At 46.3% G+C, this 101,522-nt stretch overlaps 1 protein-coding gene across 1 annotated transcript; it reads right to left on the bottom strand.

The window, feature by feature from the left end:
- Positions 1–1,270: 1,270 nt before the first annotated feature.
- ITGA11 (integrin subunit alpha 11) lies at positions 1,271–99,569 on the bottom strand. Its single transcript, XM_080982097.1, has 30 exons — positions 99,374–99,569; positions 84,806–84,917; positions 61,260–61,369; positions 59,831–59,922; positions 58,299–58,413; positions 56,385–56,512; positions 55,173–55,321; positions 52,762–52,906; positions 51,014–51,179; positions 50,239–50,309; positions 46,904–47,048; positions 45,329–45,477; positions 43,365–43,505; positions 41,774–41,977; positions 40,291–40,421; positions 39,689–39,855; positions 38,938–39,080; positions 38,409–38,519; positions 36,899–36,984; positions 35,376–35,583; positions 29,261–29,359; positions 24,042–24,118; positions 20,968–21,057; positions 20,258–20,348; positions 20,039–20,152; positions 18,774–18,860; positions 13,654–13,764; positions 12,673–12,768; positions 10,540–10,653; positions 1,271–2,823 (listed from the first exon to the last, which is right to left on the bottom strand). Exons 1-30 carry the CDS (start codon positions 99,423–99,425, stop codon positions 2,752–2,754), a joined length of 3,576 nt encoding a protein of 1,191 aa, XP_080838223.1. The 5' UTR covers positions 99,426–99,569; the 3' UTR covers positions 1,271–2,751.
- Positions 99,570–101,522: the final 1,953 nt, after the last annotated feature.

Below are 101,522 nucleotides of genomic sequence, written 5' to 3'. Positions count from 1 at the left end.
AGACAGAAGCAGATTTACAAATCTGAAGCAGCTGATGGCTGCTGTTTCATGCATGGCAAAGAGAAAGTCCTTCCATAATTACAGGGGCAGTAGTGGAAAATGCCCTTTTTTGTGTCACTGCCCTATGATGTTCCACAGAGTGGAATTTCCCCATACAATCTAAGTGACATCACAGGTCTCTACAGGGGCAGGCGATCTTTCAGGTTGGCTAGCTTTGAGCTGTTCAAGGCTTTATTTTTTAACTAGATTTTTTTAAAAAAAATATCTGCACATCCCCATTCACAGAGCATAAACATGCCTGCAGAAGGAGGCAGCCTTACAGATGCTGACAGTGTGGATTATTGCAATGCTACATACTCTACCCACCCTTGTAAATTCAATTGCTAAAAGGCCTGGGGGAGGGAAGGAGGGATATGGGAGCTTTGTATCCTAATCTGGGCAGCATCTGTCTCTTTGGAATACTCTGGAAAACAAACCATGAAGTCAAACGAGCTCAGTGGGGGAAGCAGAAAGCAAAATTGATGGTCTTTGCCAAGCTGGTCTCCTCCAGATGTTGTGGACTACAACTCTCATTAGTCACATGGTTCCCCCCTCCCCCCAAAAAAAACCACTCCCAAGGATGACTGGGTGCTTTGATTTGGAATGTGTCGTAGGGGGTGCATTGGGTTTTAAAAGACAGCTGGTGGTTTCGAGGCAGTGAGCTTGTTGCTAAGAAGATTCAAGTGAGCGAGGGAGGGAAGGAAAGCTGGCATGTTGTCACTAGGAGAAAGAGCACGGAAAGGTCGAGAACCCTTTTAGAATTTTGTACCTGAGCTCTGATCTAGCAGCTGTGGAGCAGTAGTTACAAAGCTGGGGGGGTTGGCTTTCCTGAAGGAAACGTTTGCTGGTGAATTGAACCAGACAGACTTCTAGTGCTCTGGGAGATTCCCAGGGTCAAATGTGTCCTGTCTCTGCTTCCCTTTCTGTGAGAGCAATTTTGCACTGCCAACACTTCAGTTAAGTGTCCTTGCTATGACAACTAAAAATAACTGCAGCTATGTTAATGTCAGGCTGCTCCTAATGCAACCTTCGCCAACCTGGTGCCCTCCATCTGTTTTGGACTACAATTCCTATCAGCCCCAGACAAAGTCACGGTGATAGGCTGGTGGGAGCTGTGATCCAAAACACCTAATGAATGTCAGTGTGCATTTGGGTTTTCTCCAGCCAAGAGGCAAAATTCCTAGTTCCTTTAAAAAAAAAGAAGTCTTAGACAAATGACTGCATCTAAAACTTTCACTTTAAAAAGTTTTAATTTTCTTTTTACAAAATCCCACAAACCACAATCTACTGCTACAGCATTTTACATAGGTTACTGCATTCGGTGGAACTGATTTCTCATTTTCAGTCATTAATATTCACAATAGCATAAATAATTTTATTATGCAAAAGAAACAAAAAGGGTCAAATTAAAACATTTCCATCGTACAAAAGTATATACACATATAGTACATTTTTTCCATGTGTTGCTTTTGGAAATTGCACAACTTGAGGGGAAACACTTCAAACTGGTTTGTTTTAGTCGACTTCAAAAACAAGAAAGGTAAACATTTTCAGAAAAAGTATATACAGCTGAGGATTGAAGGCTTGCATTAAGGTGCTTACAATTGTCGGTATCTGTGTTCAGTGCATTAAAAGAAGGCAATAAAGATCTCTCTCTTCAACTGCTCCATTTAGAGACTGGGAGAGGCACTGCAGAGTGGCGGACGGTCTGGCTCTGAGCTGGGCATGTATCCTGCACCCACCACTTTGGAATGAGTGGGAGTTTCATGTACAGAATAAGTGCCCAGTGCGTTATATCCTGCTTGGGCTCTTCATAAACATTTGGTGTAGAGCATCGGATAAGAATCTAGTAACTTTTTTGATTCATAGGCGCCCCTTACTTGCGGCAGTCCCTTTCTTCTGACATGGTAATAGCTAGAGAACATGTGTCCCCACCTGCAAGTTAACTTCTGTTTTATTCAAGTCACCAGCCTCTTACATGTTTTATGGATAACGTGAATGGATCTCGCTTTTTAAAGCATTAACTCGCTACAGAGTCCTCTGGTCCAGAAAGAACCTCCCGTCCTCAAATGATTTCAAATGCTGCACTATTTTGTAAAGGCAACGCCATTTGTTTCGAAGGCATGCTGTGTTGATATCTCAACTTCTTGAAGACCACCTGTGCAGAATATATCGGTCTGGTTCATTCTCCCTTGGCATCTTGAATAAGCAGTTGCTGTAAAAAGAATATGTAAAGACCCATTACAAGTTTGCTGCTGCTGGTATCCATGCAGATCCAGGTTTTTCCCTTTTTTTGGTGGGGTGAAAAGCTTTCACCAAGGAGATATGCTTGTGCCATGAATGGATAAAAAGGACCGGAGCTCAGAGGCTTTTAAGATCACTGCAGAGCTATTCTGGCATGGTAGCTGTCTGCCTCGTGGAGCTAAGATTTGTCATTTTTAAGAAAGCGATGGCCACTGAAGGGTCCCTTGTCCCTGTAAATTTACTCTCCTGGCCGTTGCTGCGTAGCTTCCAGTGTCTTAGGCTGAAGGAAGCAATTCAAACCAGTTTGAAGTCCCTTTTTAGCCAGCTGCATCTTGCCCCTTGCAGGTAACACTGAGCAGTTGGGGTTGCTTTCATGAGAAGAGGTGAAAGGGGTGTTGAGGGATCTCATCATTGCAAAGGAAACTTGGCTCTGAGGAGCCAAGTGAGTCACTTAGGGAGATGGAAGCCTCAGTCCAAGTCCTTGGTGTTCTGGTTCTGGGCTGCGTCTCTCTTGCGGTTAGCACTTTTAAAAAAGCCAAGCTGCAGGAAAAGGAAGATAAAGAAAAACCCACCGTTAATTTATATGCCTGGCATTAATAGCAGTATTGATAGGTTACATGTAGCTGAGGCTCCCTGCCTCTTCCAGCTGCATCTCAAACTCAGGACTCGCCTATATTTCTGCTTGACCTGTATTTTGACTGTATCATGTCTCAATCCACTCCCCTGGGTCTGAGAGCTTTTCTTGTAGTTCCATAGCTGCACCTTGTGAAAATCCAATAGCACCTGCCAAATCGGGTCTTCTCGGATGTGTGGAAAATCCAAAAGGAGATTTTGCTTAAATGAGTTCAGTATAGCAGGTAAGAGCGCATTTTCTCTAGGTACAGCTGTAGAAGGATGAGAAAAGCTCTTGCACCTGGGGGAATTGATGGGTACACAGTATGGTCAGAATATAGAACAGGCAACAATGTGGACCAGCCCAAACTCACTAATCATTATGTGACATCATGGTACAGTATTAGCTTGTTTATTAAGACATATCCTATCTTAGTGACTTCACACTGGCTTACAACTGAATAAAGAAATATGCAAATGCATAAAAGGGCAAACATTGAACTAGGAAATGGTGGGTGGGTGGGAGGCAAAAACACAAAACAAAACCCAATCAGCTGAGATTCTGCCTGTTACATGGCTCATACAGCAATCCTAGTTGTTAAACAAGGAAAAGACCAAATGTTTAGCAGTGTGACTAATTTTCATGGAAATGAATTTATCACTTTAATGGTAGGAATAGAGGGTAATGATTTTTGTTGATGGATTATTTTTAAAACTCCTACTCTTGTCTTCCCACCGAAAGGGCAGTTGGCAGACAATGGCTTCATATATGTCAGGGGTTCAGGAGCAGAGGCAAGGGCAAGGGAGGAAACAGAGAGCGAGGGGGAGGAGGCAGAAGAAAAGATGAGTGATGACGACGACCCGAGATCTCCGAGTCTTTCCAGTGAATCAGAAGATTCACAGAAAGGAGCACCAGTGGCCAGGGCAAGGGGGGAGCCTAGGGGGACACCCCAGGAAGATAGAGCCAGAGGGGACTTAGAGGGGAGCAGTTGGAAATCGGGACCAGCGTCACCGCCAGAGAGCAGGGAAGAGGAAGGGCGCCAGGGATCAAGCGCTGGCAGCTCACAACAGGGGGGAGGGCACGAGTCAGGAGTGGCCACACCTCCATCGGGGAGCGAAGAAACGGTCAGACGGAAGGTGGAAGGTTGGGCGCGCGCGACAAGTTCAAATGCACAGGAAGGTGGCGCAGTAGGCAGCCCGGAAAGGGAGCCAGGTCCTAAAGCCCGCCGAAAGGAGGGAGAAGAGTCAGGGGGGTCAGCGTCAGCGTCAGAGGAATCCCGGAAGGAAGAGACCCCGGGGGGCAGAGGGACCCAGAGAAGAACAGTCAGGCGGAAAAGGTGGAGCAAGGCTAGGATATTAAGTTGGTGTACAAGGGGCGGAGACTCAGATGGAGCTTCGCCGATCTAACCATTAGACGTAGGGTTGCACGCAGCAGCTTGAGAATGGAAACTGTAACTCAATAAAGACTTTTATTTAATGATCGCTGGCTAGCGTGATCCTCTGTGAGCTAGGATCTGGAAGCAACTCAGACAGTAAGCTCCATCCCTTAAATTGTGGGCATCTACAGCCTCGCGGAGAGGAGAGAAAGCGGGTGCCTACTAGCGAGCTCACGAACGGCAGACAACATGACGGCCGAACAGCAGATAGTGGAACTCAGAGAAGCAGTGTCGCGCCTGAATGCCGAGGCTCTTGCATCCAGGAAGAGAGAGGAGGACGCAGCTGCCGCCTACAGGGATCTCCAGGTCAGGTTGGAAGTGCTTACGAAGCAAGGGCAACTGACACCCAAACCAGAGGGGATTGGGTTGGGGAGACGAACAGGCGGTCTGGTCTCTCACTTCGATGGGAATTTGCAACAGTACCCCAACTTTAGAGCAGATGTAATGTGTGCACTGCAACTGCTGAACAAAGACTTTAGAGATGAGCAAGAGAAGGTGGGATTCATCATGTCCCATTTGCATGGAGATGCTAAAGCATGGCTGCGCAATTTGTGGAGAGATAAGGATCCGGCGCTCCAAAATGCGGATGCCTTTATTAAAGCGATGGATGGGTGCTTTTTGTCAAGCATTGACGTGGATCTTGCTCGGCAGCAGATACATGGACTGAAGCAAGGGAGGGCCAGCGTAAGGCAGTACCATGCCCGCTTTTTCGCTTTGGTCAGTGCTCTGGAATGGGACAGAGATTCGGCTCCTGTAAGAGACCTGTTTTGGGAGGGATTGCACGGCTCGGTTAAAGATGAAATTGCGAGGGGGGAGAGACCCCGGACCACGCAGGAGATCGTTCAGAGGGCGCTGGCGGTGGGGGTGCGGCTGGAAGGACGTCCGTGGAGCAGTGGCGAAGGGCGTGGAGGGCGCGAACCAGCCAGGGGCTCCTCCTTCCTTCCCAGAGAAGCAGCGCGTGCGCAATCCACGCCTCCGCCAGGAGGAGGAGCGGAACCTATGGAGGTTGGAGGTGCAAGGGCTCAGTCAGCAGCCATAGCCCTAGCACCGGCAGCAGTGAAAGCGAAGCCTCCTAGAGGGAACAGGAAGTGTTACATCTGCGATGATCCACAGCATATGGCGAAAGAGTGTCCCCAGAGGCTCCACAAGCACACTGCAGCCTCAGCAATGGTAACTGCAGCAACGCAGCAAGGACAACCACAGCAGGGAAACGACGGAGTCTGGTTGGAGGAAGAGGCACTGGGGCCCAGCCAGACGTGTCAGTGAAGCAGTCCCCAGAGATTTTACAGCCCATGGACCCCCTCCCGCCCAAACCGGTAGTGAGGCTCACCGCGTCGCTCCAGCTGCCCAATGGAATCACCATGGACGTGCCAATCACCATTGACTCCGGAAGCAATGCGGACTTTATAGGGCAGGACTTTGTCGACCGGCACGCTATACAGTTGCTGCCTGCCACGCTGCCCCTGCAGGTTGTCACGGTGGATGGCAGGGAGCTGCTAGGGGGGCAAGTGGTGAAGCAGACGCCACCAATGGTGATGCGACTTGGGAATCACAGGGAAATCATCAGCTTCAATGTCACTCAACTATCGGACACGCCCATTGTATTGGGCATGAGTTGGCTGGACAAGCACAGCCCGACGCTGGCTTGGTACCAGAGGCAGCTGACCTTCGGCTCTTCCTTTTGCGCTGAACACTGCATCGTGCCCAGGCAGGAAGGAGGGGAAGAGGAGTCACAGCTGCAGCTAGGCACGCTGCAAGCGGTTCCCCACAAGTACGCGGAATTTTTGGAGGTTTTCTGCGAGAAGGAGGCAGACAGGCTACCCCCCCACAGACCATATGACTGCAAAATTGACCTGCTGCCGGGGGCGGCGCTGCCCAAAGGGAAGCTGTATTCCATGTCTGAGGACGAACTGCAGGAACTCAAAGAGTTCATAGATCATAATTTGGAGCGCGGTTTCATCCGAGAGTCCAAGGCAGCGGGGGGCAGTCCGGTATTCTTTGTTAAGAAGCGGGACACGCCCCAAAAAAGACTTGTAGTGGACTTTCGCATCTTGAACAGTGTGACCAAGCCATCGGACTTCCCCATGCCCCGAATCGACGACCTCCTCGCAAAGGTACGGAAGGGCAGAGTGTTCACCAAGTTGGACCTGCGAGGGGCATACAACCTCATTCGCATGCGGGAAGGAGATGAGTGGAAGACAGCCATGTTCACGCCCCTGGGCACCTACGAATATAGAGTTATGCCTTTTGGATTGCAAAATGGCTCCCACGTTTTTCAAGCTTTCATGCATCACGTGTTGGCGGGGCTCCTCTACAAGACGTGCGTCTGTTTCTTGGATGACATCCTGATCTTTTCGGAATCGCAGCAGGAGCATGACAGACACGTCAAGGAAGTGCTGAGCAGGCTACAGCAACATAGGCTTTACGCCAAGCTGGAGAAGTGCCAATTCGACGTGACGGAGGTGGATTTCCTGGGCTACAAGTTGTCTGATAAAGGGCTCGCCATGGACAGCGCCAAGGTCCGAGCAGTGTTGGATTGGAAAAGCCCACGCAACCGGAAGGAGGTCCAACGGTTTGTCGGCTTCGCGAACTTCTATCGCAAGTTTATCAAAGGCTTTGCGATGCAGACAGCGGCCATCACGGACACGCTCAGCTCCAAGAAAAAGAAGTTCATCTGGACAGAGCAGGCGGAGCAGTCCTTTCAGGCACTCAAGCGTCTCTTCGCGTCGGAAGAGCAGCTGCTTCATGTCAACCCCAGCAGGCCGATGAGGGTGGAGACAGACGCTTCGGACAGAGCCGTGGGAGCAGTCCTGCTGCAGAAAGACCCGCAGGGGGTTTGGAGGCCGGGAGCGTTTTATTCAAGGAAGCTCAGCAAGTCCGAACAGAACTACACCATCTGGGACAGGGAGTTGCTGGCCATTCATGCAGCGTTCAAAGCGTGGAGGCACTTCCTGATCGGCGCCAAGCACACGGTGCAGGTCTGCACGGACCACAAGAATCTAGAGCACTGGCGCACGGCACAGTTCCTGAACCAGAGGCAGATACGTTGGGCTGAGTTCTTTGCGAATTTCGACTTCCGAATAGAATATGTCCCGGGGGACACCAACATCATGGCGGATGCTCTCTCCCGTAAGCCACAGTATCTGGAGGAGGCAACGCCAGCGGCCGCCATGCACATCTTCGCACCGACAGTGTGGGCGTGCGCGGCAGCAACAGTTGACCTGGATGCGGTGCGACGAGCGTTGCAGGATGACTCCTTCGCGCAAGCAAAGATGGCAGAGGTGCACAGGGGCACGGCAGCGACCGACGAGTTCCAGCTGCGAGATGGTTTGCTCATCCGTAAAGGGGCCATCTACGTGCCGGGAGACGAACTTCGCGCCAAGGTACTGCAGCAGCTGCACGACGCGCCCACTGCCGGGCACTTTGGCAAGGAGAAGACGGTGGAATTAGTAGCCAGAGACTTCTGGTGGCCCGGAATGAGAGGGGAAGTCGCGGACTACGTGGCGAGGTGTGACACCTGCCAGAGGGCCAAACCAGTGCACAGACCGCCGGCCGGACTGCTGGAACCGCTGCAAACTCCGTTCGAACCATGGGAGAGAGTGGCCCTGGACTTTGTCACGGATCTGCCCAGCTCGAGGGGCAAGACGGCTGTGCTGGTGGTGGTGGACTTGTTCTCCAAGATGGCACATTTCATTCCGTGTGCGAAGGTGGCCACGGCGGAACAAACCGCCAAACTGTTCATAGACCACGTGTTCAAGGTTCACGGTCTGCCGCGGTCTATTCTGTCCGACCGAGGGCGACAGTTCATCTCGAACTTCTGGCAGAGGCTGATGGGCTTCCTGAACGTCAAGATCAACCTGGCGTCGGCTAGACACCTGCAGACCAACGGGCAAGCGGAGCGGGTCAATGCCATCATGCAGCAGTACCTGAGATGTTATGCGAATCAACAGCCTGCGACGTGGGTGGATTACCTGCCTCTCGCCGAGTTCGCCTACAACAACACGAAGCACGTGTCCACGGGGGTCACGCCGTTCTTCGCCAACAACGGGAGGCACCCCAGAACCTTCCCGGGACTGGAAAGAATGGGGGAGGGGGAGCCGCAGACAGCAGATGCGTTCGCGTCGGAGTTGCAGGAGGTCCACGATCAGCTGCGGCGGCACCTGGAGCTGGCTAAACACGCATACAAGGTACAAGCGGACAAACACAGAAGGGTTGGCGAAGAGATCCATGTGGGAGACTGGGTCTGGTTAGCAGCCCACGCAGTGCCGGCCAGGTCGTTGGCGAAGAAGAAACTAGGGCATAAACAACTGGGGCCCTACCAAGTCGAAGAACAGGTCAACCCGGTGGCTTTCAGGCTGGCTCTTCCGGAGGGTTCCAGAATGCATCCGGTGTTCCACAGATCGGTGCTCACTCCCTACAAGGCACCTCACAGGTTTCAGGAACCAGGAAAGGCACCGGGTCCGCTCCGAGAGAGAACCGGGCAAGGGGGAGTGGCACAGGAGGAGCGCATCAACGAAGTCACGGAGATTTTGGACTCCAGATGGGGGGAAGAGGGGGTAGAATACCTTCTCGCCAAGGAGGGCACCCCGGCCAGTGCCAACAGCTGGGTGCCGGGCTACGCTTTAGACGAACCTCTGCTCAAAGAAGAGTTTCATGCCCTCTTCCCACATAGGCCAATGCCAGCAGACTTTTTCGACGACTGGCTTTTCACGCCCACGCTTTCAGCCAGCACGTTCCGGGGGTTCGACTCGGACGAGGAACCGACACGAGACGCCCGTTCCCCGGAGGGGTCACCCTCGGGATCTGCTTCAGAACCCTCGTATTGGTGGGATGATCGACCAGAGGAGCAGTTCCGCAGAAGGTGGCTGGAGGGTCCAGGACGAGCAACGTCTCCAGAAGGCAACGAGGGAGAGACGGACATGGACGTTTTCGGGGACGACCCGGGTTTCGAGCACGGCGGCACAGAGATGGAAGCGGAGGTGACCGTCGTCAACGAGAGCAGGGAGGAAGAACCGGAAGACTTCGGATGGCGGCCCGCCACGGGAAGCGAACTGTATCCGACATTCGTCCCCCTGACACGGCAGCACCCAGATCCCGCACCGGAAGGAGGGGAGGGGGGAAGAGGGGGCTTCGAGGGGGGGATGGATGTCAGGGGTTCAGGAGCAGAGGCAAGGGCAAGGGAGGAAACAGAGAGCGAGGGGGAGGAGGCAGAAGAAAAGATGAGTGATGACGACGACCCGAGATCTCCGAGTCTTTCCAGTGAATCAGAAGATTCACAGAAAGGAGCACCAGTGGCCAGGGCAAGGGGGGAGCCTAGGGGGACACCCCAGGAAGATAGAGCCAGAGGGGACTCAGAGGGGAGCAGTTGGAAATCGGGACCAGCGTCACCGCCAGAGAGCAGGGAAGAGGAAGGGCGCCAGGGATCAAGCGCTGGCAGCTCACAACAGGGGGGAGGGCACGAGTCAGGAGTGGCCACACCTCCATCGGGGAGCGAAGAAACGGTCAGACGGAAGGTGGAAGGTTGGGCGCGCGCGACAAGTTCAAATGCACAGGAAGGTGGCGCAGTAGGCAGCCCGGAAAGGGAGCCAGGTCCTAAAGCCCGCCGAAAGGAGGGAGAAGAGTCAGGGGGGTCAGCGTCAGCGTCAGAGGAATCCCGGAAGGAAGAGACCCCGGGGGGCAGAGGGACCCAGAGAAGAACAGTCAGGCGGAAAAGGTGGAGCAAGGCTAGGATATTAAGTTGGTGTACAAGGGGCGGAGACTCAGATGGAGCTTCGCCGATCTAACCATTAGACGTAGGGTTGCACGCAGCAGCTTGAGAATGGAAACTGTAACTCAATAAAGACTTTTATTTAATGATCGCTGGCTAGCGTGATCCTCTGTGAGCTAGGATCTGGAAGCAACTCTGACAATATATAAAACTGGTTTTGGTGAGGAACATCTTACATCCATTGGGGTCCCCATTGCCAGTTTTCAGCCTTCCCCAATCTGGTGCCCTCCAGCTGTTTTTGCACTACAACTCCCATCAGGCTAAGGGGTGGTTGCAGCAGTGGCAGACTTTGGGGGGGGCGGGTCTCTGATTTGAGCAGCACCCTTGTGTGACACTGTGTGACCATTACACCATAGTTGTGGCGCCCCCGTGACTCAATTCCCAGTGCAACCAAACTGGTTGCGCTCCCCTAAATGCGCCTCTGGTGGGAGAGGGACTCACCTTCCACAGTGCCAGCACAAGGAGGGCCAGCAGGAGGAGACCACCTAAGGTGCTCCCAATGATGATCCAGATGGGGATTTGGGACTCCTCTATCTTGGAGATTTCAAACATGACCTGCAAGAGGAATACACAACAAGAACATTTGCAACTTTGGAGAAAAACCTTCTGAGGGTAAGAGCTGCCTGACAGTGGAATGAATGACCTCAGAAGCTGGTGGGCCCTCCTTCATTCGAGATTTCTAAACAGAGGTTGGATGGCCACTTGTCAGGGATTCTTTAGCTGTGATTCCTGCATTGTAGGGAACTTGCATTAGATTACCCATGGGATCCTTTCCAATTCTATGATTCTACCAACTGGCTCTTCGAATGGAACCTCCCTCGACTTTCAACCCCCTTTGCATCCAAAAAGGAGCAGGGTGATGGGTGTGATTTGTATGGAATTGAAAAGGAAGAAACAAGTTTGGTTATGTATGTTTGGGTTCACTCTGCAGAAGCGTGGCCATGACAAGCACATACTGACGTCTGCTGCCGGCAGAGGGCACCAGCGCCCCACTTTTTAACGGCATTTCAGAAGAGCATGCCATAATGTTCTTCTGCTCTGTGTCGGTATGTGCATTTATTTATCTCTTCTTCCAGGGCTGCAAGCACAAGTCTATTCAAGAGCATGAGGGGCCCTCATTGGGGCCTAATTCTGAAGGAGAGATGCTGGATGCAAAAGGTGCAGTTTACCCCGATTGGGTTAAACTGGATTTGCAACCCAGTCATTGCTGTTCTGCTCTGAACAGCTAGTGGATCAGGAACTTTGCTTCCAGACTGCTGGAATCCAGATGACATTCTGCGGCCCAGTGGGCAGTTCCAGATATGTGTGTGTGTGTGTGTGGGAAAGACAATTTTAATTGGGACTATGGGTTAGGAGGAAAGGATTAAATGCTTCCTGCCATCTTGACACAGTTTAAAGGGTAGCAGGAGGAAACTGATAGAAAGGCAATGCTATTTGGAAAGGGAAGGTTAAAGTGAGAGAGTTAATTGCTAGACAGGAGAGACAAACCCCAGAGAAGGAAATGGCTGGAGCACTCTATACAGGCCAGAACCAGCCCGAAACCCACAGGAAAACTGCATGATTGGTCATCTGGGGAAATTGCACAGCTGTTTCATTGCTTTTTTTTTTTAAGTCAGTTTTTCTGAGCTCTGGGTGGGGAAGCAGACGCTGAACAGGGAAAGCACGAGAAGAAGATGTTTTGTCCATGACTATTGGTGCTGTGGGTTAAACCACAGAGCCTAGGACTTGCCAATCAGAAGGTCGGCGGTTCGAATCCCCGCGACGGGGTGAGCTCCTGTTGCTCGGTCCCTGCTCCTGCCAACCTAGCAATTCGAAAGCACGTCAAAGTGCAAGTAGATAAATAGGTACTGCTCCAGCGGGAAGGTAAACGGCATTTCCGTGTGCTGCTCTGGTTTGCCAGAGGCGGCTTAGTCATGCTGGCCACATGACCCGGAAGCTGTACGCCCGCTCCCTCGGCCAGTAAAGCGAGATGAGCGCCGCAACCCCAGAGTCAGCCATGACTGGACCTAATGGTCAGGGGTCCCTTTACCTTTACTATTTGCCCTGTAAAAAGTGAGTGAACAAAGCATGGCTATTTGACACTATGTGTCTGGGTGTAGATGCAACCTGAAATGTTACACTGGTAACTGAAAGCAAAAATGATTTGCCCTTCCCCAATTGCCGCCTAAACCCAATGGCAAATTTTGTTGCCATCAAATTAGGAGACAAAATGGTCTGAGAGGAGAGAAGAGGCAAGCCAAGAGATGCAGTTCACTTATGGATGAGAAACCGTATCTTTGACTGCAGGCTTCTGGGTTCCTTTGAACCTACTTAGCAGCAATTTCAGAAGCAAGGTTTCCTTCTTCCCAATAAATCCATCACCCCCATGACATACCACACTTCTCCAAACACAAATTCCAGGTCTGGTGCGTACCATTCCTTGCCCAAGTTGCTTGTGGCCTCCCAGATCACGAGGGTTCGAACATGTGCTGCAATTCCTGCATGGCAGCGGGGTTGGACTAGATGTCCCTTTGGGTCCCTTCCCACTCTACATTTCTATGAGATCTGATGAGCGCCTGTGGTCAAGCTACTCACCTGCCGACTGGGATCGTCCTCTCTGAAGACGAAGGCACTGCGGAACCCTCTCTGCAGGACGGCGTTAATCACAAATCTCAGCGACTTGAATTTCATCTTGAAAAGACAGGGCAAGATAAGAGTCACAAGAGGGGGCTCAACAGTGGACAGTTCAGCTAGTCGGTTACTCAGCTTGTTTGGGGGGCCTTTTCACTGATCTGAGCAAACCAGGGGTTGTGTCGTTTGTAAGAGCAGCACTCTTTCCTGCCTGGAATGTTTCAAGTGATACACCAGGGAAAATAACTTTTCTGTGCCGCAGCATCACTCCCTTGATGTATGCCCTGAGACCTGCAGGTAAAGGGCGGTATTCAAATTTAACAAATAAAATAATAATAATCATGTCTGTCCAAAAGCAGCTGGAGACCCAAGTTTGGGAAACCCTGTTTGAAACAGTTGTCCTAAATTGTTTTTAGCTGATAATTTAGTTGTTTTATTCTTTTTGTAAACCACTTTTAGGCTTTTTTTAAAAAAAACAAAATACATAAAAACAATTTATTGAAGGGTGTGTATAAATAAATAAAGACCAGAAAATCAAGCTGGCTGGCTGTATGATGCGTTAAAAACAACTCTTTTCTTTAAACCAGGGAGGGTCTCACCCAGCACTCATCTTAGTGAAAAAGAGGTCACAGATGTTCCTGGCTTGACCTAATTCTTTCATTATTTGGTGTAATTAGCAAATGGTGTTGATGTGGCACTCAAGAGGATGACAAATCTTGTTTCCCAGCTACGTAGAGAGGGAGGATTCCATTGGGGACGGGCGGGGAATGACTAGCAGCTGAAAAAGCTGGCGAGAAAAGAGGAAGTTTGAAAACCGCCTCATGGCCCAACTCCCTGGAGTCAGGGGCTAGCTCGGGATACAGCCGAGCAGCAAAAGCACAATAATCTGCCAGCCTTCAACGGGGATAGCGCTGGAAGCTCCACCGATTGCTGACTTGCCCTTACAGCTCTCAGTGACTTCATCCACAGATTTCCATGCAAGAGGAAGCTGACTTCTCCATTGGCAGCCAGATTTACACTGCAGTCTATGGATATCACATCAGAATTACTGTAGTTCTGGAAGGAGTAAAAAAGAAAAGAAAAACGGAGTTAGAAGTGGAGAGGGCCAGAACGAAGCACATTCTTCCCACTTGGAAGTAGGACCAAAGGTTGACTACTGCAGTTGTCTGGGCAGGTGGGTGAGCACCACTGGGCATTCACTCAAATTTGCTGCATCCACAATGAGGAGGTCGGATCCTGCTCATACTGGATGAAAGGAAGCACTTTTTCTTTTCTTTTAGCTGCACCGTGTTTCTCAACCTGTGGGTCCCCAGATGTTGTTGGACTACATCTCCCATCATTCCTAGCCAGCATGACCAGTGGTCAGGGATGATGGGAGTTGTAGTCCAACAACATCTGGGGACCCACAGGTTGAGAACAGCACAGATAAAAGGAAGTTCTTCATAGTTAAACTATGGAACTCACTCCCACAGGAGGCAGTGACCAACTTGGTGTCAGGCTTGAGGAATCCTCTCCCTTCCCCGATGGCACCAAGAAGCAGGGAGGAAACAAGGAAGTTCTTACTTATGATTTGGTCAGTTACTATGGTGCTGCCCAGGACTGACCTGCTGGGGGCCTGAAGGGCCTGGCCCTGCTTCTCTCTACCTGGCTTGGGGCGGGGCCTGACAGGCTCCATAAAGGAGTGCTGCTGCTGCTGCTGCTGCTGCTGCAGGATAGAGAGGGCTCCATTTTTTTTTGTTTTTTTCCAAATTGCTTTTATTTTTTATCAATCAATCAATAGATTTTATTGCATTAGCCGTGTGGCCATAGCATGATATACATTAAAATAACAACATGAAATGGGGGTGGGGAGGTAAAGGTAGATATCTTCCTGGGCGAATACTTAAAAAAAAGAGGGGGGGGGAAGGGGGGTTACTAAAGCGACAGGGGATTTAAAACATTGAGCGACAGATAGTACAGAAACAAACAAACAAAAAAAAACTGCTGAAGCTGGAGGAGGACCGTTAAAGGGTCCTTCAGCTCCTCAGATTTATCCTAACTCCATTGTCCTTGTACTATGGAACTTCGTTCGATTGTGCGGCGTATCGACTGCAGCTGTGGTGTTAAGGAAGAAGTTAGTGCCGCTTTCCTCTTCATCACACTAAGCAGGAAGTTAGCTGTCATCTCGGTAATCCAACAATCAGAATCCTGCAAAAGGAGGGACACTATCCAAGGCTGGATTGGGAGATGAAGCTTATTCACGAGGGGAGTTAAAAACCGAGATCTTTCATCTGTCCAGTTGGGACAGAAGAGCATTACATGTTCCATAGTCTCCAGGGCCGTGTCGTTACAGGTGCATGTTCTATTTGCGATGGGAACTCTGGAATAACGACCCGACAGAACTGCTGTAGGAAAACAGTTGAGACGGGCACAGGTAAAGGCCCTTCGCTTAGCCTCCGAAGAAATTGTGAAGCAGTATAGAGGGATCCCTTCAGGGGGTGGAATAGCTAGGGCTAGGCCTGAACACGGCCCTCTTGCATAGGAAGCTGTGTTAGAGAAGTCAAGTTGCTGTAGTTTCTTTTTAATTGGAGGTAGGGCCGCCGGGCTGATACACTCTAAGTTAAGAACAGTTTTACAATTCAAATTGAGAAGAGAGCGGAATTTGAGGTTAATTGTAGTTTTCCAAGGGGAATTATGAATATCTCTTAGGATCAGATTGGAAAAACCACCTCTAATTCGAGCATCCGATGCTAATAGGTGGAAGCTGTAGGAAATGGCTCGACTCCATGCTCGTTTAACAATTGAGGGCTGGGCGAACTCGAGTCGTAGGGCTGCACCTGAGACACATCTCGGGACGCCGGAAAGAGATCTCAGAAACATATGAAGTGGGCGGTCCAAGTTACCTGATATTGCTGTAGTCCATACTTCGCATCCATATAATAATTTAGGGACAACTTTGGCATTAAATATTTGAATTGCTGCTGGAAGGTGTTTGCCGCCCTTCTGGTGGTAAAATCGGACAATGGCGTTAGAGGTCGTGGTTGCAGCGAGAAAGGCAGATTGTAGATGGGTGGTCCAGGAGAGATTATAAGTGAAAATTAAGCCTAGATATTTAAAGGCTTTTACCTTTTCTAAGTAGCCACCTGTGATCTTAAGCGGCTCCAACTTGAGTTTGCGGGAACGAGTGAAGTGGAGGACTTTCGATTTTTTATAATTAATATTAAGAGCTTTCGCCTTACAATAGGCGATAAATGCATTAACTGCATTTGCTAGGTCCGCAGCTGTCAGGGGTTCAGGAGCAGAGGCAAGGGCAAGGGAGGAAACAGAGAGCGAGGGAGAGGAGGCAGAAGAAAAGATGAGTGATGACGACGACCCGAGATCTCCGAGTCTTTCCAGTGAATCAGAAGATTCACAGAAAGGAGCACCAGTGGCCAGGGCAAGGGGGGAGCCTAGGGGGACACCCCAGGAAGATAGAGCCAGAGGGGACTCAGAGGGGAGCAGTTGGAAATCAGGACCAGCGTCACCGCCAGAGAGCAGGGAAGAGGAAGGGCGCCAGGGATCAAGCGCTGGCAGCTCACAACAGGGGGGAGGGCACGAGTCAGGAGTGGCCACACCTCCATCGGGGAGCGAAGAAACGGTCAGACGGAAGGTGGAAGGTTGGGCGCGCGTGCCAAGTTCAAATGCACAGGAAGGTGGCGCAGTAGGCAGCCCGGAAAGGGAGCCAGGTCCTAAAGCCCGCCGAAAGGAGGGAGAAGAGTCAGGGGGGTCAGCGTCAGCGTCAGAGGAATCCCGGAAGGAAGAGACCCCGGGGGGCAGAGGGACCCAGAGAAGAACAGTCAGGCGGAAAAGGTGGAGCAAGGCTAGGATATTAAGTTGGTGTACAAGGGGCGGAGACTCAGATGGAGCTTCGCCGATCTAACCATGAGATGTAGAGTTGCACGCAGCAGCTTGAGAATGGAAACTGTAACTCAATAAAGACTTTTATTTAATGATCGCTGGCTAGCGTGATCCTCTGTGAGCTAGGATCTGGAAGCAGCTCTGACAGCAGCTGTTCTGGATAAGATGACGGCATCATCAGCATAGAAAAGGGAAGCAACGGGGTGGCCTGCTAAGTGAGGAGGATACTTAGATGCTAGCTTCAAAGTGGAAATTGCATCATGAAGATAGAGATTAAACAGTAGAGGGGCCAAGAGACAATTTTTTATCTGTGTCATTTTAAATTGTGATTGATATTAATGCTATATTCTTAGTTTTAGATTTTATGATTTATGTGGAAATTGTTTTCCATTTGTCTGTGTATATTTTTGATGTGTTTTGTTTATTGTTAATGGCTTTTGTTATGTTGGTAATTATGTAAATCTGGTCATGTCGTAAGCCACCTTGAGCATTGTTTTTAGCTATGGAAAGGTGGCATACAAATAAAATGATGATGGTGATGATGAAAGACAAAGAAATCCAGTCATTCCTCAGTGATGGAGTTGCTCACACTGAGCTCCTCCTCCTTCCCTGCTAACAACACCACCTGCTTCTACGGCATCTGCCCATGGTCAACTGTCACTGTGCCCTTTGTTCTTAACGAATGTCGTGTTTTTGGAGAAGAGGGGTCAGTTATGCTGTCCAGTGACGTGTCAGCTAGCTGCTCTGTGTCTCCACCTTCTCCTAACACCTCATAACTCTTCTGTTCACCTGTCTCTGAGCTGTTATCTTCCTCAGTGCCCTGCTGTAATTTGAGACTGCCTTCCTCTTCTCTGGAAGCTACAGGAGAAGGGCGGGGGGGGGGGGGGTGAACTCCACCATTCCTCGTCCTCTTCAGTCCAGTCCCTGACACATGGATGGATCTAAAAGAGGACTGGACCAATTCACAGAGGAGAAGGCTATCCATGGTTGCTAGCCACTCTGCTATGTTCTACCTCCTCTCAGAGGCAGTAATGCTTCTAAATACAGTGGTACCTTGGGTTAAGAACCTAATTCGTTCTGGAGGTCCGTTCTTAACCTGAAACTGTTCTTAACCTGAAGCACCACTTTAGCTAAGGGGGCCTCCCACTGGCTGCTGTGCCGCTGCTGAACAATTTCTGTTCTCATCCTTAAGCAAAGTTCTTAACCCAAGGTATTATTTCTGGGTTAGCGGAGTCTGTAACCTGAAGTGTCTGTAACCCGGGGTACCACTGTATCAGTTTCTGAAAAGCACAAGAGCGGAGAGGGCGCTTGTGCTCAGGTTCTGCTGTGAGAACAAGATGTTGGATTAGACAGGCTTGACCATTGGCAGGACCCAGCAAGGCTCGTATTATGTTCTTATGCCAAGCTGGCAGTCCAAAGGCGGCCTGCCGCATGGAATAAGCTGAGACGGGGGACATTTGTGATTCTCCGAATGTTGTTGGGCTCCAACTCCCAACAGCTCCAAAGGCAGGGAATGCCCACAAAAATGGTGCCTCTTTACATCCCTGGCCAATGGGCAGGGATGATGGGGGCTGGAGTCCTTCAACATCTGGAGGGCCGCAGGGTCCCCATCCTCTATCATGATTGTTGCTCAGAGTGATGAGCATGCTTGAGCCCAAAGGGATTTCTGGCCCCCATGGGACTCAGAGCCTACTCGGGTTTCCTTGCTGTTTTGGATGACCTCCCCCTGCGGTCTTCTCCTTTGGACAGGCCTGAAAATCACTTGCAGGTGTCATCCTAAGCAAGACTGGGCTGCCCACACTCCAGACCAGTCAAGCAGCTTCCTAATGCACAACCTGATGTCCTCTGGTTATTTCGGATGACGACAACGATCAGCCCCCACTGAGGACACCAGGTTCAGAAAGGCTGGTTGAGTGCATCAGCCCAAAGTCAATTTGCTATCTGACCTCATTCTCCATGTTTGCTATGTAACATTAAAGCCAGGGAGGGCATTCTCCCCTCCCCAGTCATAAAAAGTATTCATTGCACAGGAAATGCCGCGCAGGTTGTGAATACCTTGGCAATGACACTGCATACTTTTTTAAAAAGATGGACCAGAATTTGAGCCCTATGTTCAAGTCTTGTCTCAGCACACAGGATTTGATTTTGTGTTTTCAGAAGTCCAGCACAGAAAGATGGGCATTACATACCAGCTGGGGGTGGCGCCCCAAGTCCTCGTCAGAGGGTGTCCTTCGATAATCTGTGTTGTTCCCCCCAATGTGGCACGTTATGTGTTCCTATAATAGAAGAGGGAAGCTGGAATAGATCACTGGGAACAGAAATCCAAAGTAACATCCTGCAAAGAATGACGCAGACTGGACAGCCTGTTTGGGGGCTTTGCTCCCCCTGTGCACATCCTTGCCCCTAAAATACAGCTTCCGCTTGTGCAGCCAGTCCATCCCAAGGCAGCACACAAAATGTGCCCTGTGATTTAATGGGCACCTGGATTCCAGCAACAGTCTCTCTAGGAGGAAAATTGTTCCATGACCTTACAAGCTAGTCATTAAATGCCAGTGGGAGGTTTGGCTCTCTGCTGCTGCTGGCTCCTAATCTTTTCCACCTCCCCAGCCAGCCATGTGTGGAAGTGGATGGAGCCCTGAGTGCACAGTTAATGCAGAAGGGCTGTAGCTCAGTGGCAGAGCACCTGCCTTGGGTGCAGAAGGCTCAGGGTTGAATCCCCGATGGCATCTCCACATGGGACTGGGAACCTCTCTTGCCTGAAACCCCTGGAATGCTGCTGTGAGTCAGTGTAGGAGATATTGAGTTAGAGGAAGCAATGGCCTGGCTTTAGTCTAAGACAGCTTTCTTTCGGAGCCAAAAACTGTAATAATTGGGTCAAGAGGGTGACTATTAGCAGAACAGATGGGAGGAAACCAAAAGATGACACAATATCTGGATGGGAGGATGGTACAGCCTGCCAAATTTGCCATCGGGGGCCCAGTTTTATAAAAAGCTCTAAAGCTGGACACAGGAGACTGCCAAGCCAGACCACTGGGTTCCATCTAGCTCAATATCATCGACACGGGCTGGCAGCAGCTCTCCAGGGTTTCAGAAAGGCAGCCTTCCCAGCCCCACCCAGAGATGAAACCTGGGGCCTTCTGCGTGCACAGCAGATGTTGTGCCCCTGAGCCATGGCTCTTCCTGGTAAGCACCACAAGTCTTTACGTAAGCCAAAGGGGTTTGATCCTAGAACTGGAAGTTGCTTGCAAGGGGTAGGGGAAGGTCTGAGCATCATGACAGCACATTAACTGTGGAGGTTGCTATGATCACACAATCAAATTTGGGGGTTGGGGGAAAACTCCCTACATTGTGGCTTCCTGCTGGAGCATCCTGATTTGTAACCCACACCTTAAAGTTCCTTTGAGGCTATTTTAAAAAAATCCCCTTAAGAATCACAAATAAAAGTTCTAGCTACCTCATCCACATGGAAGCCCGCTAGCTGCAGAAGGCGATTGCCTCCCCGCGTGGCCACGGGTACTGTGATTTTGATAGCCATCGCATCAACAGGGAAGAGGCCCAGATTCTGCAGCTGTGAAAGTTGACAAACAAATGCCAGATCAAGACCCTTCTGCAAGGGGACTTCCCTCACCCCCTTCCCCCACCAGGTTCCTCAGACCCAGAGTTCGTCCACTACCTTAAAGGTACAGTTAAAAGGCGGACCAATGCTGTCATATCTCTCCAGAGAATTGTTTGACTTGACCTCGTAGTAATTCTGGCTGGGACTCCTGAATAACAGCAAAAAGGAGAAAACTCATCCATTCATAGTTCAACTAAGGGTGTGTTCACATTTCTGCCTTAGAGCACAGTAAAGTTGTTCCCTCCCCCCCCCCCACTGAGAGTGTTTCACAGCTGAGCTCTTTTGCCCCTTAGTTCACATCAGCAGGTCTTCACTTAGTGTCAGATTCATTTCTGTTTGTATACATCTTTTGGATGTCTTTATCCCATGCAAAGGTGGTTTCACCTTGGCTAGAAGTGAATTATGAACAGCTTAAGGGCTCCAATCAACACACCAAACAGTAGTACCTTATAAGAAGCAAGACATTTGAAATGGTTTTTCATATTGTTCTTAATGTGCTCTAATCTGTCCTGGAACCTTAGGGTGAAGGGCAGGTAATTCATTGTAGTAATAGTAGTAGTAGTAGTAGTAGTAGTAGTAGTAGTAGTAGTAAGTCCAGGATACACCTACATTTTTAATAATGCTGTGTGAACTCAGATTAAAAACCCCACACTGGAAACATAGTGAGTGCCCATTAAACAGGAGCATGAATGCACACAGCGGGTAGAAATTTCAGCGTTAACAAATCAAAGCGCTATAAAGACTCCACTCAAGGCCATCAGCAGTACCTGGTGAAAAGCAGGTCTGTTTCATACTTCAGCGGAAACTTTAGGAGGGCAGAATTGTCATCTTTGGTGTTTTCCTGTTCTTCGCTGTCACTAGAATACAGAAGAACCAGAAGCTCATTTAGGTGACACAGAAGCCAGCAGATTGCGTGGCGAGTTCCCGCCCCCCACCAGGATAAATAAAGACACAAGACACCATAATTTAAGGTTAAATGGGCGATTTAGGCCACAACTTTATTGAATTCAGGAATGAGAGGCATTGGCTTAGGCATTGGTCCTATCGACTATCCGGCTCCAGCCCATTTGCTGGAGACACGGGAAGGGTTAACACCATAGGGGAGTCTCCTGCTGAGGCACGTCAACTAGGAGCTCCCCCGGGTCACCGCTCGGGGGCGTGCCTTTGGCCCACACCTCCATAGGCTTCGGACAGGGCCACGCCCCCCGGAGTCCTTTATCAGACCACCCTTCGTTCACTGGGGGGAGGTGATGGCGTTCCTCCCCCCCCCATCCTCTTAACCCCTTCTTACCAATGCCTAACCGCCAATGCCGAGGAGTTGTGACGAGTTGCTATGAGGTAGGCGAATAACCAAATGGCTGTAAATTGCCAATTGGGAAAAATTCCTACCATGCCCCTTGCGGCGACAGACTGAAGTCCATAGCAAAGTCAGAGACCTGCCTAAAGCCTACCTAGAGGGAGGGAGGGTGGGAAAACGTGAGGGCTAGCCGGCGAAAAGAGGGCGAGCCCCCTCTGCGCCGGCCTTAAATAGGGCAGGCCACCCCCCCAGCCAGCCGATTGGCTGGCTGGGGGGGGGGAGACGCGGCCGGGATTCCCCTGCTCATGTGGGGGTGGGCGTGAAGCCCGCAACCCCACCTCCTGGGCAGGCCAGAAGTGGCTTTAACAGAGAATGGGCTAATGTTGATGAGAAGGCAAAGGCCCCTCCAAACTGGTACTTTTTTGAAGGTGTCTTCTACAACATCATTCAGCCCGGACACTGAGGTCCAGCGCCGAAGACCTTCTGGCAGTTCCCTCACTGTGAAAAGTGAGGTTACAGGGCCTTCTCAGTAGTGGCACCTGCCCTGTGGAATGTCCTCCCATCAGATGTTAAGGAAATAAACAACTATCTGACTTTGAGAAGGCATCTGAAGGTAGTCCTGTTTAGGGAAGTTTTTAATGTTTGATGTTTTATCGTGTTTTTAATATTGTGTTGGGAGCCACCCAGAGTGGCTGGGGAAACCCAGCCAGATGGGCGGGGCACGTATGTAAGTATGTATGTATGTATAAATTATTATTATTATTATTATTATTATTATTATTATTATTATTATTGCCTCACAACGACCCTGTGAGGTAGGGTTAGACTGAGAGACTGTGACTGGCCCCAGGTCACCCAGGGAGCTTCCTGGCCAAGTGAGACTAGAACCCTGGTCTCCCAGGGTACAGCTACAGAATTTCAGCAGGAAGCTGCAAAATGTGCACAGAGAGGAAATGGAGCAGTAGGTCTGCCCCAAAACTGTTCCAGGAGCAAAGAGTATTGAAAATGGGGTGGAGGAAAACTGTCCAGATGCCACCATGAGCACAATTATTTGTGAATGCGCCTGGAGAGGCTGTAAGCAGCTGCCTGCTCAGATTCAGCTGCATGAGGAAAGTTGTGGGCCTAGGCTGCTTACAAGAAGTTCCTACTGAATGAGATTAGGAGCTGTTAGCACTTATAAATATACAGAGAGAGAGAGAGAGAGAGCTCAGTTTTTCTTCTGTGGCATCAATGCCAGGGTTGGCGCTGGTCCCCCTTCCAAGAGTAGCAATTTCTCTTACTTATACTCTCGGTGACTTTGGCAGCAGACAGAACTTTCCCCTTGCCACTCGCCAATACTATGCTGGCCTAGCGGGATATAGAGATGTATAAAAGGGGATTTCTGGCTGACGCAGCATGATTCATGAGCTGTGCGAAGTTAATCCACTCTGCAGTTGAAGTGAACAGAAATTTTTGTCATTTTCCAAGTGCTCATCTTATGAATTTTTGACACAGCTCTGGGTTCTCTAATCTCTCTCTCTCTCTCTCTCTCCCCAAGTTTAAGGAACTTTCACCCACATGTGAAACATTGCCTCCACTGCCATTTCTGTGATAGCAATTTAGCATCCGTACCTTAAACGCACCTACGGGGAGTTACCGGTAATTCTTTTAATTCTCTTCTCCCCCGCTTTTTAGCAAAAATTCAAAACTGAGAGATGGTGACTGACCTACCATTGAACCCATAATAAGGTACTGTGTGGAAGTCCCCTTGGACTGGGGATATTTACATTTTTAAGGGATGGAATGTGAGGTCTTTCTCCTCCCCTGCCCTGATTTCCCCAGCGGGTTTGGCACAATGCTGGAAAAGGTCCCTCTGCCGTCATACGGGCAACGGGAGGGAGCTGTGATTTACAAGTGCAACTGTGGGTTTTCCAACCACCAAAGTTAGCTTTGTTTTCATAGCGCCTGGGGTCTCTTAGGAGTGAGGGAGACCTGACAGGTTTCACAAAGGCTCAAATTTTATAAGCAACATTTATTGGGCTTGTGTGTGTGTTTGTGCGTGCACAAACAATGACAGCCTCTGTATTCCACTGTATATTTTCACAGCACAGCTAGACAATGCCCCCCGCCAAAGATAGTTAGTAGCATAAAAAGGTAAAGGGGCCCCTGATCATTAGGTCCAGTCTCTGGGGTTGCAGCGCTCATCTCTCTTTATTGGCCGAGGGAGCCGGCGTACAGCTTCTGGGTCATGTGGCCAGCATGACTAAGCCGCTTCTGGCAAACCAGAGCAGCGCACGGAAACGCCTTTTACCTATTTATTGTTGGGGTTTTAGCATCTGCAGTTTCATTCTTTTAAATACACCATTCACCAACTGCTGAGCCTTTGGGAAGAGGCAGGCTAGACACTCAGATAAATATATACATTTCGGAAGCCTCTCTGTTCTGACTCAGAAGCATCAGAGAGGGAAACAGCCTGGGGAAGAACGGGATGCAGGCAGTGGTGGTGCGGAAGGAAAATGAGTGGATGTAAAGAAAAAAAAAGAGAAAAATAATGTTATTGCCGACCTGTTGGCAGTCAAAGAGATCTCCAGATTTTGGAGGAAAATAGATTTGCTGAACTCGAAATCCAGGCGAAAAGCCACCTGCAGAGATTGAAAACAGACAGATGCATTAAGGAAAACAACTCAGGAACATTTCCCACAGCCATCTGGAGCAAACACTAGACTGTCAGGACAAGAGTCTTGTAGCCAACGTTTAGTCATAAAACTGAATTGAAATTAATGGACTTGACCAACCTAGGTTAGGCAAACATTTCCATCAACTCCGTTTGAAATCAGCAACCTATCAAAGGTCCATCAGTCGCCCCTGGTGTATGATGTGAAAGACATAGAAACATTCAAAGTATCTTATTTCTGAGCCAGACCTATTGGGCTCCATCTAGCTCAGCATTGTCTACACTGATTGGCAGTAGCTCTTCAGGTTCATGCCTGGAGTTGCCAGGGATTGAACCTGGGACCTTCTGGATGCAAGGAAAATGCTCTGCCACTGAGCTATGGACCTGCTCCCTTAGTTTTACCTATCTGATTGCAACAGTGATTGGAGAGGCACGTAGCAAGTCTGATTAGTTGCATTGTGTTGCCCAGCTCACATACACTGGGGGCGTTGCCTTGCTGAAAGTGGGAGGTTGGCTGCCAAAAAAAGACGCTCTAACTACTTTTTTTTTTTAAAAAAAGCCCCAGGTCTGTGCACAGCTGATTATAATATTAAAATTCCCCTCCTTGGGCTCCAAGGGCTGAATTTTCCATTTTTAGCTTCTATTTGCTTTGGCAGAGCTGTACATATTCGAGGCCATACAGATGCATTATGATAGTATTTCATGGTCCAAAAGCACACAGGGCTGCTTTATTGCATGGGCTAAATCTTAGCACAGTGATTAGATCAAATCCATCACTGTCAATCCCTTGCCAAGCCGAGGTTTCAATCTTAACATTTTCTTTAGAATCTGGGAAGCCTCTCATTGCCTTCGACTTCTTCTCTGTCTGCCTGTAGATCTTCCAAGGCTTTCCTTCCAGCCTATAGTGGATATGAGGGATAATTTATTTTCCAGGTAGATCATCTATGACAGCACAGTGAAACTTCTTCTGTTTAAAGAGTCAGGAGAGTTAAGATGGGAGAGTTCAGCTGCCCAACATGGTTCCAAGCCCTGAACATCCTCTCAGAGTCTCTGCTGAGGAATCCTGGTGGAAGTTGTTATAAAAATGAAATAATGAAGATGTCTCCTCCTGGTGACATCTTGGGTAGGATTGTCTTCTCTGACTGGCAGCAACCCTCCAAGGTATTCGGCAGAGAGAAACCCTTTGCTTACTTGAAGATGCCAGGGACTGACCTTCTGCATGCAAAGCAGGTGACCTAGAGGCGTCTCTTAAACCATCAGTGTGCTTTGCATATGGACTTGAGCTTGCATAGCTAAGAGTGTGATGAGTGGGGAAGCAGCCAAAAGAGGGGAACAGGCTAGTGTTGGCACTATGGGATTTATATATTTTAAGTAAACTGGGGGACTCCATCAGCTCCATCAGCCTCAGTTTCCTATAAGTTTGCTTTACGTTATGGAATGGAACAAAGACTCGGCCTACTAGAGAATGATAAGGAAAAAATACTCAGTGCGTAGTTAAACTATGGAACTCCTTCCCACAAGAAGCAGTGCTGGCCACTAACCTGAATAGCTTTAAAAGAGGATTAGACAAAATCATGGAGGAGAAGGCCATCAATGGATACTAACCATGATGGCTATGCTTTGCCTCCACGGTTGGAGGCAGACATAGGAGCCAACTCTTCAGCCCCTCTCCCACTAAAATATTTGAGGGAACCAGTCCCCCCAGTCAATGGGCATTGCCATTCAAATGGTGTGCATGTGTCACATCATGTGATGGATAATGCAGCGTGGGGCTTACCTCCCCCCCCACCCCATATTTAATTCAAGTTGACACCAATGGAGGCAGAAAGGCATCCTAATACCAGTATCTGAAAACAACGGGAGGGGAGAGGGCTCTTGTACTCAAGTCCTGTTTGTAGGCTTCCCATTGGGGCATCTGGTTGCCCCCTGTGAGAGCACGAAGCTTGCCTGGATGGGTAATGGTCTGATCTGGGAGAGCTCCTCTTATTTTCTTAATACAATCTACTTAGAGGTGAGAGGTGATATGACAGCTGTCTTCCAATATCTAAAGGGTTGCCCCGTGGAAGCTGGAGCAAGTTTGCTTTCTGCTGCTCCAGAGGGGAGGCCCCGAACCAATGGCTTCAAATGACAAGAAAGGAGATTCTGACTGAACATTAGGAAGAACTTTCTGACAGTAACAACTATTCAACGGAGGGCTGGACTACCTTAAAAGGTGGTGGACTCTTCTTTCTTTTAGAAAAAGTTTTTATTTATAATTTTCGTTTATGTATATTACAACAGTTACTCAATCATAGTTTTAACTCTGACTCCCTACCCCTCTTTCTGTGGAGGAAGGTGGTGGACTCTTCTATATTGCAGAAATCCTGGTAGCGGTCGTCTTTTAAACATGTGACTCGCACTGTGCCGCCATTTTGCTTCACAGACAAACCGGAAGCCAATCTGTCAGGGATTCTTTAGCTGTGATTCCTGAATTGCCGGGGGTTGGACTAGAGGACCCTTTGGGTCCCTTCTGACAACTCTGCAATTCTATGATTCTATTCTCATTCCATACTGCAGTCACATCTGGATTTGGGCTTTTGGCCAGAAGCTTTAACTGAAATGAACTATTCCTTGGCATAAACAAGCCATAAAAGGTAAGGAGGAATCCATCAGTCATGGCTACCAAGAACTATAAAGCGTGGAATCTTTGAACACTTGTGTCTCCCCATACATCCTTCCTCGAATACGTAAGAAGATGGTCTGAACCCACAACAGCTCCAAGAATCTAACATGGGGCTGAAAGTGCCCCTGCTGAAAACAGGAGAAATCTGAGTCTAATATAATCCCCAAACCCAGTGGTTGCAAAACAGGAAAAAAAGGTGACTCATACAGCAGCAAAGGAATTTGGGGGCTAAATTACCCAAAAGCCACTGTCAAAGTGCTCCAGAGGATTAGAACAAACGTTTTTAGAATCAGCCTTCTGGTTTTGACTACCCAAACAAAGGCCTCTGAGGATTCTGGGCCATCTATAAGCAGCTGAAATTTCTTTGCTCACTGGTTGCTTCCTAACTTGGCTTCCCGGCGGAGCTCTGCAGCCTTGAAAAAGCAAATATTCCAATTATTTGTGTGTGCGTGTGTGGAGTCCTTAACGTCTCAAACTGAGCTGGGAAAGCAACTGGGATTAGGTTGGATGATGAGAGGATGAATCTACTTAGAGCAACATTGCTCCATTAAATTCTGGAGAGGGCTAACCTCCCACCCTTGAAGGTTGCGCACCCCAGCACCCCAAATGGCTGTACCATTTTATAATATGGTCAGTGGCATACTGCTCCAGGGTTGTGGGGGGTCGAAGACCCACTGCTATTTCTGCAGCAGGGACCCTGCATCCCAGAGGCACCCCAACAGCATAGAAGAGGAGCTTTTTAGCCCCTCTATGCTCCAAATGGGACGCGGGTGGCGTTGTGGGTTAAACCACAGAGCCTAGGGCTTGCCGATCAGAAGGTCGGCGGTTCAAATCCCCGCGGCGGGGTGAGCTCCCGTTGCTCGGTCCCTACTCCTACCAACCTAGCAATTCGAAAGCACATCAAAGTGCAAGTAGATAAATAGGTACCGCTCCGGCGGGAAGGTAAACGGCATTTCTGTGCGCTGCTCCGGTTCACCAGAAGCGGCTTAGTCATGCTGGCCACATGACCCGGAAAAACTGTCTGCAAACAAATGTCGGCTCCCTTGAGCAGTAAAGCAAGATGAGTGCCGCAACCCCAGAGTCGGCCACGACTGGACCTAATGGTCAGGGGTCCCTTTACCTTTATGCTCCAAATATAAGCATTTTATATTGGAAACTGCCTTGTGATCCTCAGATGAAGTGGTGGTATAGAAATTTCATAAATAATCATAGACTCATAGAGTTAGAAGGGACCCTGAGTATCATCTAGTCTAACCCCCTGCAATGCAGGAATAGGCAACTCTCCCATACGGGGATTGAACCTGCAATTTTGATGTTATCAGGACCAAACTCTAACACATCAGAGCTGTTTAGGAACACTGAAAACACAGGGTGTTTGGGTTTCAAGAGAATGGGGCGCAAGTTCTGTTACATGCAGTGGAACTTCAAAGAAAACACAATTTAAAGTCACTCTGAAATGAACACTCCAATTCATGTGAAAAGAACATAGTTCTAGCTGAAAGGCAATTCATGGAGATCTGCACTGATCATTGCAATGCATCCCTTATTATTATTATTCTATAATTATGAGATTCTTGTATAATTTTAGAAGAAGAGGCATAGCTGTGACTATCATAAAGGGACCCTGCAATACAGAATGTGGTATATCTGCAGATTAATATACAATGATTCCACGGAGACAGAGCTATCAGATTTCTGGCTTAGGGTTACCAGCAGAGAAAAGGGTGCATTGTCAGAGGACCATGATGAAGAGACTTGTGGGACGAGCTGTGGAAGCTCTGGGAGCCTGATGTGTGTACAGGCCACCTGTGGAGGAACAGAGATATAGAACCTAACAAGGGCATCATCAGTGATGCCAGTGAGTCTCATGGTCTCAGAAACAGGTATGGATACAGTAGTGGACAAGTATTTCACCAGCTCCCATCCTCCAGTTTTGTAGAGTGGAGCTGGAGAGCTCTTTTGATGTTCAATGCAGGTGGAACACAAGAAGCTGCCTTGTTCTGAGTCAGACCCATTGGTCCATCTTGTTCAACATTGTCTACACTCTGGAAACAGCTGTCCAAGATTTCTGGCTGGGAGTCTCTCCTAGCCCTACCTGGAGTTGCTGCTGGAAATTGAACCTGGAACCTTCTGCATACACTACTGAAGCTTTTCGTTTTATTTGGGGGGTTACTTTCCCAGTGTCGGGAATTGCTGCTGCCCTACGCATTGGAAGGCAAACTTGCCTTAGACTTGCTTGGACCTTACAGCAGCTCTCTAAGAAAGAAGAAGTGGTGGTTGGTTGAGAGTCTGGTCAACAGCTGCTGTTTAGAGAAAGCTCCATGGTTTTTGCCTCACCTTGAGGATGTCCCCAAAAGCGGGCTGTGAGCTCAAGTTTGCCTTGGCTGCTTCCTTTTCCCTATTTTAGCTGGTGCTTGTTTTGTGTGCAGGTGCCCCAGAGCCTCTTACCTTTGCTTTGGCTCGGAAGAATGGATAGCTGACATTGCAAACCCTCTGGTTCGGATGCTTCTCTTCAGACATGCACTCAATATTAATGTCCAGGTCATCCTGAAATGGAAGGGAAAGAATTGACGCTAGCTTTGCATGGGAACCAGATTGCAAAGAGGTCCCCCAAAGCATTTTGAAATGCAGTCTTATTGTCTGGTATACCACTCTACCTGGCGTTTAATGAAACTACTCTGCTTCTTTGGGACGTGATATTTGCCCCTCACTTATGCCTTGGAAGGACAGTTCTGGAAACCCGCTGGGTGCTGTCTTATCAGAAGGCATGCAGGCAGGTTGGCATGAGAAACAGTGCTTTGTAGGGAACGACCTTTACTATTGGTCACACTGGCATGTCCTAAAAGAGGAGTCTAGTGATTGCAAGTTACTTTGATCATACTGGCACTGTCCATTTAGGGCACACAGCACCCCCTATCTTCTGAAACAACAATGGGACACTAGCGCCACCCAAGGCAGGCTGGAGAACAGCAACAACTGACAAAAGATAGACAAAATATATTACAAGGACAAGAAGAAACACTATGCTCAGAATAATTGTCATACAGAAGAAGGAGAGAGTTTAAATGCTTCATCTGTAGGCATAGAAATCAAAGTGTCAATACGAATAGAAGTCATTAAAACGGCAGTTGCGACATAAAGGATATATTTGGACTGGAGCGTAATTGGAATTTATAAGATTTTGGAACACAGAAACAAAGTAAATCACTAAACCATCAATTCCAGCATATGGGGGGCCACCTAAATTGTATCATTTGGCATCTCAATGATTGGTATTATTAACTGTATTGTAATTTGGCATTGTTATAATGAGGCTATTGTTGGATTGTTGTAATGGAAGCTAATAAAAATTCTTATCAAAATAAAGCACAGCAACTCCTAAAGAATCCCGGGAATTGTAAATTTGTTAAGGGTGCTGAGAACTGTAGCTCTGTGAGGGCTTAATTACAGTTCCCAGGGAAGCCATGTGTTAAGTACTTAATTCGTTCCGGAGGTCCGTTCTTAACTTGAAACTTTTCTTAACCTGAGGGACCACTTTAGTTAATGGGGCCTCCCGCTGCCACCACGCCACAGCCGCACGATTTCTGTTCTCATCCTGAAGTAAAGTTCTTAACCCGAGGTACTATTTCTGGGTTAGCGGAGTCTGTAACCTGAAGCGTCTGTAACCCGAGGTACCACTGTATGGAATAGCTGGGAGCCTCAAATCTGTTTTTACAAGTCGACAAAACATTTCCTTTATTTGCTGCCCCTGTGTTTGTTCTGTTTTCGTCTGTTCATGTTGTTCTTTGGTTAAGTTTGGAGTAATTCATCAGTAAAAAGAGAGAAGCTTTTTGCACTTTTCCTATTTTGTGGTTAATCTTTCCTGCAATTTTCCACTGGCAGAGCCTTTTAAATCAACACAAGGAAGACACTTGATGCTTGGCGGCTAGAGCAAGCTCAGCATATTTACTAATAAAGAGGGAGAGAGAGCATGGCTTGTCCAAAGCTCGCGGCAAAGTGCTTACACACACTGTCAACACTTCACCATTTACTGCGAGTCTAGACGGCAACATTGGGAAGAGGACGTTTCAGAGGACCAGCTAGGAAGTCGTCACAATTGGGAGGCATTCCTATGAAAAGAAATACAACCCGCTGTGGCTGGCTTATTGGGACTGGTGGGGCAGAAGGCAGGGAGGTCAACAGTAGGTGGCGCCAGAGCCAATGACAGATGGGGCCGCCCTGTGGCTGGTTGTAAATAGGAAGGCATATTGGTGGGGCAGTGGCTAATTTGGCCTAATAGACGAAGCTCCTCTGAATGTAATGTCCTGATGGATTATGATGATGATTAGTGCATTTTTCTAAAAAAAAAGTTTAGGGGGTACTCTCATTTTCTGACTCATATTGAAATACTGCCCCAGTGAGGCCAAACTTAGATTCACAAACTGTTTAGGGGAATGCGTCCCCCCAGAAAAAAAGCACTGATGATGATAATGATGATAATTTATTTGCACCCCGTCCATCTGACTGGGTTGCACCAGCCACTCTGGGTGACTTCCAGGATATAGAAAAACATAGTAAAACATTAAACCTTAAAAAGTTTTCCTATACAGGATTGTATGGTTAAGAACTTAATTCATTCTGGAGGTCCGTTCTTAACCTGAAACTGTTCTTAACCTGAGGTACCACTTTAGGTAATGGGGCTTCCCACTGCCGCCACGCCGCCGCTGCGCGATTTCTGTTCTCATCCTGAGGTAAAGTTCTTAACCTGAGGTACAACTTCCAGGTTAGCGGAGTCTGTAACCTGAAGCATCTGTAACCTGAAGTGTCTGTAACCCGAGGTACCACTGTACTGGAAAAATATGAGAAACTGCGAGAAACCAAAATGGACAGATTCGCTCCTCTCTACTTGAAATGAGATGAGCCACTGTCATGGCTCCTCGTCGCTTTTGCTGCTCTCAGCGGAGGCAATGTGTATGGTTACAGCACCACTGTAAAAATGACAAACCCTAGAGGGCCAAGGCAGTGATAGAAAAAGCTGCTTTATCCACAGCTCAGGCAAGCAACAATCAGGATGACAAAGGAGCTGACGTGGACACAGCCATATGAAAAATATAAATCAGAAACATTTTTTCAATAAAGCATTCCCAGACGCTGGCTGGCTTCGAGGGCTGGCTGTCAGCGGAGTCCTATATGATGTCCCCCAAGTGCTGAGCAGATGCTTGGCAAGCCCCCCAAGCCTCCTTCCATCTTCCCTCCCGAGATCAGCAATTGCCGTGGCATCATCCATAGCCCAGTGCACAAAAACTATAGCTCATTCTCCATTCTAAGCCCCTTGTTTCCAGAGAAGCAATAACTCAGTGCAAAAAAAAATCACCTCTGACTGAAACTTGGCCATCAAGGCAAGCACAAAAGCAAAAGGAGGAGGGAGATGCTTTTGAAAACCACCAGGAAAATGGACAAAGTCGTTAATCATTGCAGTATATTGAAGTTAAAACACCCTCCTGGGGCAAGTAGCAATTGCTTCTGGGCAACTAGATTACCAGCTTTTCCATGCGCAGCATCGTGTGGAAACAAGAAAACCTGAAAGGGTGGAGGGGTGCGCGCGCACGTGTGCATGTATAAATATTATTTCTACCATGCAGAGCAGAGAAAGTCATCTCTGCTGGTTGGGTATGAGGATAAAGACACACACACACCATCTGAGGTGTGCATTTAAATAACACAAACAGCTGGAGTTGGGGGGGAGCCACACGACTCTCAAACATGAGAAGTGGACAAGGTGGTGAGAGGTCTGCTGTGCTTTTTATTTGTCCCGTATTGTGGGATGAAAGCACCTGCAAGCAAAGATTTCATTGGCTCTGAGAACTCAGAAGGCACAGGAAATAGTGTATTTTTTGCTCTATAAGAGCAAAAAAAAATTTCCCTCCTAAAAAGTAAGGGGAAATGTGTGTGCATCTTATGGAGCGAATGCAGGCTGCGCAGCTATCCCAGAAGCCAGAACAGCAAGAGGGATTGCTGCTTTCACTGCGCAGCGATCCCTCTTGCTGTTCTGGCTTCTGAGATTCAGAATATTTTTTTTCTTGTTTTTCTCCTCCAAAAACTAAGTGTGTCTTGTGGTCTGGTGCATCTTATAGAGCGAAAAATACGGTACTTTTACAGCCTGTCTGCAAAAGCCTGTCTGCCCCCCCCTTCTTAAGGGGGGGGGACAATTGTGGAGGGCAGAGAGAGAAAAAAACTTAAAGGATTGAAGAGGATGACATGGACCTGGAAGCACTCTGATTAACTCTTTCATAAAAATTAAGAGTTTGGGTTTAAATCCATCCATCCATCCATCCATCCATCCTCAAGGGACCTCAGTGTCTCTATTGAAGCAGTTTTCCTGATGAAAGACATCACTTCGTTGCTCAAAAGGATAAGGAGAAATGCATCACTGCCTATGCCGGATCAGATCAAGGGCTCACTAATATCGGACAACTGCTAGATGCACAGGCCTGTTCGGCATCTCCTCATTCGCTCCCAGCAGCTGCTACTCAGCGAAGGCTGTTCCTCCATCGCGAGCTAAGTGAACACTAGCTTTTGAGCCCCATTCCCTGACCTCAGAGGACCTCAGCAGGAACAGTTTCCTGGGAACTGGCATAAGAATGTAAGAAGAAGCTGCTGGACCATGCCAATGGCCCATCTAGTCTAGCATCCTGTTCTTACACACGCCTGTGGGAAATCAGCAAGCAGGATTTGGGCACAACAGGCCACCCTGTGATTTCCAGCAAGTGGGATATCAAGAAGTGTTTCATCATGTGCTGCGTGAGTTGCAGTTGCTCTGCCCCACTCCCTCACCTTGGGGGTCTTCACTGGGCTCTGCTGCCTAGCAGCAAGGCAACACTAGTGAAGGTCAGTCATCTTGTTGCCGTAGAGCTATTTCTCTCCCCAATACAAGACTCAAATATGATTTTTATCGTGGGAATCTCCTTCCAAAGAGAGCCCTGATCACAGCAGGACTGAACCTTCTTGCTCTTGTTTGGGATGCAAAGGAGGCACATCACCTCCTTCTTCCCTGTTCCCTCACCTGACTGTATGCTCAATCAGGGTTTTAAAAACCCTAGCAAAGCATTAGTCCTGCCCCTGAATTGATTTGGGGTTGGAGACAGGGTGGGTCAGGTTGGCCCAATCTGGGGGGCTGTGCGCAGCCTCAACACCTGCCCAAGACCACCTCGGTTTCCTGAACTGGGGATAACTGGCCAAGGAAGCCGTGGTCCTTCAGGAATAAGACAGGTCAAAGGATTCTGCTAGGAGAACAGTGCCACATGGAGAGCTGAGGACAGGCTGGTTGATGCGTTACAGATGCTTTAGATTCTGATGGTGGGACTGTGTTTTACAAGGAAATGCATTTAATGAAAACCTGATGGCCGCTTCTTCTAGATGGAGCGACTCTGGAAGAGGAAGACTTGCACAGCAGAAGCAGCAGGGATGCTCCAAACTTTTGCCACCCACCATCTTTCCCCTGAAATTCCTCCACCTTTCTCCTGCCCTGGAATGCCAGAAGTGGGTACGCGGTAAAAACATGTGTCTGGAATGAGGACGGATGACTTTGGCAAGGTTGGTTTTTCTTTTTTCCCCCTGAGGCTAAATTCAATTTCCCCTACTTCTGCATCAGTTTGCAATTTTTCTTTTATGAAAAGTTAGCATGCGGGTGGCGGGGGCATGGAAAATGCACAGTTGCAGTCAACATCACATCCCGCTTGGTCCTTACTTCCTGTGATGTGAAAGCTCATAAGACCATTAAGAAGAGCCTACTGGATCAGGCCAATGGCCGAGCTGGTCCAGCATCCCATTCTCACAGTGGCCAACCAGATGCTGATTATGGGACACCAGCAAGCAGGACCTGGGCATAAGAGCCCTCTCCCCTCCTGTGGTTTCCAGCAACTGGTATTCAAAAGCATTACTGCCTCCAGCTGTGGAGGCAGAGCAGAGCCATCCTGGCTAGAAGCCATCGATAGCTTGTATTCTCCATGAGTTTGTCTAATCCTCTTTTAAAGGCATCCAAGTTGGTGGCCAGAACCAACTTCTTGTGGACGTGAGTTCCATAGCTTAAATATGCACTGCTTGAAGAAGGCCTATTTCTAAATTAAAAAGTCCCAAACACTGCAACCTCTCCTTGTAGGGGAATAACAGAATCATAGAAACATAAAATTGGAAGGGTTGCAACCCCTTGCAATGCAGGAATTACAGCTAAAAAATCTCTGATGGATGGCCATCCAACCTCTGCATTAGCTACCCCTTTCAGTTTGGTGTCTTCTGCAAATTGGATGAACAGCCCCTCAATTCCTTCATGCAATTTGTTTATAAAGGTGTTGAACAACAACAGGCCCAGGACAGAACTGGATGAGGAGCCAATAGAGAGCAGAGAAGCTACCACTTGCTTGTTCTTCCTCTTGCTTTGATCATAGTCAAAGGAACATTTTAAAATTATTTTTAACCTCTTTTGCAAGCCTGAGCTTTGGCGTGCATGACCTCCTTCCTGCAACTGTTGGCTACTTGTGTATTTCTCTTTGTGTTTTCTCCTCCCTTCCATTCAGAGACTCCTTACCTTCTGGATCAAGCTGGCAAACTTCAGGTTCCTCGAGAACGAAATGTTTAGAACGGTGTTATATGCATTTTCTCCTCTGTTCTCCAGCGTAGCTTCCACTGCCACCCTCCTCCTGGCACTTTCTATGACAAAAATGGAGGTGTCAAAAGACAGCGTGTAGGCGGAGCAATCCGAATGCGACTTTCTCAGGACACGTCTGCAATACTCCCTATGAAAAGAGCAAACATTAAAGCAGCAGCCCAGGAAGAAGCGTCCACCCTCCCTGCAACTGCGCATGAAGGAGACTCCCCACAGTCTCCCAGGGGGCAGCCTGTCAATGCCCAAAGTGCCTTGGTCACACTGCAGCACCAACAAGAAACAGGCAAGGGCCCAGCGCTAAAGCAAGAGGCTGAACAGTGAAGCACGTAAGCCAATGGACCTGGAAGGAAGGCATTCATATTCTACATGGCATTCTTATCGGACAGTGTCCTGGGGGGTCTCTTAAACTAGAAAGGGTGTTCCCAATTTATTTTCACAAGCTCAATATAGAGACAAGGCCAAATTACACATGTTAATCACACATTATTTTTTTTTTTTAAAAAAGCTTTCTTGCAGTGCCAGCACTGGGAAGTTGGTGGGATTCCACAAGATGGTCTTCTCAGTGTTGGCACCCAGAGGCTGAAACTCCCTCCCTGGGGAAATACAGTTGTGCTTCTCATTGCTGTCCTTCAGCACCACTTAAAGATGGTTACAGTGGTACCTCGGAAGTCAAATGGAATCCGTTCCGGAAGTCCGTTCGACTTCCAAAACGTTCGGAAACCAAGGCACAGCTTCTGATTGGCTGCAGGAAGCTCCTACAGCCAATCAGAAGTTGCAGAAGTTCTGTCAGACGCTTCCAACGAACATTCACAAACCGGAACACTCATTTCCGGGGTTGCGGAGCCAAAACAGACGAGTACCAAGGCCTTTGGGATCCAAGGTACAACTGTATTTGTTTTGCCAGGTCTTTAAGAATTAAGCATCTCATTCTAGGCTGTAGTTTTAAAGAAATGGGGTTTGTATGTGAAGTATTTTGGGATGGTGGTTAATTATACTGGACACCACCCATGGATTTCAACTGGAGGAACAAAAATCAAACAAATAATAAAATTATAATGCTATTGCCACTTGAAAGAAAAGTAGCCAGAGTCCCCCAAATCCTATGCTGTGCTTCCGATCTGTGTTCCCAATCTGGTTCCCAGCCAAACCCCCCTCCCCTGCTCTGTTTTGTCCCCAAAGGTACTGCAAACAAGAGGAAAAGAAATGGCCAAATTTAGGATGACATCACAATAACCTATAAGATAAGTGTGAGAAATCTTTGGCTCTTCAGGTGTTGCTGAACTACAATTTCCATCCTCCCTGGCCACGGGCCATGCTGGCTGGGGCTGATGGCAGTTGTAGTTCAGCAACATGTGAAGCATCAAAGGTTCCCCACTCCTGTTCTAAGAGTGGTAACCCTGCAATCTGATTTCTCAAATCCCTCTCACTCCAGATGAGCTACTCACATGGCAGTTGGGATATCAGTTTTAGCATCAAGGACCAAATTAGGGATGCAATGCTCGTCCTCGTTGCATCCGTTCCAGAAAGGTACCTATGAAACAAGAAGGAAAAGTATTTATTTCCCAACCTTCGCCCTAAGCTCCCAGGATAGGTAACAACATTTAAACAGTTTAAAACAACTGACAATCATAAAAAATAAGGTGGGTCCGAAAAATGTGCATCCTCAAGTGTCAAAAGCCAGGGTAAAGAGGTGCATCTTCAGCATCCTCCAGAAGCTGTATAATGAAGGTATCAGATGCACCTTTGTGGGAAGGGCATTCCACAGCTTGGGGGCCACCACAAAGCAGGCCCTCTCCTGGGTCACCGGCACCCTGCAAGCCTCTGAGGATTCTCTGGTTTTTATATGGAAGGATAAAGAAGATGTCTATAAACTAGGTACCCTGAACAGTTCTGGGTAACCCGAGTTACAAGAAGAAGAAGAAGAGTTTGGATTTGATATCCCGCTTTATCACTACCCGAAGGAGTCTCAAAGCGGCTAACATTCTCCTTTCCCTTCCTCCCCCACAACCAACACTCTGTGAGGTGAGTGGGGCTGAGAGACTTCAAAGAAGTGTGACTGGCCCAAGGTCACCCAGCAGCTGCATGTGGAGGAGCGGAGACACGAACCCGGTTCCCCAGATTACGAGACTACCGCTCTTAACCACTACACCACACTGGCTCACAATACAACACTTTTAAAAAAACATAGAAACTACGTAGGATTTGATGTTGTGCCAGGCATGACACTCTGCAGAAAGGTTGACCACACACATAATACATCTGCTGGCTTTCTGGTTGTCCCAACCAATATGCAAAGCCCAGAGAGGCAATTTAGTTAGCTCATACGTCTCAGCATCTGGATTGAAAAATGAGGACCAGGTGACTTCCACAAACAACAGGCTTTCCCTCCTTTCATATGTTTAGGCAGCCTTGCACGTTATTACTGTTTGATTTATACAAATTTTCAAACCACATTTTTGATGTGAATATGCATGGGATCCAGTGTGGTGTTGTGGTTAGAGTGTCAGACTAGGACCCGGAAGGCCAGGGTTCAAATTCCCACACGACCAAGAAACTCACTGGGTGGACCAGTAACTGCCTCTCATCCTAACCCACCTCACAGGGTTGTTGTGTGGATGAAATGGGGGAGGAAAAGAGCCATGCACACCCACTTTGAGCTCCTTGGAGGAAATGCAGAATATAAGTGTAAAAAATAAGTAAAATAATAAAAACAACACACCTTGGTTCCTGGTCAGCTCTTCCACATTCCTCTGCCCCCTATACTTCACTGACCTGCCCTCCCCCAATCCTCTTACTCTTGGGCTCCTGGCCCTGGAAGGCCAAAATCTTGTCCTGAATATTTCTTGGACACAGCCTATAGGGACAAGTTCCCAAAAAGATCAATGGACAAAATACACTGCAGTGTTTCCAAGGCTGCCTCTCCACCTTCCCTCCAATGTAACGACAGTTACGCACAGCAACTTTTAGCGAGGTAGGCCAGCCGCCATCCATCACCGGTCCATTGTCAGGGCTACCCAAGGCATAATCGACAGAGAAAGTCACTGGCTTCACATAATCGGCTGTGTCCTAGGATAGGAGAAAGCAATCACCATTACCCTCAGTTTTCACTTTTGCAACAAGAGCCCAGCAAGCATAAGTTGAACGGGAAACGTTTCTCCTTAACTATTCACCAGAGTTGTAAAAAGACATGCAATCTGGTTGCCCGTGGCAAGTAGACATTGTCTCACGGTAACTATACAGGGAAACTCACCTAAACAGGTATGTGTGAGCACAGTGGCTCATAAACATTTCTGTAGTTGGTGCATGATTATTATTATTATTATTTTATTTTTTCCAAAGAGATGTTACACAAAGTTGGGCATATAAAGCAACATTTCTTGGTGCACTAACAAACAATTGGTCTCTGGTATTTTGAATGCATAGCTCAAGACTAAACTGCACTTCCTGGCAAGGAAACTCAACTTTTAGAGATCCAAGCACGTACCAAGACATGAAAATTCAGCTTATCGCACCATTCTTGCCCTGCAAACAATGTAACCGTCTTGTGGGTGAGCCTGTCTCCATTCTCATCCAGATGGGCTCGTGGGATGTACCGTCGCTCGTCAATGGTGATGTTGTAATTCAGCGCTGAAATGATTGGTTCAAAATGATTTGCACATGCACAGTGAATTACAGAACCATAGTGAGAGCAGATAGCTTAGCTGGTTAGAGTGTGGTGCTGATGATAATGCCAAGGTTGCAGGTTCGATCCCTGTAAGGGACAGCTATATATTCTTGCAGTTTTAATGTTGCACAACAGAAGGATCCAACACAACAGTTGTGCTAGCAGAAATGCACTGCGCAACCAAGGCTGGATCTACACAGCTATAAAAAAACGCTCTACAAAAAACTGTTGTAAAGCTCGCATCACAATTGAAAATATCACTGTGTTGTGATTTCAGCTCTATATCACCATCTGGTGTCGCAGTGTTATAATGCATTTATAGTGCTGTATTTTGACTAATGTAGCTGAGTCCCAAGTTACCAGAAACTTGCTTATGCATTCTCTTGAGATAGATAGCTCCAATGGCACAAAACATTTTGCCAGAGGAAGAAGCAGACCTCTATGTTGGTATAACTTAGTGCTGCCTTAGATACACCCCCAAGTCTCTCTGAAGAGCAGTTTTGGAGAGAGTAGGACACTGTCACCTTGTGGGGAGAGCAAATCTAGACAGAAATCTGGGATCTCCACTTACTCACGCTTGCCGTCTGAAAATGAGCTGAGAGGAAAATGGCAGTGAAGCAAAGAAAAGCAGACAGGCAAGTGGCGTCCTTCCCGTTCCGAGTGCAGTCCTTGTTGAAGATGTTGATCTTGAATGGCTCAAACCTGAGACTGGCATTGATCCGCACCACACTGCGGGACCTTATGGAGAAGAGGAAAAGTTTGATTATATCCTGAGCCAACCCAGAAATTCAATTACCAATTCAGATGTGTGGGTCAGAGTTTAAGGTAACCTAAATTTGAGTAGATCAAGTAAAGTAATTTAACTTTAATTTTTTACCTAAGTTTGAATAGAACTTCTGGCTGCTGTGGTAAAGCAGCAGTGGTACAGGCACTTTCCTAGCCACCTTGTCCAGAATGCCTCCCTCTGAAGAAAGACCCCCTTGGCCCTTTCTCAACGTGAGGCAGGGTTGGTGACCATCACTGCCTCCAGTGGAAGCAAGTGCCATAGTTAACAATGCACTGTGTGAAAAGGGGCTTGCTTTTATCTGCCCCAAATCTTCCAGCAGTCAGATTCTACAAACAAGCCTTGCTCTGAAAAGTAGCCCCACCAGCCATAAATCCTCCATAACAAACCATAATAATACAGCATTTCCCAGTGAGCCAACGGCGAGGTCCACAAGCCTGTCTTCATTCAGGTCCAAGTTGCCATGGATGCTGCATCCAAAATACATTAAGCCTGGAGAAATTTCAGCTGCTGTAATTCTCTGAAAAATGACAAGAGGAGAATCCTGTTCAGCATCTTGGTGCAAAGAGATGCCGTACAAAAGTGATGGCATGTTTCCCATTTTCTCTCTCGCAAGGGTGGGTACCCAAAAGAATCCAGCAGGTACTTAGGAGCATTGGTAGGAGTTGCCAGCTTGCTGAGGTTGTGCCACTGCTGCTTAGCTGGGATGCAGGAGGCGAGGTCAGGGCTGTGTGGACAGGAATGCAGGAGGGACCAATCTGACACTCACACTGGTGATGCCCCGACCTTTGCTGCCTTCCTGCCTTGCAGGTCACAATTCACCAGCAGGTCACAATTCACAATTTAAATTTCATAATTAAAAACAGTTAAAACAGATTAAAGTGGAATCTTGACACACATTTAAAAAAAACACACTGTGAAAATGCTTTTTCTTAAAGCGTTTTGAAAAATACATAGAATTTGCCATAAGCTCACCATCGCCATCTAGTGTCACATTTGCATAATGCACTTAAAACACACTTAAAATGTTGTATTTGCAGCTGTATAGCTGAGTTACCAGAATAGCGTGGACCCGGAAAACATCCATCCCAGGTAAACGCCAGGGTAAAAAGAGGTACCTCTTATCGTTCGCCAAAAGATGTATAGTGAAGAAGCCAGATACACCCAGGGGCATAGGAAGGGGCGGCGGCGGTCCACCCCGGGTGTCACCCTGAGGGTGGGTGACAAAATGGCAGGCGGCCGAGGCCTACACTCACTGTAGAGCGGCTGAGAACGTGCACGCGCCGTTGGTATGGGTGCCGCTCAAGTGCCATCCATATCGGCACCACGCATGCGCCGTCTATATCGACGCTGTGCATGTGCCGCTGGGCGGTTTGCCTCGCCCCTGTGGGTGGTTCACCCCGTCCCTCGACACCCCGCTCCGGGTGCCGGAGAGCCTTCCTTCACCACTGGATAAACCTATGTGGAGAGGGAGTCCCAAAACTAAGAGGCTGCCACTAGGCCCATGCAGAGCTTGTCTGAGACCTGGGGCAGCAGTCTTGTTAGAATAAAGTTATAAACACAAACAAAAAGGCAACCAGTCCCTGGTGGGGCACCCCAAGCATCTTAGGCCTCTGAGGCCCTGGGCAAATGTACCCAGCTGCCCCTCCCCCCGGCTGCATGAGCCTGGCTGCCACAGAGAAATGGTGACTGTCACACAAAAAAATATGGTGGATAATATTCAGAGAACATTCTGTACAGTGGCCTTCTTTTTCTGAGGTCAGAGGAAGGGAAAAAAAATCTCAGAATTTTTCCTCAGAAAAATGTATTAAGGCATCTTTGGTCATTTTAAAGAAATGTCTTCTTGCCCTTCACCCTACATGAGAACTCTACCTGCTTATATTGCCGTACGAGGTTTTCCTTGTAGCCATGGAAGATATATATTGCTCCCTGATGCTCATCTTCAAGCGGGGCTCCCACAACGACATCGTTGTAGGAGTCCTGATTCAAATCGGAGACGGCAGCTATGCAGGAGCCAAACCTGGAGTTCTGGTAGCCTGGCAAATCTTCCAGAGTCCCATTGGAAACAAATCGATCCTTTGAAGAAAAGAGCTTATATATCACCCACACCCGCAGACATTGTTTTTTTCCTGCCAAATGCCCCCAAATAAGCAACTCTGCGGAGAGAGAGAAATCCGACAGTTCAGTCTGGGCAGAAAAATGATTCACCCTTATGCAATATGTAAAGATGGCCGGCAGAAAAAGAGAGCAAAACAACAATTGGCGTTGTTTGATAAGGGGTGGAAAGAGGAAAGGAAACCAAATACTCATTCTACAAATGTAAGCTTTACATTCAGAGGGAAACTGTTGGTTGTATGGATGAAGTAGCCACAACGGCTATGCTTTCCCTCCCCTGTTGGAGGCAGTGAGACCCTGAACGCCAGATGCTGGGAGTCACAAGTGGTGAGAATTGCTGTTGCTCTCAGGTCCTGCTCGCATCTGGTTGGCCACTGTGTGGAAAGGATGCTGCACAAGAAAAGGCATTGGCCTGATCCAGAAGGCCCTTCTTTTGTTCCTATTTTATATACCGTATTTTTTGCTCTATAAGACACACCAGACCACAAGATGCACCTCAAGCTTTTCTGCCCCTGCTATCTCTAAAGACACTATTTGCCTTTGAAGGGAAGCCTTCATTGGTGCCCGGGGAAATTTCCCTTGACATGCAAACAGGACCTTTGGAGAGCCAATGTTTGTCAGGACTGTAGCAGGGAGAGAAAGTGTTTGATTTCTCCTCTCCCTCCACTCAAGCTTCCTTGATTTGCTATTTACATCATTAAAGTTAATTAGGGTTGCCACATTTCAAGAAGTGAAAAGCCACACACAAACAAATCGTTGCGCTTTCTTGAGAGAAATTTCCCTAAGTTGTTGAGCTTGTTTTAGAAAAAGGCCAAATTGGTTGAGCTATTTTTGAGAAATAAGCTGCTGTTTGGAAATCCCCCCCCCCCGACACTTCCGCCATTGAAACTGGACCTATGGCAACCAAAATTTAATTATGCAATTGTATAAATTACATAGTACATTAATTGTGTAAGTGAAACTAAAGTCATGTCCAGTTTGACATTCTCACGATACCAGGGATCGAACCTTGGACCTTTTTCATGCGAAGCAGAAATTCTGCCACTGAGCTACGGCCTTTCCCGTTTTGGCAATTAATTTTAGAACCAACACAGGAAACTGCCTTATACTGATTCAGATCATTGGTCCATCTAGCTCAGTACTGTCCACACGGACTGGCAGCAGCTCTCCAGCAGGGCTCTCTCCACGCCATACCTGCGGATACCAGGGATAGAACCTGGAACCTTCTGCAGTCCAAGCAGGTCCTCAGCTGCTGAGCCTCTATGGCCCTTCCCCAATAAGAGGTGGGAAATATAAACAATTTTTTAAATTGTTTTGTGCTTGTAGGGAACAAGACCAAGTAAATTACCTCTTTTAGGGTGTAGACATACACTTTCCCCCTCTCTCTTCCTTCGCTGAAATACATTGGGGCTCCAACCAACAAAACGTCCGTGACGCCATCGCCATTAATATCTACAGAATTGATTTCACTTCCATAGTAGGCACCGATCTGGGAAAAAAGAATACATTGACATATGTGTGCATGTATGGTACGAGTGCTAGAGTGTTGTGTGTCTTTATATCTCCATTTGCTTCCGAGAAATTAATGGCATCTTAAATGATCCCGTTGGAATGAGAGGTATTTCGAAACGGAAGCAATCTGTCATCTCCTTGTCTAGACATCTCCCTCGGGAACAAAGAAAGGCAGACTCAAAACTTTGATCCTGGAAGATTAAGGATCATACTCATGGCTTGTCTCTATGATGCTGCTTCCTGAGTTCATTCCTTTTTTGCCCAAAGACTATGATGAGAATGATTAATTTATTTATGATGGGATCCAAGCTGATTTGCAGCAAGTAAAATGCAATCTTCAAGTCTAACAGTTTCTTGACTGACCTCCAGGATGGAACATCTTTACAGACAATATTGTGTCTATGCTGAGGTATCTAGAAGATATGACATTGCTGTCTAATTCCCAAGCGTCTGAAAAACTCAAAGTCACCCACTGAAACCAAGAGACGATAGGCCTTATACTAGCAAATTAAAGTATCTATGGACCTCATTTGTGAAGGAGAGGGGTGGGAAACCCCAGGCGTGGGGGTTGAATGTGGCCCCTCAGGACACTCTATCTGGCCTCTAGAACTCTCCCCAGGCCACACACCTGCTTCACTCCCCAAGCGGTTTTGCCTGGCTAGAGTGTGCCCCTAATCTCTGGCAATGCCTCTTACAGAGAGGGGAATGGCTAAGTGAGTGCTGAAACTAGCCTACTGTACAAGCACAAAATTTACATGTGTTGCTCCACCCACTTTTGCCTCTGGCCACACCCACCATTGGGACATGGCGCTCGGAAGGCTGCCCAGAATGGAATGTGGCCCTTGGGTTGAACATGATTCCTTGTTCCTGTTGCAGCAAATAGTGACGTCCACTGGCAACAATGGATTCCTTGAAGGAGAGGTCGTAAGGATGGCATTCACTACGCATGCTCCATCAGCCTCTTGAAGGAGTTAGTACAGAAGTATGACCACATATTTCTCTGCAGTCACAGGGGAATGAGGGTGGTTTTTTGCTTTAAAATGGTACTGGAGATTCTCCAGATGTTGGATTCTGTGTTCTGCTTATGGAAAATGGATAGCTCAGTTGGTTAGAGTATGGTACTGATAACACCAAGGTTGCAGGTTTGATCCCTGTATGGACAGCTGCATAGTCCTGCATTGCAGGGGGTTGGACTAGATGATTCTCAGGGTCCCCTCCAACTCTACAATGCTATGATTCTATGAATTGTTGCAGTGGATGCTCAGACTATTATGATTATTATGATTAAATTTATATACAGCCCTATACCTGGGGATCTCAGGGCGGTTCACAGAATAAAATCAAGATATAAAACCACAAAATACCACAAAAATACCTAATAAAAATAAGAACAGCAACCCAATACCCCCTCCAAAAAAACCCACATTTTAAAAGGGATAGGATGCAAATTGGATTAACCACAGGCCTGGTTAAAAAGCAATGTTTTTGCCTGGCACCTAAAGGCGCGTAATGAAGGTGCCAGGTGAACTTCCCTGGGGAGAGCATTGCACAGACAGGGAGCCACTGCAGAGAAGGCCTGCTACCCTCCAAACCTCTTGAGGAGGAGGGGGGGGCACGAAGGAGGGCCTCAGATGATTTCAGGGTCCGGGTAGGTTCATATGGAAAGAGGTGGTCCTTGAAGACTAGGGACGGACCTTTGAATATACCCATAGCGAAATGATCAGTCTCATACTGGACTAACTGCCTTGTTTAGATCTTCTGCAACCCCAAAGCAATGCCCCCCCCCTTTGCCCAATTTACCTGCTCTCCTTTCAGAGACTGGTGAATGGTCAGATTCCTGTTGGTGTGCATCGTGAAAATGATAACCTTCCCCGTGTGGTTGAAGCGGGGTGCTCCAGCGACGTAAATCCTGTCAAGTCTTGTCGACACCACTGAGGTGACGGTGTAACCTGCAGCGCACACAGACAGAAAGACAGGAAGGCAGACAGAAAACAAGGTAGCATGTTATGCAGAGGGAATCACAAGAACAGCCGTGCTGGATCAGCCTGCAAGTGGGACCCACTCAGAAGCACTGCTGCCTCCGACTGTGCAGTCTGAGCATAGTCCTCATGCCTAGCAGCCACAGACAGCCTCATCTTCCATGAATAGCTTTACCCTTCCACCCAGCTGCTAAAGATTTTCTATTTCATCTGGCCTTATAACCTGGTGGGTTTATTTTGTTTTAACCTGAATCATCCATTTTTATTCTGATGCACTGTTTACTGGCTTTTGGTAATAACTATGCCAGGGACGTGGGTGGTGCTGTGGGTTAAACCATAGAGCCTAGGACTTGCCGACCAGAAGGTCGGTGGTTCGAATCCCCGTGACGGGGTGAGCTCTCATTGCTCGGTCCCTGCTCCTGCCAACCTAGCAGTTCGAAAGCACATCAACGTGCAAGTAGATAAATAGGTACCTCTCAGGCAGGAAGGTAAACGGCGTTTCTGTGCGCTGCTCTGGTTCACCAGAAGCAGCTTAGTCATGCTGGCCACATGACCCGGAAGCTGTACGCCGGCTCCCTCGGCCAATAAAGCGAGATGAGAGCCGCAACCCCAGAGTCGGCCACGACTGGACCTAATGGTCAGGGGTCCCTTTACCTTTACCTTTTATGCCTGGGTAGCTCAGTTGGTTAGAGCATGATGCTGATAATGCCAGTTGCAGGTTCAATCCCCGCATGGGACAGCTGCATATTCCTGCATTTCAGGGTGGGGGGTGGACTAATTTTATGACATCTATGATAACTGACTACCATTTAATACATTTTTCATCTTATCATTTTTTGGTAATATTTTTTATATGTTATTTCACTGTGTTGTTGGTCATTTTAGGCACTGAGTACAGAAAAGCAGGATATAAATTCTTACAACAAACGGATAAATTGACAAAGAATCATGCAAGTCACACAAGCTTCATCTCCCTGGCACTGTTGCTCCAGATGCCAGCCACAGTCCAGAGACTGGTGCACTCTACACCATGGGTAGGCAAACTAAGGCCCGGGGGCCGGATACAGCCCAATCGCCTTCTAAATCTGGCCAGCAGATGGTCCGGGAATAAGTGTGTTTTTACATGAATAGAATGTGTCCTTTTATTTAAAATGCATCTCTGGGTTATTTGTGGGGCATAGGAATTTGTCATTCCCCCCCACAAAAAAAATATAGTCCTGCCCCCCACAAGGTCTGAGGGACAGTGGACCAGCCCTCTGCTGAAAAAGTTTGCTGACCCCTGCTCTACACCATGATCTGCTTACATTTTAGCCCTTCCCTAAGCAATTGCATAGTCTGAGGTCCAGAAGGGAGGAACTGCTTCCCTTGCCCAGCAATTGCTGGTGATTCCTCTTACCCAGATAGGCTCCGTGATTTTTCAGCTCCTCTGGGAACTCCTGGAGGTAGGATTCTCGGTGAGGCACGACTTTGCCGCTGCTGGTCTCCTTGAGGACTGCTCCGTTCCAGTCGTAGGCCCCCACAGCTCCAAGCAAAATCCCATCCTGGTCATGGGGGAAGACAAAGGAGCTATTGGCAATTTCTAAGGGCTCAACCACACTTTTGCTTGAGCTGTATTTTGATTATATTGTGTACTGATTAATCCCCCAGGGTCCAAGAGCTTTCTTTGTTTTTCCCTGGCTGTGACTTACAAAAATCCCATTTTACCCACTGATTTAAAGCTCACATGCCAAATTTCCCTCTGGAGTGTCTGATAAGATCTGATTTAATGGATAAAAATGGATTTTTGCAAGTGGCAGCCATGGAACAACGAGAAAAGCTCTCAAACCAGGGGAATTAATTGGTACACAGTATGGGTCAAGTACAAGTATGAATGAGCCCTAAGGTATTGGTACATGTATGCTTGAGGCATACACACACAGAGACAAGTTTGACATTTCTACATGCTAAAGATCTCACCTCCGGCTGTGACACAAGAAAGCACCAGCATTTCAGTGAAATTTTCTCCTAAAACTGTATACACATTTGTTGCAAAGCAATTCCTAATATAATGTATTTTTGTATGCTATTTCCACAAATATATGCCTCTCTGAGCACACTTTACCCTAGCATATGCATTTTTGCACACATTACTTGACTAAAGAACTGCATTGCAAAATTAAGAGAAGTGTGGTTTGATACGTCTAAATTACTGTAGATTCCGGCGTATTAGGTGATTGGGCGTATAAGACGACCCCCAACTTTTGCTGTTCAATTTTAGAGTTTCAGAGTTATAGAGTTTGAGCGCCGCCAGGGGCAGAGCACGCCCCCCTCCGCTGCCTCTGCCGTTGCAGCATCAGCAGCAGCCCGAGGCAAGGTGTTTGGCAGGCGGGTGAGCGCCGCGCTCGGAAGGACTTTCTGCGTCCCCTTCTGTGGGGAGGGAGGAGGAGCGATGGCAGAAGGGGTGCCTCGGCTCACCAGCTCCCTCTCCTCCTTCCCAACATGTATAAGATGACCCCCAACATTTGGGGTGATTTTAAAAAGTCGCCTTGTACGCCGGAACATAAGGTTTGTAGGGTTGCTTTTGGATATGAATCCAGTTACAGATGGGTAGCCGTGTTGGTCTGCCATAGTCGAAATAAAAAAATTCCTTCCTGTAGCACCTTAAAGACCAACTAAGTTAGTTCTTGGTATAAGCTTTCGTGTGCATGCACACTTCTTCAGATACACAGAGTATCTGAAGAAGTGTGCATGCACACGAAAGCTTATACCAAGAACTAACTTAGTTGGTCTTTAAGGTGCTACAGGAAGGAATTTTTTTATTTGGATATGAAGTGAATCAATTTGCACCCCTATCCATATCGCTATCCTCAAACTTTATTCATTTTCTACCTTTCTTCTATCTAGAGACTTAGAATTGCATACAGAATAGGGTGAGGAATTATGGTATAAAGTGTGTGTGCTGAATTTTCCTAACAGGCAATTCTGGGAGACTCTTTGTATGTGGTAGAGCTCATCTTCCTGAGCATGTTGGTGTGTGTTAGGCCTTTGCTGCAATAAAGAGCTTATCCACACTGGTTTGAGCTTTAAAGCTTTGTGTCTGAATGCCCCGAACTTCCCACATGAAAACCTGCTCTTTAAATTTCAATCAGAGCAAACATCGCTTCGGGTTTTCCATAATTGCCTTTTGCTCCAATTCAGCTTTAAAGAGCGGGTATTTGCGGGGAAAGCTCCAGATCAATAAAAAAGGGTGCTCAGACATGGAGCTTTGAACTGTGGACTTTGCCTGGAAAGAGCAGAGGAAAGATCAGTGTTGATAAGTCCTAAATTAGATGCTGAATCATTGATGGCCGGAATATTAGGCAATTGATGTGTAATTTTGGGAGCAGTTTGGCAGTTTCCTTCTTCTTGGCTCTCGCGTGTCCTGGTCTCTGTCCCTCAAAAGGAACAGCCACCCGCACAGCTTCCCTTGGCATTCGACCGCTGGCATCGCTTTTGGTATTGTTATTTAAAACCGTCCAGCACATTGGCTTATAATCTGCATTTTTGCTACAGCAAGAGAAGCTTCCAGTATTTAAAGGAGCTCTGGGAATGTGCAAGGAAGCCTCTGCCAAGTCAGCAAGTGAAATATTCTGAGACTTGCCAGTTCCTCCAGACTTGTCAATTTTGGCAGTGCAACTTTAGAAAAACACACACCAGGGAAAAAAATCCCCACCAGCATCAGCTCAGTCCTTGTGAAAAGAGCAAAATAAATCAATTTATAATCAAAGCTCCCCTTCTGGCCAAAAACTACCATAGGCTGAGAGTAAGGCTGTCACTGTTTCTTTCATTATGGCCAGAACTCCTGTGTCTTCAACAGCAGTAGGGTAGGCAGAGATTCAACTGGTGTGGCTTTGTCTAGCATGGAAATTGGGATACACCTACTGGCTGGGTTTTTTTTGCATGTCAAGCAGCTACATAGAAGGAACCAAGAGTTGTTCCCTGAGTCCTTGCAGAAGAGGAAGAGGCGCAACTCTCAGAAACTCTCAGTAACTTCCAGGCCTTCTTTGGAAGCATTTGGATCTGTGGGTGCACTCATACCATACATTTAGAGCACATTTAGGCTTCCCCCAAAGAATCCTGGGAACTGTAGTTTGTTTGCTCTGTGGTAGGTAAATTGCAGTTCCCAAGTGCTTTAAAAGTCTGGTGTGGGTTTATGCATATGCGTGAAAATCCAAATGGCAACTCCCTGCCCCTTGTAATTGGTTTTTCTATTAACTTCAACGTCCAACCATTTCTTGCCACTTCAAGTCTCTCATAACCTGCTGCTTCATAGGAGAGTCAGTCTTAGGAAGTCTTGTCCATGATGCCAAGAACAATCCAGCCCAGAGATGGCAAAAATATATACTAAAAATGGCTTCATCTAATTTTTCAGTCAACACATTCTCAGAAATAAATGGAGGAGCCATTCCTTGGGATCACTTTCCACGAGGAGCCAAATGAAAACATATCTGAACATTCCTGGCCCCTCGCTCAATGCTTTTGTTTCAAATTGCATCAGAAAATCAGCTTTTTTGGCCCACGGAGAAGCTGAGAATCTCAACGGCTTCCAGTTTTGGGTGCATAAATAATCCAGGTATCATCTGCTACCATACATGGGCCTTTAGATGCCCCCATCCATCACAACCGAAAAGCTCTCCACATGCCAAAGCCACATGCCAAAGCCACATGAATCATGGTGGGGAAATGACAAAAACAAGAGTGTTATTCACTCACTTCCACAATATGGGATGAAAATCCCGTCTGGGACATTTCGAGGCCAAAGGATATCTCATGCTTGTTGGTGCCTGCAGACAAAAGGGAAAGGCATTTCAGGAATTGTTAGACACCTTCCATGGGGAAAAAACAGTCAGATGCCAAACAGGGACAATGGGAAAGGAAAAATAATAATAATGAACTACCGCTTCTGAGCATAATTTTACAGCATTAAGTGCTTGGTACGGAATTTCTGCAGTTTGGGGAATTAGGGGTCTGGAATTGACAGAACAGGAAGTAGAACACTGGTGAACTCGCATGAATCAAATTTTAACCTATGCTTTCTGAAATCTGGAACCAACTTCCACATAACTTCACAGCTTCACCTCTCAAGACTGAGAGGTGATAGGACAGCCACCTTCAAATACTTGTCACATCAGGTGGAAGATGGAGCAGCTTCTTTTCTGCTGCTCCAGAGGGTAGGACTTGAACCAACAGAGTCAAATGACAAGAAAGGAAATTCTGACTAAACATCAGGAAGAGGCTAAATATTTCTGAGGCTAAATATTTCTGTCTCAAATTTAGTCCTCCACATTTCTGCAACAGTTAGAGGGTTTTATTATTATTTTTAAAGCCCTTATAAAAAATCATTGGTGTTTTAGTGAAACACATGTTTGCATGCAACTGTGCCCAATATGCACATTTCTGCAAAAGGACTGACTGGCGTGACCTGCCTTTCAAAAGTGTGACAGTTGAGATGGAGAAACTTGAGGCAGTAGCAAACTCTGCAGCTCACCTTCCAAGCTGAAAATCCTTTCCCCCAGAGCGTCCACGATATCTTTGAGAGCAGCTTCATCAGTGACATTAAAAAAATGTTTTTCATCTGGGTCACTCGCTATATATTTGATTTCTTTCAGGAAGGCTTCAGGGTTGATCCCTCTTCTGTTATAATAGCCAAGAACCTGTATTAGAAAGAAAAAAGATGTGCCTCATATTTTTTTTCCTACAGAATGAAAGGCATTTGTCAAGAACATTCCAGCGCGAGGTTAAGGGCTCATCCAGATTTCCGCTTGTCTCACTGCTTTCCCTTAGAGAAACTCACTCTTTACCAATGAATTAGAACAAATGCCAGTCGGCTTTTCCAGCACTAAAGAGCTGAATCTGCCCACCTCAAGTCTACTGGGAGTGGCTCCTATAGGAAGAAAACCTTTCCAAGTCTGCTATCCCTAATGCTTTAAAACTACAAATGCTAGGGATCAAAACTGGGGGCTTTCAGGTTAAGTACGGACCTCCAGAACGAATTAAATACTTAACCTGAGGTACCACTGTATAAGACAAGGGTTTTTTCTTCAAAAAGTACAGTGGTACCTCGGGTTAAGTACTTAATTCGTTCTGGAGGTCCGTACTTAACCTGAAACTGTTCTTAACCTGAAGCACCACTTTAGCTAATGGGGCCTCCTGCTGCTGCCGCGCCGCTGGAGCATGATTTCTGTTCTCATCCTGAAGCAAAGTTCTTAACCTGAAGCACTATTTCTGGGTTAGCAGAGTCTGTAACCTGAAGCATATGTAACCTGAAGCGTATGTAACCCGAGGTACCACTGTACAAGGAAAAGTATGGTACTTCTATGTCTGGGGAAAAAATGCTAAGCCATGGTTTGTTTAGCCTAAGTGAGGTTTCTTTGAAAGCCTGAACCCAGCCTCAACCATGGTTTGTTTTCTTTCAAGACCATGATGTTGCTGGATTACAAAAGTGTGGCTTGTTTTAACGATGGTTTGGCATTACCTCTGAACCAGACACCCTTGCTTAGCTAGGGTTTGTTTGGCCAGTTTGCCCTGGATGCTCGCCAAGCTGCAGAGGGTTTAGGCAAAGAGAGACTGTAAGCAAGCCAAACTTTGGAGGGGGAAAAGCATGGCTTGTTTGCTTTTCTGTGCAGTGACTCATGGTTTGTTGAGCAACCATAGCTTAGCTTTATGTGCAAAAGCAACCATTGCCTCCCTGCCCTTTATAAGACAGTGGTACCTCGGGTTAAGTACTTAGTTCGTTCTGGAGGACTGTTCTTAACCTGAAACTGTTCTTAACCTGAAGCACCACTTTAGCTAATGGGGCCTCCTGCTGCTGCCGCGCCGCTGGAGCACGATTTCTGTTCTCATCCTGAAGCAAAGTTCTTAACCTGAGGTACTATTTCTGGGTTAGCGGAGTCTGTAACCTGAAGCATATGTAACCTGAAGCATATGTAACCCGAGGTACCACTGTAATAACAACCCCCCCATGTGTAATTAATGAAAGGGAAAACTGAGATGGAACTGCTAGATATGCATTGAGCATAACACATAGTTTGGCTCCCAGAGTGCACCTTTCAACACACTCCAGAAAGCTCTGCAAGATCCAGGGTTTCTCTGACAGTCAGGTAAATGTTAATTGCGATCCTCAAAAGCAGAATGTCTGAAAACCAGCACTGATGGTTTCACCAGTGGAGAGCCCAATCCTGACTCTACATTCACTCTGGCACAATTTTGGCCAAAGCTCCCAGTAGGGAGACTCACCGCAACAGCGTATCTGGTGACATTATCTTTCTCGCTGCCTTCAATCACCTTCTCGAGGTCGGGGCTGTCGTGTGATTCTCCGTCTGTGATGACAATCATCACTTTCTTGGCGCCCTTGCGGCCGCCTTTCTGAAACGCCTCTGTGCTGAAATTCAAGAGATTATGGGGAGTTAACATTTCAGTTCTGCGGAAGTTTCCTTTGCAGATGAAGTGTGAATATCACATGTTCACAATGGCTGGTCTTGTTTCTGTGGAGATTTTTTAAAGAGCTGAAGAAGCATCTTGGGGAGAAACATGGCAACTGAGAGACAAAAGTGAGAAAGAGATTGTCTAAAATCTATAAGGAACCGTTTCTATTAGGTTGAATTGAATGTTTCAGAACTGAAGCATGCCAAAGTTGCCTTATATCTAGGGATGGGGGAGAATTCTGATTTGTTATATTTATTTATTTCATTGCATTTATATCCCCACCTTTTCCTGCAAGGAGCTCAAGATGGCATATGTAGTTCTACTCGTATAACCCTCACAACAACCCTGCGAGATAGGTTGGATTGAGAGGCTATCACCAGCCCCCAAGGTCACACCCAGTGAGTTTCATGGTAGAGTGGGGATTTGAACCCTGGCCTCCCAGGTCTTAGTCCAGCACTCTAGCCGTTATACCACACTGCAGTTCTCCAGTCAGGTGCTGTGTACTAAAGTGCATATACTCGGGTAAAGTGAGCACACCAAGTGAAGGCAACATACAACTATTCATTGCGTAAGGAAAAGGGAAAGGGAAAGGGACCCCTGACCATTAGGTCCAGTTGTGGCTGACTCTGGGGTTGCGGTGCTCATATTGCTATTATGGCCAAGGGAGCCAGTGTACAGCTTCTGGGTCATGTGGCCAGCATGACTAAGCCGCTTCTGGTGAACCAGAGCAGCGCACGGAAACACCGTTTACCTTCCCGCCAGAGTGGTACCTATTTATCTACTTGCACTTTGACGTGCTTTCGAACTGCTAGGTTGGCAGGAGCAGGGACTGAGCAACGGCAGCTCACCCCGTCGCAGGGATTCGAACCACCGACCTTCCAATAGGTAAGCCCTAGGCTCTGTAGTTTAACCCACAGCACCACCCTACATAAGGGAAAATTGCTCTGCAAATAATGTGTATATTGGGAGAAATGTGTACTAAAATGCAGAGAAATTTTCATGAAGACTTAAGAAAAAAATCACAAACTGATTTGCAAGTGTAGAGAACTGAAGAATGAAAAAATGAGAATCTGAATTTGAAATATCCATGCAGTCTTACATGCCAGCTCACTTTCATTCAGGCAAGGGATTTACTGAGATCAGAATGTCCCATTACTTGTATAGAGCCATTCACTTTGTTTACCTGATGCTGCTGAAAAGTAATTGTGTATGATATGACAAAGAAGATGCATTTAGTTATGTTATTTTAAAGCTATCCGAACTAGAGTCTTTTTACAATGGAGTAACCTCATGAATAGGGACGCGGGTGGCGCTGTGGGTTAAACCATAGAGCCTAGGACTTGCCGATCAGAAGGTCGGCGGTTCGAATCCCCGCGACGGGGTGAGCTCCCGTTGCTTGGTCCCAGCTCCTGCCAACCTAGCAGTTTGAAAGCACGTCAAAGTTTAAGTAGATAAACAGGTACCACTCTGGCAGGAAGGTAAACGGCATTTCCGTGTGCTGCAAGCGGCTTAGTCATGCTGGCCACATGACCCGGAAGCTGTACGCCGGCTCCCTCGGCCAATAAAGCGAGATGAGCGCCGCAACCCCAGAGTCCGCCACGATTGGACCTAATGGTCAGGGGTCCCTTTACCTTTAACCTCATGAATACAAAAAGATACCAGCCATGCACAAGAATGTCCTTTGGGAGTCATTGAAGGGGAAAAATAGGTATATAGAAAGGAGACTTCCTGGATGCCAAGATCCAGGTTTGGAGCAAGTACTCTTCGGTGAGAGAACCCCAGCAGAGATTTAAAATCACAAAATATGCAGAAAAGTAAAGAGTGGAAATATAGGTTGTTAGATCTTTAAAATATGCCCTTGTGAGTTCCAGAACTTTCCTCTTCCCCTAGCATAAAGAAGTACCACATATTTGGCAAGTTACACATGGTTTACTTACAAATCCTCTAAAGGTCAGATTCATGTGCATTCAGAAAAAGTTGCGCAGGCAGTAAAACTTGGCTTAGTTACAGTGGTGAAAGTTCACAGTGGGGAAAGTCCAGGAACTCAAGAGAGGTTGAGTTCATCAAGGTAAAAATAAGCTTGATTACCTTGCTCCCACAGTGATGGAGAGTGTCTTGGCTAAGTCTGGCAGGGCAGCTTACTTTATGGTATTAACCCCTTCATGCACTAATTAGACTTAAGCATGTTGGTTATATGAAGCTGGTTGTCCCACATTGCTCACCGAGCGAATTCTATCCCGAAGGCCGTCCGGGTCTCTGTGCCCCCTCTCTGCTCAATGTGCCTGGCAGCTTCCACCACATCCTTCACAGACCTGTAGTCATTCAAATGAAACTCATGCACGGCATCTTCTCCATACTGGACGACTCCAACCTGGAATGAGGGAAAAGAAGAAGGAGCAGATGGTTTGTGGATCCTTTAAGGCAAAGGTAACCAATGTGAGGCCCTCTGGGTGTTGCTGGACTACAATACCCATCACCTTTGACCAATAGTCATGCTGGCTCAGTCTAAAGCCCAACAATATCTGTTTACACCGGCTTTAATATATTTTGATACGACATTAATACAATACATATTTAGTAAAATGAAGTGCTTAATAGCACAGATTGCTATGTGAATAACGCACAACACTTTAACAACAAGCTGCAATTTCTGAACAAACCTGCCATGATTTATTTTAACTGGCAGTCTTATACTGTACACACAATTCCTGCATTTAGCTCTTATTCCCGCATTGCAGGGAGCTGGACCATACAATCCTTCCAACTCTACAGTCCTATGATTCTACATCTGATATGTTGCACATATTACGCCTGTGATAAAAACATAAGAAGAACCTGCTGGACCAGTTCAGTGGCCCGTGTAGTTCAGCATCCTGTTCTCACAGAGGCCAACCAGATGACTGTGGGAAACTGGCAAGCAGGATTCAAACATAAGAGCACCCTCCTCTCCTGCCGTTTCCAGCAACTGGTATTCAGAAGCATAGCCATCCTGGCTTGTAGCCATCAATAGCTTTCTCCTCCATGAATTTGTCCAATCCTCTTTTGAAGCCACCCAAGTTGGTGGCCATCACTGCCTCCTGTGGGAGGGAGTTCCATAGTTTAACTATGTGTTGTAGGGGGCTGGACTAGATGACTGTTGGGGTTCCCTTCCAACACCACGATTCTATGATTCATCCCAAAGGTTTGACTTTTGCGAAGTCTTTTGTCAGAGGTCAGACCCCTGCCTGCTCCCCTGGCCCAACGCAGCCCAATGCATTTGCTTCGTCCTGGGTAGCGTCTCTTTCAAATGCAAACAATATTTGACTGATTCTTGAAGAAAAGCACGGTGCGTTGGCAAGGGTGAAGGTTCCTAGCACGCCAGCTTGGAAAAAGCTATAAAACAAAAGATGAGGATGTGCTGATATGAGAGAAATTCCTCACATGTGTTTTCTCACCTGTATTTGGCCTGGTCCAATGTAAAATTTCTCCAAGATGCTGATCAGGAAATTCTGTACTTCCACCCAGGGGTAGATGCTGTTGGAACCGTCCAGGACGATAATTATATCCATGTATGTCTGGCATCCTGCGATAGAACAGGCAGGAGATCATTAAGAGATCTTGGCTACTTTCAGGAAGCGGATAAAGGCTTGCCAATATATATATATATATTCTTTGTCTCCTTTGGAGCAAGAAAGTCCTGAATCTTAGGCCAATCTTTCTCCTTTCCTGTTCTGAAATCTTATCTCCTGGGTTCTGCTGTGTTTCTTCTTTATTGAGGTTCCCTAAGGGTATATATATATCTATATTACATGTTTAATTGGTTTTAAAGTCTTCAAGAAACTCTGGGAACTGCAGTTCTGCATGGAGGCGAAGGATAAAAAAGTCTCAGCACCTCAGCAATGTACAGTCTGCAGGATTATTAGGAGGGAGCTGCAGAAATTATAGTGGTGCTTATTTATTTGTTTCATAAAAGTTATACACTGCTTGATTCTTTTTTTAAAAAAAATTTAAAACCTTTAAAGCAGTATACAAAAAAGAGAAAAATATCAACAAGAAAAAATAACAACAATAAATTAAGACTTCTGAAAAGTTAAAATAACAGCCGCCTAACTACAGATTAAAACTCGCACCAACCTTCTTAACATCCGGGTAAAGGTAATGGTAAAGGTAAAGGGACCCCTGACCATTAGGTCCAGTTGTGGCCGACTCTGGGGTTGCGGAGCTCATCTCACTTTATTGGCTGAGGGAGCCGGCGTACAGGTCATGTGGCCAGCATGACTAAGCCGCTTCTGGTGAACCAAAGCAGCGCACGGAAACGCTGTTTACTTTCCCGCCAGAGCGGTACCTATTTATCTACTTGCACTTTGACGTGCTTTCGAACTGCTAGGTTGGCAGGAGCAGGGACTGAGCAACGGGAGCTCACCCTGTCACGGGGATTTGAACTGCTGACCTTCTGATAGGCAAGTCCTAGGCTCTGTGGTTTAACCCACAGTGCCACCCGTGTCCCATCCGGGTAGGCTTGTCTAAACAAAAATGTTTTTAGCAGGCACCGAAAAGAGTCTAGTGAAGGCACTTGCCTGATATCAATAGGCAGGGAGTTCCAAAGTGTAGTTGTTGCCACGCTAAAAGACCAAGTTCTTACAAATGTAGAACAGGGGTGATCTGGGACCTGTAATGGTGCCAGTTTTGACAATCAAAGCAGTTAAGTGGGCATATATGGGGCAAGGTGTTCTCACAGGTAAACCGGTCTCAGATTGTTAACGGCTTTATATAGAAACAGCTATTGTTACAGTAAGGCTGTGTGCCCCTCTGGCCTGGCATAGGAACACCTGGATTCCACCAGTTTCTGGAAGGGGCAACATCACATACAACTCACCAGGGCATTGGGGTTGGGCCTCTGCAATATACTTGATCCCATAAAGGGGCCGTAGGGGGAGCATTGCTTGAGAAGCAGTAAAAGAAGGTTGAAGCTACAGCAACTTTCTCCTAACTTATAGCATACTGAGAAGTGGACCCAACACCCATAGACTTCTGTAGGAACTTTTCTTTTTATAAAAAAAACTACATTGTTTGCATTTTGCACCCTGTAACGTAAAGTCATAGATATCCAAAACATGTCCTTTTCTCTTTCTTTTGGGTCTGGAAGGAAAAGGTGTCTTTGCTTCGCTGCTGCAATTTTTACTGTTGCCGGCCCACATAATTCGCTTTGCTGTCCTGCTTCTATTCAAGCAGAGTTTCCTAGGCCCCCTCCCTCAAAGTGGTGCTGAACGCATTAGAGACCAAAAACCCCTCGTCTGGCAAAGTGAGAGAGTGAGAGAGAGGGGAGGGAGGGAGGGAGAAAGGTCTATATAACAGGCACATTCTCATACTCTGGAGCGCTGGAGCCACAGTCTTGGAGAATCTGAAGTTGGAGTTCACCCTGGAGCACATTCCTGTGGTGTAGTAAGAACTTCCGCACTCATGAGACCAGAGAGGGCTGCAAGCCTGTGTGAAGGAGGGAACAAAACAGGGAGGAAGGTTTTAGAACTGCTACTGTCGGTTGTTGCTGGGATAAATTCTTCAGGACACGGGACATGCCAGGAGTCTCTTTTAGATGTTTTAGCCAGGCCCAGAAGGCTAAAAAAGGGAGTCAAAGTAATACAGGCTAGAATTCTTGTGAAGTTTAAACCTCTCCTTCCAGCACAGTGCCTAGATTGGGATGGTCTTCTCAGTAGAGATGGATGGATCTGCCAATTTTGCTTTCTCTGGATGTGTGTGTGTGTGTGTGTGTGTGTGTGTATTCCAATCTACATTCACATCAGTTGGGGATTTTCTTTTGTTAAAATCCTCCCAAAAAGTCACCTGCATTTTAGTGCAAACTTCTCCTAATATGCACACATTTTGCCAAGTGATTTCCCCTAATATAATACATTTTCTGTACAGTGGTACCTCAGGTTAAGTACTTAATTCGTTCCGGAGGTCTGTTCTTAACCTGAAACTGTTCTTAACCTGAAGCACCACTTTAGCTAATGGGGTCTCCTGCTGCCCCCGTGCCACCGGAGCACGCTTTCTGTTCTCATCCTGAAGCAAAGTTCTTAACCTGAAGCACTATTTCTGGGTTAGCGGAGTCTGTAACCTGAAGCGTATGTAACCTGAAGCGTATGTAACCTGAGGTACCACTGTATGTCTAACGGATGACAAACAGTACCCTAGGATATGCATTTGGGCACACTTTACTTGGCTGGAGAACTGCATTGCAAAATCCAAAGAAGCATGAATTTTTGAAGGGCTGCTAATGTTTCAGTTTACATATATTCCAGAAAGTGTGAATTAGGTAAACTTGCCTTTAAATGCAAACTGAATTGGATTTCTTCCTCATTCCTATTCCCCCAGTCATTGGACTGATTTTGTGAAGAGTGGAAAGAGGAGGACTGGGGGCGGGCGGGCTCTGTGTGTCTGTACAAGAATGTGTGCTGCCTGAACCCATCATAGGCAAATGGCCCCCATAAGGTTCCCGAAGACTGAACGCAACCCTCAAACCCAAAATAAAATAAAATAAAGGGACTAGTCACTTCTGCTGTAGATCATTGGCTTGAGCGCAGCACCCCATGGAATTCAACTGGACTTAACTGTCCAGGGGTGAGTCAGGTATCATATAAAGATAGGGCACACACAAATTTAAAGGGGTGTGTGTGTCACGTTGCCATCACCATGTTAACTTCCACTCTAAATGTGTTATTTTAAGAGAAGGTGGAAGGTGGAAAGAGGATGAGAAAGATGGAACTATGTTGCTTTTTATTTTTATTTTAAACTTGGTCCTGTGTTGCAGGTTGGGGTTAAAAATGAGTCTTAGGCTTGTCACGACAGAAGACGGCAACAACTCAGAGAGCATCTGTAAGCCTACATGCAAATCATTCCTTACCAAAAAGCTGTTGTCTTTGGGGTTTGTGGTCAAGCTGAGACCCAGACGCATATTATCCTTGCGCTCCGACACATTGGAAAGAGTTACTCTTCCTTGAGAAAAGAATGCCAGAGTTAGGCATGTAGTGGAAAGGAGGAACAGCTGTAGAACAGGGAGCTTCAGAAAGTGTTTGTGCAAACTCTTTGCATTTCCCTCTAATGCTTGGTTTTTCAGGAAGAGGGGGAGCAATCAGACCACGTATAAAACTGAAAACAATGTGCACTTACAGGAAGGGCCATAGCTCAGTGGCAGGGCATTTGCTTTGCATGCAGAAGGTACCAGGTTCAAATCCTGACATCTTCAGGTAGGACTGTGAAAGGTTTCTTGCCTGAAACCTTGGATAATGGCTGCCAGTTAGTGTAAACAATACTGAGCTAGATTGATCAATAGTCTGACTCGGTCGAAGGCAGCTCCCTTCACTTACTCTCCCCATTTGAACTTGAGAACTTGGTTAACTGGTAGCATCAGTCTAAAACAGCATCAGTCTGAAACTGAAAAGGAACATTCAGAGCTGGTTGCCACCATGCTGTTAGGTCACCTACATGCTTAACCAGCATGCTTAACTCTAATTAATGCATGAAGGGGTTAAGACAATAGAGTAAGCTGCCCTGCCACGCTTAGCTAGGTCACTTCCCCTCCTCTTAGGAGGAAGGGTTGCCAAGCTCTCTGTTCTCTCATATTCCTCCATGTGAACTCTGCCAGTAAGGAGGTCTAAGCTGGATGCTCCAGGCTTAGACTGTGGGACTAAAGCAAGCCATCTTTCTGTTTCTATGCAAATTATTTAGAAACATTTACCATTTTTGGAACCTAAGTTATACTGCCTGTGTTTTGTTGCTGCTGTATGGAAAAGCACATGAATCTGACATTTGAAGAGTTTATAAGTAAACAATTTTAAGCTTATCAAACATGTGGTCTCTTTCTATGCTAAAGGAAGTGTGGAATTTTAGGTACAACTTAGAAGGGGGTATTTTAAAGGTCTAACAGCCTATGTTTCTACACTTTGCAGAATGTTTTGTTATTTTAATTCTCTCCTAGGGCTCTCTCACCAAACAATACTTGCCCCGAGCCTGGATAGAGGCATCCCAGGAATTATCCTTCTTATTATTTTACCATATCTATTTTTCATTTTAATCATGTTAACCAACAAGATTGGCATTTCATGGAGGCCTGCTGGTTTCACTTCCCACTGAAAAATGTTCCAGGGCTATAAGGGTAGAGTTTAAAGACAAAATAGAGCTGATCTAGTGGCAATCTTTTTTACCTATGCACAACTCAGAGAAGTCATTGGTAGCTATGGATGTGAAGACACGTGTGCATTTGAGTGACCCTTAGCAGTGGAGCACATACAGAAAAGATGCTCAAGGTGGTAAATTTTATCCCATGGGTTTACCTAGATTGAGCTTGGAACAGGTGCTGTTGGTTTCACCATTCACCGAACACTTGTAGACATCTCCAGTCTTCTGTTGCCCACTGGTCTCATAAGGGGCTCCAACCACCAGCCTGGAGGGAAACAAAAATTTGAGGGGGGGGGGTAGGAGGAGATCTTTTATTGGCCATTTCTGAACATCACACATTTGATCACAAACACTGAAAAGCCTTATCACTGAATGGTCTAACAAAATATAGAATATAGCTACCTTATTGAAATATACAATAATTTATAGAGATCAACTATAAAAAATGTATAGAATGGTGGAGTATTTTTCTGACGTTTTGGAATGTCAAACACCAAGACAATCTACAACCATATAATTGTAACTAATAAAAAGAAGCAGCATTGCATTATTGTATTGTCTTTGTTGGTCCTTCATGGTCAGTTGTAGCTTACATTATTTAAAAATATGTTATAATAATAATAATAAAAATCAAACAAGCATAGAAATCCTCCAAGTGTATGCATAGGAATTGATTACAATTACACCATTTCCTTGCAGTCTGCTCCAACCCCCAAAACATTATAGCATTCATTCATTCAGCCTTCACATTGGCATAATTTTGAAAATAAAATCATAAAAGGGAGGGGGGAACCATCCATAAAACATTGGCAATCCAGATACATTAAGCACATGAAAGTATTGCACCAAATAGCAATGCATTGTAGCCAACTCAAGGAAAATCCATTGAAATCAATGGGCCTAATTTAGACAGCTGAGATTCCTGCATTGCAGGGGGGTTGGACTAGATAACACTTATCTAGGGTCCCTTCCAACTCTGCAATTCTCTAATTGTAGTCGTGTCCATTGATTCCAATGGACATTCTCTTATTGGAACTAGCATTGGATATAACCAGGAGTGGCTAACTTGCAGGCCACAGGCCACATTAGTCCCCACCCTCAAAAAAGGGTTTAAATTTTAAACCAAGGTGAACTGAAAATACGTTGTCGGGGTTTGGTAGAGGACAGATAATAAATATCTCAAGTGTGCTGTGTATGCATCTCTGGATAGGGCCCATGCATTAAGCCAATGCTGGGAACCTGTGGCAATCCAGCTGTTGACAGACTACAATGCCCATCATCACTATTGGCCTTGCTGGCTTGGGTTGATGAGAGTCAAGAGTCCAAGTTCATCTGAAGGACTACAGGTTCCCCATCCTTGCACTGAACCTTCCGTCCAGTTCCCCTTAAGAAACCAACAGCCTCCCCAAACCTTCCAATATTTGGACACTGTCTATTGCCTTGCTAGACCACATCATGCTGTAGTGTAGAGGATGCTTGCAGTCACTTTTGGATGAGAGAAGAGAGGAGATTCATTCCCTGCCCCCAACCACATTTAATATTTAAGGACAGAGTTCATTCAACTCCAGCAGAACCCCACAACAGCCGGGAATCATAAAGAAATCTAAACAACGACTAATTCCTGTTTGGAATGGAGATCTTTTTCAAATCACCCGGATCGAAATCTGGCAGGAGTCGAGAGTCTGGGGACTAAATATATCAGCTGATTAAAAAGAGTTTCAGTGCAGAGCAGGAAGCAACATCAGTCAGTGTAATTTCTGGGAAACAAGAGTTGGTCTTTATATATTACATGGTGGATTAGATGGAAGGTCCCCCTTATCTTTGATGGGGGATCTGAACCAGGGCTTGGAATCCAGTCAAGCATTTCCTCCCCACCCAGAAGAACATGAGGTACCACCCATTGGTACCCTGTCAGGGTTGGGTAGACTTGTACAAGCTGGGCAGGCCTTGTTTGGCTGAATGCTTCCCATGGAGTGTGCTGCCTTCTGTTGCTCATGACCTGCTTTTGATGCTGCTAGAGAGCATCATTGTATGCTACTGGAGAGCACTGGCCCAAGGCTGGTCCCCTGGCAGAGACAGGAGAGGAGCAAGCAAGGCTCATTGCTTTTTCTACTATTTTTCTAATATAGGGGGCACACAGCTTTTTCTAATATGCTATATGTTCATATGATTTCTTGTCTTTTCTATAATGTGTGTGTGTATATATATATATGTGTGTGTGTGTGTGTTCTTTAGTGTGAGACCTGTTAGGTGAAAGGCGACTAATAATTTCCATAAATAAATAAGACATTTTGCTGCCTGGGACAAAGGACAAGATATGGAACAAGTTTGTTTCCTGCTGCTCCTGAGGGCAGGACCCAAATCAGTGGATTCAAATGACAAGAAAAGATATTCTGACATAATAATAATAATAATAATAATAATAATAATAATAATGTATTATTTATACCCCGCCCATCTGGTTAGGTTTCCCAATCCACTCTGGGAGGCTCCCAACAGAATATTTAAAACACAATAAAACATCAAACATTAAAAGTTTCCCTAAACAGGGCTGTCTTCAGATGTCTTCTAAAAGTCAGTTGTTTATTTCCTTGACATCTGATGGGAGGGCGTTCCACAGGGCAGGTGCCACTACCGAGAAGGCCCTCTGCCTGGTTCCCTGTAACCTCACTTCTTGCAGTGAGGGAACCACCAGAAGGCCCTCGGAGCTGGACCTCAATGTTTGGGCTGAACGATTGGGGTGGAGACGCTCCTTCAGGTATACTTAACATTAGGAAGAACTTTCTAAGGGTAAGAGCTGTTTCGCAGTGGAACAGATGACCTCAGAAGGTGGACCATTGCAGGTATTTAAGATGAGGTTGCATGGCCATCTGTCAGGGATTCTTTAGCTGTGATTGCTGCATTGCAGGAGATTGACCATTGGAGCTCCTTGCAGCTCTACAATTGCTGCTGCTGCTGCTGCTGCTGTTGTTATCTACAATCCTATGATTCTATGATATCCTCCACCACACTCAAAGGCAGCAGGTTAGCTTAGGGCAGGGAGGACACATTCAGTTTGGCCCTACAACTCTCTTCCCTTCAGTATCTTCGGCCTTAGGCAGCTGCCTCACTTTGTCTAATGGTAGGGCTGGCTCTAATACTGAAATACATCCCTCATTCATGCAAAAGCCCTACCAAGGAATGTTTCTTCTACTTGGTGTTGTTGCAGGGAATCAATCAGGGATGCCAAATATCCCTCAGTATGGAGTGATGTGCCACATCTGGAATCCATGAGGGACCACCACCAGCTGTTCCTCTGGATCTAGCTATGCTCAAGCTAGGCAGCTTTTCTGGAGCTCTTTCCTTTGGAAATGTCCAGGCTCTCTGCTTCCAGAAGAGAGTGGCGGGTAAGGGACTGGTAGATGGACTGTTTCTCAGTTTCATCTCTGAGACTGAGCCTGCCCCAATGATGATGATGATGATGTCATGCAGTCCTGACGTAGGACAAACCTCCGGGAAAGATTCCCCACAGGCCTTCGCATTATGGATTCCTTTTTACTCAGAAGCGAAAATCAAAGTGCACTTGTTTTCAACCCAATCCCAACATCACCACCAGGCTACAAAGGTAGCAACTGAAACGAGCATCTTATTTTGAACTGCAAATAGGACGTCCAGCCAGCTAGTGAAGGAGGAGAGGAGATAAAGTTTTCAACAAACCATGTTGACACACCTCGTGGAGAACTCCTCAAAAGCAGTTGTCAAGGCTCTGACATCTGCAGCAGCTAATCCCCATCTCCACCTTCAAAGTAACTGGGGAAATATTTCCATGGATGCTAAGTTTCCATGAGGCTCAATCACCACCGCTCTTTAAAAACTTAAAGTTCAACCCCAATGGAAAGCAATGTGTCATTGTCCAAGAAAGACAAAAAAAATCATGTGGCTTCCTTTCATTTTAGGACTTTGCCTCCTTCATTGTCATGACTGTTATAGGTTTTGGTTTCCTCCATAGCTCTAAGCTTGAATGACTCACTTTTTAATGCTTTATATAGCTTTGGAATTGCGATGCCTCTGGAATTGGGTTGGAGAAGTTTAGGCTTGCTTAGGCAGCATTATTAAAATTCTAGAGGCAACCACAGAATGTTGTTGGATATCCAATCCATTCCCTCTTGAAATGAAGGGCCCTGCAGGAGAGGAGAAGACTCTGCATAGGTGGCTGTTGGATTATCACTATTTTAAGAGACTTATGCCAAGTTTCCTTTCATTATCATCAGTGGGCCTCTCGATGCAGCTTTCCTCTGGGCCAGAGTTTGCCCCCTGCGGGTGGCGCTGTGGGTTAAACCACAGAGCCTAGGACTTGCCGGTCAGAAGGTTGGCGGTTCGAATCCCCGCAATGGGGTGAGCTCCCATTGCTCAGTCCCTGCTCCTGCCAACCTAGCAGTTCAAAAGCACATCAAAGTACAAGTAGATAAATAGGTACCGCTCCGGCAGGAAGGTAAACGGCGCTTCCATGTGCTGCTCTGGTTCTCCAGAAGTGGCTTAGTCATGCTGGCCACATGACCCGGAAGCTGTACACCGGTTCCCTTGGCCAATAAAGCGAGATGAACGCCGCAACCCCAGAGTCGGCCATGACTGGACCTAATGGTCAGGGGTCCCTTTACCTTTACCTTTATGGGTTCCCTAATTCATGCTAGGTCAGAGAACATAAATAGAGCCTACTGGATCAGGCCAGTGGCCCATCTAATAGAGCATCCTGTTCTCACAGTGGCCAACTAGATGCCTAAGGGAAACCTGCAAGCAGGATCCGAACACAAGAGCCCTCTCCTCTCCCGTGGTTTCCAACAACTAGTTACAGAAGCATTATTGCCTCTGACTGTGGAGGAAGAGCACAGCAGTTCCCCACACTTACACAGCAAAGGGAAAAGTAATAATATTTAAACAATCAATGTTTATTTAATTACTTCATTCATGCAGCGGTTTGACTTCATCCCCAGAGGCGTACTTCATTGTCTCTCGAGACAGGCAGATGCCAACAGCAACTTCATTAAATACCATATCTTACTGCTTCTGATACCACCTAGAAACCATAATCATCAGCACAATATTGATATGCCGCTCTTTTGCCCGCCAGTGGCATATTAAAACCATAAAATGTCCAATAAAATGTCACCATCAATCAAATCCATGTAAGGCAGAAAATCACAACACACAAGGGCCAGAAGATACTGTCTCCTGGTCAGAAGTACTCTTGCTAATCCTACTTTCCACACTCTTAGGGTCTAGAAACATGAACTGATGATGAAAAATACTTAAAAACAACAAGCCAACTTACCAAAAGTGGAACAATTAATGATGTTATTAATTGTGAACGTATGCATTATTTAGTATTCACCATGAACAAAAAAAAATAGTCTATTTAAGATATTTATTTTCAGGCAAACCTTAACAAGTGGTCTTAATAAGAAAATATTAAAAAGCATCAATTAAAACTATAGAAAGAAATGACAAGTTACAGGGGGAAAACTTTCTGGATCAACTGCAGGACCTAGGTCAGGATGGTCCAGTGCGTGGCCTGAGGGCTAAGACCTCTTTTGGTGGCCTTTGGCAACATTCAGTGCCCGCCCCACTAAACTCTCACTGCCTTCCCAGAGCCAGATAAGAGAGGTGTTGGGCTTTGGGAAGGAGGCATGAAGGCTCTGGCAGGGTCCTAGAGTACCCCAGCCTCTTTCCCAAAGCCTAGTTAGCAGTTTCCCAGCTTTGGGAAAGAGGTGGGTGGGGCACCAAATTGTGGGCTCTTTCCCCCACCCCATGTGACAAGGCAGCGTGTGGCCTGTGGGTTCTGTGTTGAAGTACTTTTGCAGCCCACTTGGTATGAAAGGTTGGATTGCCCTGACCTAGATAGTCATCAGCTCACCTGGCTGATGTAATTGGCTACTTAGGAGCATCTGAGTGCCAGAGAATAGGCTGAATTCCTTGAAGGAAACCTGTGCTGTGCTTGAGGTGTGAATTACTAGCTGGTTGCTGGACCCTCCAAGCAAATCTTGCTTGCAGCAAAGCTCTTCATTTGCAAAACCCCACTTGCTAATTAGACACCTCAGAGTGATGATATACAAAACCAGATTCTTTTGTTGTAAAGGCATCAAAGCATGGCTGTTTTAAAGCCTTTTTTTTCTCTTGCAGAATTAATGTAGTTTCCCCCCTGTTTTCTCTTAAATATCTAGCATAAAACCAAACCAGCTGTGATGGGTCTGGTTATTTTTTCCAGTCTCTGTGTAGCATGCAATGAATGGACAGAGAATGAAAACCACTTTTCTTATTTTGGCTCTTTGGACTTTGAAGCCAGAGGGACCCATTTTCAGCATCTACGCTCAGGGAAGGCCTGTAGGGAACTCTAGGAAATGTAGCTCTGCAAAGCGAATAAGGACCACGTGGGTGGCGCTGTGGGTTAAACCACAGAGCCTAGGACTTGCCGATCAGAAGGTCGGTGGTTTGTATCCCCGCGACGGGGTGAGCTCCCGTTGCTCGCTCCCTGCTCCTGCCAACCTAGCAGTTCAAAAGCATGTCAAAGTGCAAGTAGATAAATAGGTACCACTCCGGCAGGAAGGTAAACGGCGTTTCCGTGCGCTGCTCTGGTTCGCCAAAAGCGGCTTAGTTATGCTGGCCATATGACCTGGAAGCTGTACGCCAGCTCCCTCGGCCAGTAAAGCGAGATGAGCGCCGCAACCCCAGAGTCGGCCACGACTGGACCTAATGGGCAGGGGCCCCTTTACCTTTACTTTAACAACTATTAGCACCCTTAACAAACTGCAGATCCCAGGTATTTAAAGTGATAGAAAAGCACTTTAAATGCTTGGTGTCAATGTGTCAAAGGCTGAAGAACTGTGTCTGGCTGAGAACAAGGTCTCTATGCCCTCCAGGGCAAATTTCACTGATGTCTGCTCCGCCTTGCAACTGCCACTTATTCCTAAATATTCCTTTGTCTACAAAAGAAGACAGGCCTGGTTCCTGGAGCCACGGGCAGAAGTGAACAATAACAGCAGCCAAAATGCAAAGTGCTCCTGAATTTCATTGGCATTTCAATTCTACATCTAATCAGCTGCTCACTGAAATAATAAACCAATGGGGGAAAGAGCTATACAGTTACACATGTTTAAAATACACACGTATATTGCATTTCCCAAAAAATATGTATGATTAATGTGAAAGACACCAGGGAGAGAAAAAAGAAACGGGTATTTTTGGAAAAGCAGACATGAAACAACAGAAGATCAGCTCGTTCTTTGCAATCAATGGAACAGTTAATCTCCGGCAGCAGCTCTGGAGCCACTAATTTATTCAAGATGGGGCTGGGCGGCAAATGAGAGCCGAGAAAGGGAGTGGGTCGCAAGGAGGGTTTCAATGGGTTTGGTTGGAAAGGAGGGGGTTGCCAACACCCACCCACCCACCCCTGGATTCAACTGAGTTTCCATTTAAAGGTGAACTTACTCAATTCACACTATCTGAAGCAATGTTATCTTCACTCTGCTATTGATTTCACACGGTTCTTGGAAATTCGCAGCTTCTCTGAATTTTGCGACGCAGTTCTCCAGCCAAGCAATGTGTACAAAATTGCATATATTGGGGTATCGTGTGCTTAACTGATGTATTTTAACTATTTTTTAAATTAGTTTGATTTTTTAAAATCTGTGTTTTGTAATGTAAGTGTTGGAAGCTGCAACTGAATCCGAGCTTGGGAAAAAGGTGGGAGATGATAGATAGATAGATAGATAGATAGATAGATAGATAGATAGACAAACACACACACACACACACACACACACACACACACACACATATATATACACACACATTAAATAATATTGTAAGTATTAAGTGTGCTGGTGTGTGGGTGTGGGATTCACTCCCCAGCCTTTCTGGTACAATACCTCTTTCTTCAGTGATATGGAACAACATGGCTGCTCTCTTGGAATGGGCTTCTAAAAATCCACAAGACTTGAGCAAAAATTGGAATTCTTCCAATGTGCATTGCAAAGAGAATTCCAGGGCAGGGTGTTATATTCTGTTGCGTTTATAGGCTGGATTTGAAAAAGGACATTAGGGGCTTATCACTTTCAGTCAGTTCCACCCCCTGCTCCAACCACCCTGGCTCAGCCATCTTTTCCCCAAAATAAAATAGACAGCATTGTGATTTGGGGTCTTGAACCTGCATTTCCACAAGTGCCTGCTGTGTTCAGATCAGTACAGGGATGCAGGTGCTGCTGTAAAACATTCTTATGCAAAGGTTTCCTTGCAGGATAATATACCAAATGAAACTGTTTCTTAAACGTATGATGAATTTTAGAAATAGCCCTTACAGCTGTCTCTCCCGCAATTGCAGTGGAGCATGTAGTCATCCTATTGCCTGTCTCAGGTGATTCTTTTTTTTTAGTGTACAGAAAATGAATTACAGAATTCAAGAGTTGGAAGGAACCCAAAGAGTCATCTAGTCCACTCTCTGCAATGCAGGAATCGCAACTAAAGATGCAAAATGTGACCCCCGAGTCCCTTCCAACTCTACAGTTCTATGATTCTATGTACCATACAGGTCATAATTGTGGCTCTCCTTTGTAACCATCTTTCGTTTTTAATTCCCACTTTCCCTTCCCTTACAAGCTCAAAGTAGTTTGCTTTTCCATTGTTTAGGGTTGTTTCACTCCAGTTCCAAGCTCAGGCCCTCTCCGAGCCTTGAGCCCAAGCTTATGCCTGTTTACTTGGAATTGAGCCTAACTGATTTCAATTGCTCCCAAGTCGGTGGGCGCAGAAACATGGTCGTCCTTGCCACTTTTTACAGCCTTATTAGTGAAGGAACTGTTTGTGGTTTGGGAAAGAGGTTTTGGGGTTTTGCAAGATGAAAAGAGCCACAGGCCTTGTGAGAAAACAAGCTTGGAAGAGTTGCTATGCAGGCCGCCCCATGACCACAAAGTCAGCAAACAACGTCTGAGCTGTGCTAACTAACACCTGTGAAACCAGACCGAGGCCATGTGGAAAATGAATTAGCCTTTCCTTGTTCAGGCCTGGCAATGTCTAGGCTCATATCGATAGGGAAAAGAAGCCAGGATTGATGGATGAGGACCCAGTTATTTCCATTTCAGAATGGGAAAAACCAGCATTTCATTTCTAAGAAAGAATGAGCAGATGCAGGCAAGCATATTAGGGATGGGGAAGAAATCTGATTCAGTTCACATGCAAATGCAAATCAACCTAATTCACACTTTCTGATACAGGACGTAAACTGAAACACAGCCGTCCTTTGAAATTTGCGCTTCTCTACATTTTGCAGTATATTTCTCCAGGCAATTAATGTGTACCAAAATACACATTACAGAAAGGTAAAATGTGCACAAAAGTGCATATATTGGTGAAAATGCCATACAAAAAAAATATTTTAGAGAAAATTGCATATATATTTGGAGAATTTTGCAGTACAGTGCTGATGAATTTTCAAGAGGGTTTTTTAAAAACAGTAACTTGCAATTGTTTAGTCGTTTGGTCGTGTCTGACTCTTCGTGACTCCATGGACCAGAGCACGCCAGGCACTCCTGTCTTCCACTGATTGGACTTAAGACTGGAAAACAGAGAAACTGAGAAAAACCAGAATTGGTGGATTTGTCCACCCCATCTCTGGCATGAAGACTGCAATTTGGCTCCACCTTATGCCCCATCCATGGCAAAAAGGGCTGGTATCACTGGTTACTACAACTCCATGCTCTAAGAATCTGTGGCCCTCCAGCTGGTAGACTGCAGCAGGCTTTGCTAACTTGTGGGTCTCCGTATGTTTCAGGCTCCAACTCCCATCTGCCCCAGCAGGCAGCACGGGCAGGGATGATGGGAGTTGTAGTCTAGCAACATCTGAAGGGTCAAAGGTCTCCTCACCCCTGCTTAAGCATCTCTTTTTTTAACTGAAATGTTTACGTCGAGAATGAAACAGGTATTTCCACAGAGGATGTGCAAAATACAATGCCATTTCCTGGAAGACCTTTCTTCTCATTTTGTTGGCAACTCAGGAACACAGGAAACTGCCTTATACCAAGTCATACCATTGGGTCCATCTAGTTCAGTATTGTCTACACTGACTGGCAGCAGCTGTTTGGGGTTTCTGACAGGGGACATTGGGCATTGAACCCGGGACTGTCTGATTGCAAAGCAGATGCTCTACCAAGTGGCTCCAGCTGGTTGCCTTCTAGCAGTTCATACCTTTCCTTAGGTTAAAAAAAATATGTTTCCCCAATGGGATAATCCCCACAAAAATATTCTCTTTAATCTTTAACAAGCAATGAGGTGACTTTACTTTCTTTTCCCAAGTCATAATGAGTGTTTTCTTCCTGTTTTAAATCAAGCCCTCTCATCCAAATCTGACACAACTGTAATCTAAACAGATGTTCTCAGTGACTGTGGCTTTGGGCTTGGAAGGGATAATTCTAATTACATAGCATCTTCTGAGGAGTGCATCTCTTAATTCACTGCTTGGCATATGGAAGCTTCTTTGAATCATCTCTCTATACTGCTTTGAAAGGGTGGGAGCTGATCTATAAAATGGGTTCTTCAAGACAGGCTGGCAGGGGTTGATGGGAGTTGTAGTTCAAAACGTCTGGAGAGCAGAGAGTTGGGGGAATGGCAGTTACAGAGCCCCACGTGCCAGCTACATTGGGGTTATGATACATTGATAAGGGCTGCTTTGCTAAACCCAACGAAAAACACCCACTGGGTGAAATCATGAGTTGCATTATGATATCAGTGTTTCAGAACGAAAAATACTGGTAGAATGGTTGATGAATCAACAGTGTGATGCAGCAGCAAAAAAAGCAAATGCATTTCTATGCTGCGTCAACAGAAGTATAGCGTCCAGATCAAGGAAAGTTATATTACCACTCTATTTCGCCTTGGTCATATTGAATCCCGATTCTGTCTTCTGTGGCATTAGTTACCCCTCTCAATTTTGTGTCAACTGCAAATTTGATGAGCATTCCCTCAATTCTTTTGTCCAAGTCATTTATAAAGGTGTTGAACAACAGCAAGCCTAGGACACAACCCTGCGGCACCCCACTTGTCATTTTTTCCCAGGATAATGAGGAACCATTAGTGAGCACACTCTGGGTTCCGTCAGTCAACAAGTTCCAAATCTACCTAACAGTTATCTTGTATATCCCACTTTTTACCAGCTTCCTGCAAGAATATCATGGAGGACTTTGCCCAAAACCTTACTGAAATCAAGATACTCTACATTTACAGCATTCCCCTGATCCACCAAGCTTGCAACTCTATCCAATAAAGAAATGAGATTTGTCTGGCCTGACTTGTTTTTGAGAAACCCTTGCTGGGTCTTAATACAGCGGTACCTCGGATTAAGTACTTAATTCGTTCCGGAGGTCCGTTCTTAACCTGAAACTGTTCTTAACCTGAAGACCACTTTAGCTAATGGGGCCTCCTGCTGCTGTTGCGCTGCCGCCGTGCGATTTCTGTTCTCTTTTTTTTTTAAAAAATATAATTTTTATTAACAGGCCAATCAAATCACATTATTTCCAAATCACATTAATTCCAAATTATACAGCCAAATCTTTAAATTTTTGTCGGGGGTACCCATACATCAAGCTCCGAAAGGGGACTAAACATCACTCATGTTGCTGCTTTAATTAAACAGTTCTATCCAGTTCTGTCCAGATAGTCTCTTTGTTACTTTCTTCATCTTCTTGTTGTTATCATATATTCCTTTCTTTGCGATCTCTGATAATCTTCACAAGCGGGTTAAAACCAAACATCCTCTGTGTGGGTTTTACACTCTCCAAAGATCATATCACATAAGGACAGCCGCCATTTCCACACCTCCGTAAAGAGACTTTCCCTCGGTCTGTCCCTTGATTTTCCAGGATTGCCAGACATATTTCAGAGGGCTCTGCCAAGGTCTAAATCACATTCCTTTAAGCATTCACATTCCAATGACCCTGGTCCTCCCCCCCCCCCATCCTTCTTAGGCAAGCCTATCTCGGAGAAACGCCATTTGAAACTGCGTCATAAAATTTTCCTCCGTTCTCCGATGTTTACCAGTCCTCTCTTTGATCGAATTCACTCCACACAGTTCTTGAATTCCTGCTTGTGATTAATAAATTGCTACAGTTTTTCTTTCTGGGGTGAAGGGTTATTAATACTCACATAAGGCAAAGAAAAAGAAAAGTTTTTTTCTCCACCCCCCTTCCATTTCACACCAAACGTACCAGTCTTTAAATGGCGATTCATCACTTGATTTATTTGTCTCGCCCGTAGTTCCGCTCCCAGAGATCCATTAATCAGCAGTCTTAACTCCCAATCCTTGCTTGATGTATGTGCTTTAGCTTCCTTCCAAATTATATATTTCCAATTATATGTTTCGAGCTAAAACAACCAGTGTGCTGATTGGAGACAGCGTCTGGGAAGAGCCGACTTCACACAAGGGCTGGTGCCAAGTGTCCGCACCCCCTTCTTTCGAATCCGGGGGTGAATTATGGACACCGCTGGCAAGGTAGTCCCCGCCATCTCCTTGGGGGGGCCGGGAAGACTGCATACTTCCCATAGCAGCCTCTTAATTACCTCGTGTGGGTCGGAGAGATGTTATTGTCGGCCATCTTCCAATGCGCCCCCTGGTGGCCCCCCGATTTCTGTTCTCATCCTGAAGCAAAGTTCTTAACCCGAAGTACTATTTCTGGTTAGCGGAGTCTGTAACCTGAAGTGTATGTATCATGAAGCGTACGTAACCCGAGGTACCACTGTAATCACATCCTCTTTTTCTAAGTGCTCATAGACCAACAGTTTAATTATCTGTTCTAAGACTTTTCCTGGTATCAATGTCAAGCTGACTGTTTAGTAGTGGAGTTAACTACAGTAGAATGGACTACTTCAGAAAGTGGTAGACTCTCCTTCATTGGAGGTTTTTAAACAGAGGCCTCCATTTTTTGAATATATAAAGAGGGAGAGTCATATAAGTACTCCTCCCATCATTCACTCCTCATTGTGGCCGGGCTATAGAGACTCATCTTAAAAACTTAACTACATGTAACTGCATCTCTGTAATTTTTTTTCATATACTGAATATGCTCCGTGTATAGTTGTTATTGTTTGTATGGTTATGTCTTAGTGCAGGGGTCATCAACCTGTGGCCCATGGGCCGCAAACGACCCATGGGGGCAATTTAACTGGCCCCCGAGCCACCCCCGAACTGAGCTACCTGCTTGGCGAGTCCCCGTGCACTGTGCTAAACTGGCACACCACGTAGATTCCCTTCCGCAGCGCCGGAAATCGCATCTGTGCATTCTCAGAGGCCGGAAATTGCGTCTGCGCATGCTCAGACACTGGAAATCACGCAGGCGATCTGGCCCATGGAGAGATCTCCATGGGACTTTACCAGCCCAGGCAGGTAAAACCTTGCCGAGCCCTGTCTTAGTGTGTCCATATGTTTTTGATAAAATCCATATATTTATGATAAAATCAATTTTTTAAAAAATAAAATAGCAGAGATCTGTCATGTGTGATCTAGTCGATATTCCTGCTTTGCAGGGGTTTGGACTAGATGACCCTTGGGGTACCCCCCAATGCTACAATTCTATAATTCTATTATTAAGTCCGTATGTGAAATATCAGTTGTGTTTACTACAGAAGGTAGGCCTAGGGAGGCCAATGAATCCTCCTTTGCTTTCATGAGAGAATACAATGGGACCTGTAGTTTGCAGTGAGCACTGAAATGACAATAAACCACAATCCAAGCAGGAGACAAAACCAATTTCTTTGCCGATCCAGAATTTCCAGAGTGGGGAAAAATATGTGCGAGAGCATTCTGTCGAAAATCTCCTTGGCTCCCGCAATTTGAAACAAATTCAGGAACAACAGTTCAGTTCTGGCAATGCTTTGTTATTTCTAGAGTTCCTTCCTATGTAGAATACTAAGTCCTGAGCTGACCTGGGCTGGGAGGGCAGCAGGGTGATTCACAAAGATTTTCATATCCTTTTGAAAAGCGGGGTCCTATTCTGTCCCTTTCATAGCCTTGGGAATGGCTGCTGTTAAAGTATGGAAACATCACTCTCTGAACTTTTTCATTTTTCTCTTACCTCACTCCCCCCCCCCCCCATCCATGTGGGACCCTGCAAATCTGGGTTATGCTGAATGCATGATGAAGTGGCCGGTGTTTCATGAAAGCTAATGCTGCAATTCATTCATTCATTCTTCATTAATTAAATAATTGTTATAAATTATTATTATTATCAGCCTTCCACCCTAAGGTCCCTGGATGGGTTATAGCATTAAAATCAATTTTTAAAAAAATAAATGAAAGGAATTTACAACCATCATTATTATTAATTTGCTTGTTGTTAAGGTGTCATAAGACTCTGCTCCTTTTGGTGCAAAAGGCTAATACAGCCTGCTTCCCCTCTGTAAACCATCTCTGATGTGCAACACAGATTCTTCCACATGGAGGCATAAATATATATTAAAGCTCACATAGCCCCTTTTCCCGTCTGTAGTTCAAGAGGCCCTTGACCATGCGATTCTGTGTTGAACAAGAAATGAGGCTAAAATCGCCACTCGTTTTTGCACTCCTGAACATCTACCAAGACTGGAGGGTGGGGGCGGGCGGCGGTGCAATTCATATAGCTAACCCTATCTTGTTTATTTGGTTTATAGGTTCATTTTCTCATTCTCTTTGCACAGATAGGTTTTTTCTGTGTGTAAAAGTTGCAACAACAAAAATTAAATAACAACAACATTAAGATAATAAAGGGCTGTATCCAACTGAGTCCTATGTAGAGAGTAGACCCACCAAAATTAGTTGTGTCCAGTAACTTCAATGGGTCAACTCTGAGTAGGCCTAACATTGGATGCAACCCAATAATAATAATAATAATAATAATAATAACAACAGTCTATCCTACCTACCCTCCTTCTCCTTCTCCCGCTCCCCCTCTCAAACCCCAAACTGGTGCATCCAGTCGCAAGCCAGACCACCAAAGACTGACAGCCAAGAAAGCTGGGGAAATGACTAACTCCTTTTCCAGAGCAGCACAATTATTGCTGTAAATCTTCAGAGCAGATTTGATGCGGCTTCCCCAGAGTCCCTTTCCCTTTTTTTCACATTACAGTAAGACAGAGGACGTCATGTCTGCTCCTGTGATTACCCAAAGTATAGGAGGGTTTGCCACCAGCTCCTCCGAGCTCGTGAGGTAACCAGCAACACAGGCCTGGGAGCCCTGCAGCTCTCGGGCTGGATTGGGCCTCTTTGAGATTCCTGCTCAGCCATGAAGCCTCTCTGTGCCATTTTAAGGATTAGAGAGAGAAGAGACCGAGAGATGTCATGCACACACTGAAGAGTGCTAGGCAGCGAGGGCTGGTACTTTCAGGAGAGTGGGGCACAGCCCCACCAGCCTCCCTCTGTTCTCAACCAGCCCCCACCTGCCTGCCTCCTTACTTACAACCAGTCCAAGGTGGGGGTACCTATTCCTGTCAGCTTCCTGCTCCCTCAGTCTCTGTGTTGCCTTTGTAGAACATAAGAAGAGCCTGTTGGATCAGCTCAATGGTCCATCTAATCATCCATCCTGTTATCACAGGGGCCAACTAAATGCCTGTGGGAAACCAGCAAGCATGAGCACAAGACTCAGAGCCCTCTCCCCTCCTGTAGTTTCCAGCAACTACAGAGACATTACTGCCTCAAACTGTGGGGGAAGGGCACAGCCATCCTGGCTAGCAACCATCGATAGCCTTCTCCTCCAGGAACTTGTCTCATCGTCTTTTAAAGCCATCCAAGTTGGTGGCCATTACTGCAGACCCTCCAAGTGTCCCTATTTTCCAGGGACAGTCCCGGATTTACAGAAGCTGTTCTGGTTTCTGATTTGATCCCAGAATGTCCTGTCTTTCCTCAGGACGTCCCTGTTTTAATTGGAGAAACGTTGGAGGGTATGAAGTTGTGTGACCCTCAAGCCAAGGAGATAAGTAACTATACAGTAATACCTCAGTGAGTGTCAGCCCCGCCGAGCGTCCATTTCAGCGAATGTCCGCGGCAAACCTGGAAGTACCAGAACAGGTTACTTCTGGGTTTGCAGCTCACGCATGTGCAGAAGCGCAAACCGCTCCGTGCGCATGTGCAGAGCAGCACTTTGTCAAGAGTCCCTTTTGTCGAGTGTCTGGGGCTCCAGAACGGATCCTGGACTCAAAACAAGGTACCACTGTATACTTATCTGAAGGCAGCCCTGTATAGGAAAGGTTTTTAATGTTTTTTTATGTGTTTATATCTATTGGAAGCCACCCACAGTGACCGGGACAACCAAGTCAGATGGGCAGGGTATAAATAATAAAATTGTAGTTGTTTTTGTGGACTAGGGCATTCCTATTTTCATCTGAGAAATGTTGGAAGGTACTGTGTCCTGTGGGAACAAGTTCCACAATTCATCTGTGTGCTGTACAGTGGTACCTCAGGTTACATACGCTTCAGGTTACAGACTCCGCTAACCCAGAAATAATACCTTGGGTTAAGAACTTTACCTCAGGATGAGAACAGAAATTGTGCGGCGGCAGCGGGAGGCCCCATTAGCTAAAGTGGTACCTCAGGTTAAGAACAGTTTCAGGTTAAGAACGGACCTCCGGAACGAATTAACTTCTTAACCCGAGGTACCACTGTATAAAGATACATAAATGTTTCCTCTTATTCACCTTTTCTCTTAAAAAAAACAAAACCTTCACATTTGGGGGAGGGGACAGGCCTCTCATGACCTGGACAGCTGTCACATACTTCAGCAACAGTAATCAAATCAGGGCAGGCCAGCCTTGCACATAAAAACTCATTTCACCCTCCAGGGTTCAGGGTGAGTTTCATATTCACCGCCCGCTTTGCTCTCATGAGGAGATGCCATTTCTTTTCAGGATGAAAAATGGGCTGTTGCAAAATATCCGAGGGTAAAGTATGCAATTAGGTTGGACTTTTTTATTTTTAAAAGATGATCTTTCAGAATTAGAAAATGGTCACGTCAGCATTTGGAAACACACATGTGCAGCAGAAGCTCGAGGAGAGGAAGCCAGGCAGACTCTTCCTTTTCCTGGAGCTGCAGGCAAGCAAGATCACCGGGGGAAGAGGAAATCCAAGTTTAATGGAACTGTCAGAGAAAAGAAAGGTTGGGGTGGGAGAAAAGAAACGAGACGAGCCCTTTGAGAGCTGAAAGCCTGATCTTTAGAACTCAGTCCAATGGTTTGGGGCCAGTGATCCACCAAGAGCCACCCTCGTAACCCAGATGGATGCTTGGGTAGGTAGGAGACCTGCTTCCATCGTAGGCTGAGTGAGTTTCAGCTGCTCAGCCCCACTCCTCCCCCCCAAAGATCTTCAGTAGGTCTTCTGCCTTGCAACACTAGGAAACCCCAAGAATGAGGACAAAAAAGCTGTCTGAATAAATCTGCCATCTTATTTCTGATTATATGGCATCACAGAATCATAGAATTGTAGAGTTGGAAGGGTCTCCAAGAGTCATCTAGTCCAACTCCCTGTAATGCAGGAATCATAGCTAGATTCCCTGACCGGTGACTATCTAACCCTGTTTTAAAACCTCCAATCAAGGCGAGTCCACCACCTTCCGAGAGAGTCTGTTCCACTGTTGAATGGCTCTTACTGTCAGAAAGTTCTTCCTGATGTTTAGTCAGAATTTCCTTTCTTGTAACTTGAATCCATTGATTTGGGTCCTACCCTCCAGAGCAGCAGAAAATTAGCTTTCTCCATCTTTCATGGGATGGTGTCTCAGAGATCTGAAGATGACTATTATATCACCTGAACATACCTCAGATTAATACAGAATTTGGATAAAATGGAATTATGAATGAACACATCTTCAGTTGGGACGCGGGTGGGGCTATGGGTTAAACCACAGAGCCTAGGACTTGCCGATCAGAAGGTTGGTGGTTCAGATCCCCGCCACGGGGTGAGCTCCTGTTGCTCGGTCCCTGCTCCTGCCAACCTAGCAGTCCAAAAGCACGTCAAAGTGCAAGTAGATAAATAGGTACCGCTCCAGTGGGAAGGTAAACAGTGTTTCCGTTCACTGCTCTGGTTCGCCAGAAGTAGCTTAGTCATGCTGGCCACTTGACGGGGAAGCTGTACGCCGGCTCCCTCGGCCAGTAAAGAGAGATGAGCGCCGCAACCCCAGAGTCGGTCAAGACTGGACCTAATGGTCAGGGGTCCTTTTACCTTTACCTTTACATCTTCAGTGGAAATGGCTTCGGGTTTTGGTCCCCAGTATATAAAGAAATCTCTAAAATATTTAAATCACTTGTTTGGGCTTCCTCACAACTGACATTACTGAATATGTGGTTGGACAGCATGAAAGCTTCTTGCTCTGCAGAGCTTGGGACATGGATGTGAGTGAGATGCAACTAGGATTTCAGTAGCCCAGCGATGGAAAACCTTGAAAAACCACATCTGTCTTTGTGGTATAAGAACTTATGGACTTTGGCTATTGCAGAGAAAGAAATACATATGAACTATGTGTTTCCAGGGGGATGGTGGATCCAGGCTGCTTTTATGTTATGTGGTGGGATTTTATTTCCTATGCTTCAGGCTTAGATGCTCATCATTCACCATCCACGCCAGCTCAGAAAATAGGGATGTCACCATTTCTATTTCTTAATAGTTACTGTTTGTTGGTTTTGTATAAGGTATGAGGTAATACCCTGTTACTGCACTTTGGGGTTGTTAACAATGTTAATAAAGGTTTTTAAAAAGTTAACAACACTGAGCTAGATGGACCTCTGGGTCTGATGCAGTATAAGGCAGCTTCCTATGTTCAGGGGCAGGACACAAGAGGCTGTTGCCTGCTCACAGCCATGCTAAAGTCCTGGATTTCTCCATTTTTAAAATATGAGCAACTCTCCCTTCTGCCCACGTAAGGAGAGAGGGACATCATAAGGGGTCACAAAGTTCCACCTCCATACAAGTGGATTATCACTCTGGATTTCTTATCTCTGTGCTGTATGCCAGTGGCAACTCCAACCAATCCAGGCTTGTGTCAGAATCCCCTGCATTGACCCTTGCCAAGGGAGCCGCTTATGTTACCAGCACGTATGTGGGGGTCTGCATTCCATACGCAAGTTTCAACAGACAGCACACCTGTCAAAAATGTCTCAGACCACTTCAGTAGCTACAACATGAAAACAACAGAAAAAGCAAGTGGCGTTGTCCAATGCAACCTGGTTCGATACCAACAGACTGTGACTGGGCTCATTTCGAAAGAAAAAGGAGGCTTATTTTGAAGGGTGGGGAAGAGCCAAGGTCACTTAATGAGGAAGGAATGAACTCAAATTGCCAATCTGGAAAGACAATGAAGAGAGAAGATGATCTAATGTGCTGGCTGGATTTTGGAGCGGTGCAAATTACATCTCCCACCCCCTCCCTTGGAATTTGGGAATCTGGATTCCTTCTTTTTAGACTTTCCACTACCTTGGTTATATTTGAAACCCCCTCCTCCAAATGTGTAACTCTTGGCTGTCTGCCCCCAAAAGCCCTGCTCAGATCTTTTATACATGCACAGACACCATAGAAAGAGACCAGCCACCTCTCTTCCGCTCTCAAAATCCCTCTAAATCAGCCTTCCTCAATCTGGTGCCCTCCAGGGGTTGCATTACTAATGTAGTTGTAGTAGTATAAGCAGTATCACCTGCCCTTCACCAACAAGTCCCAGGGCGGATTGCAACAATTTGAAATTCAGAACTGAAAAAGAGTTAAAGCAGATTACAGTCACAGGAATATGGTGGGCCCTGAAAGCACAGATCTCAGGCATCAAAAACCAGAGGAGAGAGAGTTGTGTCTTCAGCCTTCACCAAAAGCTGAAAAGTGAAGAAGCAAGACACACCTCTGTCGGGAGGGAGTTCCACAACTAAGGGGCTGCCACAGAGAAGGCCCTCTCCTAGGTCATCACTATCCTGAATTTCTGAGGGAGGTGGAACAAGCAAGAGGGCACCCCACCCCCAAGCCATCCAACAGAGTGCTAAGTTAAAGTCACTTGTATACTTGTTCCCAGTGCTATTTTTCTAGAAAAAGAGGTGCCAGAACTCATCATGAACACCTCCCTTATTCTTTTATAATGACCATGGCACCCACCTGACAAGTGCCAGAACTGAGTTCCGGTGAATTCTGTCTGGGGGGGGGAAAGCCGTTTGTTCTGCTGACAGAATGTTGTTGCACAAGAGGCTGCTGGTAACTTTGTTGAGCGACAGATGGCTTAATCTGTCACATTTTGAATTTCTACCAGCACAACTGCCGCACTGAGATGCTCTGTTGTGCGGAACTCACCCACCCACCAGTACAAGAGCCCTTGCAGATGTTCTGAAGGACAACTTTGGTGGGGATGAGGGCCATTCCCCTCCCCCTGCACTGCCGCCTGCTCATCTCTCCAGACTCATTCAGCACTGGAACTACCCTGGGCTGTCTCCAGTCGCTTCAGGCCATGGTGGCAGCAGCAGAAGAGGAGGAGGAGGAGGAAGAGGCAGTGATGGCTGGTGGCAAAGCATCCTGGGCTGTGGGGAGGCAAGGTAGTGGGAGGTCCCTGTGATATGGGCTCTACCACTGTGCCAACCTCCCTGCCACCTTGTCCCTTCCCTACTTGGTGTATTCCGTATTGGGAAGCCAGGTGAGTAACACCGTCTCAGCCTGCTGGCCGCCAACGCTTACACCCAAAGGAGACCCAAACTTCAGGCTCATGGCATTTACAGAACCACTTTGGGATTTCTCATGGATTCCACATCTTATACAACCAAGACGGCAGATTTTTATTTATATGACACGCATAAGTTATCTGAGGGAATTTCTAAAAAAAGTATCTTTGGGGGGAAAGACACCAAAGAAAGAATCCAAGATGCTCAGTGAGCTTAAATTCCTCTTTAAATACTTGGTCGGATGCCAGGATTTGTAAGAGCTGTTATTATAACCATCTTCCCTCCACAGCCCAGAATTTCTCCGTTTGCCATTCAGCTGTGTGATGGTGCCTTTGCTTTCCCTCTCGCTGGAATTCTGGAATCTTTGCAGGCTGCCTTTCAGGGATGGTCATCTGGTTTCCCTCTTAACATCACGCTGCGGCTTTGCTCTCTTTTCCACTGTGTCTGCCTCCTGCCAATTTTACATCTAGCAGAGCTGGCTGACAGTGGCACCACAATCCCTGGGATACTGGATCCTTTGGTAGCGAAACATACGTCTGTTGGTTTTGTAGTATAGATGGCTTGTTTGTTTAGTGATTCATACTTTGTGAGTCATGGTGGGTTTACAATAGCTTCTTCCCCTTTTTTTGCTTTTGGGGTAAAAACAAGAATCCTTAGCTCCTTATTTTATTGCACGGGGTTCATTTTAGGCATTTGAGGAGAAGGGAAGGAGTTTTCAGAGTTTGCTCTCTCTCTCTCTCTCTCTCTCTCTCTCTCTCTCTCACACACACACACACACACACACACCCATTATACAAAGATAGCAACGTCTCCACAGATCTAACATCACAGATAAAACTTTCACACCACCTCAAAGAGAAGGTTTGTTACTGGGAATCCATTCACACGTTCAGCTGCCATGGAACACACACAAGGAGATGGGGGACCTGCCATTATATGTTCCTTCTTCCCAATATGCCTTGGTGCAACTGGTAACCTCCAAGGCCCCTAACAAAACCTTATCTGAACAGGGCCGGTCCTACCATTAGGCAAAGTGAGGCAGAGGCCTCAGACGGAAGATGCTGAAGGGTGGCAATGAGGTGTTCGAGGACAGTGCTACATGTCCTGCCCTCAGCCAGATTGTTGCCATAGCTGAGTAGAAGAACGTGTGTCTTGAATGCAGAAGGTCCTAGATTTAATCCATGCATTTCCTGGGGGAAGAAACCCTGGAGAGCTGCTGTAAGTCAGTGTAGGCAATGGACCAATGGTTTCCAGTTGGTACAAGGCAACTTCTGATGCTCCTGGTCTCGACTTTGGCCTCTCATTCTCCATCTTCAGACTCTGACCAGATGCAGACACAACGGGCTATACCACCAACACAAAGGGCTATACCACCAGCCTATTGTTCCTCCACCCACCCACATTGTTTACCACTTAGACTGATGAATTGTTCTGTGGAACTCAAAAGCCAGCACACTATTTAGTGACATTTTGGTTTGCCTAAGAAATGGATTGCCCCAAGGTAGATGTTCTTATAGGCCAGAACAGTTACCTTTGCTTTTTTCTTTCTTTTTAAATCACACACAGACTGAATTTCTCACTGAGAACTGGTGAGGCATCTAATAAACATGACGAGATTGGAAGGAAAGAGTGGTGGGGAAAGCAAGTATATGCTGAAGACATTTTGGGGGAACTCCTGTTGTGTTCATCTGATCATCACAAGCAAAACAATGCCTTCACTGACCACAATGCTACCCCGATAGTCTAAAGGGCTGCCTGGAAAGATGCTCAGATCTGCATCACTGGTCAAAGTCGCAAAACAGGCAGCTGCACAAAGACCTATCCAATACAATGATCTTTCCCCCTCTTTGCTTCCCAATGTTCAGTCTGTGCTCTAAAGACCTCAAACCAGGAACATGGGACCCTTCGTCCTGTGCTGTTCCACTCTTCCTTGAAAAGGAAGCCCAGGTTTTGCTGTTCATGAACTGAACTAGCTTCTTCCCTTTTTATCTTTAGTTAAAGCCATACATGATTCCATCTGGACAAACAACACTTAGCACTGATATTTCAGGTGTCCACTACACCTACCTCAAGGGCTGCCTCTTCCTATGTGAACCTACCCGATCCCTGAGATCATCTTCTGAGGTCCTCCTACGTGTGTCTCCTCCTCAAGAGGTCTGGAGGGTGGTAACATGAGAATGGGCCTTGTCTGCAGTGGCTCCCCATCTGTGGAATGCTCTCCCCTGGGAAGTTTGCCTGGCACCTTCATTATACACCTTTAGGCTCCAGGCAAAAACATTCCTTTTTAACCAGGCCTTCCATTTTAATCCAACACCCTTTTAGAATATGGCTTTTTTGGGGGTGCTATTGGGTTACTGCTTTGGGTTTGATTTTATATGTTGTGGTCTTGTAGTGAAACGCCCTGAGACCGCCGGGTATAGGGCGGTGTGTAAGTTGAATTAAAAACAACAACAACAATGCCTACATTCACCTTGGTTTCCTGCTATGTGAGCGAACTTTTCTGGGTTCAGGCAAAATGCCAAGCTCATGTGGTCTCTTCTCCCCTCCTGCATGGCCAGCAGGAAGATTTCTGCAAGGTTTTGTTTCTCTTTCAAAGAATTCTGGCTTTAACATCACATATAAACCATGGCATACAAGAAACCATGGTTAGTTAGGAAGCCAGCTTCATAACCTAGTTTGAAGTTCACTCGCTTAGCAACTAACCCTCATTTATTGTACAACACATCACCTGAGTTGCATGTAGCACTAAGCCAAGATTCCGTGAAAGCAAAATTGGAAATCCTTCCCCCACCTGCAAGGGAGGAAAAGAGTTAGAAGGGTGCATGATCCTGACACTTTGCTGGGGCTCATGGAGGTTTTTCAAGGTAGGGTCTCACCATGGTTTCATGTTATGTGTGAGCAGGTAAAAAGGAAATTCAATTTACCAGCATTTGATTAAGGACAGTATTAGAGACATAATAAAAGACAAATGCCTTGCCAAAAGCACAGGAAGAAACATCACAGCATAAGCATCCAGTTTAGGCACAATGTGGTATTCATTTACCATTTCTTCCCATTGATTTCATGCTGTTGAACCGTATAGCCAAAATATGCTTCTTTAGAGCCTGGAATAATTCGTGGCCTCTTCGTGTCAATGTTGAAGGCATCGCAGAATCCTGAGACAAACAAACATGAGCAGAATTAAGTTGTGCCGCAAAGGGAACACAATGCCCGTTTTACATTCACAAAATAAATAAAATGATTTTTTTTAAGGCTGCAAGTGTGAATTTAATACTCCTCTCCCCAAATTGCAATTTTAAAATTCATTGTTTTTTAAAAGCTGGAAGTTAAGTTTTTATGCTGGAAAATGTCAATGTAATAATTAAGGCTGAAATGTTTCATTGTTTCATCAGTTACATCAATTAAGGCTGCAATGCAGTATAAACAGAAGGGGGTTCCAAAGGAACTGGAGAGACCTTGCTTTTCTTTCTCAGTGCCTGGACTTGGAGCAGGAATCAAGTCTTTATCTGGGCCAAGCCACTTAGCAAGAGGATTAAGTAGGGGAAGAGACTAGGGCTACCTGGCTGTGTTTATCTTCTGAATGGAGTTTCTGCCATTTCTCCCTTTCTGCACATATCGTATTTCTGGACAGTGGTGATAAATAAAAGAATAACTCTTGCAGTTTGGAACAGAAGGACCGTGATCATATTTTTGGGCTAAGTTTCCTGCTATAAATCCAGGGTGGAATTTTCATGTGACAGAAGATAAAGTTCTTTTTCATTTCATCAACAAAATTTATTATTTTTTTCCTGCCCAGAGCAGAGCCTGGATTGTCTTCTGAGAATCTCAAAAATCTGGTGTTTACCTCTTACCATTATTATTATGTCGATGAGACAATATTAACATTATTTAATGATAAGGGTGCTTGGTTTCTGAATGGGAAGAATGTTGAGCTGGCAAGAAGGGAGGCCTTTTGACATGCGATTGGCACTCCTTGATCCACACAGCAACAGCTAGCATCTATTTCAACGTGTCAAAATAGAGAGCTTACATCAGATTTATTTTATATACATATAGATTTAAAATACTTCTATCCTGATGTCACAAGTCCCTGCACCACACCCCTTGCAGCTTAAAGCAGCTGCTCTTTCCTTCCTTCAGGAACCCAAGTTTTCCTCCTCCCGCTTTTGCGGTCCCTCTATCTCCCCATCAAACTATCATGGGCAAAGAAAACAGATGACCCAGCACACCACTCCCTGCCCCAGAGTTCTTTTCTCTTTCCTCAAGAGGCAGTCTCTGCCTTCTCCAGTTTTCTCCTTTCCATGATTCCCTTTTATAAGTAGTTGGGGGTGGGGGTGGGGGGCAGAATAGAGACTCTGGAAGCTTTCAGCCTCTCATGAGACCCACTCAGGGCTTGTGTGAAGACTGGTGGGGTTTTTTTGCTTTTTATTTTGCAGGTATCTTCTGCAAAAGGAGGTGCTGAGGAAGGTGGCCAAGATGACCAAGGGTATGGAAACCAAGCCTTATGAGGAATGGTTGAAGGAGTTGGGGATGTTTAGTCCGGAGAAGAGAAGACAGAGGGGATATGATAGCCATCTTCAAAAATCCAAAAGGCTGTCCCATGGAAGATGGAGTCAGCTTGGTTTTTTGTACTGCTCCAGAGAGTAGTACCCAAACCAATGGACTCAACTGACAAGAAAGGAGATTCTGACTCAACATTAGGAAGAGCTTTCTGATTGTAAGAGCTGCTCAACAGTGGAATTGACAACCTCAGAAGCAGGTGGACTTTCCTTCATTGGAGGGTTTCCAGCAGAGGTTTGGTGGGCATCTGTCAGGGATTTAGTTGTTATTCCTGTATTTAATGGGGTTTGACTAGACGATACTTGGGCCCTTCCAACTCTACAGTTCTCTGATTCTATGTTACTGATACAGTGATTTTGCATTAGTGATGGATTTATACTGGACCATCCACACACCATTCTGCTTTATTAGTTGTCTGGCGATGCTTCCCCAATGTTACCACACTACTATCCGCGGGGTGGGGGGGTGGATTCTTGCACTACAGTGCAACAAAACAAAAACTGCAAACCCCAAATAGTTGTGCTATAAAAAGTGACAGAATTTCAGCAGAAAGCTACAGAACACAAGCCAGATGGAAATGTGGCAGTGTGTTCACTCCAAAACATTTGCGGCATACGCAGTATTGAAAATGGGACAGTGTATGACGCCCCCTGATAACAACATGAGCACAAATCATCATGAATGCACAATCAAAAGAATTAAAACAGCCTCTAGCTGTGCTGGGTGGGACTGATAGGACTTGTAATCCAAAATATATCAAGGGCACCCAGTTGGTGAAAGCTGTTCCACAATATACACTGTGTGGCAACTCTTTTTGTTAACAAAAATGCAGCCTCAGAGGGTACTAAAAATGGAAAGTAGATGGAGGAAAAGGTCTTCTTAACCCTCATGTTGTTTTTTTTGCTGAAAACACCCCCTAGCTGCCTTCACCTCCCCACACCACACCCCATGGGAAAGACCAGTGTCATTGTGCCCTAAGGTTGCACAAGTTTCTTGCTCAAATTTATTTGAACAACCATAATAGTTATGTGCCGCTACTGAATAGTCAAAGTGCCTCAGACATAGCTCAGTAATCATTACAAGAATGCTTTAAGATAGTCAAGTATTCTCATCATCATCACACATGCTTCAAAACTTCTTGGAGCTGAAGCCCTGGTGAGGTTTGACCTGCTTGACTCACATAGGAATAAAGAAAGATGACTTATGCCAGGTCAGACAACTGGTCAAATACAAATACCTTTATTGGCATTATGAGTTAAAACATTTCAAAACACTAGGATAAATCTAAAAGGGACAGGAGTGAAGTTGTCGAGGATCACAAGGTACTTGATTGTTCTGCTTCACCCTCAGGCAATTGGTCCATCAAGATCAGTACTTTCTACATTGATTGGCAGCAGCTCCCCAGTGCTTCAGGCAAGGGACATTCCTAGGCCCAACTCCCCAAAGAGATGCCATCAGGGATTTGAACTTGGGACCATCTGCATGCAAAGCAGATGTTCTGTCACTAAGCTCTGCCCCTTCGACTCACACTGCTCCCCACTTCACCATTCCAGCTTTTGTATTGTTGGGGGCTTGGAGGGGGGGAGGTCAGTCGGAATGATGCCCTGCACCCCTTCCAATTGTTGAGATCAGGAACTCACTGTGGGTTAGAATTTAATAGAGGGTTCTATTGCTGAACTAGTAGGACAAGTTTGCCCTGAACTGGCCACTTAAGTGTCCTCATCAGCATCCCAAAAGAATGAGCTAGGTTGCAAGAGCTACAACTAAGGGATGGTGCCCTCCAGGTTAAAGGGTGGGCATTTCTTCCACCCTTCCACCCTTGCTAGGTAGGAGAACAAGAGCCAGAGAGTTATGTGTGAGCTGAGCTGAAAGCAGGAGACAGAGAGGCATGCTTGCTTTGTGCTGGATCCAAAGCTGTGACAAACGGAGAAGCAAGATTTGTTGGGTGTTAATGCTGTGAGCCTCTCCATCCTATGCTCAGGTTGTAAAAAAGGTAAAGGTAATGGGACCCCTGACCATTAGGGCCAGTCGTGACCAACTCTGGGGTTGCGGTGCTCATCTCTCTTTATTGGCCGAGGGAACCGGCGTACAGCTACCGGGTCATGTGGCCAGCATGACTAAACCGCTTCTGGCAATCCAGAGCAGCACACGGAAACGCCGTTTATCTTCCCGCCAAAGCGGTACCTATTTATCTACTTGCACTTTGACGTGCTTTCGAACTGCTAGGTGGGCAGGAGCAGGGACCGAGCAACGGGAGCTCACCCCATCACAGGGATTCGAACCGCCGACCTTATGATCGGCAAGTCCTAGGCTCTGTGGTTTAACCCACAGCGCCACCCGCATCCCAATATGCTCAGGTTGTGTATATATATGTAAATAAAATCATATATCCTAAAGACACCACAGTCTCCACTAACCTTCACATTCCAAGGAATCTGAACATGGGCAAGCGTCTGGGACCCCTGGATTATCTCTCTCTCTCTCTTTTTTTTTTTTAAAAAAAAGATATTTATTAAGAGTTTACAAGTTACAGAAAAAGCAAGAGAACAATAAAGAATTAAACAAAACAATACCTTACAATACATCAAAGAAAAAATAAAACAATACAATAAAACAACAAAGAAAAACAGAACAAAAACATTTAAAAACACATCCAACCTTTCCATATCTTTACCTTTCATATACTTGTTTCATCGACCTCCTCACACCTCCCTTTTTTGTATTCTAGTTCAATTAGCTATTTCAGCAAGTCCTTTCCATCTTTCTCAATTTTCGTTCTAAAATTTAACTTAAGACACTCTAACCTTAAATTTTCCACTTCGGTCCATTAACAATCTATTTTTACTTAATTCTTTATAACATTTCTGCTAAAGCCATATAGCTTCATTCCAGCATCATTCTAACATTCATTAATTTTGCAATATTTCTGTAAATATACTTTAATTTTTTTCCAATCTTCTTCCACCGACTCTTCTCCCTGGTCTCGAATTCTGCCAGTCATTTCCGCCAGTTCCATGTAGTCCATCAGCTTCATCTGCCATTCTTCCCTGGTGGGTAGATCTTGTGTCTTCCAATACTTTGCAATGAGTATTCTTGCTGCTGTTGTAGCGTACATGAAGAAAGTTCTATCTTTCTTTGGCACCAATTGGCCGACCATGCCCAGGAGAAAGGCCTCTGGTTTCTTCAGAAAGGTATATTTATATACCTTTTTCATTTCATTATAGATCATCTACCAGAATGCCTTAATCTTTGGGCATGTCCACCAAAGGTGAAAGAATGTACCTTCAGTTTCATTACATTTCCAACATTTATTATCGGGCAAATGATAGATTTTTGCAAGCTTGACTGGTGTTATGTACCACCTATAAATCATTTTCATTAAATTCTCTTTTAAGGCATTGCATGCCGTAAACTTCATACCAGTGGTCCATAACTGTTCCCAGTCAGCCATCATAATATTATGTCCAACATCTTGTGCCCATTTAATCATAGCAGATTTCACCATTTCATCTTGAGTATTCCATTTCAACAGCAAGTTATACATTCTTGACAAATTCTTAACTTTAGGATATAACAATTCTGTTTCCAACTTTGATTTTTCCACCTGGAAGCCAATTTTTTTATCCAAATTATACGCCTCCATTATTTGATAATAATGGAGCCAATCTCGTACTCTGTTTTTTAAGGGACCCCTGGATTATCTCATCGCTCAGAGATTGGGGTGACATATAACAGTATGATTTAGCAGAAACCAGAAATATTGCCCTTTCTTCTTCTCCACCGCCCCCTGGAATGATCCTTAAGCAGCCAGCAAAGAATGAAGAGATTCAAAAGAATGTTTGTTGCCATATCTAATTGCTGTCTTATAATATAGTGGAAATATAAGCGAGACCAAGGCAACGTCTGGTCTTTGTCAAAACAGAAAGGACTTGGCCCAGAGAAGAGAAGGGATAAAACTCAAGTTGAATTCACAGCCATCATTTGGACATGAGGATTGATGGGTGTTTTTCCTCACTCAGACTTTCGGAAAACCCTCATAGCATATTTTGGCTGGGGATACCTGGCAACAAGGGACGCGAGTGGCACTGTGGGTTAAACCACAGAGCCTAGGGCTTGCTGTTCGAAAGGTCGGTGGTTCGAATCCCCGCGACAGGGTGAGCTCCCGTTGTTTGGTCCCTGCTCCTGCCAACCTAGCAGTTCAAAAGCACAAAGTGCAAGTAGATAAATAGGTACCGTTCCGGCGGGAAGGTAAACGGCGTTTCCGTGTGCTGCTCTGGTTCGCCAGAAGCGGCTTAGTCATGCTGGCCACATGACCCGGAAGCTGTACGCTGGCTCCCTCGGCCAATAAAGTGAGATGAGTGCCACAACCCCAGAGTCGGCCACGACTGGACCTAACGGTCAGGGGTCCCTTTACCTTTACCTGGCAATAAGGCAAGAAAACCACCCTCTTTCTTGCAAGGTGACCCTCCTACCCACTTCAGGTGGCCAGTTGCCTGCCCCCTCCAGACGAAGGACTATGGCTCAATGGGAGAGCACCTGATTTGCACGCAGAAGGTCACAGGTTCAATCTTCAGCAGCATCTTCAGGGAAAGATTCGCTGCCCGAAACCCTGGTGAGCCACTGTCAATCTATGCGGACAATACTGAGCTAGATTGGACCAACAGTCCATGCAAAGCAGCTTCTGAGCACCTAGGATTAACCTTTCCTTCAAGTATTCATTTTGGAGTATTTATGGAGAGTCGCAAGGGGCAATAGAGAGGGGGAACCCCCAGGCCTGAACTTCATCAGAGCACAAAAGAATGCAAGCTGAGCCCTGCTGGATCAGGCCAAAGGGTGCCTGTCCTGTTCTCACAGTGGCCAACCAGATGCCCCAATGGGAAGCCCCCAAAACAGGGCACGGGTGCAACAGCACTCTCTGCCCTTGCAAATTCCAGCAGCAAGTATTCCAGAGTTATACTGCCTGCAACTCCGAAGGCAGTACAAAACCACTGAGGTTAGTAGCCATGGATAGATCTACCCCCCTCCATGATTTTTTGCTTTTGCAAACCATCCAGTTCACGTTTTGTATAGCCATCCAACACTCATGTGGTTCTTCCTTGGGGAGGTTCTCAATTTCTGGTTCTCCATCCAGAGCAACTTTTGTTAAAACCATTAAATGTGCCGATGTGCAAATTCTTCATGCCAAAGAGACAAATGCTTTTGCTTTTAAAAGAGTGGGGTTGGTGTGTGACAAGGAGGACGGCTTTGAACTGTCCACATGACAATGGCTGTGCTTTATCTTTGGCCATGAGAGAACTTATAACCCACACCAGGAATCAGGGCTGGTTCCAGGGTTTTGAGGGGCAGGCGGGGGCGGGTCTCCTGACAACACCTTCTGGATGCGCTCCCTCTCCCTTCCAAAGTGATGGTGAGAAGGAGCAACACCTCCTCTGCCTGCTCACACCTTTACTCCCTTCCTCTGGATGATAGGAGGATGGCTCCAACAAACCAAGGCATCATCCTGCCTTCAAGGGAAAGGCCAAAGGTGCGAAGGGAGTCAGTGTGACCTAGTTAGAATGTCAGACTAGGAACTGGGAGACGCCAGAGTTCGAATCCCACATGCAGCCATGAAGAAGCTCACTGCATGACCTTGGGCCAGTCACTGCCTCTCAGCCCAGCCTACTGCACAGGGTTGTTGTGTAGATCAATTCAGGAGGGGAAGAACCACGTATGCCACCTTGAGCTCCTTGGAGGAAATAGTGGGATATAATGCCTTGTAAGAAGGAGTAATTGCTGGTGGCCAGTTGATACGTCACAGAAGGGCTGGGCGCCTGGAGGTGAGGCAAATCAAGCTCAGGGCAGGCAGCAAGGAGCAAATGGCAAGGAGCCATCCCTAAGACTGAGGTTTTATAGGGCCAGGTGGAATCCTATTGGCCCTTTGTGTCACCTGACTGCTGATAAGCTGGCTGCTGCAGTGCTGCCTTCCATCTGCAGCACTGATGGTGGCACTCAAAAACAGCCGAGAATAGACTGTCGCCCTCTCCTGGCAAGCTGCCGCAATGCAGCCACCCTCCCAGCCAGAATCCCCACTTCTTTTGGCACTCAATAGGGTGCCTGGTCCTCCAGTGGTAGAAAGCATCTCCCATAAATGCAGAAGGTCCCAGCTTCAATCCCACGAGCATCTCCAGGTAGGGCTGGGAAAGATTCCCTGCTTGAAACCCCAGAGCTGCTGCCGGTCAGTGTAGACAATACTGGGATAGATGGACCAATGGGTCTGACTCAGCATAAGGCAGCTTCCTGTGTTTCACTCTCCAGAATGAATCACACATTTACAGGAATCTTAAGGATGTACATTCACCCAAAACATGCCATTCAGACTTGAAATTTATGGCTTGCGATCATCAGGATTTCAACCCACTCACTTCCATATGTGAAGCTAAAAATACTGCGTAACTTTGGGTTACTCTGCCCACCTCTCTCTGTTCCCATTTTTTTTAGAGCTCCCTTTTCCTTTTCTTTTTTTCCTTGTTAAATTCTGGACGGTTCTGTGGGGAGTGCCTAGAATTAACAGAGCGAGCAAGTATGCTTATGAAAAAGAGAACGTTTCCTTCCTAGCATCTACGTAATGGTTGGAACTTAAGTATTTATTAACAAGTCACTATAGCAACTCCTTTAAGAAGAGGAGATCTATCCCGCTACTGAGGAACCACATAAATTGTAGAAAGTGACATGCACAATTATGGACAATGAATTCATACATCAGCAGTTTTAAAAGTTCAAATTGGGCCGAGCAAGCCAGTGGAAATTCTGTAGGGATTAATTTATGCTGACATATTGGTCTGATTTGTTTATAATAAATGTCAATGTCTAGCCCTGAATTGGGGTTGTTTCTGAACAGTCTTGGAATAGTAAAGCTAATATGTGTGACTACTGGGGATCTAAAGGTTGTTGTTGTGGTGGTGGTTGTTGTTGTTATTAAGTTTTAACATACATGGTAAATATCATTAATCAGATAGGAAATACATTAAATATTATCACCAGAAGAAAACTCTTTAGAAAACAGAGAGAAATATTAAATACTGACATTAATTCAAATGGTTAAATTAGCCTGCCTACATATAATAAAGGTCAATCTTACCAGCAATAAGGTTGCAATATTAGGGTCTCTGGTAGGGTATAACTGGGGCCACAGAATTTTGCAGGTATCTTTCTCTGGGCAGAGAATTAGGTGTGGAACATAGAAAGCTGCCTTCTAGCAAGTCATTGGTCCATATTGCTGAGGATTGTCTACACTAATTGGCTGTGGCTCCAGCCTTACCTGGAGATGCTGGGATTTGAACATAGGACTAGCTGCATGCAAAAGAGATGCTCTTCTACTGAGCTACCACGTTTCCCTTAACACACATGAACACAGGGAGCTGCAGCCAGAATATTGGCCCATCCATTGTCTGCACTGGTTGGCCATTGCTCTCCAGAGTTTCAAAGGGAGCATCCTTCCCAGCCCTGCTTGGAGATCAAACATCTGCTGGAAAAGGCTGGGGCAGAACCACTCAGCGATGGTTGCTCTAGTCTAGCTACTGGGACAGAGCTGCAGCACCTATGTAAGGTTCAGCCTGCCTGCTGCTGAAGCAACACCTGAGCCTTGCTCCCAGGCAATATTCATCTTGAGCCCTGCACGGAGCTGTCCAGGGTACCTTTGCCCCAACCTGCCTCTACTGAGGTCAGTGCTCACATCAGAACAGCTGGTGCCCCAGCAGGCCATGACAGGAAGCCTCCAGAGGCCCACCATTTTTAATTAAAAACATTTCTGATGCCAGGGCAAGAGTGACAGCCAGCTCATGCTATCAGTTACCTCCTCTGGGGTCGTGGGGTCAATAAGAGTAGCAAGAGGGCGGGTTGAGGGGGATTGGCCCACCCCTTCAGTCCTCCAGAATCCTCATTGGCTCCACAACCCCAGAGATGGGGCCTGATTGCTGGTCTCACTGTTTAAATTAAAATGGCCAGTAGTTGGACCATTGACACAGCTAGCTGGTGCTGCGTCTGTGGGCAGTGAGACTTTCCCTTGCCTGCCTGGTTAACACTTATACATCCAGCTAGTCAACCAGGGAGGAAAAAAGTATTGGTACCACAGTTTAAAAACAAAGTTTTTTTTAAAAGCCAGGCTGTGGCAGCAGAGAAGCAGAGAAGTGGGACCCCAGAGGGCAAAATGCTCCTCAAAATTGGCACTTCCTTGGAGTATAACTAAAGGACCCAAGAGTATCTTTCATGCCAGTGGTTGCAAAAAATTTTTGGGGCTACTGCCCCCTTGGTTCCAAAAACTCATCCCCTACCCTATTAAAAAGCACTATTCAGAATCACAGTTTGCATGACCAACTAAGGACGATAATAGCACAAAAAAATTCAAAGTAGTAACAATTCAAAGCACATGTGAGCCTGGATAGCTCAGCTGGTTACAGCGTGGTGCTGATAATGCCAAGGTTGCAGGTTCAATCATTTTGGTGCGAGGTGAGGATATATATAGCAAGAGTAATAAAAATAAATTGTTATTTAGGTGATTTGAATTTAATTCTAAATTATATACCGGAAACGTGGGAGATTACAAGTGGTAAAAGAAAACGGATGTACCGTGCCATATTAGAGGCAAAAAAACTTGTTTTAATGAATTGGAAGAGCCGCAAAAAGATCCCATTGAGCACATGGATTGACAATATGGACAGACTAGTTACATATGAACGCATTGCATATCGACACAATTTAAGAATGGATAAATATGAAGAAATCTGGAAGGAATACTTAAGAGATAAGGCGGAAAGTGGTGGGAAGTAGGGGGAGGAGAGGTGGCGAAATATTGTTAAAAAGGTGTAGTTATAGGTATATCAGTGCTCAAATCTGAATAGTTAAATTGTGTTATTAGTGTTATTGTGGTTTTTGTTGTATGTGTTTTTTTGTGGTTGCTGTTTGTATTGAAAAAAATGATTAAATAAATAATAATAATAATAAAGGTTGCAGGTTCGAACCCCATATGGGACAGCTGCATAGTCCTGCATTGCAGGGGGTTGGACTAGATGATCCTCAGGGTCCCTTCCAACTCTACTATTCTATGATTTATACTCCCTTCTGTTGCTTTCCAGAATAACTGGTATTCTGAAGCATTACTGCCTCCAACTGCTAGTATCCACTGACAACCTTATCTTCCTCTATGAATCTGTCTCATCCTCTTTCAAAGCCATCTAAGTTGGTGGCCATCACTGCCTCCTCTGGGAGGGAGTTCTGTAGTTTAACTATGCACTGGGTGAAGAAGGACTTCCTTTTATCTGTGTTTATGCAACAACAGTAGAATCCCCAAAAAACCACCCATCCATCCATTTTTCAGGGCAGTAAAATTGTATGCATGTGGGGTGGGTCCATTGAATTTGCTCTGGAGGGAGGCAAAACTATCAAATGGTTTTGGAATAACAGAAAAATGATAAATTCTCAAAAAAAGTATCTTCCAATACTGAATGAAATTCTGTTGGTAGTTTATGCTCGCAGATGCAAGAAGCCATGGGCTAAGAGACAAGGACTACAGGAGCCATAGCTGAGGTGGGTGGTGGTGGTGTTTTACATGGGTGGTGGTGGTGTTTTACAGAATATTCTCTGGGATTCCTGAAATTCTCCAACAGTTTGGAGAGATCCCCCCGAAAGAAAATATTCAAGCATTGCTAAGAGAAACACTTTCCTGAGATATTTCAGCCCAGGCTGGGATGAAACTTCTCTTACTTCCTCCACATCCCTCCACAAAACCACCTTTTCCATTAAGCCTTTGGCACAACCCCAGAGGTCCCAGGCCTGGCTGCAACTAAGCTTATAACTAAATTAAAGAATGTGGAACTGAAACAGCCACATTGCGTTTCTCTGTATAGCTGTGGGCTTCATTTCCTTCCCTTTCCTCAGTTCTTTCTCCCATGCCCAACTCTGGAGTCCAAGCTCCTGTGGGGCAGGGACCTGACCTCTTGCTCTCTGTAAATCACCGAGCATACTGTTGGCACCATGTAAATAATCAGCAGGAGCAACCTAAGAAGAGCCTGCTGGATCAGGCCAATGGCCCATCTTGTCCAGCATCCTATTCTCACAGTGGCCAACCCACCGGACCAATGGGAAACTCACTAGCAGGACCCAACCACAAGAGCACTCTCCCTGTCTGCAGTTTCCAGCAACTGGTATTCAGAAGCATTGCTGTCTTTGAATGTAGAGGCAGAGCGTAGCCATCATGGCTAATAGCTACCATTGCTGGACTGTAGCCACTGAGCACCACTGTGACAAGAACAATATACATTGCTGGACTATAGCTGCCTTCATCCCTGCTCATTGGCCATGCAGGATGGGGTTGGATGGATTTGGAGTCTATACCTGTCCTAAATTAGCATGGCATTCTGGAACTATGCCCCCAGGTGGCCAAAGACTGATCTAAGTACAGTAGTACCTCGGGTTAAGAACTTAATTTGTTCTGGAGGTCCATTCTTAACCTGAAACTGTTCTTAACCTGAAGCACCACTTTAGCTAATGGAGCCTCCCGCTGCCGCCGGAGTATGATTTCTGTTCTCATCCTGAAGCAAAGTTCTTAACCCAAGGTAATATTTCTGGGTTAGCAGAGTCTGTAACCTGAAGCATATGTAACCTGAAGCTTATGTAACCCGAGGTACCACTGTAACTGCAGGAACGAAATGTCTCCAGCTAGGAACATTTGGACACAAATTATCCTGGGCAGCAGTGCTGAGTGAGAGCGGAAGCAAAAGGCAGGACCAAAGACCAATCGGGATCAGAAGGCAGAACCAGAAGATATCCCTGGAGTCAAGACCAAAGCCCCAAACCAGACATACACCATAGGACAGGCTGACCAAGCTCTCAAGATGGGCACCACTGAGACAGGAAGTATACACTCCTTCCTGCCCCAGAGGAAACAATAGCTAGTCTGATGGGCAGAGCCAGACCAAAACCCAGAAGGTTCTTCTCTGAAAAGGCTGCAGTTTGGCACTTCACCACTTGGGGCAGTGGCAACAGCTCCTGACAGGTGGTTCTGATAACAACGGAAGTGTGGAATCGAAAGGGACCACTCCCAGCCTACTGGTAGGACAGTACCCCATGCAGCTTGATCCAGTCCCAGGCAAATCTCCACCTATCCTTCAGATTCAACTTTTTCCTAGGCTTCCGTAAGAATAGAAGGAGAGCTTGCTGGGAAACCCGTAAGCAGGTCCTGAGCACAAGAGCCCTCCCCCCTCCTGTAGTTGCTGGCAACTGGTATTCAGAAGCATTGCTGCCTCTGAATGTGAAGGAAGAGAATGGCCTTCATGGCTTGTAGCCACTGACAGCCCTTTCCTCTATGAATTTGTCCAATCCTCTTTTAAAGCCATCTAGGTTGGTGGGCACAAGGGTTAAACCACAGAGCCTAGGACTTGCCGATTGGAAGATCGGTGGTTCAAATACCCATGATGGGGTGAGCTCCCGTTTTTTGGTCCCTGCTCCTGCCAACCTAGCAGTTCGAAAGCACATCAGAGTGCAAGTAGATAAATAGGTACCGCTTTGGCGGGAAGGTAAACGGCGTTTCCGTGCGCTGCTCTGGTTCGCCAGATGCGGCTTAGTCATGCTGGCCACATGACCCCGAAGCTGTACACCGGCTCCCTCGGCCAATAAAGCGAGATGAGTGCTGCAACCCCAGAGTCAGCCACGACTGGACCTAATGGTCAGGGGTCCCTTTATTTTACCTAGGTTGGTGGGCATCACTGCCTCCTGTGGGAATGAGTTCCATGGTACTGCAACATTAATAGCAAGGAACCAACTTGCAGCCTTACAGCTGATTCCCTTTAAATGCAGGAGGAAAACACAAAACATCTACTTTCCTGTCTAGTTAGTATTGTTGCCTGCCGCTGGGGTGTAATGCGCAAGGCAACCTCTCCAAAGAGCACAGCGAGAGTCATGACCGAATCAAGTGCCACCCCTGGAAGAAAAAGGCTAGCCCGTTGCTGCGTGCAGCTGGGTTGTGGCAGGCACAACACAGCAACGTGTCCACGTGGAAAAGCGCAATACCAGCTCTCTCCATCAGCCACACTTCGTCTTGCTGTGGCTGCCTTCGGGTCTTGCCAGTTTTGTTCAATTTGGGAGAAAGGTACATATTTACATTTGAAACATTCCCAGAAATAGTAATGGACTGGAACCCCTCCTAAAGCCCCAGGGTTGTTCCAGAGCCACGGTTCCACTCACAAGCCGGAAAAGTTTCTCTTTTGTTTGAAAATCTCACAGCAGAGCACCCTCCCTCCGTCCCCTCCCTTTGCTTCTGAGTTGGAACTGGGCACAGAACGATGTCAAACATAACTGAAGCAAACACGTCTCCCCTTCCATCAGCTCAGCCCCCTCCATACATAACAGAGTTTTTAAGTTTGCAGGAATGCAGCCAGCAAAAAGGCAAAATTTCACCCTCTCCCTTCTCTGCTGTAACTCAACACGCACGCCAGCAGCCACGCATCAGACCATATGTGGGGGCCAGGCTACATCTCCTAAAACAAATAAAAGGACTGAGCACCTAAACATAATAACGGGTGCCATCAAGGACTGAGCACCTAAACATAATAACGGGTACCATCAAGTCGTTAACTGGACTGCAAAAGTTTTCAGCAAAGAAAGACTCTCTGAAAGTTGAAAAAGCAAAACAAACTTACTTCATTTTGCTGCTTGTGGGGGGGGGGGGGGAAGCTTAAAAAGGAAGCAGATTGAAACATTCGAAACTGGGTCTAGGTGCCAAAAGCTTAATGTACTTGAGATGCAAAGAACTTCTCGACTTCGTCCCTCTGAAACTTTGCAAGAATTTATACCCTTTGCATTTTAAAAGTGGAGGAGACACGGACCGCTCCATCATTACATGCTTTGGAGGCAAATCTCTCAGTTGCTGCATAAATAATAATAATAATAATGAAAATTTGGCAACTGCGTCTTCTTGCTGACCTAAGCACTTTCTTTCTCCTGAATTGCGTTTCTCACTCGCCACGGTGCACTGCTATGCTCCTCTATGAGATTCAGCACCACACACAACCTGCCTTACCTGATAGGAGGCCGATAGCCCAGGCTACCACCAGCTCTCTGTAGAAGTCCATGTGGGTGGTGGAAGTTCCTGGTGGTACCCGACCCAAACCATCCGCTTGAGACGCCAAGGCAGTGTGGCAGCTCCACTCTGAGGGGGGAACAGCTTTCTGCTTATCCCACAAGCCGTTCTTTGCTCCCTGACAGAAGCAGCTCTTGAGAAGGAAGTGGGAGGGAATAAATTGTAGGAGGTGCAGGGGGAGAGGAGTGGAGAAAGGACCAGGCGAGAAGCAGATTCCCAACACCCTGGAGGGGCCACCCTGGGAGCTGCCGGGATTTCCCTTGGCTGCAGAGACTTGCAAGAACTTTAGGAGAGAAAAGGAAAGAATCTGAAGCAACTTCACTCAGTGGGGCTTTTGATTGCAGCTGCAAACAAAACAGCCTAATTCTGCAGTATCCACAATGCATGCATGCTGTTGAGTTTGAGGGTGTTTCTAAGGGGGGTGGGAACAAGGTATACAATTCTGACTTTTGCAAATTCATATTGATTTTCAAATGAGGTGGAAGGGGAATTTTATAAATGGGAGGTGTCCTTCAAATTTAAAAACCTGAAAAGGGTCACATTCAAAATTCCAGATTTATTCTTTTTTTAAAAAATGTGTTCAGAAATGTCAGCTCTGTTTGGGGGAATTCATTTCCCCCCCCTTTACTGCATTTGCATCTCGCCTTGTCTCTCTCCAAAGAGCTCAAATTAGCGTGCATGGCTCTCCACATCCTCATTTAATCCTCACAACAACCCTGTGAGGTAGGTTAGGCTGAGAGGCAGTGACTGCCTTTCTGAAGGCACCAGCTTCAGCATCAAATTGTGGTGGGATGCATCATTCCAGAAAGGGCAAGCAAATGGATGCATCATTTCAAAATATGGCGTCTAGCCCAGGAAATTGGGGTGTGTGTGAAAACATTGGGGTTGTGTCATAAGAAAATCCTGCTGGATCAGGCCAGGGGCCCATCTAGTCTAGCAGCCTGTTCTCATGGTAGCTGACCAGATGCCCTGAAGGGAAACCTACAAGCAGGATTCAAGCACAAGAGAATACAAGAGAGCTAGTGTGGTGTAGTGGTTAAGAGCGGTAGTCTCGTAATCTGGTGAACCAGGTTCGCTTCCCCACTCCTCCACATGCAGCTGCTGGGTGACCTTGGGCTAGTCACACTTCTCTGAAGTCTCTCAGCCCCACTCACCACACAGAGTGTTTGTTGTGGGGGAGGAAGGGAAAGGAGAATGTTAGCCGCTTTGAGACTCCTTTGGGTAGTGATAAAGTGGGATATCAAATCCAAACTCTTCTTCTTCTTCTTCCTCTCCTGTGTTTTCTAGCAGCAGGTATTCAGAAGCATTTACTGCCTGTGACCATAGAGGAAGAACATAACCATCATGGCTAGTAGCCACTGATAGCCCTTTCCTCCATGAATGTGTCCAGTTATTCTTTTAAAGTCATCAAAGCTGTCGTCCAGTATTAGTCCCACTCAGAAAAGATCCACTAAAATTAACCTTCATCCATAGGTGCCAACTTCCTGGGGCCCTGGGGGCCCGAGCACCCACAAAATTCCCCATGAAGGGGCTGGGCACCCACAAATTTTGGTGCCAGGGCCATGCATGTTGCATGGCACCCATAGCCCCAGGCACCCATGGTTGCGGGGTCAAATTGGCACTCCTGTCTGAATCTATTCATTTTAATGGGCCTACTCTGAGTAGGATTCAGTTGGCCATTGTCTGAGACAGTTTTGATGCTCTCATGTTGCAGGTGCCCATTCTGTGCTAGACTAAGGTTACCAGATTTTTTTTCAATGAATCTGGGGACAGTTTTCAACTTCAATGGATTCTGTATGGGGACTGATTTGTAAATCTGGGGACTGTCCCCGGGAAATGGGGATGTCTGGTAACCTTATGCTAGACAGTTGGCTCATTGGGGGGAACTAGGGTTGAGGAGGGAGGGGGCTTGAGCTAGGCACACAGGACAGGGTCACCAGATCATAGACTGCTAGCTCCGCTTCCAAATCCAACATGCAAAGTCAGGTCAAGACTCAGCAAGGCAAGGCCAACACAGCAGAGGGCAAGTCTGAATTAGGAAGATCAGGCAAAGCAGAGGTCACATTCCAAAAAAGAAGCAAGCAAGGTG

Source organism: Podarcis pityusensis (genome assembly GCF_964106645.2).
Source record: "Podarcis pityusensis genome assembly, chromosome: 14".
In the NCBI taxonomy this organism is placed as follows: Eukaryota; Metazoa; Chordata; class Lepidosauria; order Squamata; family Lacertidae; genus Podarcis; species Podarcis pityusensis.
The sequence above is the reverse complement of the archived record's forward strand: the minus strand, read 5'-3'. Positions and strand labels throughout refer to the sequence as shown.

Bases quoted from the DNA above. Each gene is read 5' to 3' on its own strand.
- ITGA11 (XM_080982097.1), bottom strand. From the start codon at position 99,425: ATGGACTTCTACAGAGAGCTGGTGGTAGCCTGGGCTATCGGCCTCCTA. The intron at 56,513-58,298 runs GTATGAGAATGT...GTTCTATCGCAG, and splicing joins TGTGGCTCCAGCGCTCCAGA to GATGCCAGACATACATGGAT. The intron at 52,907-55,172 runs GTGAGCAATGTG...CTTGAATTTCAG, and splicing joins TTCGGGATAGAATTCGCTCG to CACAGAGGCGTTTCAGAAAG.